This window comes from Parasteatoda tepidariorum, chromosome 9 (genome assembly GCF_982258835.1).
Source record: "Parasteatoda tepidariorum strain Cologne lab strain chromosome 9, Ptep-v5.0, whole genome shotgun sequence".
Lineage (NCBI taxonomy): Eukaryota > Metazoa > Arthropoda > Arachnida > Araneae > Theridiidae > Parasteatoda > Parasteatoda tepidariorum.
Genome location: NC_141763.1, coordinates 7,851,283 through 7,990,572, shown reverse-complemented (window position 1 = coordinate 7,990,572; position 139,290 = coordinate 7,851,283). Strand labels below are relative to the sequence as shown.

At 30.5% G+C, this 139,290-nt stretch overlaps 5 protein-coding genes across 9 annotated transcripts; all 5 read right to left on the bottom strand.

Annotated features, from left to right (window-relative positions):
* Positions 1-2,737: 2,737 nt before the first annotated feature.
* On the bottom strand, positions 2,738-17,828 carry LOC110282377 (paired box protein 6 homolog). Its single transcript, XM_087150486.1, has 3 exons — positions 17,642-17,828; positions 13,810-14,030; positions 2,738-3,144 (listed from the first exon to the last, which is right to left on the bottom strand). Exons 1-3 carry the CDS (start codon positions 17,826-17,828, stop codon positions 2,872-2,874), a joined length of 681 nt encoding a protein of 226 aa, XP_087006612.1. The 3' UTR covers positions 2,738-2,871.
* Positions 17,829-25,701: 7,873 nt separating this feature from the next.
* Positions 25,702-66,195, bottom strand: LOC107437604 (nonsense-mediated mRNA decay factor SMG9). 2 transcript variants are annotated; one of them, XM_043045075.3, is made up of 13 exons: positions 66,038-66,195; positions 62,893-62,961; positions 53,341-53,581; positions 50,682-50,773; positions 45,739-45,851; positions 45,220-45,328; positions 43,102-43,203; positions 40,736-40,821; positions 39,467-39,564; positions 34,870-34,977; positions 32,152-32,244; positions 30,489-30,621; positions 25,702-26,438 (listed from the first exon to the last, which is right to left on the bottom strand). In XM_043045075.3, exons 1-13 carry the CDS (start codon positions 66,062-66,064, stop codon positions 26,360-26,362), a joined length of 1,350 nt encoding a protein of 449 aa, XP_042901009.1. In that variant the 5' UTR covers positions 66,065-66,195; the 3' UTR covers positions 25,702-26,359. The 2 variants fall into 2 exon arrangements, with proteins under 2 accessions (XP_042901009.1, XP_071042141.1); XM_071186040.2 differs by lacking the exon at positions 43,102-43,203.
* An 8,271-nt stretch (positions 66,196-74,466) lies between these two features.
* Positions 74,467-101,832, bottom strand: Rnmt (RNA guanine-7 methyltransferase). 4 transcript variants are annotated; one of them, XM_087150766.1, is made up of 10 exons: positions 101,696-101,832; positions 98,168-98,300; positions 94,185-94,313; positions 92,031-92,155; positions 88,846-89,027; positions 87,874-88,038; positions 79,424-79,541; positions 76,062-76,178; positions 75,949-75,982; positions 74,467-74,633 (listed from the first exon to the last, which is right to left on the bottom strand). In XM_087150766.1, the coding sequence occupies exons 2-10, from the start codon at positions 98,298-98,300 to the stop codon at positions 74,581-74,583; spliced, it is 1,056 nt and encodes a 351-aa protein (XP_087006892.1). In that variant the 5' UTR covers positions 101,696-101,832; the 3' UTR covers positions 74,467-74,580. The 4 variants fall into 4 exon arrangements, with proteins under 4 accessions (XP_087006892.1, XP_087006894.1, XP_087006893.1 ...); XM_087150768.1 differs by having other exon boundaries at positions 101,460-101,712; XM_087150767.1 differs by lacking the exon at positions 101,696-101,832 and adding an exon at positions 101,089-101,693.
* Positions 101,833-105,264: 3,432 nt separating this feature from the next.
* On the bottom strand, positions 105,265-114,372 carry LOC139426655 (uncharacterized). The gene is made up of 6 exons (XM_087150440.1): positions 114,111-114,372; positions 113,180-113,295; positions 111,510-111,550; positions 107,815-107,865; positions 106,484-106,543; positions 105,265-105,566 (listed from the first exon to the last, which is right to left on the bottom strand). Exons 2-6 carry the CDS (start codon positions 113,286-113,288, stop codon positions 105,441-105,443), a joined length of 387 nt encoding a protein of 128 aa, XP_087006566.1. The 5' UTR covers positions 113,289-113,295; positions 114,111-114,372; the 3' UTR covers positions 105,265-105,440.
* A 12,141-nt stretch (positions 114,373-126,513) lies between these two features.
* Positions 126,514-137,292, bottom strand: LOC107437609 (uncharacterized). Its single transcript, XM_043045080.3, has 5 exons — positions 137,091-137,292; positions 136,013-136,062; positions 131,527-131,577; positions 130,284-130,340; positions 126,514-126,873 (listed from the first exon to the last, which is right to left on the bottom strand). Exons 1-5 carry the CDS (start codon positions 137,188-137,190, stop codon positions 126,760-126,762), a joined length of 372 nt encoding a protein of 123 aa, XP_042901014.2. The 5' UTR covers positions 137,191-137,292; the 3' UTR covers positions 126,514-126,759.
* Between the last annotated feature and the right edge of the window lie 1,998 nt (positions 137,293-139,290).

The following is a 139,290-nucleotide window of genomic DNA, read 5'->3' as shown; positions in this document are numbered from 1 at the left end:
GAATACCCACATTAGTGATTGGGTGAATCAGTTCATAAAAAAAATGAATAACCTATAACTTAAACTAGGCAGTGGAAGTATAATTGTAGTAAAGACAATTTTATTCCATATTTTTTATGATAAAAATAAAAGTTTTAGCCTATTTTACTTGTTTCAGCAAAAAATTCATGATCTCACTTTTTTAACTATGAACTTAAATAATAAGTTTTATCTTTTTTTAGTTGAAAACGCATCCTGTTCATAGCACTTTGTTAAATGCACTTCATGGGATTAATAATAGATGAACAAATCTATTTATTCACTATTATATCAATATTAATTATCTATTTATCAATACAGTGAAACCTCGATTTTACGTCCCCCGATTTTACGTTTTCCCCGCATTTTACGTTTTTTTCATTAGGACCCAGTTTTTCCGTATACCTCCAATGTTAATTTTACCCGGATTGTAAGTTTTTAATTTACGGAATTTCTCGCATTTTACGTTTTTTGTAGAAAGAAAAAAAATAAAAAAATGTTTTAATAAGCAATATTTTTTCTATGTTTGCTTTTTTAAAGCTCATCCACGTTGTTGAAAGTAAATCTATGAAAGCAGAAACGCATTCCACAGACTACTGTTTTCTAGAACTTTAGTCCTCTCTCCCCCTTCCTTTGTTGAACACCTGCTGCCTGTTTCGGACAAGGTAGCGGGCGAAGAAACAAAGTACAGAAACAACACATTTCATTGGTGCAGGAATGAGACAGATAGGAGAAGAGACACTCCAGTTACCAATCAGATGTAGTGACTTATTTTCTTCCTTGGAAAGCAAAGGGGATCTTTACGTTTCTACAGCTTTTCAGACTCTGTTGTTGTTTAGCACAAGGTGGTCGCATTTCAAACCCTTTCGTACGAAAATGTTGAGCAAAAAACGCAAAAACTTTTCTGTTGCTGAGAAAGCCGAAATTGTTAAGCAGTTTAATGAATTTCATGGAACAAAAGTAGCATTCGCTCAATTGCAAGGAATTCCCGTAACAACCCTGCAATCCATACTACGGAAAAAAGAATGCATTGATAAAAACTTTGAAAAAGTCGGTGAAAAAAATGCCAAGAAACGGAGAACAATGAAAAAATCCCTGTACGACGAGATGGAAGGGATTTTAGTAAAATGGTTTAAAGAGGCTCGTGACGCTAATGTACCTGTAAATGGCACCATATTAAGAGAAAAAGCTCTAGAAATCGCCGATAGACTTGGTTTAAAAGACTTTACAGCTTCCAATGGCTGGATTGACCGGATGAAAAAAAGACATAATCTTGTGTATAGATCGCTCTCCGGAGAATCATCAAGCGTGGATGAAGCTACAATAGAAGAATGGAAGAAAAATTTACCAAATTTGACCAAAGGATACAAGCCAAAGGACGTATTCAATGCGGACGAGACCGGACTTTTCTTTAACCTTCTGCCGGATAAAAGTTACGTTTCTAAGGGAGATTCCTGCCACGGAGGGAAGATGTCAAAATTGCGTCTTACGGTTTTACTATGCTGTAATTCTGATGGAATTGAGAAAGTGACTCCACTCGTTGTTGGAAAATCGCGCAAACCACGATGCTTTAAAAACGTGAGAAGTTTCCTAACAAATTATGAAGCAAACAAAAAAGCGTGGATAACAAAAGCCCTTTTCGAAGACTTTTTGCAGAAACTGAATAAAAAGATGAAATTTCAGAACCGCAAAATAATTTTGTTCATCGATCAATGCAGTGCACATCCGGATTTGCAGCTATCTAATGTGCGTGTTGAGTTTTTTTCCTGCAAACTGTACAAGCAAATTACAGCCTTGTGATCTCGGCATTATTCGATCATTTAAGGTTTTTTACAGAAAGCAACTTGTCCGGAAAGCTGTAGCTGAACTAGAGAACGGAAACCTAAATGACGCCTGCAAACTAAAGTTAAGTGTTCTGGAGGCTATGCATTTTATTTCTGCTGCTTGGAGAAGCGTTACACAAAAGTGCATTTCCCACTGTTTTGAAGAAAGCGGAATCGTAGCTTCTAATGAACCGTTAACAGATGCAGGATTAGATAGACTAGACTCGGAGAATGACAATGAAACAGTTAACTATGACTTCGACGAGTACATCCGAGAAAACTTAGCAACATGCGAAGCTGAGAGAACCACTGCTCCATCCGTGGACGATGTTATGGACTTTTCATCCGCCGATGAAGATGAACAAGAAGAAACAGAAGCACAGCCCGTTCCTTTTTTCAACACAGCTTTGCTAATAGTGAAAGACTATTTTCTATCATACAAAGACCAGGAAAAAGATTTGTCCTGGAAGATGAGGCATTTACTTTGAACTCAATGTCTAAAAAACAATCTACTATTACGCACTATTTTGCACCTAAATTACATGATTCTTAACAAAAATTGTAAAAGTGATCTTGAACTGGTATGTTTTTTTCTTTAAATACTAATATTCTTTTCGTAAAATATAGATTTTAATAGTACCTTTTGAAAGAGTCATCTTTACTACCTTTAGTTTGTTTTATTTTCCCATTATTATTATTATATGATTTTTTGCTATCTAAGTATTTCCCGTATTTTACGTTTTCCCGGATTTTACGTTTCTTTACCCAGTCCCCTGAGAAACGTAAAATCGGGGTTTCACTGTATTATTAATTTTTTATTTAATTATTTTATTTTCATTCATTATCAATTCAAATTATTATCTATCAAATATCAATTTCTCATATTTATCAATATTATTATAGAATATTGTGTTTATTCAATAGATAAATATACATGGGAAACATAGAATTTTGATCTATTAATATTGAAAAGAGTACACAAATCATAGAATATAGTAGCAGTGCATAGTGGATTTTGAACTTCAAAATCTTATTTGTAAAATATTTGGGGTGGTTTTAAGAAGCTGCTTAAGTAGAATGCATGCTGTTGTAAATGGGGATTGATGTTCATTGGCCCCGTAAATAATGTTGAAAACTCTGGTCCAGTGTTGTGCTCTGGAGTTGAAGAGAAAAAGCCATTTTCTGCCATTGACGATGTCATAGTGTTTTGTGCGGTTGTCCTGCAGCTGATGCAACAGTGCCTATTTATACTTTTCAGCTTGCTTTGCCTTCGCCATTTTGCACGTTTGTTCTGAAACCATACCTAGTAATAAAGACGCAAAAGTAAATTCACAGAATAAACTAAATGGAATGGGACTGCAGATTTTAAAAGATGTACCGTGATTGTGCATGGGTTCCGTTAGTTAGGATTTTTTAATTTTTTTTTACCCTGTAATGATTCTTGAGATTCATTCAACCGCAGTCCATTTTGGCGTATCGTCGGTCGGTAGCGTATGAAAGCGCTAATCGTTTTACATGTTTGATGAAATACTTGCGAATCCGCATGTGTGTCTACTCAGCTGGGTTCGGTGAGATTATTGCACTCTCATGTGCAACTCTGCTGCAATTTGGAAGATATTCTCAATTTCAGGCTTCATTTTACACTCTCTGATATAGAACCGAAAAATCTCTCGATCATTTTATAATATCTAATATAATCATGAAAACTGTTCTTTGGCAGAAACTAGTTATTTTATCATGATCATGTAAAGTCTTTGAAAATTATTTTGCTTTTTGTTCATGTATATAGTGCTTAAAAATATTTTTTGAGTGCTTAAGAGGTGCTTATTTTTTGTTGACAGATTTGGCTACGCACCATGATTTGTCATTATTGTAGTTTTGAGAACAGTATAAATATCTTATTATTTGATACAAAAATTTAATTTGCAACTTAAAATACAGTATATCTCAAGTTGAAGGGCCCCCTAAAAAATTTCAAAATAGCGAGTTTTCGAGATAACAAGATTAGAACTAAATATGTTCTAAAAAGTAGAAAAATATATTCAAAGAAATATTACTCTAAAAAGTAAATACATGAAACATAGAATAACTACTAACAAATATGTATGCAATGATAGTGGACTATAAGTCTAACTGTAACAATGATAATTTTATTTTTAAAAGTAAGACGAAAATAGATTATGCATTAAATAGAAAACTGGTTTACAATAAACTTACATTGTGATTTTTCCGAAAAAATTCAATTTCTGTTTCGAAAAATATTCGACATAACAATGTTTTGAGAAGAAACTCTTTGGCATAGGAATTCAAATTAACATTAGGTGGATATGTAATACCAAAAGGAAAAATATTTTTTTGACATAACAAGGTTTTCGAGATATCGAAATTCACGATATCGAGAGTATACAGTATAACAGCTACTTAAGGAATTTTTAAGGAATTAAAACAATCAGTAAAAGCTATATATATGTATATATATAGATAGATGGGAGTATGGTGTAAAACCGAGTGGTGGGGTAAAACTGGTTCTGTTTTCTAGTGGACAAGCTCTGAAATACACTTTACTAGTCAAGAAGAAGGGCTCACCCCCATATTGGGGTATTCAATTATTCACGGTGTGTGTGTTGATAAATTTGTTTTGACTATGTAAACTTTAATTTTCTCCTGGTTTTAAACTATACTTAATATTACATTACACGTATAAAAATTGTTTCTAGTCCAGCTTATTATGCATTTATTAAAGATTTATACAATAAGGATTTAACCCGATAAGTAACACTCTTCCGTTTGGTTTCGATAATCTCCGCTTGTAGGTTAAAACCAACACCTCGTAAAAGAAGGAAGGCCTTTGCTCGAATAAATTTAGTAGTACGACGTAACAAACATAAACTGATCAGTGGGGAGGAAATACGAAATATGTCACTCACTACGTACTGGTTACTAAACTTCTCTCTGAGAAAAAAAATGCGAAAGATGTCACTAAGTGGCCCCGGAAAGCTGCAGTGCAGCGAAAGAAGACTCAAGGCTCAAGAATTTTTCGGATCGCAAGACAACATTTCCTGTGAGTGCCATCCTCAAAGCACATAAAGTATTATTTTCATATTTTGTAAATTGTTTGAAGACTCTTCATACAAAATTGTAGTTTTTATTTAGATATTTTATAACCATCGTTAACAGCCGACCCAATTGTTGTGGCCTACGACTACTCCGTAGCCTTGTTTAACTCTGTAGCTATGCAATGTTGAACCCAATTCAGAAGACAAGGGAACTCCTAGATCAAGTATAGGGAGAAATGACGGTGGACTCTTTGATGGAATTGCATTTTCGTTACATAGAGGGGAAAACCACGAAGACCTCCCACGGTCAGCCTGACGTCCAAAGAAAATTCCATACAAAAAATAAATTTTAGTAAATAGTTATTATTTTATAAAATAAAAGTCGAAAATTTTTTAATTGTTAGGTACACAATTTTTACATAATTTTAAAGCATGTAATTTCGCATGGTAAAATAAAAAAGTTAAGCGAAATTGATTGAATAGTTTCTGGGAAATCGAATTTTGAAAAAGTCATATATTTCAAATTTGATGTACTTGGCATCAGTTGAAACTAATACAATTAAGTATCAGCCACAATGTTATTTTTGCATCTGAATCAGCATCAGAAACAATTAGTTATTCATAAATAAGGATACATTTTTTGCCATTCTATTTACAGCATTGAATTCGTTAATGTCATCTAACGCTGATAATGAAAATAGCTAAAAAAAAAAATCAAACCACAGTTTGTAAAAATTACAATTTAATATTTGGAGAGGGGTACTTTATCCAAGGACCTGGGGATCAGAGAGGGCTTTAGCCCCCTCACTTTTTATTAAAAAAAAGTTACATAGACCCTCCTAAAGTTAAAATTTTTCGCTCAACATTCGTGTCATTTAATTTACATTGGTGATCGAAATGGGCTACAGGTGGCATAGAGCAGAACTCTCTACCCATGGCAGGGACGTAGGTAAGGGGGGTGTTCAAACACCAACCATTGTACAAGGCAATTTTCCTTTTTTTTTAACATTATAGATAATTTTTCCGTAATTTTAGAAAAATTTTACATTTTTTAAATATTTTATTTACTGAAAAAAATGGGGAATTCCCATGACATTTTATTTTAAGGCTTTTATTAGTCTGTAACAGAAATAAAATAATCCCTTATGCCACTTTGTTACCCATTCATCAAGAGAGCAATAAACGCTTCGCTCCATCCCTTTCCCCATTGATTTACCACCCACAAAGCTTCTCCCCTCAGAAAAGTAGCCAGCTCATATTACTCTAATTGAAAATGTTCTTTGAATGAGCTCTATCTTATCTCATCTACTTCTTAAAATATCGGCTATACACAGATCCTATTTACGGTCTTAAAATACATGCTTCAAACAAAGAATTCTCTTGGATTTCTAGAACTGCATATATATGTTAACCTTTTCAGGACATAAAACTTCCATTTCTTCGGTCATTCTATCTAGAAACGTCGTCTTTGACACTCATCCTAAAAACGCTTCGTTTTAGATTTTCTTTTTGTTTAATGTAGCATTTAACTATTTAAAATTTCTTTTCACATTTTCTTTCTGATTAATTTATATTTGTTAATTTCATACGTTAATTTTAATTTGTATTGTGTAATTCTGTTCCTGTAAATAAAACGTGATCTTTTATTGGCGATAAAAATAACTTAAAAAATATTGGAGTTAAGCAAATATTTGTATTAAATCAATCTATGCTTTTATATTTCCGCATATATGTAACATTTAAACTGTACAACAAATAGATTTATTTAACAAATTTGATTATTCATGTGTAATTTTATTTTTAAATCCTAATTTTTGTTCTTATTTTATGATTATGAAATCGGACTAAAAAAATTTTGAAATTGTAAACTGAAAATTGAAACAACTTTATTATAATTCAGTCAGAATTGAAATGTCTATATTACATTTAATTTTATAGTAAAACACAAAAATTTCATACATATGAATAGCTGAGAGTAAGTAAACATTCAAACTATCTTAGTATAAATGTGTAAGTGTAACTTAAAGTTTAACAATTTTTTAGAAAATTAAAAAAAACTTTCTATTACTATCCTTTCTTGGGATCTTATTGCAAGGGAAGTTACTTATGATATTGACAAGTTTTTAACGATAATACTTCGTTGCATAATCAAAAGTAACGATACATGTTACAGTTGTGTAAAATTAAAACAAAGGTCAGCAAACCTTTAAATTATCATAAAAATTACTGAAATTGTTAATTAAAAAACAATATTGCACTTTCTGAGAATGATTTGAATCAGCTCAAATAGCTTTTTTTTTTTGTCTACTTAATTTCATATATATTTATAGCAGAGTCGAAACCCCTTTTTCTTTAGCTATTATATGCATAGACCTTGTGAAGAAATCTTTTAAATGAAACTGTAATGAAAAAAATTATTAACCAATAATAAATTTTTCGTAATAATAAATTCAACGTAATTCATAAATTATCCGTATAATTAAAATTGTAATAATATGTTCTGAACTAAACGAAAAATAAAAAATATGCATTTAATACTTATTTTTAGTCATCATACATGCAGTAATATATATCTTTCATGAGTATGTTATTGCTTAGTAATTCTTTATAATGAATGCTGGTTTTCTTCAATTTTAAATGAATCAACTGAATATTTTTATGTTTAACTTTATCAAAATTCTTTATAAAAATTTTATTAAAATTCAGATCACTTAAAAACGAATCACGAAACAGATATGAAAAATTTATCATTGCAATCGCATTCAATTTTTCATAAATGATCTCAAAATTTTTATTTGTTAACCAAAATCTCGTGTAAACAGTGAAAAAGCAAATAAAATTAACAATAATTACGCTGCACTAAACTAAGTCTGACACTGAATAAATAAAAAAAAAATCAAGTTAAATAAATGAGTAAACTACCTTAAAAATAATGCTTTAATTCCAAGAGTTTAAAGATATTTTATGCTTTGACTTGAAGTATCCAACTCTTTAATTATGATTTATCGTCAACACAAACTAATGAGAAAAATCTTTGTTTAGCAAAAAGTTTTAATATTATTAAAAATGTAAGGGGTACCATCTATTTCTCTTAAAAACAAAATTTAAGTAGAAATTGCTTTAAAAAAATATCATAAAGTCATAATTGTCGTACATGATACAAACATTTAAGATCGGAATGGTAAGAATATTAATTATATTCCATTCTATGATGAAGCTTAGACAGGAGTTGAAATATATATATATATATACACAGTCCAGTCACATTAATGTGACCACCACCTATTTTCGACGTCAACGTGAAATAACCAATCACAGAAAGCAGGTGGCAGCACATTACAGTGGAGTGTGTGTATAGGATGTCCTAGGGCATCGGAAAGCAGAAACGTAGTGATTTATCCGACGTCAAAAAGGGCATGATTATGGGCCAAGGGTGGAAGTATTTCAGAAACGGCTAATTTTGTGAACTGTTCGAGTGCCGCCGTGGTAAAAGTATACCATGTATGGCAAAATGGCACTCTTCAAAATAAGCAGCGTGGCACATGTGGTGCACCACGGGCTATAGATGACAGAGGCGAGCGAAGGCTACGAAGATGTGCTCAGGCGAATAGACATGCAACTGTTGATCAACTGACCGCCCAGATGAACCAAGGGGCTACCAAGAGTGTATCCTCAATAACTTTGCAACGAACGTTGCTGCTCATGGGCCACAGCAGCAAACCCCTGGTTAATGCACCTATGCTGACATCGGCGACGAAGGCTGGAATTTGCACGCCACTACCGCAATTAGACGTCCACAGAGTGAAGACAGGTGACTTTTTCCGATGAATCACGTTTTATGCTCCAACGGACAGATGGACGTTGGCGTATACGGCGTGAAACGTCTGAAAGCAAACACCCTGCAACAATTGTCGGAAGGATCCAGGCTGGAGGAGGGAGCATTATGGTTTGGGGAATGTTTTCCTGGCATTCACTGGGTGCACTCATCATTGGGGAAGACACGATGGATCATCACAAGTACGCACCTGCCCTTGCGGACCATGTCCACCCCTACATGCGATTGAATTTTCCTCAGAATGATGGCATCTACCAGCAGGACAATGCGAGGTGTCATACAGCTCGGAAGTGTATGTGCGTGGTTCGAAGAGCACCAGGATGAATTTACCGTAATCCCCTGGCCAGCAAACTCACCGGATTTAAACCCAATCGAGAATCTGTGGGACCACCTTGATCGGGTTGTTCGCGTCATGGATCCTCAACCGCGTAATCTAGCGCAGCTGGCCACGTCACTGGAATCGGCATGGCTCAACATCCCAGTGAATATCTTCAGAAATCTATTTCACTCTCTTCCTGCCCGTTTCGCAGCGGTTCGCTCTGTCAAAGGTGGTTATTCAGGCTTTTGACAGGTAGTCACATTAATGTGACTGGACTGTGTATATATATATATATATATATATATATATATATATATATATATATATATATATATATATATATATATATATATATATATATATATATATATATATATATATATATATATACTGATTAAGTAACGAAAACTTTTTTTTACAGTCAACAAATTTAAAAGAATTAATTGTTTCTCTGATATTTAAATTTAATTTAGTGTGATAAGTAATTCTTTAAATGTTGAAATGCCCGCGGCCACTCTATCGAAATCCAAATTTGATAGTCAGTGACCTTACGAAACACGGATTTTTTCATTCAATATTTATTTACGAAATATTTTGAGGCTTTGTATCTAATTTATTTTTCTTGTGCTGTATATCTTTTTTATTTATTAATAATGTTTTGTTACATTATTAAGGTTTTACACCTTCTATTTAATAACGTAGTTTAACAGGATATTACTGAAATAAACAAAAAGAAAAATTTGTGCGAAGATATATTCATTTACCGACTTCTGCACTATATATCTACGAGTAATTTTCTTTAAATGCGACAATTTAATGTAACTGCCATTGAAATCTGATATCATAGAATAAAATGACAATTTTTTGCAAAGCTTATTTAACACCATTATTATTAGCTTCTTGGAAGGATTTTACACATAATCATTTTCCTGCGTTCTCTAAATAATTAATATAAACTATATTATTTAATCTGAGCTGTTTAATAAATTCTTTTGATTAATAACACGAAGACTAACTAAAAATGAAATGGAAGTAAAAGCTATAAAATTATAAATTGTAATTTTTCTGGCACATGAATGCAAAGGAATAATTGCAAACTGCTAAATGCTTGTTAACTATTGTACATTGCTCTCTATAAGGTATTAACTAGAGTTATTTTAATAAACGAGTATTTTATTTAAAAAAAAATATAGTATCCAATCCAAAAGGTTAAAAATTTAAAAAAAATTCCTATTTGTCGTATTTTCTGAAAATTACCCATGTATTCAACTTCGTAAAGAATTCATTTTTTGTATTATTTTGGCTGCTTAAACGCATTATAATTTGCGTTGAACAGATGAATTTTTATTGATATTTTATACGTGAATTTTTGACAATAAGGATGGTTTTGTTTTAATGTTCTTTTTATTTGAATTTTGCTCATTTCCCAATCGAAGGGAAGCGATCAACGACGTTTATGGCTTGTCTTTATTTTCATCTTCATTTAGATCACTGGTTGTGATTTTTAGCTTTTAAATGAAGCTTATCGTGAGAACTTTTGTATTAGATTATTTTATCAAAACCAAAAAGAGTGTACTTGTATGTATGTTAACTGGTTTAATTATATTACATCTTGATAATAAATTTCTCAATCACAAAACACCCCCCATGAAAAAAACTATACCTACGTGCTTGACCCATGGCAACACTTCGCATGTTTTCACCATTAGCGTGTGGAGAGTCATAGAAGAAGGAAGTACGTTAGTTTCTCTCTTGATTTTCAAATAGATTAAGATCTTTTAAATTGTGAAACTATATGGAACTGAAAACTACATTAAACATAGTTCTAAAAGAGAGCGTCATGGAAATTTAAAATAATATTTTTAACAATTAAAAATGAAAAATATTAAGAAAAGAAAAAAAATATCGTAGTACATTCCTATACAACTGAAAAGAGGAGGAGAGGGAAGGGTGAAGGCATGGAACCGGTCTTCTTCCCAGATGCGTATTCGAGCGTTGCGATCGAAAAATGGTTCTAATTCAAGTGAGCTGCTACCAAATAGTCCCGTACTCAGCAGGAAATAATATAGGTCCCTATTCCTGCCCGAAGGCAAAATTCTTGGTCTCATAGGTCACAGTGAACAGTATGAAAATAAATACTGTAAAATGAGAAATATATGCATATTAAATTTACACTGGCGAACAAAATTAAGAGATGGAAGACATGTTCCCAAATATCTCAAAAAATACTGAATATAAATAAATGAAATTTGGTATGGATATAGCTTATTCCATGATAAAGTATGCAAAACAAAAATGAAAGTGCCATTCACTGGTAAGACCTATTGCCAATAAATCCAATGTAGTCTGAACTTAAGGATAAAAGATGACAATAAAAGTGAGGCTTGTACAGCGTGTGTTACCTCTAGTATGGTGTATGATCACCCCTGACAGACAGCATGCACAACGAGTATGCATGCTGTTAATAAAGGAGTTAAGGAGGACTTGTGGAAGACCCTCCCATTCTTCCACCAGAACAATTTTAACTCCAGAATGGTTCTGGGGGGAGGTTGGCGCATCGCAACAGCTCTCCCAAGAGCATTCCAAGCATGTTCAATAGGATTCAGGTCAGGGGATTTGTCTGGCCAATCCATTCGTTGAATATCCTCGCTTTCCAGATACTCATCAACTATAAGAGCCCTTTGTGGTCGTCCATAAAAATGAACCTAGGGCCACCAGCGCGCCTGAAAAGACGCACATAGGGATCTAGGACCTCCTGCTCTGGGCATTCACGGAACCATTGTCAAACACATGGAGCGGTGTGCGGGTATCTTGCATGATCCCTGCCCAAACCATGAGTCCTCCACAAGCATAATGGTCCCTTTCGATAATGTTGTTGGGATGGTATCGGGTTCCAGGTTCCCTCCATATCAATAACCGTCCAGAATCAGGTTGTAGACTGAATCGGTGAAGAGAACATTAGCCCATTGAAGCTGTGTCCAATTCTGATGTTGTCTTAATTTTGTCCACCAGTGCATATACAGTCAAACCCCGCTGTAGTGAACATGGTTTATAGTGAACTCCCGGATATAGTGAACAAAATGTTTGCCCCCATGCCTTGCTACACTTGTATATTATGAACTTTTTTCTGTCCTCGACTAATTAAATTTTTTTTGTAATAATTTTGAAATTTTTACTTCAAAATAAATACATATATCGATTTTCAAAACCATCTATAGCATGGAATGTAGCAATAAGCATTTTTTCTTGTTTGCTTCATTATTGAATGGCATCATTGAATTGGTTCAGCATTCAAAGGAACCCGCAATCTTCCAGTATCTGAACAAATGCTTCAAGTCAAAGCCGAGGAATTGCTAAGCGGTTCGGTGAGACTACTTTTATGTGCTCGAATGGATGGTTAAACAGGTTTAAAAACCGGAAAAACATGCATTCAAGGAAAATTATCGGAGAGTCGGGAAGTTACATAGCTGAGGATTGCACATCGGCTAAAGATTACTTATTTTTTTTTGTACGCAAGGCGAAGAGTAATTAAAAAAAAAGTTAACAGATTTATTGTTACTACGTATTATGTTTCAGTAATTTTTGTATTTCATTTTTTTTGGTAATTTATTTAAATAAAGTGTAATGAAAGGGGAAGTTTGGAACCATTAGTTAAAATTGCTTGCGGAATTGATATAGTGAAGTCAGGGGCCCCCACCAGGGGGGAGGTGGGCGCACGATGCGCCCACTTAAAGCTTGGGGGGGGGGATTTAGAATTTGCCCAAGAATGCGCCCAAGGGCTTGGGGGGGGATGGGGGCTACTGAGTGAAGTCCCGGTTATAGTGAACCGAAATTTCGGTCCCTTGAAAGTTCAGTATTGCGGGGTTTGACTGTATTTTAAATATATATATATATATATATATATATATATATATATATATATATATATATATATATATATATATATATATATATATATATATATATATATATATATATATATATATATATATATATATATATATATATATATATATATATATATATATATATATATAATGAAGGCAGTCGACCGAGCAGGAAAACAGACACAGGACTTTAATGAAAGCAAATTAATTTTATTTGATCAATCTTTATTGAGTGGCGAGCGAATAGTGTAGTTTACTCTATCGACGATCAGTCTTTCTGGTAGGGAAAATCTTGTAAAAAATCCAAAAATGTCTCTATTTAGGGAAAATTAAACACTTAAAACTTAAAAATTACTATTGGTTTAATAAATATGTCGCGCGATTCCCACAAAAGTAAAGGGGAAAATGTCTTACTTTTAATGAATGCATACTTGAGTCAAAAATAGATTTAGGAACAGGATGTGGCTTTTTAAAAGTGTGAGAAAGTGTTTCGATTGGAATAATAAATTGGGAAAAAGTTTTATCGAAAAAGAAATAACATAAAAAGATTAATAGAAGATTTTTATGTTACACACACACACATATATAAGCTCACACATATACAGGGAGGGGATAGAGTCCCCCCCCCCTCCTCTATTCTTAAGATAATTCAGCAAACGCTGACTTTATCGCTACATCGGTTGTACTGATAAAAAATGCAAAGAAATTGAATTATTCATTTCTCGGTCCCTACGCAGGCCTGTCAAAGTGGTCCCCCACCCTCTTACTGACCGCAGCTAGTGATGCTTGACTTCGGTGTTCGACTGGGAACCTGTTTTTACGATCAGTCCCACTGTGGGACTGATAAATAGAATTAAGCGAGAATACTTACATCGACTGTTCTTCCTGGCACATTTATTCTACGAGCTAGTCTCTCCTTTTCGGCCACACTCAGGTAGGGTGATTTGTCGAACGCCAACTGAAGCTCGTGCAGCTGACAAGAAGTAAATATGGTTCTACTCTGACGTGGCCTCACCTTATATTCTGCATAAACACAGGGACAGTGGTGCTGGTAATTCTCAGGATTTTCATTATTTATCAGAATCGGATTGTCTGTGAGGGATAGAAGTAAAAATTACTGTAAAAATTTGTACCACAATCCATAATTACAGATGAAATTATCGTTACCCACATTTATTACTGAAATAGCAATAAAAAGACTCAAAAATGAAATAGACATATTTACCTGTTGTTGTTTTTTTAGTTTTGATTGAAACTACATAACCAGAAAGCATTTAACCTTAAGGCAACCTTGTTTCGGAATTTTCTTTTTATTGTCGCCAAAATGTTTGTACTAAAAACCTTTCTTCAAATAAAGCAAAAATATTGTAGTTTCAAACCTTTCATCCTAAGCTCCTAAGTTTTAGCTGACGTCACACTAGCGATAAGATCAAATTGCTCTGTCCATTAAAAGGTTTCATGACAAAGGTGGATATTAAAGGAGCATACAAGACTCTGCGAAAAGAAACCTTATAATGACCTATATTTAAAATTATTTCCACCTTGAGACTGGCTTTATTAAAGGATTTTTTCACGCTTGAGATCCCTAAGTCAGCCTCGATTTAAGGTTTTTATGGATGGTGTTTTCAATAGTTAGTAAACAATAACAATCTCGAGCTTGGAACCTACTCTAGTTCCGGTTAAAAAGTTTGCAGCTGCTTACTACATGTTATTCTGATAGGCGATGTTTTCAAACGGATAATTTTGTTTTCAATAAAAGAAATAAATTAGATAATTTCTGAGCTCAAATCTGCCGTATTTCATAAGACATTAATGTTATTAGGTAATTCTGGGTTGTTTGGAGTGAAAATTCGTTTTAGTTATTTTGTTATTTATTATTAAAAAAGGTGACATGGTTGCTAGATTTTGAATAACTCGCTTTTTTGGCAGTCTTGATTTGGCCTCTTTCCATTTGTTTATTACTGTTTGTTCGTGTTGCAAGCTGTGCACCATCTTACGTTTGTGTTAACACTTTTAGTATTGTAAACACAAGTATTGTTAGCATTGTAAACATAAGTAATAAGTAATCAAATACATTGTTTGCAAGAATCTCAAAACACAATGATGCCAAATGCCTTTAAAATACAACTGAAACAGTAACCCGGAAATTTAGGCAGTCCCGAGCTTGCAGCGTCCCCTAGTGTCGAAAACACCATCCATATAGAAGATTGTTTCCAAGGTTTTGGACTAGGGTAATGTGCGTATAATAGAGAAGATTGTCACAGATCTCGTTTTAAGGTTAGAAGATTTACACGTAAACCGTTTTAGGTTTACATTAAAAGGTTTCGTTCGGTTGAGTGAAAATAAACCTTATTTTGCTATCTGGTATATCGAGACTTTCGGTTATAGATTGTTCATTGAATTACATAATTCTGTACTTTATAAAAGGCAGAAATATGAACAGCAAGAATGTTTGAATGTGTGATCACAGTGGTGGAATACGCCATCTGTGGAAAGACCGCTTCTATGCCTTTGGCCCTTTCCATAACGCTTTCTTTTAGAACTATGTTTAACTTAGTTTTCAGTTCCATATAGTTTCTTACCTTAAAAGATTTTAATCTATTTGAACATCAAGACATAAACTAACGTACTTCCTTCTTGCAAGGGCGCCGGCAGCGGGGTGAAAGGGGGTGCACTTGCACCCCCCTGGCTTTTTTTTTTAAAACAATTAAAGGGATACAGAAAAAAAATTTTGTTATAAAATTTTTTCATCAAAAATATTTTTATTCAAAAACAAATAATTAAGTAATTATTGATCTATAACAATTAAAAAATTGTTTAATCAAACAAGAATTGTAATCGTCTTGTTTGCTGTCCAAATCTGTTTATAACTTTTTCAATGAATTCTGAGTCATCTTACATTCTTTTCTTATGCACACTGAGCATGCACAAACTTGGCAGATATCTAAGCTATATTTTTAAATTTCATTTAATAAAGTATAAATAATATTATATTTTCTATTAGTTATTTAGTTTAACAAAGGTGTATAACACAAACTGACTTCTCACAACTGTAAAACTTCATCAGCACAATAAATACCAATGTTAAGCGTGCACAAACACGTTAGTATACGAAACTACTGTTTGTAGTTATTTGTGTTTCAAAGTCAGTAGCTGTGCCAGCGCTATCAATACAGTTTCTCGAGGCAAAATTTGCAAGTACAGGAAATTCATACTTTTTTTTAAATATCTTGTTAACAATGAAGAAATACATCTTGAAAAAAATTAACATATGAAAGTATATGTAATAACAAAACAAAATGTAATAACAGAATATTTTAAAATTCTTTTGGCGGGGGGGGGGGGGGTAGTTTGTTAGAGGGTTGCACCCCCTTTTATATTATTCTGCCGGCGCCCTTGCCTTCTTGTATAATTCTTCACACGCTAATGGTGAAAGCATGTGCGGTAATTGACATAAAGAATAATTGACATAATTAAGGTTGACATAAAATAAATAGCTAATAAAAAAAATGAAGAATAATTTTTAAAAAAAATGAATATTATTAATAAAAAAAATGGAGCACTTTGAACAAATTTTGATCTAATATTTTTATGTTCCAGGAATCAATCTTAATGGTGTAAAGGTGTGACATTAAACATGCTGATCAATAAGTGCAGACAGCGTTTTATTTCGCGAAACAGGACACAAAAAAGTATTTTCTTCGAATAAACATCCCCTTTTTTCGATGGATTAGGATCTTTGATTGCAATCTGGAAAATTGTGTCCCAATAGTTAGGTCAGGAATACTGCCGAAAGTGTTGACACCTACCAGTTAATTTTACTTTTTGCGTATTTTGCCAATATTCCGAGAACTTTTTAAGCGAATCGAAAAAATTTTGCACACAATTATAAAATTGGTTTATCCAAAGATAATTCCATGCAAAAAAAAAAAAAAAATAAAAAAAAAGCTATTACTTTTGATTATTTAATTTAATAATGGTCGAAGAATTTTGTTTCGTAAGGCATACAAATTCTAACGTTTTTGCAATTTTAGATGTCGCTGTTGTTGTAGTTCATTTGCGTCGCACTAGAGCTGGACAATGGGCTATTGGCGACGATCTGGGAAACATTACCGAGGATGATCCGAAGACATGCCATCACAATTTTGATCCTCTGCGAAGTCGAGCACTTTACGGTTGAACAGTTTAACGAGGACCAATGCCGTACACCGGTTCCCAGCAGATCTCCAAAGACAAGTATCACCGACTGCGGTCAGCCTGCTTAGGGACCGAGGGTGCGCTGTATCAGTCCTTGTTAAACTGTGCTACCGTAAAGGGCTCGTGCAGGTCGTCAGACTATCGAAGCAGGGGAGCCATCCCCTCTGCAGAGGATCAAAATTACGATGGCATGTCTTCGGATCATCCTCAGGGATGTTTCCCAGACCATCGCCAATAGCCCATTGTGCAGCTCTAGCGTGACGTAAATAAAATACCTACCTATCAAATCCGTCGAAAAGAAACACATGCTCAGAGAAAGTACGCTTTTGTGTCAGATTCCGTAATTTAAAATATCGGCTGCTCTCATTCATTAGAATATTTGAGGTTTGGCCTTCAAAACATTGATTCCTACTAATGAAAATCCGATCATTAGATCCAAAGTTATTCAGGGCGTTCCGTCGTAGTATTGACAGTCATAAATTTCCAGGAATAAAGTGAAATCTTACTTTTTGTTTCAGCAATATGAGCAGGTATAAAAATATCAGTTGTCCGCCTTCCACAGATTTCAGCAGATTGTTTTTTAGCGTCTTCATCGGAATGTCCATTTTTACCGATTATATATTCAATCGAATACTTAATAGCAGATGTGTTGCCTTCGATTTTGTGAGTAAGCAACGGCTTGTTGCACTTCATTTTCAAATGATTTTGTGTCGCTTTTTAATGCTATTGGCTGTAACTATATTATTACTTTTTTTCTCCTAGCATAAGCAAAAACTTGTAATGTTCTATTTATCTCATAAACAATTTGAATTATTTCTAATATTCAAAACAATTCAGTTTTGGTAAAGTTAATCGATGTTAAATTGTAACAATTATTTAATTTGCTTCAAATTTACAATTTTAAAATAAAATTCTGATGCAAAGATAATTTAACAAACGTTTGAAATAGCTAAAGAAAAAAAAAATGGTCCAGCATGCAGTTAAAAAATTAACAAAAATTAGGAATTAAAGAACATAATAGAAATAGTGTCAATATATATTTAAAAACTAATTTGATTAATTATTTTAATAATATAATTATTTTTTCTAACTATATATTTAGTTATTTTAGTAATGCTATGCTTAACTAATGCATAATTATTAGTTTAAATCTATAATTTTGAAATTAAATATTAAAAAAATTTAGAAATTGTCTTTATTTTTGAATTATTATTTAATTTATTTTAATATTATTTTTAGTATTCATTGTTATTTTTTAGAAAATATTTTAACTTGAACTTAAGCAACTAGAATTTAATAAATAACTAGTAAACTAAAGTAACTGGAATTTAATGAATTATTATACTGTACAGTTTCAAATAAAATCTATTTTAAAAAAATATTTGTATTAAAAAAGATATTACCTGAAATATGCTCTAAATGACTAAAAATAAGTATTCAATAGTTATCTAAAGTATAAGTTAAATAAACTTGGGAAGTAATTTTAATCATAATTTTAAAAATTTTGTACAAGACAATGAAATATTTAACGAACTAGCAAAATATCGGAACAGCCAGTTTATATGCAACACTATTGTCTCTTTCAAAAGTTAATAGACAGAATATGGAAAAAAAGAAAAAGAAAGCAATTCGCCGCGAAATTTCAGCCAATTAGCGTGGAAATAAATTTGATTGAGTAGAAAAGATTCGAGAGATATTAATGTAAATAATGCATGCATAAAATCGTTAGATTGAATATCGAGATGTCATTGTATTTATTCTATGTCTTTAAATGGCTCAGAAAAATGGGGGATAAGGATCATTGGTGCGCAAGGGTCCCCAGGCATCTAGACAGCTTTTATGAAAATGAAATTATGTAATATGCCGGTGGAGTATTTACCTTAAAGATTTAAATCTTGCAAATTTTGTTTTTCCATTTGAAATCGCATGAAAATTTATCAGTTTTTCATTTGTAGAAATAAATCAAATTCCCTGATAAGAAAAGAAGACAAAGCACGCGATAACTAATGCCATTTGTAGTTTCTATATTTCATTTGATTAGGAAAGTCGTTTGCACTTTATTTCGCTTGATAAAATTAATGAAAATTCGAAAACATTTATATAATAAAATCGTTTTATTTGTACTACCAGGTACCGGCTGTGTCACAAATTTTGGACCAACAATACAATTAAAAGACCATATTAGAGCGTATGAATTAATTTTGAGAAGAATATTCAGTAATAATTTCTTTTTTCTTCTAAAAAAAAGATATTAAGAAAGTGTAGTTTTTCAGTAACCACAAAACTACGTGTTATTCAATCTCTTGACGATCAAATAATAATAATGGGTTCTAAAAAGTTTTCTTTTCTGTTAAAGTTTCTAAGTTTTAATAGTGAGGTTTCTTTATTGACTATCAAAAAATGTTACGCAAACAATATAAATGGGTCATAATATAAAACAGACATTTTTCGGCATGATTTTGTTTTTCTTAAATAAATTCTTGCCTTAGGTTTACACTTATTTTTAAATTAGGTCTGAACTTAAGTAATGATAAGATTACTATGCTTTAGTTCGTTTACACAAATGAGATAAGTTATTTGAACATGAAATAAATGATATTTTCAAACATCGTTTTCACAAACATGAAATATTAGGTTACAGGGGATAGAGCCTAACTTATTTCTCTAAATAATAATTTATTGATTTACAAGACTTTTTTTTTACACTTTTCAGAACATAACTCTATCGCAAATGGTTTTTAATTTTGAAGTGTCTCTGTTGAGAAGAATGAATAAGTTATGTACAAAATATATTTTGAGTTTGATTAAAGAAAAAATACGCGAAATGTTCTTGTTCTTAAATGTTCTTTGATACGGTAAATGTTGAAATCAAATCTATTTTGAAAAAGAAAGGTAAAAAAATGAAAGCTAACCTATTTCTTTTTGTAAACAGTGACATTTTAAGCTTTATTTTTATAACTCTGCAACGATCTTTTTTTTTCTTCATATTTATTATGGTATAAAATACGATTCGATTTTTATTATTACGTAGATAATGAATATTTTTAAGAATTATATATAATATATTATAGATAAAAGTCTTTTTTTTGTCTATTATTTTTATACTAAACTTATATGTCATAGTCATGTTTTATATTCAAAACACTAACGCTTCTAGTCTTAGAATATCTATAATAGTTTTGTGACTATGGGATTGACAAAAATTCGTATTTGCATGAACTATAATGCAAATTACAATTATCACAAAATTGGCTTCAACTTTATGGAGAAAAAAAAAATTAAAAAGTACACTCGGTTTGTGTTAAACTATGTCGTGTCGGAATTTCCTGGTTTTCCTGTTCGTACAACCCAAATAAGGATTAAATGTTCATTTATGATCACAAAATTATTTTACACAATTCTTCACTCGTTATTAAAGGTAGGAGGAGATCTAGCTCAGTTCGCTCACGAATTCATACGATCATTTCCCAATTATTATTTTTTAGATTGTTGCATCAAAGTTAAGAATAATTCAGTTAAATGATCTAAAAAAATGTATTGCAATAATGAGAATTAAGTTTCCTGTTCTATTACGATAAAAGTATCACTGGCTGTGGTCAGTAAGCGGGTGTGTGACCTCTTTGATCAGCCTGAGTAGGGACCGAGGGTGCGCGATATCGGTTCTCCTGAAACTGTTCTACCGTAAAGGCTCGACTTCGCGTGCAGGTCGTCGAGCTACCAAAGCGGGAGAGCTATCCCCTCTGCAGAGTGATGGCATGTTTTCGGATCATAATCAGGGATGTTTCCCAGACCGTCGCCAATAGCCTGTTGTGCAGCTCTAGTGCGATGTAAATAAAATACCTACCTACCTATTGGGATAAAATTCAGATTTACTAATTTTGTTTTATAAGCATATCAACATTATCTTTGTGGGTAGAGACGCATCGACAATGTCAACCTTTATCTATGAAAAGGTACCCAAACATAGATAGAATTCGATGAATGGATACCACTAGTTGATTATTGCTGTTTTGTGAAAAGCCGGGAGAGCTGTATTAAGATCACCGTCGCTCCTGTGTTGCCTTTAGGAGTCGAATGTATATGTTGTGTGTGATCGAGACTGAGTAGCAACAGCGCGAGGAAGTGGACATGTCTAAGTCAATTGTTCAATGTGGATCATCCATCGAAGTCGGCGTAACTGTCAAGATAGGCGTGTTCATATCAAAGTGGGAGTTTCTCTGTCAAATGTATGTATGTTCAAATCACGTCCGAAGGTTACCAATGTGGGGAGAGTCATATGGACAACGTCAATCTCCATCTATGAAAAGATATCCAACATAAAATCGAGTTAATGTGTCTCATGTACTAGTGAATTGGAATTGTATTTTTGTAGTGATAGATACACTATAATCTTCAAACTTGTTTTTGAAAGCCTTACTTAATTTTAAATTAGCAGAAGGCACTATTGGCTGCTCGCTTCGCACAACCAGTGGTGGCCTCTTAATTCTCATTTTTCCTTTAAAAAAACGATTACTTGGATTTGAAAAATATTCAAGCACAAGCTTATAAAAAGATCTCATGCAAAACTAAAATGTAGATTTCGTGCATCAAAATTTTGAATTAGAATTTTAAACAGTTATTACATTATTTTAATTAAATAACGTTGAGTGAATATAATTTTTCTTCTTCATTTTTTTTTTTTTTTGTATAATCAATTCCGATTTAAGAAACAGTAAAAACAAATAGCTGAAACGATAAAATAAATTTAATGTACATAGCGTAATAGCAATGCTGATCGCACTCTCAGAATCGTTGTACATTTTTCGCTAATGAAGCGATTTAACACTGTTAATTTAACTATTAATATTGTTAAAACACAAAATAACTGAAATGATAAAATAAGTTTATACACAGCGTAACTACCAATCTGTCTGAAAAAGTAAAGACGGTCTTTAGGCAATACTAATTGCTAAATATTTTTTATCAAAGAGATTATTTAGCAATAATGCAAATTAAACTACTAATATTTCTTCAGAATTTTAAACAATTATTCACTAATTATTTTATTTGCATACTTTAAATGTTTTCATTAAAAAGTGAACTTATAATTAAATGTTTATGAAGTATGCTATCTAAAAAAATAATAATAATAATAATCATTTAAAATAAATTAAAAATTACCTTGTTTAAAATGCATGAACAAAAGAACGGACGGTCGCCATAGCAATGGAAAAATATTAAATGATTACAGTGGGGAACAACTTTTTCTGTTGCATAAGATTTCTTTCACGTCGTTAATTTCAAATCTGCAAATGGTTTCACGTTCTAAGCTACAGTTATTTTTGTCGAAATGTACGAATTTAAAAATTTTATAGTACATAACAAAGGATCGTATAAATGTTGTGAGTTAGGTAACATCATCAAGATTAAAATTGCAGAGTAACCTATGCCCGGTAACGACGACCTGCTAATTCCAAGAATTTTTCATGAATTAACGAATTTACTATTTTCTCGGACAAAAACACAACAAATTAAAAAAAGCATTATCATAACATTAATTGAAATGATAGGTATAAACAAAACTGTTATGCTCTGCATCGTCATATTTATAGATTTTATATTTGAAACACAGAGTAAAGAAGGAGTTGAAGCAATAAAATAGCTAAAAAAAATACAAAAGCAAATAATTTTTTTCCTTCGTTTTTTCTGCAGAATTACATTAGAAGCAGAATTACCCTTTGTGCAGTGGGAACTACAACAATAATAAACGTTTAGATAAATCAGTTAAATAAAGAAGTTATCTAGCTCGCTATCTGCGATTATTCGTAGAGAAAAAAAAGTCTTACTTTAGCCTCTCAGAAAATCTTTTTAGTTACTATTTAAAATAAATGTCAAAGAACAAAATATATGAAATATTGTAAAAATGAATGCATGTTTCTTATTGGTAACATAAACTTTATCAAGATCTTGGTAATAATTTAATCTTTACTAATTATATAAGAAATTAACATTCCAGTCTTTTTTTTTCTAATTAACCCCAATTTCCCCCCAAAACCCCACATGATTTAGATAAAAAACATATTTTTTAACATTAAATACTAAGATTTATAACTACAATTTCACATTATATTAAGAGTATATTGATTTACATGTAGTACATGCTAAAGACTCATATCTAACACTTCATTGAACAAGCTCAGTTTATTAGAAAATTAATTCTTATTATTCTTTTGTATTTCAACAAAAAAAATAAATAAATAAATAAAATAATACGTATAGTAGTTTAAAATATGCAATAAGCATTTTTAATATACATTCATGTTTGAAATGTATTACAAAAAAGGAAATTATTTTTTTATAAACAAAATCCCGTAAAAAAGATCATATATTGTAAAATAATGAATGACATAGTGTTAAAAAAAGTTATTATTTATTATTATTTTATCTTTGATTAAAAAGTAAATTAAAGAAGCACAGAAAATTTTTTTTTGATTGTAAACCTAAATTCCTAAGTGGTTTTATTCTTTAAAAAGAATTCCTGTTTTCATAAAATTAAGAAGAAAGAAAATTAAGCACAGTAACTTAATACGAATAAAAGAATTTACATGGTCCTTCTTTAAATGCACTGAAATGCAAAGAATCCCTGTTTTCATAAAATTAAGCACAGTAACTTAAAACGAATAAAAAAATTTACATGGTCCTTCTTTAAATGCACTGAAATGCTAAGAATCCCCGTTTTTATAAAATTAAGAAGAAAGAAAATTAAGAACAGTAACTTAAAACGAATAAAAGAATTTACATGGTCCTTCTTTAAATGCACTCCTTCCTGTTTTTGTCAGGCATTCACTCTGAGAATATTGCATGAAACTTATACAGGGTGCGTAGAATAAGCACCTTTTAAGCACTCAAAAAATATTCTTTATCACTTTCCAAAAATAAATAAATAACCATAATTAGGATCTGTGCAGCAAAAATTTATTCTTCTATTGTTTAAAGTTCCTAATTTATAAACATAAAATTTAAAAACATTTTCAAAAACATAATCATGATAAAATACTAGTTTCTGATAAATATTGCAGAGGAAAATGTGAAAATCATGCATTTTTTGTAATTTAAAATGACGCTAGGATAATATCTCTTTTTAAAAGATTGAAAATAAAGCACTTTTTACAAAAGTACTTGAGGGGCTTTTAAAAAATATAAATAAAAAATAAGCATCTTTTGAGCACTCTTTAAAAACGCTACACACCCTGTTATAGCCCACCTAACCCCTTGGAAAATGTGGAACTCTTTTTATTCAATGTCAAACAAGTGGCTTTTCTGTTGATTCTTCCATCTTTAGTAAAACTTTTACTCAAGATTCACTCGAATTAGTATGTCTTATATACCAGGGAATTGATGTTTAATAATTGTAGTGGTAGTTACGCCGCAACATCTATACCGGTGGCCAGGGTGAGCGAAGATATAGAGAGAATTCAGCAACAATTTCTTCACTTCATTCTGTCGTTAGTCAAAAGTTTTTTTAATTTTATTTTGACAAGAAATTTTTAAAAAAAAGAAGAAGAAAAAAAACTAAGTGTGAAAATTTGCTTTGTTATTGGCTTTTTAATGTTCAATGATAAATTATTAACATTTAACATACCATAACATGTCAAATGACCGTTTAAGAACTTTTGCATCAAAAATACGCTTATCATCTTATCATTTTTGGACATTTAACGTCATGGCTTTTTCTAACAAATATTTACAGTCAATATTCTATTATTATTATTATTATTTTTTGTATTTTGTTTGTTTCGAATAATACTTGTGTTATACCTATTTCTGCCACAACCGGTCATTTGACCAAGAGAACAATTCGTTGCTTTATAAGATTATCCTATCAAAAATGATGATGTATTGCATGTTCAACATATTGCAATGGATCAGTTGCACATTTCTGCAAAGACTGTTGCGTAGTTAGTTCAATCAGATTAACTGTGAATTCAAATTTCAAGAAAGTACCTAAAATTTTAGAATGGCATTTTTGTGTCAGTAAAAGTGACAAAAACTAAATGTTTTGATAAGTAGCTTATATTTTATGTTGATAGCTTTACTTCCTTTCTAACAAACTGTTAATTTTCACCCAGAAAAATGTCGAAACAATCAAGACAGCACAAGTTCTTAGAAGAAATAATATTAATTATAAGACTAATTATACAAATTATAGAAATAATAATAATTAGAAAAATATGTTGGCAGAAAACGTACAATGGAAACACCCTGTATATGTAAAAAATGTGTTGAGCAATTAATTAAAAATTCTTTTTCTTTGTGTTTGTAATACATAAAAATTGGCACCATACAATTTTGTTTAATTATAATAAAAGTTTTGGTTTGTTTATTTCCTTCCTAACATCCATATTTCATACATTCAATCAAAAAACATAAAGTTCGGTCATTCGACCAGGTATGGTAGAAATAGGTATGCATCAAGTGTTGGTATGTTTAGTGTTAAAATAGTGATTTAATAGGAGCATTTGAGAAAAACCAGGAGATTCTAGAGATTTGCTTAAGATTAATAAAATTTGAAAACAAAGGTTCAGTATGGCTCTAAAATAAATATTTATTTAATGTATGGGCATTGCAGAATACAGTTGATTTTGCACTTTTCAATTTTTAACTCAGCATGAAGCTTTAGTAGCATTTATTCCAACAATGTAGAAAAGAAAAATATGAACATTTATTATGTACAAATTTATTAGCAAATATGCATAGTCACAGATTTTTAACTTATTGTTAAATTTTTATAAACAAATACAAAAAAATAATAAAATAGAAGTAAAACTCAAACACACTATAGTACTGTACATAGTACAGAATTAAAATTTCCAGAATACCTCAGGAAATAATGATAATTTTTTTTCAAGAAATGAAAATACATTGTTAATGAAGGTTTCCATTGAAATTTATTTTCACTTTAAAAAAGGAATGATTTAAAAAAAAATAATAATACAAAAAGTATAAAATTAATTTTGGTGATACTTTAATTAAAAAGTACATTGAGGTTAAAGGAAAAAAAATCCTAATCTGAATTAAATATATATTTTTTAAATTAAATAAAGATAGAAATAAATGCCATCACATTTATACTTCTAAATAAGGATTGAGAAAATGTTAAATTCTGTTCTTAATAAATATATAAACTGGCATCCATTACAGTGATTTCACAGTGTCACAAAAGTAATATAATTTTTAGAAAATTATCATGGCAAAAGTCTGTTATATTCTAAAAATAATGTAGACTTTTTCACTGTTTCCCAGATTCTGGCAGAATAATGAAACCTAAAATAGAAAGAGCAAGATAAATGACAACCACCACAAAAAAAAAAAAAAATTCAAGATAAACAATAAAAAATAATGACAAAAAAAAATTAACAAAGGAAAAATAAATCTTAGATAATGCAAAAACAGGCAAAGCAGAGTTGGCAAGGTTTAGGACAGAAGGGATTAATCCACGGTTTAAACCAGGTTTTAAACCGTCCTGCCCAAAATCCCTTTGTCCAAAACCCTTTTTTTCAAATTATGTCACAATTTAAAAAAAAATATTGTGAAAAATAAAAGATTAACTTTTGAACAAGAAACAAACTGAAGACAAGCATTTGTTTTATTAAAAAAGTTTATTATTATTTTCAATATCGCATTATTTATCCTTGTGCAAAAACATAATTTATCAGTATTAAAAGCATATTTATTTAAAGGATAATGTATTCACTTTTGTTGTTCAATAAATTGTGGAGTTTCAAAAGTTTTCCTATTATATTATTTTCTTTAATAAGTTAAAGCAAATTGCATAAAAAGTATCAAATATTTATTAATATAAGTAATTATTATGCATTCAATTGTTACACATATAGAATTTTTATTTTTTACCAATGTTTAGGGTTTTGAACATTAAGACAGTTTAAGACAGTAAAACCCATGTCTCCTGTCCAAAACCAGTTTTGGGTGTGCAAAACCCCAACCCTGAGCAAAGTGACTCAAGGTGTCTTAGGGATTTTTCATTTTCATTCTAAGTTACTTAACTTAATCTGTAGACTATTCTGTAACTAATCATTCAACTTATGGAAGAGCAATTAAAAAACACGCTCAACTTTTATGATTGCAAAATTGTTATAACATGGTAGTCTATAAGGGTGCATAGCCATATTTTTTAACAAAAAATAAGTATCTTTTAAGCACTTAAAAATATTAGCAAGTATTTTTTTTTTTAAAAAAAATTACCGTAATTAGGATATGAGTGCTAATAAAATTTTTTTCTTCCCACTGGTTGAAAGTTATTCATATACATATGTATAGATAAAAAAAATGCAAAAACATTTTCAAAGACTTCCACTTTATCAAGACAAAATAATTATTTCCCGACTCTTTTCTTGATTACATTTGCCACCATAAAAATAATTTATACACAATTTTAAATTCAATATTGAGTGGCTCATTCTATATTTGAAATTAATTATTACTTTATTTAAATAAGTAAAAGATTTAAATTCAAAATTATAATTAATTTAATTATTATTTAAAAAGGTTATGAAGCGTATTTTTTTATTTAAATAAAAGCTAATTTTAAAAGCATATTCAACAAAACATTAACAAGATTAATATTATTGATCACGGATAATTGATAAAAATTACTAAGCAAATTAATTAATAAAAATGATTAAGCAAACTTTAAATTCAAATTACAAATGTAAATTAGTGAATGGCTCTTAATAAATTTCTATTAAAGTTTGTAACTTGGCTCAGTATTTCTTTAAGGAAATGATAATTTTTAAATGCAAATACAATGAGTATTAAGTTAAACATTTTTGTCAAAAGTAAATAACTATTTGGTCCCTACATTCATAAGCTTTAACAAACCTGAATAGCATAAGATTTTAGCAATATTTGCTAAAAGTTGAAATAATGAAAAGCCTCTAACTTCATACTTTTTTTTTACAATTTACCTGTAAATATTATTGAGTTTTTTCATAAAATAACTTAAGAGTACTGAAAACTTCAAAGGTAATAAAATAATAATAAAAGTAAGTAAATACAATAAATAGTTAAAAAAAAAAAAAAGCAATTATAGTACGGTCTCTCAGAAAAAAAAAATTTCTAGGATTAAAAACCTCAATTATTTCATATCTTTATAATTTTATTTCAATATCTTCTTTTACTAAATGAAAAGCGAGATGGGAATGTTAAGTACTTTTTAAGAAAATCTAATGACAAAAAGCATCTTTAAGGAGTTTTTAAAAGCAAAATAAGCACCTTTAAACACTTTTTAAAAACGCTATGCACCCTGTCTATTTCAGTGCTTCGAAATTGTTTTGCTATGGAAACGTAATTGATCAAACTTATCCCAGGCAGAATCCTAATTTTATAAATAAAGTTTATAGGGCTGGGATAGCCAGGATGGTAGGGCACTGGGTCAATGTCCAAGAGTTCGATCCCAGCCGGTCGAAGACTCCCCATGTACTAAATGGTGGCTGATGCACGTTAAATCTGTCGTGTTGCTAAGTCCTCCATCTTCCCATAACAAATCAATATCTCTGGGGGTACTGATCCAGGTGTTTACTTGTTTTCTGGATTGGTTCAAAATTGTAAGGCTACGCGTTAAACATTAGTAGACGTAAACCCAAAATTGGGTTGGCTGTTTGACGACGGTCATAAAGTATAAAAAAATAAAGTTCATAAGCAGCAGTGAATAGACTAACCAAATATAATGTAATTAATAACCAAATATAATATATTAAATATATATAAATGTAAGTTAAAAACTTACTGGGTAAAAGAAAGTCCTAACTATTGAATCCCCCGGCCCTACCGCAGAACTCTAGTGGAATATCTTACAGGAATGGCTGGTTCATTTGAGGAATGTTTAGTTATCTTGAGTGAGCTCTGTCACCACATTGTAATAAATAATAATAAATGAAAAAAAAAACAATCATAAGGACGCTGTCAGTGTTAAATGATGGAAACATTTTTTTAATTTGTAATACCTATTGCTTCTTCTGTCCTATATGACTGATTTTAGGCAAGAGTTCTAATATTTTTTTAACTATAACTAAATATTGTTTTAACAGTTATTTTCATACCTGCCAATATTGGAGACATAAAATTATGGAGATTTTAATTTGATAAGCATGTAAGTCAAAATCATGTAAGTAAAAAAAAGAGAAATTCAAAATTGGAAATAATATAAGCACTTACATTTAGCCAGGTAAAAAATATGTATATAATTCTCAATCTAAAGAAGATTTTTTAAACCATAATTTATAATTACTTAAACAATTTTATTTTATAATCGTTGTTGAACAGTCGGCACAATTTTTTAAATTTACGACTACTAATATTCAACTCTGTGGCCTTGTAATTTTGAACAGTATCCAGAAGACAAAGGAACTTCTATATCAAGTATTCAGAGAAATTCGGAGGATTTTCTGCTGGAACTAACCTTCATTTGTGTTACATGGAGAGGAAAACCATGAAAAACGCCCAGGGCTGACAGCAAGGGGATTCTAACCAAAGTTTCGTCTACCACTGAGGATATTTTTACTTTAACTATTAACACTCAACATACTGCAGTACTTGCAACAGTACTATCTGTTGAGGAATAACAGAAGTATTTTTGACTTCAGAAGATATTTTATCGGCAAAATTTTTTATAATTAAATTTCTTCAATAAATACAGAGAAATCTGAGAATATATGGGTACATAGGAGATAGTCGTAAAATATAGGAGTCTTCGTTAAAAATAAGGACACTTGGTAGGTATGTATTTTCTTATTAATAAAAAGTAAGTAACATGTGTCACCCTGTTGTTAAATCCTCTGTAATATAAACTCAGGGTTCCCACTCAATTTCAGAAAAAAAATTTGCCGACTTTTCCAGGTATATTTCAAAGAAAATCCATACCATATTTTTATTTATACCATTAAATTTCTCAACAGAAAACTTTTTTTTATATTTTATTATTTGTAATATGAAATATTTGTGAGCAAAAACATATAATCAAATGAAAATGGAAGTTTTGGAAAAATTTTACTAAGAAGTGGAATTTTATAAAATAATTGTAACAGATGTCAGAATTATTTAAGTGGAATCTCAATAACATATTACTATTAATGGCAATTCTAAGACTGGTTACTTTCCAGGTTTTTTTGTAAAAAAAATTACAACTTTCCCTGACTACTCCCTGCTTTTCAGAGTTAAAATAAAATTCCCTGACAATTCCAGTTTTCCCAGCCCAGTGGGAGCCCTGTATACTGTATTGTCAAGATAAGCAACCAACCTCTATGTCTACACAAAATGTAACTTTGCATAAAACTCTAATATTATGGATCAACATACCAATTCTTTTCTGATAATGGAGAATTTGTTAGGAGAGACCTGGGCATGGATAAAACTTGTTGACCAAGCGATTCTGCAAGGTACTGGTAGCCAGGATGACCTTTGTATTCTGGAAACTGATCTTTACCACCATCTGTAAAGTTAATTAAGAAGGAGAATAATAAATAAAATAATTTCTGATTATTCCAAAATTTCTTCTTCACAGTATCACTCTAAAGCACCAGGGAAGGAAGTATTATAATAAAAGACATTCAAATTAAGAAACCAAGTTAATAATTGAAAGAAAAAAAAACATTTAAGGTTAGAGGGTTGTTCAAATATACAACAACAAAAAAAAGCACCTTTTAAGTACTTTTTAAAAACTTAAAAAATATTTTTAAGCACTAAAAACAGGCAAAATAATTGTCAAAGACTTTACTTGATCCTAATAAAATAACTAGTTTCAGACAAAGAAGCCATTATAAAATGCTCGAGAGATTTTTCGGCTTGATATCAGAGGGTGGAAAATGAAGTCTGAAATTGAGAATATCTTGCAAAATGCAGCAGAGCTGCATATGAGAGTGCTATAATCTCAGCGAACCAAGCTCAGTAGACGTATATGCGGACTCGCAAGAATTTCATCAAGCGTGTAAAATGATTGGTGCTTTATTTCGCTACAGACCGACGGTACCCCGAAATAGATTGTGCATCCATTTTAACTTAGCCTTTCAATATTTACTTTCAATCTCACATTACAGTAAGACCTCGATTATCCGAGCTAATTGGGACCGCTAATACCTCGGATATCGGAAATCTCGGTTAATAGGAACCATGTATAAAAACCTTCCGTGCTAGCGAATTTAACTACTTTTAAAGTAAAAAACAATAGAACGTTTTTTAAATAATAAAAATAAACATATATGAACTTATGTTTCACAGCTAAAAAGACTTAAAAAGGAAATCAACTCTAGTAGTAAATTTTGAAAAGTAAAATGGAATTTCTTTTAACTATACTTAGTTAAATATCGAAAGACGCATTTTCAAAAATAACACAAATCTCAAGGAAATATTATATTTTTAAAATTTACATGATTAAACTTACAAGTCACATGACCACTGTTAACAAAGCATTCATGGATGTTGTCTTCTCAGGGTGTAATATTTCATGGAAGTTGAGTGCTTTTGTGGGAAATAAGTGCCTGTAACACGGACAACGAACTAATATGTGTATAATTTCTTCCAAGCTCATTTTGGAGAGGAGAAAAAAAAATTTAGACTTCGTTATTGCCTCGGTTAACAGAAACCTCGGTTAATCGAAGCTCGGTTAATCGAGGCTCTACTGTATTTTAAAAAAATTTCCGTCTAATAACTTAGAAATTTTTTAATAAACAATTTTTAACATTCCAATAGACAGTATAATAAGCCGCATTTTTTCCAATTATTCAGTTTTTTTTGCTAAAACGACATTATCATAAGTTTAAAGTGACAATAAGTATTTTTTATTGCCATTTTGAAGAATCCATATATGTCATTTAAAAAATATCCTAAAACTTGTAATGCTGCAGAGATCTGTAAAGGTAACTAAGAAATAGTCTGATGTAAAATTTGCATCTACAGAAAAAATATGGTTTTTCACTTTATTACCCACAAGTTGTTCATTCATAAATTAGGTAGGAAAACATACCAAATTCTGGAGGCTCCTTGTCACACATGAGAAATAAATTCACTCTATCATGATCTTTTGGCACGTGACTATGAGTTCCACAGCTCACACAACCTTCATGAAAAAATTAAGAATTTTAATATTATTACAGATGATTTTTTTTCTCTCAAAAGGTATAAATAATTTTGTGTAATAAGGGGTAAAAAAGAAGCAAAAACCAAAAGAAAACAATATACAGTAGAACTTTTATAATCCAAGCCACTTTTATCAAAATACTTCAGTTAACCGAACTCCATTCTGAAGTATTTTTCTTCTTCTGCATCTTAATTTAATTTTAATTGTGGGTAAAAATTTTAGTTTACCGCATTGAGTTACCATTTTATGTCAGTATCAAACCATTAAAATTTTTTCAGTCCGCAAAATCGGTTACTTTGGTTTCCCTGAATGAATCTAAAAATTGTAATTTTTCTTGTTAATATTAATAGGGGAATTTTAGTTTGACTCTTAATGGCTCCTGCTAAAAGAATATAAGCTATATTATCTAGACAAAATGTATGTAATATGGTAGAATACCTTGTTATGAAATTCAGGGGTAATAGTGAGCCCAACTCAAAAATCTTGAAAATGTCTTGAGCAAAATCATTAATGATGCATTTCAAAAATTAATGTCCTTATAAATTCAAATTTTTGATATTTTCAAAACATGAAATTCTAAATAAATTATATGCAGCCTCATTTAAATGAATAATTATGTATAAGTTTACTTTCATCTCTAATCACATTTATTATTCTACCAGAAAAAATATTTAGAAATGAAAGAGATGCCAAGTATAAATTCTAGTTCTAATATTTTTAAATAAAATATACAAGAGCTTTTATACATAAATGTGATCGGTGATTTCTTAAAACTTCTGGACCTTGGATTTCCAGAAACTTCCGAATCGCGGTTAGCCAAAAATCCGGAAATCCTGATTTTCTCTGGAGCACAATCATCTCTGGAAATTACAAACCATAGGAAATCAACTGCAGTTAACATTTATAACTAAGCATCTTGTACAAATGGTTTAGTTAAAAAAAAAGGAGCAAAAAAAGTACTGCTATCTAGAGCAATATTATAAGTGAATTTTAGAATAAAAATCTTTACATCTATTTAACACAAAGACATTTATGAAATGGTAACATATTTAAAGTTTGACTCCATTAATATAGCATATTAATGCACGGAATTCCAATCATTAGATCAAATGTCATTTAACTGTTCCGTCTTTATTTATTTGCACTATACATGAGAACCTTCCTAATAGAAAAAATTCTTTGAGTTGGTAAAAGAACAGAACATTTATAATGCAACTTTTGTTTCATTTGCACAATGCCCTGTGTTTTCCCTGTACATATTATACAATATATTAAGAGGAAACAACAATTACTGTGCTCTCCTGTGAGCTAACTATACTTATTACTTTTAATTGCTACATTGCTTATTGAATAAAAGTGATTCTCAACTTTCCCTTCATCGCGGACCACTTTTAACAATTTTGAAATTTGACGGCACACAAAGAAAAAATTAAGCATAAAAGTTGCTTACTTACCCATAATACACAGTGTAAAATAGTTAATGATAATAATTTTGAATGCAAAATAAAATATACTACAAAAACAACAGTACACTTATTAAGGGATCAATTAGCTCTTTCCACTTGTGCAGTTCTTACTTCGCCTTCTCTCCCTCGCATTGCTTAATAGTTATTTAGTTTCATGTTTAATTAGTTTTTAACTGTTATTTTTTGCTAGTTATTAATTGTTAGCATAGCTGACAACATGAATAAGAAAAAAAATCCATTAGATTTTACAAAACAAATATAAATTTCATGATAATTGTTGCATAATGTACTGAATACTTTACGCATAGGGATTTTATAGTCATCAAAATAGAAACAAATGCAATATTTTCCACTTATGATGGACATCAAATGAACTTGAAATGTGATGTATTATGTTTACTCATAATTTTGAATAGTAATAGGGATTTAATTCATCAAAGATAATTAAAATATTTTAAATTTATTTAAAAAGGGAGTTCTAAAACAAAATAAACATAACATTTTAGGACAAAAAAAGTTTTAAACTAATTTTTATAAATGAGGCTAGCTTTATTATATATAATACTTATTTTAATATTCAAGCAAGCAATAATCTGTGCAAGCACTCTATTTCAATAGGGATTTTATTAGGAAATTTTCTAAAATGTACAAAAACCAGGAGAATTTTTATTAAACCAGTAGAACAGGAGAAACTGGAAAAATGCAGTAGTCTACTGGAAAATCCAGTAGAGTTGGCAGCTATGTGTTAATTTTTTTTTTACATTGTTATTTCCTGTGAGTCCTTGTTAACTTTTCTTTCTTTTTTTGCTAATTATTAATTGTTAGCTCTTATTTCCTTTTGTAAGTTAATATTAACTTGCTTCAATTAATTATTTAATAATTTTAATAGTCATTAAATTTCTTACTTACTTTAACATTTATGACTGTCAGAAACAGGACTATCACTTACAAAGATGCTCACAAAGTTATAAAAAGTATATAATATATATACTTTTCTGTAATTTAAACATTACTCGTAATAAAAAAAGCGTTATAATTTTTACTATATCATTTCCAAAATTTGGCGGCACACAAAAGTGGTTGCGAATCACTGTTGTATATGATTATATACAAAACACATAGAATATTAAATAGTTACCCGAGTATTTTAGCTTTGATTTCTTGAAAACATGGTGCAAGGTTTCTTGCATTGTAGCCACTGAATCAGGATAAAAATCTTCTCGTTGACTATGATTTTGCACAAACACTACAAAAAAAGGTTTATTACAAAACATTACAGCTGAATGTAACGGTGTACTGAAATATTGCAAATATTTTATATTTTTTTGAGAGAAAAAAAATAGTCGTACAAAATAATTTATTTATACGCAAAAAATATATAATAACAAGCTAGTATGAAAGAAGTGAATTATGGGATTCCTTTTTCATTTATATTTGTGTCTCATCTAACTCAAACAACGACTGAAACACTTATTTCTCTAAAACTTTGAATCAATGTGCAATGCCCCTCATTTAAATAAAGCCATCTTGATTTTGTGCCGAAATTTGACACGAAGAAAATCAATGTCAATCAAACATGGACAGGGTGCGTAGCCAAATATCTCAACAAAAAATAAGTTACCTTTTAAGTTCTTTTTAAGCACTCAAAAAATATTTTCAAGCACTATATACATTAACAAAAAGCAAAATAAGTTTCAAAGACTTTAGATGATGATAAAATAACTAGTTTCTGACAAAGAACTCTTTTCTTGATTATATTAGTCGTTATAAAATGATTGAGGGACTTTTCAACTCGATATAAGAGGTTGGAAAGTGAAGTCCGAAATGGAGAATATCTTGCAAAATGCAGCAGAGATGCACATGAGAAAGCAATAATCCCACCGAACCCAGCTCAGTAGACGCACATACGGACTCGCAAGTATTTCACCAAACAAGTAAAATGATTGGCACTTTCATACGCTATGGATCGACGGTACGCCGAAATAAATTGCGAAAACGTTTAACAGAACAATGTGAAAAGCACGTTTTTGCATAATATGTGGCGAAATTCGACGTGGTAACGAAAAAAAATCTCTTTTTTGAAAAGGGAAAATTAAACACTTTTTAAAAACATCCAATGAAAAAAGCACCTCTAAGGGCTTTTAAAAAACGAAAATCAAAAATAAGTATTTTTAAGCACTTTTTAAAAACGCTATGCACCATGCTGGATATTAAGAAAGTCTTCATCGAAACATATACTTCTAAGGAGTAATTCACTCCCTGTTCCACCTGGACAGGAAAAAAATCAAATAAATAAAAAGAGAGAAAAAAGTGTCACATCAAAATAGAGCCTCTTCTGATAATAACCAAAAGACCCACCCTATTTATCATCATCATCTATGACTCGACAGCCCAGGGTTGGTCTAGGCCTTCTAAAGTCTTTTCCAGGCCAACCTTATCTGCTAGTTTCCAGTTTTTAAAACTATAAAGCAGGGTTGGGGTTTTGGACGTCCTTAACTGGTTTTGGACAGGACACGTGGGTTTTACTGTCTTAAACTGGGTTAAACTGTCTTAAACTGGGTAAAACTGTCCTAAACTGTCTTAAAGTGTCCAAAACCTTGAACTTTGGTAAAAGGTAAAAATTCTATCGGTGTAACCATTTTACACATAATAATTACATGTATCAATAAATATTTGATATTTTTTATACAATTTACTTTAACTTATCAAAAGAAAATAATATATAATAGGAAAAGGTTTAATTTTTGAACCTCCATAATTCATTGAACAACAAAAGTGAATACCTAATCCTTTAAATATAAATATGCTTTTAATACTGATAAATAATATTTTTGCATAAGGATAGATAATGCAATTTAAAAAAAAAAATAATAATACTAAATTTGCTTAAAAATTAACCTTTTATTTTTCACAATATTTTTTGAAAAAAAATGTTATAATTTCTGCATCACATGATGATAAAAAAGACATCTATTTTTAAAAAAAATTGTTTTTAAATATAAATATATTAGTTTAAATTGAAAATACAAAATAACTGAAAAATGTATTAACAGTTTTGAAGGGCATAACATCAGTTTCAGTTACTGACACTGGTGATGTATCACCACTATGCTAAAAGCATTGAACATGACTGAAATAACAGTATTCTTGAATAGATAAATAAATCTGTTTTTGACTAACCAAGCACTTAGTCCCTAATAGCTTAACCAGTATAGCAAGGTTCAACTTCAGTTATGTACTATTGAATGAGAGGACCAATTGAGCTTGAAGAACGAATTGAAATTGAACTGAAGGACCAATTGAATTACTGATTAATCGTCCTTTGTTTAATGTTTAAATTGAAGAGTCAAACAATATTAATAAAACATTATACTTTTAAAAACAAATATTCTGTAGTAGATTTAATTATCAATACATTATTAGTTCCATGTTTATTTTACCTCTTAAATATTGTTCAGATAAAATTGTGACATAATTTGAGTAAAAGGGTTTTGGACAGTTTAAGACAGTTTTGGACCAAGGGGTTTTGGACAGGACGGTTTAAACCGTGGATTAATCCATTCTGTCCTAAACCTTGCCAACCCTGCTATAAAGTCTTTTTCTAGGCCATCTATCCATCTCAAACTCAGCGTGTCTTTTTTTGTGTGTCAACTGGCCAGACATTGAAAACTCTTTTTGTGATACGGTCGTCACCCATTCTGCTAACGTGGCCTGCAAACTTCATTCTTTGGTGCTTAATGAAGTTAATTATGTCAGGTTCCTTACATGAATGATGAAGCTCTAAATTTGTTCTCCTAAGCCACACACCATTTATTTGAATTCCACCCAAAGTACTTCTCTTCTCAAGACCTTTCTCTCAAAGGTCCCCAACGTAATCCATACGAGACGTGATCCAGGTGTCACGATCATAAGTTAAAATTGATCTTAAAAGAGATTTATACAATAAAACTTTAACCACCACATTTACATAAGACGTGATGTTGCGTAGCAAGCACCTATACCTGGAGGACAGCAGTGTAACTGCCTCATTTTGTAGCAAACATTCCTATTGAGAATAGTCTTCCAAATTTTCTTGGGGATTGATGGGATAAAGAGAAAGGACATGTTATTCATGACAAGCCTCCTGTTCCCAACCCTAAAGTACCATGTAGTGTGTCTACTACTTCAAAAAAATACATTTCCATTTCACAAGTATATAAGACATGTTAATTCGATTCTATGTTGGGGTACCTTTTCATAGATGATGGTTAACATGGTCGATAACTACTATCCCCACATTGGTAACCTTCGGACTCGATGTGAATATGCATACCTTGACAGAAACCCTCACTCTGATTTGAACACGCCTACTTCAACGGATGGTTTCAATTGAACAGTTGACTTGTTACTTGTGACTGTTATAATATCCACCTCGCGCCGTTGCTACTCAGTCTCGATCACACAGTGCGTACAATGTATACACTTGACTGCTGAAGGAAACACAAGGGCGACCTCGATCTTCAACTTAATACAGCTCTCATGATCAGCACTCAAAGTCCGGTGATCTTAATACAGCTCTCTCAGGATCTCACAAAACAACAATGAATCAACGTGTGGTATCCGTTCATTGAGTTTCATTACAGATATAATTCTGGTGGGGGAGTACTGTAGTGTGTCAACCACTACAAAAATACATTTCCATTTCACTAGTATATAAGACATGTTAACTCGATTCTATGTTGAGGTACCTTTAGATAGATGAAGGTTGGCATTGTCAATAATTACTATCCCCACATACCACTGCAAAATTTTTTGACGTAAATCGAGGCAATATCCGGCTGGAAAATCTGGCCTTGGGTCTTTCTACAAATGACAATAAATGGGTTTCTAGCATTTTTTGCTGATCTGTAGCCACTAGGTGGCATGAAGGTTAAAATGACCTCTATAGCAGAAGCCTTCATTCATGTGCCTCCAAATGATGTATTAGAAATCCTCCTTTTTTTCTCATACCATGCCAAACGGTCTAGATAATGTAAACTCTTTTTTACCACTCCCTTGTGCTTTCAAATTAAATTCTTTAATATTGTAAATTGTTTGAGTGATATATAAAATGGAACAGTAGATGAAGGAAAATGCTAATCTTCTGCACTGCATGGTGGAGGCTCTTTCATGGTGTGGGAAGACTTCGGCCATGGTGGTAAGCTTAACGATACTTTTTCCGCAGGCCGCATGAAGGCTGCTGATTACCTAAAAATGCTATAAACCCATTTTTTGACATTTGTAGAGAGAATTGGTGGCTCAAGATAAATTTTACAGCAAGATAATGTTTAAATGTATGTTAAATTTTTTTTAATACAGGTGGTTTTTGGTTAATAGGGTGTTGTTGTTAATGACAAATCCTTTACCTTAACTTTAATCCCCCCAAAAAGGAGGACTATCATCAGTAGGGCTGTGAAAACTGAAATGGGTAATTTCAATATGTAGCAGAATTAAAGGCCACCATCATTGATTGTTTTTTAACTATTGGTAAATGATAAGCAACATCCCATATTTCAAGTCATATTTAAATTATATGTGGTGAGTATTTTGGCTCAATTTTGATGGAACACTTTTCCCTCTAATTTTTTACTTATTTGATCAGGGTGCACAATCAAAATCAAAACAAAAATAAGCACCAGTACTTTTTAAGCACTAAAAGAATATTTTTAAGCATTATATATATTAACAAAATGCAAAATAGTTTTCAAAGACTTTACCTAAATGAGGATAATATTCGGCAGGTTCGTCTGGAAGACTAAGATCGTGTATGTTTAAGGGAGTTGTGGGCTTCAACATCTCCGCAGACAAAATAATTCTATACATAAAATAAAGTACACAATAAAACAAATCTATATGATATGGTCAAAAATGGTAAATGCTTAAAGATTTCACACATTGCTTATAGTGAGCAATGTGTGAAACTAAATTATACACTTGCTTTTTAAGAAAAAAATATTTCTTTCAAAAAATTTTCACACATTTCTGTTGTAGAAAAATTAATGAGTTCAATAAAGTATTAAGAGGAATTTTTATTTTCATTATAAATGATAGATTTAGTTTAGTCCATTACACAATCTAAAAAGAAAAATTTCTGTATGGACTTATTACATGTTGACATAAAGCGCAAAACACAATTTTGTTGCCAAAAAATTAATTAGTTTTCTGCTTAAACATTCCTTGTTTCTAATGTTAGGAGCAAGTGAAACTATCAAAAACATACGTCTCGGAGTGAAGCAAAGTTTTTAATGCAAGAACTTAAATATTTGTCAAAGTTTTCTAAAATCAATAAACAGGCTAACATAAACAAATATTATAGGCGATATTTTTGCATTTTGTAGGCAGAAAAACGCACTAATTATTCCCTCTTTTGAATTCCGTAAACCATTACACAAATTAAAATTCGTAAATAAATTAAACGATAATAAATTAAAATTCGTACATAAATTGAAAATCGCAAAATCCATGCAGTAATTCCCAAAATGAAGATCACGAATCACGAGAATAAGACTCTTAAAAAAAGAGATACTTAAATAAGTATGTAAAATCTATGTATGATGTTCTTCAAAGAGAAAACATAATTTTTAAAGCGAACTATGTTTCAAACTTTCGCGATTTCTGAATTATTTTATATTATTAATTTGAAATTCTAGTTTAATCATTACCGACTTTTTTTTTTTAAATCTCAAACGAGAATAGGAAAAGTCATGATTATTTCCTTCCTCTCCGATGCCCAAAAAATAAATCATTTTAAAACAATTCTGCAGAAAAGAAAACCAAAAATTTTCCCTTCCAAATGAAAAATCTTTCCGCAAAAATTCTGCGACAATGTCGTCGTAATTCGGCCTTGGGGATAAAAAGTATAAGATAAATCTATTTGTAAAGATTTATGATAAAAATATAAATGAAAAAAATTTATGTTCCATAAAATAATTTGACATTAGACACATGAGACTAAAATTATAGCTTTTGCACAGAAAACATTTTACCTCAAATAATTCAAGTCGATGAACCAATCCTGAACAGAAATAATTGTGTGGCAAACAGCCATCAAAAAAGCAACTTGTTGTAAAGACTAAAAACAAAATAAATAAATGATTATGTATGTACCTGAGTATATAATGTCAAAAATGAAGTATATTCAGAGATGCTAGGATTTAATTCAGGATAAAATAACTCAATTTTTAAAAATTAGCCTAAAATGTTAACAAAAATTAGGTACAGTATTTTGATAACCAAATTTGGGTATAAAAAATAAATGCATATCAATAAAACATTGAGCCAGGGGTGATTGTGAATCCAACTAAAAAATTCCTGAAATTTTTTCGAATAAATTCATTAATGACACATTTCAAAAAAGTATGTCATTATAAATTTATATCATTGATACTTTCAAAACATGAAATTCTAAATAAATTAAATGCAGCAGAATTTTAATGAATAATTATGCATAAGTTTACTTTTATCTCTAATCAAAATCTTAACAAATGAAAGAGAGGCCAAGTTTAAATTCCAGTTCTAATGTTTTTAAATAAAATATATAAGAATTTTTGTACAAAAATGTGATCCATGATTTCTTGAAACTTCTGTACCTTGGACAACCGGATCGCAGTTTGCAAAAAATCCAGATTTTTTCCGGAGCACAATCGTCTCCGGCCATCAGATATATTTAGCTAAAAATCAATATTTCATAAAACCCTATTGAGATAAATTTTCGAAACAATGAGCGAAAAATCCAATCATAATAAATAAGTTAATTATAAAAAAAAAAAAAAAAATTAAAAGTGTGTAATTAAATTTTGAGTTATAAGTAATAAGAAAATTGTGCGATTTAAATATTGACCTAAAGCAAATATACAATTAAATGCACAATGATTGGTTTTGATACAATTAATGGATCAAAAGTAAAATAAAAGAGGCAGCCTTTACTATTATTATTTTAATATTTTAAAAATTGTCATTATTTGAAATTACAGTAAGCTGAGTATTTAAGCAGATTGCTAAATAATTTTTAAAAATATTGATGATTTCATAAAACATCATGACTAGGGCTGTAAGTTTGTCGTGGGAAAAAAGATCCCAAATTTGCGGAAAATTGCGGGAAATTTTGAAAATTACACAAAATCTAAACATAAAAAAATTTATTATATAAATGATGCAAAAGACAGAAATTGCACAAATAATAAAAAAAGCTTAAAAATGCACAATAAAAGTATTTTTTTGAATTTCAAGCAATATTAATATTTTTATTTAAATGAACAGAATTTTGGTACAAAGTATTGTACAGTGTCAGATTATTCTCATTTATCCTTCGTCTTTCATCACTTAATACACTTTTATACTTAGAAAACAATCTTTCTGAGTCAACGCAGTTTTTAGGCACCGACAAACTTCGAATTGCCACTTTTGAAATTTTGGAGCTTTCGGTCTTTGATTTCCGAAACTCGATCAATTTTCCTTCACCAACGCGCAATTCCTTGACCGTTGCTTTGTAAGAAGTAATTGCTGTGAAAACTCAAACATTCTACATTCAAACTACAAGTTACTTCCTTCCAATACTTAATCGAGGAGTTTCCTTGTCTTCTGGATTGGGTTCAAATTACATTGGTAGTTGTACACTGAAAATTCAGTTGGCAGTTTAATGACGGTTATAAAAAAAATATATGTTGTAACACATGTTGGGCTTGTTTAACTCAAGATCCATGATGCTTTGTTTTTCACCAGATGAGAAATTTTTGTTTTCCTATTTGTGCAGTAGTTATGAAATAGAATTACATAGCTACTCGCACACCCTCTCTGTTAGTTGTGACACTACAATGTTTTTAATGAAACTCCTACAGGTATGTTCATAGCTGCCAACATGGATAGGATAAAATCCAGTAAAATAATATAAATTTCAAGATAATTATTGCAAAATGTATTAAATATTTTACAGATAGAGAATTTTAGGGATTTTTATAGTCATCATAATAGAAACACTGCAATATTTTCCAGTTATGATTGACCTTAAACAATACTTGAAATGTTTTGTATTATATTTACTCATAATTTCAAATATTGATAGGCATTTAATTCATCAAAAATAGTTAAAAGATTTTTTTAAATTCATTTAAAAAAAAGAGTTCCGAATGAAAATAAACTGAACAATTATCTGTACAAAAATTCTATTTCAATAGGGCTTTTTAGGAAACTTATTCATTTTTAGAAAATTTTCAAAAATGTACAAAAACCAGGAGAATTTTAACTAAACCAGTAGACCAGGAGAAACTGGAAAAATCCAATAGAGTTGGAAGCTATGTTTTATCTAATAAAATTTTAAACAAGTGAAACAGCTACAATTGAATAGAGAACTTACTTGCATAAGTAATGCATTTTCCACAGAATGATAATCTGGTCCTCCGGGAGGTTTCTTTTCATATTGAATCATGTGGTCCATGACAGATGCACTGATAACTGGCTACACACATAAAAATAGATTTTGAAAGCATAAAACTCAAACTAGAAAGTACTAAATACACAGTACATGACCTATGAGAAATAACAGAATCTCAATTATTTTCTAATAGAACTGATAGAAAAAAAAATCATACCACTATTTAGATTTAGAGGATGGGCAGCTCTAGAGAGCAGGGCACATCGACCAGAGGTCTATTGAACCCAAACCCTAAATCATGATTAGCAAGAAAGCCTTATGGCTGAAATAAAGTTCAGCAGACACCTTACAGGTATATATTGCAGTTCCCAGGTCTTAATGCAGTGTTGCCTTATATGCTCAAATCTTTGAGCAGAATAGACCTCACAGTCACTTCAACATGTCACACAGTCTCCTCTTCAAGATTAAATTTTTTACGGAAGAAAGTAATTATTTTCTATTCAACTGGCCTTTTATTGTTTTCAATGACTAAAATTAAATGACCTATTACATAATCTAAAAAAATATTTAAAAAAAGAGGCACAAATCTACTTTAAGGTTCAGATGATTTAACTTCACATAAAAGTATGAATATGCATTAAAAATATTTAATTTAAACATTCAAAATAATTAAATAAATTTTTTTTATTTAGCATAAATTATCATTAGAAAAACAAGAGTTTTCATTTTGCAAATTTTTCTTTATTTGCTTTAATAGGCGCTCTTTTTATTGATTTAAAAAGAGCGAGTTACATCAGTTAGTTAGTTTATCTGTCTAATCTACTGATATCTTCTTTCTTAAACTCCTTATAATTTGAAGGTACAAAACGTTGGGAAAAGGTATATTTATTCAGTAAAAGCAGATGCCTTTTTTTTACTGATTAAAATTATTGTTTACACTAATTAATTGGTATATGAAGAATAGAATTTTATATAGAATTTTAAATTGATAAAATAAAATTAAAAAAAATATAATAAATATTCTGAAATCACAGAAGTTTATAAGATAATTCGCAATAGAAATGAAATTTTTTCTTTCATTTTTTTAAAGAACTTAATTTTTAAAGAACGTGATAAAAACATTTTATATTTAAATAAAATATGACTGTGAGTGGGGATCTTGTTAACTAATTCAGATATTCGGAACACCGTGAAATTGGTGGTGGTGGGGGGGAGGATTCCACATTAAAAATTAAATTTTTTGGTGACCAAAATCTATGACTTTCCATGTTTTTTTTAAAAAAATAGTTAAAATCATGACGAAAATTGTTCAATACCAAAATTCATGACTTTCCAGGTGTACAGATACCCTAAATATGTATAATGTTTGAACCATTAAGATGCATTTGAAATATCTGAAAATTTGATCCTTTAGATCAAAAGTTGTCAAAAAGTTTTTTTTTCCTTTTAACATTATAGAATGCATCCAAGTCTTCATTGAAATAATTTAATTAAACCCTTAAATTGTTTGATTGAAAAAATTATTAACTCATTTAAACAAACAGTGATATTTTTTGTAAATTATAATTAGTTCATTAATCAGGCTCACGAATCTCATATATTAGAGTCAAGATTTAAAAGAAATATTCATGTACATATAAGCAGGAGTGCTGAAAGTTAGCAGAGCCTAATATTCCTTATCAACAAAATTTCTTTTTAGATCATAATTTCCTAAAAAATGTTGGCTTTTTTTAGTGCAATACCTTTTTCAAAATAATTTTGGAAAGCAAAATTTGTATAAGAAAAAAAAATTTATTTGACTTTACACAATTCCGAGCATATGTACTATAAAATAACAGAAATCAAAATATATTGATATAATATTTTATAACATAAAATTATTGTCTACACTAATTAATTGGTACATGCAAAACTTTCAAGCCATTAAGATGCATTTGAATAATCTGAAAATTTGATCCTTAGATTAAAAGTTATCAGAAAATTATTATTATTATTTATTTATTTTTGAACATTATAGAATGCATGGAAATCTTGATAAAAATTGTAAACTGTAGGGTTACTTTGGCACACATTATTTTATAAAAACTAATAAATGCATACTTGTGTATCCAAAAGAATAACCCTTTGGTTAGTCACATATATATCAATGCCGGTTGTACAGTGTTCTCCAATTTCTTTCAAATCATTAGTTTGTGGCTTAAAAAGCTGCCTAGAAGATATAAAAAAATATTATACATGATGCTTTTATTTATATACTATTTTAAAATTAAAAAAAATTTATTATAACAAAATAGACAGAAAGCTATATAATAAACATCCATAATATAGAATTTCTCCTTCCTAGTCTAAAAGTATGAAAAGAAAATATCATAAAGGTTGCAAAAGTACATGAAGTACCTCAAAAGTACACACATTCAAGGTTGCAAATGGTTGCTTAGGCAAAGAAAAATTAAAAATGTTAGTAAAATCAAATGAAGAACTGAAATTAAATGAAGTCGAAAACAAATTGAGCTAAAACTTTAAACATAATCAGGGTGCAAAGCCAAATCTTTCACCAGTTAATTATGATTATAATGTTTGCATAAACATATTCCATTAGGATTAAGAGAGAGATCTTACCACTTAGATTTCTCAGAATAATTTCCACTAATAATTGACATGATAGTTGATTTCCCAACACCTTGCAAGCCAATAACACCAATCACATAAAAGTCAGTTCCATCATGCAAATACTGTAATAAAAATAGAATATCTCTTTGAAATATTAAACAAAGAAAAGAAATTATAGAAATAAATTAACTCAAGAATTCTTTATAAAAAGAATTAAAAAACAAATATTTACATACTTCAAAGTTTCCTAATCATAAATTTCTGACTTTTAAAGAATTGCATATTTAATTAAGATAAAGAGTAGATTTTAAATTTCCAGAAAATCCATAACACCCCTCAGTTTCACTAGAAGAGTTTCACCTTCCCCTGGGGGATGCTTTCATTGGAAACCTATGGTTTAAAGTTTATGCCCAATATGAAAAGATGCCACTTGAAAAAATATAAATGCATTTTTAACCTTTATAATATTATTACAAATAAATACTTTTACTTTATTCACATAAAAAACTGCACATTAAGCAGTTTCATAATTTTATTTAAAATGCAGATGTTTTTGCCAAAATAAACCCATCATCATAGTTGGCCAGACAGCTCAATGTGGGCTAAGGCCTTCCTCTGAAGATTTCTCCATAACGACTTCCGATCTATCCAATTCTTTTTATAAACTGAAATCAGCCTCCACCGAGTCAACCCATCTCGACTACGGCCTTCCCCTCTTTCTTGTTCCAGTAGGACTAAAAAGCGGCATCTTTTTTATTGCATTGTCATCACTCATTCGTATCACGTGGGCCATCCAATTCATGTTATTTATTTTTATCTATTTAATAATATCGGGTTGCTTATTAATGGACCCAGTATTTATGAAATACAAGTAAACATTTGCACAAATTTTTTGTATTCACAATATAGCGATCTCACGTTATAACATCCGTTTTCACTAGAAGAACAGAGGGCATTATATCCAGAGTTAACAATACATATAAATATAATCATTATTATATAAATATAATCAAATATATATGAATAAATGCAATTAAATGCACATAAATAATTAAAATCAAATGGAAAACAAGAAAAGTTATGAAAAGTTTTCAGAAAATAAAAGATTAAAAAATCAATTTAAATAAAATGCGATAAATTATATGACTTTCTTTCAAACTTACATGGTTACATTCGCAAAAAAAGTGCTTTTTGATAGTGTAACAATCTAGTCAAAGCAAATTACAGTACAACCTTGAAAATCTGATCTTTTAAAATTGGAAAACCTCCAAAAATCCACCCAATTTATTTTAACTTGAGACAAGAAAAAAAGTTAAATCTTAAAATAGCAGGAAGATGTTAAGATTTGCGGATCGCAATATTATTGTGTTAAAAAATCAATTGTAAACACCATGAAGAAATCAGTTGCAATAACTGAAGCAAAAGCAAAGAAAATTACCCAATGAAATCCTTGCAAATCAAGCATGTTAGAAAGCGATTACAAAATTATGCATGCCATAATACAAACGTATAATCAAACACATTAGTATTTCAAAAGATTTGTATCAATTACTGCCAAAAAAAATTATTAATAAAACCTGATGGTAGCAGATGGAGTGCCTTTTTAACCGCATCCCTGATTATCCCAAATCAATTTGGGTATGTATGTATTGCAACTATTTGTCATCCCGAGAAAACTTGGGCGTAGCAGGATTTGTCAGTACATTTTGTTTTATCCCATTTTTACTCGGTCGGAAGCAAAAACATAATCTGCTGTGATTGGAAGTTTGATTTGGGAGTTTTGATGTTGGACTGCACACGCGTCTTGTACGATTGTATATACGATGGTTGCTGAATTTACATAGCCATAAGAGTAAAAAAAAAAAGGCATATTCCTTCTTTGACGTTTGAAAAGTATCACTTTGTGTTGTCCCTAGTTTTAAGAACTATCATACAAAGACTGATACAGTACGACCTCGAAAATCCGGACTTCTGAAATCCGGAAATCTCTAAAATCCGGACTCATACGTCCAGTTCCTCAGAAAAAAATTTCAAAAGAAAATTTTTTTAAAAAATCGCTTAAAATAAAAATTTTAATGCAAAACCACAACTCTTCTCCAACAATGAAGCAGTAGATGAAGAGGTAGAGGTGGGGTGTGAATGACAGCTCATAGCTGATAAGGAAATTCCAGTCATTCTAATCAGCTCTGTATGGATAACAAAGAATATAAAGGGGAATCCCCTCCTCCTGAAGGGGAATCCCCTCAGAAGGAGGAATTCTTCCATCTCCTTGTTTTTCCCCCTTGTGATGAAAGAAAACTGGTTCCTTCTTAACCTTGAAGCTTAGGAAGCAGGGACAAGTTCTTTCATCCCCCAACAAAAAAAGGATTAGTATCAGCTGGTACAGTCTAGTCTAGAAGCATCTGTTTCGGTTATAAGTTGAAATTCAGCTCGCGTTTTAAGCCTATATTTTTAGTTTTAATTGCTAATATTATGTTATCTAAACGATCGATTGCGGGGGGAAAATGACGAAAGTTTGATTTTTAATGTCTTTTATTTATTATTTAAAGAGTATATTTATGTTAAAATCGACGTCGGGGTCTACACACGTGTGATTAATCGCGAAATCAGCCTGGCGAATTCGAAACTTCGATAATTCTATCAATTCAAGTAAGGTATCTAAAATCCGGAAATTTCGGAAATACGGACCATCCAACCCCCCCAGCAGTCCGGATTTTCGAGGTTGCACTGTAATTAACTTTTTTCATTTGCCCGTAATAACTCTCGATAGTAAACTGATGGTAAATTAAATGTTTCCTACACATTTCCTTGTATATATTAATGGAATAAAAAAATATGTTGACTTTTTGCCTTTCTTTTTCAAAATAATTGGTAAGGGAAGCGGTTAAAAAGAAATAACCCAAATGTGCAATCCATGTGTCACAGAAATGTTGTTTTAAAATATCTAGATTTCAAAAACTGTGAAAATCCATAGAAATAACTGTTGACAAAATTTATAAAGTAAATTTCCACAGAAAGTAAATTTATAACAAAATCAAGCATGCTAAAAATTGATTAACCTTTAACTTAGATAATTCTTTTGCTCCATAAGTGAAGTATTCACAGGGGGCGTAGTCAAATCGCTCAACAAAAAATAAGCACCTTTTAAGTACTTTTTAAGCACTCAAAAAATATTTTTATATGTACATTAACAAAATGCAAAATAATTTTCAAAGACTTTACATGATCATGATAAAATAACTAGTTTCTGACAAAGAACGCTTTTCTTGATTTTATTAGCTGCCATTACAAAATGATCAAGAGATTTTTCAGTTTGATTTTAGAGGGAGGAAAATGAAATCTGAAATTGAGAATATCTTGCAAAATGCAGCAGATTTGCACATGAGACTGCGATAATCACACCAAACTCAGCTCAGTAGAGGCACATGCGGACTCAGAAGTATTTCATCAAACATGTATAATGATTGGAGCTTTCACACACTATGGCCCTATAGTTTACGCCAAAACGGAATGTGGTTGAATGAATTTGGAAAGTGTTTAATAGAACAATGTGAAAAGCACGCTTTTGCATAATACCAAAAATCAACACGGTAAAGAAAAAATCTCTTTTTCGAAAAAGGAAAATTAAGCACTTTTTAAAAACACCCAATGAAAAAAAGAGCACCCTTAAAGGCTTTTAAATAACGAAAATCAAAAATAAGCACCTTTAAGCACTTTTTGAAAATGCTACGAACTATGATCTAAAATACTATCGTCCTTTCAAACCCCTGAGAAGTCTAGATGTTCTAGGTTATATTGTTACAAATACAATAATATGAGAACCAAAAAAAAAGGAGAGATTTTTCTCCTTTAACTTAATTTTATCAAGTAAAAGCAACACAAAAAGTGAAAATAAGACACAGAAAACAAAACAAAAATGCATAAAAAATAAATAAAATATTAATATAATTCCTACCATAAGCATATCCAATTTGGGCAAACTTACTTCATAACATTAAATACTTCAACACTTTATAACTAACAAACAACTTTCTCAAACATTTAATTAAAATCAAAAATACTATTCAATAAATGTAATTAAATTCTAAAAAAAAAAAAATCATTAAATTTAAGTGTATAGTCAATGTGGCAGAATTTTTCGGGCTTTCTGCAATAAAACTCTCTAGCATTAAAATCTTTCTGCAAAATACTTTCAATAATAACAAAAATTTATGTTACTAATTTCAGGTAACAAAAATGCTGTGTTTAAAAAAACCAAATAATGTTTTCAATTGAATATGCAATATTTTTTTGATTCTAATATTATGGGTGATATTTTTGCATTTTGTTAGGGGGGGGGGGGGAGACGCACTAATTGTTTCCTTTATCGCATTTTGCAAATCATCATCACGTTAAAAAAATAATTAAATGTCTGAATTCTAAAACAGTTAGCATCAAAAAAATAGATCAACAACCTTCAGAAAGGGTTTACAGAAAGGAATGTTTCGTTTCAAGATTTGTTTATTGTAAAAAATAATAACATGTAAAAAAAAAAAACGGGTTTTAAAAACCATGTGGAAATAAAAAGCAATAACTGCCAGAAAAATTGATAGAATCCTTGCCTTAAAAAGTAAATGATCAAATGCGCAATGGGAATTTCCAATATCACCTGAAATATATCCGAAAATCAAAATGCCACACGAAAATCAAAGTCAATAACTGACAAAAACACAATCAAAATGGATGTACGACATTGGCATAAATTGAGCTTTTCAAAAAGTGATTATTTAAATGCACGCTTCAAATTTTACGTGTAAATTCCAGCAGAAAAGAAAATTAAAACTTTTTACTTCCCAAGAGAAAAATTTTTCTGCAAGAACTATCTAACGTTCTGCGATAATGTCGCTACGATTCTGCCACGGGGTACAGTGTAAATGCATATGAAGTCTAGCAAAAAAATTAAGAAAAGTTACCTCTAAAGCATTGTCACACCATTGCAAAGATTCATCAACTAATTTGACTGGATATGACATATCTGGTGTAGTTACCTGCTTCTGATCATTGGCTAAAAAAAGAACATCAAACCCTTAATTATTAATCAGAATTTCTTTTTGCAATGAATACAAATGAAATCTACTTTTTTACTGAACATTCTGTATAGTTAATTTTTCAAAATAACAAATCTTTTTACAATATATATATTGTAAAAAGATTAGAAAAAAAGTCATAAAAAATCAAATAGATACTCCAGCATTTTTGTTTAATATATATATACAGGGTGTGTAGACAAATCTTTCAACAAAAAATAAGCACCTTTTAAGCACAAAAAGAATATTTTTAAGCACTACATACATTAACAAAATGCAAAACAGACTGTACATGATGCTGATAAAATAACTAGTTTCTGATAAAGAACTCCTTTCTTCATTATATTAAATAGAGAGATTTTTTGGTTCCATTTCAGACGGTGGAAAATGAAGCCTGTAATTGAGAATATCTTGCAAAATGCAGCGGAGTTGCACATGAGAGTGCAAGAATCTCACCGAACCCAGCTCAGTATGCGCACAAGTGGACTCGCAAGTATTTCATCAAACATGTAAAATGATAGGCACTTTCATACGCTACGCTACAGATCGACGGTACGCTGAAATAAATTGTGGTTGAATGAATTGTCAAAACGTTGAAAAGAACAATGATAAAAGCATGCTTTTGCATAATACATGGCGAAAATAGACATGGTAAAGAAAAAAAAATCTCATTTTCAAAAATGGATAATTAAGTACTTTTTAAAAACACCTAATAAAAAAAAAGCACCTTTAAGGACTTTTATAAACGAATATCGAAAATAAGCACCTTTAATCATCTTTTAAAAATGCTACGCACCATGATATATATATATATATTAAACAAAAATGCTAGAGTATCTATTTGATTTTTTTAAGAGTACATAAATGAATTATGCTTAACGAATAATTTGTGGCTGATTAACTTTGGTTTGCTGAAAATGTTTTAAACATTTTAAGTTAGAGAGTGAAGTTTATGGACAGTTTTAAATTTAACGTACATAAAAAAGTAACAAATATGCTAAAATGTTTGCCATAAGCAATATCTTTAAAATTTGACCCACAGTAGTAAATTTATACAAAAAGAATGGAGTCATTGAAATTCAGACATGGCAAACTAAAAATAAATACTACAAAATCCTTTTTTCAGAAAAGGTTTTAATTATGGTGTACGTGAATTCTTAAAGAATTCTGAAGTATTTTTTTTTTTAGGTTCCTTCATAAAAAGCAGGAAAGAAAGAATTCCCTACCCACTAGTAGAATTGTTGTAATAACAAGAGCTAATAAAATCTGCAGGCATAGATTTCCCTAACTAAGTTTCCCCAAGTTTAAATTCTAAATGTAGTATTCTAAGAAAATATTTCTAGTTTTACAAACACCGTGTGCACATTCTTATTAATATTAAATCATAACTTTTTTTTCGTAAATAAATAATGGATCAATTTATTTTTATTCATAAAATTAATTAATAGAATAATATGTAAATAAAAATTCATTTCTGGCAATTTTTTAAATAAAATATTATAAATTTAAGAATTGTTTAAGTTTACTTAATGCAAAACACATTAGAAGTAATACATTACTAAGTTGTGTTATTTCAAATATGTCAATTGAAATTATTAAAAATGTGAGTGATTTTGTTTCCATTATTTGTCCGAAATGAATTTTCTGTGTTGAGCAGTATAGGCTAAATACCATATATTTGTATGTTGCATCTCTAATTTAGTAGCAGCAATTGTTGAGCAGAATCTTGTATCTTTCTTTTTTTTTTCTTTTTTTCTAATGGCAGGCACTGAATTTGAATCTTTTGCCTATACTATGCCAGAATTGTTGCTCATTTCGCGTTACCCAGTGGGCACCTGTGAACCAAAGTCACGGAGGCGAGCAACATTGCCCACGTCACACTGCCACAAACCCGTTTATAAGGTGGGCCACATTCACACATCATACACAACAGAGGACAGCATAAAGAGAGAGAGAAACATCCATGCCCAGAGCAGGATTCGAACCAGCAGCCTATGGCTTCGCAGTCAGGCACGCTAACCGCTCGGCCACCAGGCCGGCATAAATCTTGTATCTATTTACAATCTAAAAACTTCTTGAAAAGGTTTTTAGCAATTTTTGCAATAACAGGACTCTATTTGTACAAATTCTCAAAAGCAGGACCCTGGTTGAAAGAATGTGACTTAATGCTTATTTCATATTCACAAGTAATAAATTAAGAAATTTGAATAATAAATTAAGAAATGGATTTACAGAAAAGGAATAACATGAAAATATTAATTGAAGCTTTTTATGTTACACACACACAAAGATATATATATATATATATATATATATATATATATATATATATACACACACACAAACATTTATGAACAACATATTATAATAAATTCGAACTTTATCACAAAACCTAAAAAACAGTAAAATAAGTGTTTCAAACATAAACAAGTAATAAATATTATTTACGTTGTTTTTCTTCTTAACAATAGTTATAGAATATTTAGAATAAAGCGCTTGGCTCTAAAAAGAAATTAATTAAATAAAAATTATTTAATAAGCTTACATTCACTTTGTGTAGTGACTGGTTTTTGTTGAACATGAAAAACACGGTGGGCGACATTTTTCACAAGATCAGAAAATGAGTCGCTATCTTTACTTGTAGAAGCAGCTCCTTGGACAATTATAGCACTATCTTCTATTTCAGGAGTGACAGATGATGCTTTCTGAACAACTGTGGGGGATCTCAAAAGTTCAGTTTGAATATTTGGACTAGCCAATACATTGCTACTCTGGTTTACTTTATTCTAATAGAAATAAGGAAAATTACTTCAGCTTATAATTGATTAAATTCATATTGAGTAAATACTTTTGAAATGACAAAATACTTATAAGTTATAACAGACAGAGAAAAAAGTGATTATATATTATATACAGGGGTCTGTCCTGGGCAATTTTACTACAGTTTAGTGGTACCTTAACAAATTCAACTTCAGGAAAAACATGCTTGTTAAAACATAAAGTATAAAACATTAAATGTTTTTTACTTTATTCTAATAGAAATAAGGAAGATTACTTCAGTTTATTAAACTCCTATCGAGTAATACTTTTGAAATGACAAAATACTTATAAGTTATAACAGACAGAAAAAAAGTGATTATATATATATATATATATATATATATATATATATATATATATATATATATATATATATATATATATATATATATATATATATATATATATATATATATACATACATACATATATTATATATATATATATATGTCTTGATTTAGGGACAGAGGGAACTCTTAGTAGTTGCTATTGGTTTATGAAATAGATCGAACGTTTCCCACACAAGAGCAAAGGGAAAAATGTCCTGCTCTTAATTAAATGCATACTTGAGCCAAAAATAGATTTAAGAACAGGATGTGGCTTTTAAAAGTGTGAGAAAGTATTTCAAATAGAATAATTAATTAGGAAGAAGTTTTATAGCAGAGAAACTAACACAAAAAGATTAATTGAAGCTTTTTATGTTACATCCCCCCTCGCCAATAATGTTTAATTAGAATCCAAAAATTTTGAAATTATCCATTTGCAAAATCTTCCCTATGGTAGAAGTACAAATAAAATAACCAAATTTGTAATGGTAACAATATATAAAAGTAATATAAATTATAAAACATTTACATATGTTCTCATTGTAAAAATTTTAACATAATTAAAATTCTGTAGTAGCATCATCAGCAAATTTAAAATTTTCATTTTCAACAGTTTTTTTGACTAACAGTTTTTTCAGTTTCAAAAGTCTCTTGTTTAAAAATCACAACACAGCTATTTCACTATAAGAAGTATTCTTCATAAAAACACTATTTAAGTTAACTCTTCAATCATGATGACAAAAATTTATAAAAATTTGTTAAAAATGTGTAATTTAAAATGTAAAACACAAAATGAAAAATACAGTTTTACAGGAAAAATTTCAATCTGAAATTAGATTTGAGTATTGTTTACCTTGTTTGAAAACAAAATAAAATAAAAAATCTCACAGTGGTTGTTATTCTGAAGACCAATACTTCAGTATTGTCTTTATTTCACTTTATTTACCTTTCATATTTATCACTTTTATAGCAAAATATCCGGAATTTTTTTTTTTTTTTCTTTATGTCCAAAATTTGCCTTCTATAACATTTTTTCTTTTCCTTTTCTCTCTTATTTTTCTTTCTACTTTCTTTTCTTTTTCTCTCTTATTTTTCTTTTCTTTCTTTTACATTTCTTTTATTTCTACTTTCTTTATATTTATTTATTTGTACTTTTATTTTCTTTCTTGGTATTTTTATTGCAATTATTAACCCGGATTTCAGGAAATATGTGTACAGACAAATTGCTTTTATAATCAGAAAAGGTGATCAGTCTTCTCAGATTTTACATTACAACCCGTTTAACACAATTTATCACTAATTGAAATCCAAAACAAAGTTTTCAAATTTAATATGGTATTAAGGTAAATCAGTTTTTAATTTTTTACTGATCTAGCTATTTTCCTTATTTTTAATCTGAAGTGCAAGTTTGGTTTATTTGCAAATTACCTTCTTTTTTTCTTTTTGGACATACATTTTTTTTCTTTTTTTTTTCAAAAAATTTTCGTTTGGATTTTTTCTTAAGTAATTTTTGTGCAGAGATCTTAATTGGTAATTTAATTTGTCACAATTGTTAGGGAATTCAAATATTTTCATTTCTATTTTAAATGTGTTTTTGAAGTGAATTTGGTTACTATTACTTTTCAAATTTTTTTGATCATTTTCCTATCTTTATGTTGTTTGTCTATGGAAATGTCTGAGCTACAACTTATTACCAACGTTGGACTAAAGCATTAATGTCTGGTTGCACTTCAATTTAAATTCTAACAACAAGTATTTTATTCATTTTTCCAAACTATTTGTAATAGTTTTAACATTTCTTGATCTAATTTTTGCCACACCGTAATAGCATTCATATATCTAAATTAAATTTCAATAATTACTGCAGTTGCATTATGAAGAGAAAAAAAAATTTAAATGGCATTTTCATTTAAATCCTAATCACTGTAAAACAAAAATATAATTTCTACTACTCAAAAAATCATAGAAGCTGTAACACATAAAACAATATGAAAATAATTTCTCGAAACACTTTTCAATCAAATAAATCAATTAACTGAAAATAAAAATTTAAAGAAATAAAAATTTCAACAGTAAATACTATCAATATATAAAAAGTAGTTTCACTTTGAAACATCAAATATGGGAAAAAATTAAAATCATAATCATTTAAGAAATTGATTTATGAGAAATGTAAAAAACTTTAACTCAAAGGATACCTGAAAAAGTTCGAATTAGTCCGAGATATTTTGAAAACCACAACAGAGATGGGAATGCGTTGAAATTCCGTAAACACAATTCCAAAACCAAAGACGTGAGCTGCTAGGGAAAAAATTTGTTTCTTCGTTAAGATGAATCGTAAATTAACACCAATAGTGACGGAGAAATTGAAGCTTATTTTTCTTTTGAATGTCGAATATTTAAGTAGACCATCGTGGGTGTGAGAATAATTATTCATCGACGATAAGATCCAGCTGTGGCAAAATCAACGCTTTCTCAAAGGGATAGTTTCAATAAAACATTTTAATTAACAGGAATTCGATGCAGTTTTTCTTTTTAGTCCAAGGAAGGAATTGAAGCTCAGCTTTCTAGTATTCTCAGGAACGTAGACAAAATATGCAGCATAGACATGGAAAACGGATGATCGTTTAGTTCCACTGTGCGTAGGTATAATTTATAATAAACTAAACGTTTGATGATTGAAGAGATTATTTTTTTTTTGATGAAGATACAGGATGAATTAATTATTGCCATAAGTTGAAGAAGAATTTGACTGCTTATTTACCAAATGTCCATTTGAATAAATGATTTAAAGTTATTCCATATTTTTGAAGTACCCTCTTCCGAAGTTGATTTATTTAATTTCAAATGAGATATTAAATATCTTTAATGTACCGTACGAACTGTACCCCTTCCCGACCGTTAAATCCTGGCGACTTATAACGTCGTTGCCGAGTGGAAGGATTAAAACAGGTCATAGGTCGGGAAGGAGGGTACAAAATTTATTTATTAATTATTAGACAAGAGCAGTCATGAGAAAGAGTAAAAGTGCACATGAAAAGTTGCGCTCCTTGGTTATATGTTAGGGAAAATCTTGCAAAGTAAAATCTGTAATATGTCTTGATTTAGGGACAGAGGGAACTCTTAGTAGTTGCTATTGGTTTATGAAATAGATCGAACGTTTCCCACACAAGAGCAAAGGGAAAAATGTCCTGCTCTTAATTAAATGCATACTTGAGCCAAAAATAGATTTAAGAACAGGATGTGGCTTTTAAAAGTGTGAGAAAGTATTTCAAATAGAATAATTAATTAGGAAGAAGTTTTATAGCAGAGAAACTAACACAAAAAGATTAATTGAAGCTTTTTATGTTACATATATATACATATATATATACATACATATATATATACATACATATATATATACATAAATATATATATACATATATATATATATACATATATATATATATACATATATATATATATACATATATATATATGTATATATATATATATATATACATATATATATATATACATATATATATACATATATATATATACTTACAGGGCTCTGTCGAGGGCAATTTTACTACCGTTTAGCGGTAGTTTCACAAAATGCTTTTAAAAAAGCAAGTTTCAAGATTCACCCCTCCACCTCTTAAAATTTTGTTTTTATATCCTCGTAAGAAATGATAAATACCGGGTTAATTCCGCATATATGAATAGGTAGCAGGTGCTTGGTGAGTGGTGCGGTGTGGTAAGTCCAACCGGTCACTTACTTCATATTTTAGTAAGCTTTTTTTTTCGCAGAATTTAATGTTCTCACAATGAAAATACTGTTAAAATAACAAGTACTGTTAAATGCATGTTTTTTTTTTTAAAATTCAAGTTGAAATGTAACAATGTATGATGATTTTTAAATTTGGATACAATTTTAAGCCCAAAATTTCACAATAGAAAAATAATTTTTTAATATATGGTGAAAAATATATTAAAATTTAACAGGCATAAATGATTTTTATTTGTAGTGACAATACTTGAAAATACCTTCTAACTTTACCATATTTTTGAGTTGATTTTTTAATATAAGTTTTAGTTTTCACAAATTATGTACCTCTCATAAAAACCAAGACAGACCCTTAATATACATATATATATACATATATATATATATATATATATATATATATATATATATATATACATACATACATACATACATACATACATACATACATACATACATACATACATATATATATATATATATATATATATATATATATATATATATATATATATATATATACATATATATATACATATATATATATATATATATATATATATATATATATACATATATATACATATATATATATATATACATATAATAAAAAAATAAATACAAGAAAACACTAAGAAAATTAAGAAAAACAATAAGTAACATTTATTGCGCTTAAGCTGCAAGTAAACAGCACTCATTAGATAAATTCAAAATGAAGAATAAAACAAAGAAAAATTATAGACATATGAAAAAAAAAAGGGGGTGGGAAATAATAAGTAAAAAAAAAAACAACAAACAATATTTTATTTAAAAAAAAAAAAAAAAAAAAAAAAAAAAAAAAGTGAAATGTTAATTAAAAAACCGGAAAAAAAGCCGGAAAAAAAAAAAAAAAAGATATAATCTTTTCTTCAGCCCACACGATTATATCCGCAAAACAGAGTGCTTTCTGATATTGTATCAATAAAGCCAAAGCAAAATATATTAATACAATAGTGTGAGGAGCACTCAAAAAAATTTTTATTAAATAACTACGTAAAAATAGATCATAAAAAGTAAATATAACATGTAAAAACAGATAATAAAATAAAATAAAATAAAAATAAAAAACATTAAAAAGGGGGGACTATAAAGCGAGTAGCAAAATCATAACAACTTACTTGGACAGTTATTTTTCAAGAATGATTTAAAAATGTTTTCGCAGAAAGATTGCCAGATTACAAAATATGAAAACAAAAGATGAAAACAAAAGCGCAAATTGAGTGTAACAAAAGGGTTCTAAAGTGTCGTTCTTACTGCACTGCTGAAGTGATTTGTTATTCTGAGTTTTGATTTGTTAGTTACCAAGGATGGGCCCGAAATGGATGTGCACAAGGTAATATTATACTGGATAATTTTAAAAATTGATCATAAATAGTTTTAGAAGATAGATGTTTATTTAAGAAAAAATATAAAATAGAAAAGAGAAACATAAATTGCCTGCTTTGTAAATAATTTTAGCCGCGGATTTGCACGATATGGATTAGTACATAGAAAAATTATTTAAATTATCAAAGAAAAAATTTTAATAGATAATTTTTAACACGGATTTGCCCGAAATGGATTTGCACATAGAAAAATTAACAAAGAAAAAATTTTAGCATATAATTTTAACCACGGATTTGCCCGAAATGGATTTGCACATGGAATTGTATAAATTAATAAAGAAATATTTAGCAAACAATTTATCCACGGATTTGCCCGAAATGGATTTGCACATGGAAAAACTGTATAGATTAACAAGGGAAATTATTTAGCAAAGGAATTTTTAGTAAATAATTCTAACCACGGATTTGCCCGAAATGGATTTGCACATGGAAAGATTAACAAAGAAAAAATTTTAGTACATAATTATAGCCACGGATTTGCCCGAAATGGATTTGCACATGGAAAAATTACATAAATTAACAAAGAAATTATTTAGTAAATAATTTTGGCAATGAATTTTGGCCTGAAATGGATTTGCACATGGGAAAATCATAAAAATTAACAAAAAAATGTTTAGAAAATATATCCACCAAAATATACGATTAATTCAATGATTTTATATAAAATTTTATTACATTAGTTGGGTATCCATTGTTTTTTATCAGATTTTGAAAGAGTTTATCGATTTGTATTTTGGATAAATAAATATTACTACATATTCTTTTAATTCTGTTCATTTCATTAAAAGTGGTATTTAAATAGATGCTCCTAGAAACATTAGAATTCCAAGTAACTAGTTTATTAATATTAAAATTAAAATCATTTCTTTTATCGTATAAATCAACAAAGCAGATATTTTCAACTTTCATAATACCCAAATCCAAAAAATTGAAATTAATATTATCATCATGATTACGAAGTAAGATTAATTCCTCAGGGTATATATCACTCAATAAAACAGTAAAATCTTGGAAATTAAAGATAATTAAGTCATCAATATATCTAAAAACAAATTTAATACTCAGAGTAAAATTTTTTTCATAATAATGCAAAAATAAGTTAGCTAAGAGAGATGAATAATTAGATCCCTGTGGTATTCCATTAATTTGAAGAAAGATATCCCTTCCATTGTAAAGATAATTACTAAAAAGACAAAAATTAATCAGAATTTCCCAATAATCACTCTGTTTTGCGGATATAATCGTGTGGGCTGAAGAAAAGATTATATCTTTTTTTTTTTTTTTTTTCCGGCTTTTTTTCCGGTTTTTTAATTAACATTTCACTTTTTTTTTTTTTTTTTTTTTTTTTAAATAAAATATTGTTTGTTGTTTTTTTTTTACTTATTATTTCCCACCCCCTTTTTTTTTCATATGTCTATAATTTTTCTTTGTTTTATTCTTCATTTTGAATTTATATATACATATATATATACATATATATATATATATATATATATATATATATATATATACATACATATATATATATATATATATATATACATATATATATATATATATATATATATATATATATACATATATATATATAAATACATACACATCAACACATACGCGGACCTGTGTATCTCAAATCTCACAGGAATGGTCTATCACTTAGAACAGCAGCTCCCAATTTTTCCAACTACGGAACACTAAATTATCGATCTTCTTAAAGCAATACCACAATTTATTTAAGTTTATCACAGAGTTGGAAAGGTTTAGGACAGAATGTATTAAAATCCATGGTTTAAACTGTCCTGTCCAAAACCTATTCACTCAAATTACGTCACAATTTTTAAAAAAATATTGTGAAAAATAAAATGTTAATTTTTGGGCAAGTAACAAAATGAAGACAAGTTTTGGTTTTATTAAAAAAAAATTATTATTACTTTTAATATTGCATTATTTATCCTTATGCAAAAACATAATTTATCAGTATTAAAAGCATATTTATTCATATTTAAAAGATAAGGTATTTACTTATGTTGTCAAATGAATTGTGGAGCTTCAAAAGTTATAAATTTTTTCCTATTATATTATTTTTCTTTAATAATTTGAAGCAAATTGTATAAAAAGTATCAAATATTTATTAATATATGTAATTATTATGCGTACAATGGTTACATATATAGGATGTTTACCTTTTACCAACGTTCAAAGTTTTGGACACTTGTAGACAGTTTCAGTCAGTTTAGGATGTCTAAACCCCCAACCCTGGTTTATTAGCAATTGTATTTGATATTAACAGAAGAAACATTACTAATCAGATTTTTATTTTATACCTGGCGTACAACAGTCAACCCAATTTTTTTTTGTTTAAGACTACTAATGTTCAACTCTGTAGCCTTGTAATATTGAACCCAATCCAGAAAACAAAGGAACTCCTGGATCAAGTATTGGAAGTTTGTGTGGGACTTTTTGATGGAACTTACCAGCATTTGCATTACATGGAGAGGAAAACCACATAAACCTCCCGCAGTTAGCCTGATGGCAAGGGGACTCTAAGCCATGATCCGTCAACCACTAAGGATATTTAACACGAGCACTGTGGTCGGTGCAAGCCGGATGCGGAATTCCTATTGACCAGCCATCGTTGGGATTCAAACCCGGTTTGCCTTATTGGAAGGCAAACGTTCTATCCCTTGAGCCATCACGGCTCATTACTATTCATAATGAAGTATTTCATACCAGAATAATGAGACTAGTTCTGAATTCACTTTTGATGCATGCACGGGCTGAAATGAATTATAATTCATTAAGCTGAATTATGATTTTCGTACAAAAGAAAATTAAAGGATAAAACTATAAAATTTTTTTATGAACAATGAAAATGGTTATCAAAGAAACACATTTGTGGTTAAATACTTTTAATTGAAAAGTGAAATTGAAAACACTAGTGCAATTTTTAAATAGTACAATTCTTATCACTAATATTTTGCTTGAAAAATTTGATAAAAATAACTGAAATACTATAAACAGGCATAACCGTTAACATAGATAGGCAAAATCCAGTAGATTCTACAAAATAGTATAAATTTCATAAATAATATGATAATAATATAAATACAAATATGATAATAAAAAAGTCATATTTTTTGGTCATGATTGGCATTAAATATGTGAGAAATGTTGTGAATTATGTTTACTCGTAATTTCGAAAATGCATGTATTTCATAAGAAATAATTAAGATTTTTTTAAATTAATTTAAAAAAGGAGTTCGGAATAAAAATAAACTGAACATTATAGAACAAAAAAAAGTTTTAAACTGATTTCTATAAATGAGGATCACTTTGTTACATATTAGTAATACTTATTTAATTATTCAAGAAATAATCTGTGCAAAAATTCTATTTCAATAGGGATTTTTTTGGGGGGCAAACTTACTCAATTTCAGACAATTTTCTAAAATATACAAAAACCAGGAGAACTTTTATTAAACCAGTAGACCAGGAGAAACTGGAAAAATCCAGTAGAGTTAACAGCTAAGTACAGGTAATATTACAGGCATCATGTTCTTTTTTCAAAGAAAACAATTTCTTTTTTTTAAAACCCTTTTACAATTTTGAAATTGTGACTCCTCCATAGAGCCCTAAGGGTTCTACCGAGCATATTTAGGGAACTGTTGATTCAGAATATCTAAATATCAGTAAAATAAGTACAGCAATTGCAGTTACTATTATGATTTTAGGTGGGGGGAAAAAGCATAACATACCTTATCAGGAGGTTTAGCCAAAATTACGAGAGGAGTCTTTGGTGTTGGAGAATCAAATTCAGAACCATCCTAAGTAGAAATGAAAAGACAAAAACATTTAAACACAGTAACTGAAAGCCTTTATAATATTTATCAGGGTCAGATTTAGCCTAATCGGGCCAAAAACTTCTTTGGGGGCCCCCTTCTTCTCTACTACAGCAGAGCTCATTCTAGGCAGGGTAAACAGGGCGCAGCACCCTGCTGCCCTTTTAGTCAAAAGAATTCACCTGTTGCCCCTGAAGTAAATTAGTGCCCTGATGTAATAGACTCCATACCCTTTTTGCCCTTTCTTTCCTCAACCCTTCTTTACTTTTTCCCCAAACTCTACAATGGATTTCATGAACTGTTATTTTTAACTCTAGTTTGCCATTGCTGTCAATACATAGTTTAATATGGGAAAGGAAAAATAGCCATTACAACCCATTGTTGCACTTGTCTTTGAAAGTTTGCAGTTACTTCCACTATCATTAAATCATAATTATTATTAATCATTTTAATTATTTAATCATAACTACAGACACTTAAAAGCATACATTTATCATTTTATTAATATATGCATGCATTTTAAATAAATTACTAAGCTAATTAGCTAATAACTCGATATATATGTTAATTTATCAATGAAAATAAGTAATTAATGATTGCTTTGCTACTTTCAGTTAAGTAAAAAAAAAAATTCTTTTACTAATTGACAATGTTTTTTAATAGAACGTGTAAAGAATCCGTGTAGAATGTGAAATTATTGCCTTTTTAGAATAATAATGCCCTTTTTTAAACTTTTGCACCCTGCCCTTTTTTCTGCCTAGAATGAGCTCTGCTACAGTAATGAAGAATCGAACTTTATGGAGGCATTTAAATTTTTCACCTCATAGTACATAACAAGAAAATTGACTAAACCTAAAATAGCTGTAAAGTCCCCCCCCCCTTCTAACTGTTAGATGAAATATTGTTCTGTTGATTTTATTGATTTTCTAACAATTCTATGTCCATCATGCCGAATGCAGTTTTCTGATTGTTAACTTTGTCATCTGATTGTTAACTTCTTGAGACTTCTGGACCTTGGATTTGCGGAAATTTCCCGATTGCGGTTAGAAAACATCTGGATTTTTTCTGGAGTACAATCATCTCTGTCTTAGCAAAAACAGCACTTCATCAGGGGACACACTGTCTGCTAAACCTCTGACTACAGACAGGGTGCGCAGCCAGATCTTTGAACAAAAAATAAGCGCCTTTTAAGCACTAAAAAAATATTTTTAAGCACTATAACAGTTAACAAAATGCAAAATAATTTTCAAAGACTTTACAGGATCATGATAAAATAACTAGTTTTCCCAAAGAATTATTTTTTTTGATTACATTAGCCACCAAAAGAAGATAGAGAGATTTTTTCGTTCGATTCCAGAGAATGGAAAATGAAACCTAAAATTGAGAATCTCTTGCAAAATGCAGCCGAGTTGCTCATAATAGAGCACGAATAATTCTCACTGAATCCAGCTCATTACATGCACATGCGGACCCACAAAAGCATTTAATCAAACATGTCAAATGATTAGTGCTTTCGTACAGTACAGAACAACGGTACGCCAAAATGCATTTAATTTATTTATGAAAACATTAAAAAAGAACAATGTGAAAACCACGCTTTTCCATAAACCTGACGAAAATTGACAGGGCAAAGAAAATATCTCATTCTCAAAAAAGGAAAATTAAGCACTTTTTAAAAACACCCAATTAAAAAAAAGCACTTTTAAGGGCTTTTAAAAAACAAAAATAAGCACCTTTAAAAACGCTAAGCACCCTGTACAGAAAAGCTCTAGTGTGTTAGCAGACAGTGTGTCCCCTGATGAAATGCTGTTTTTGCTAACATATCTTAAACATTTCATTTTGCTTTCTATCTTCCTATCAATACCTACATCCCAAAAGAAAAAACTCCGCAAAGTTCTGTGACAATATCGTTGCGGTTCTGCGATGGGAAGCACTAGTCACAAAAAGAGATGTTTTTCCCAGAGAGTGCTGAGCTACGGTGAAGGAGGTCTGCATCCATCTCTTCCTGATGGTCACAGAGCGTGCAGAAAGGGCCCTGTGCAACATGTATTTGATGAAGATGTTTAAGGAGGCAGTCCTGTCCAGTTGAAACTTGATGATTGCTTTGCATCTTGGTAGCATAGGGAGATCTTTGAGATTGTTCCACCAGATCTTTCTGGAATTTCTCTCTGTGATTTGGTTTAAAGTGAGATACTTAATCTTTTTCCTAATAAGGTGCTTACAATTAGCAAAAGGGTTAGCCAGGAAAAACTTCTCAAAAAGGTCAAGGCTCATCCTGGGCTGTCGAGCCATTGATGACGATTATCTAAGAAATTCAGAATGTCAAATGGTTTCCTCAGCGGAAAGCGAAAGGCAAGATTTCCGTATCATGACCGGGGACAGAATAATAACTAAGTCTTGTCAACTTCAGGAAGACTTTCATATCGTGATGTGTGGCAGAATAATTGCCAAGTCTCGGCAACAAAAACATTACAGAAAGGGACTAACTCGAAAGGTAAGATCAACAAAAATTTTTTTTTTTAAAATATGCATGTTTAAAATCTATTTGGCACCTTGGCGATTGTAGTTGGGGGGATATTGATCTGTTGCACCAACTACAATCGCCAAGATGGCAAATAGATTTTAAAATTGCAAATTAAAAAAAAAAAAACATGCAGCTGTGAGCTAGGGCAACTACGAGTTATACATTTCAGGTTGGTCCCTTTCTGTGATGTTTCTTCTTTGGTTTCTCGCGTGCCGCTGCCCGGAAGTTGCCAAGACTTGGCGATTAGATCAGGATGGCAGATCAGGATACAGAAATCTCCTGCATTTTATTTTTTCATTTAAAACCTTCATTAGTCACTTGCAAACCTTCTGATATTATTCACGACTTAAAATTAAATATACTTCAAGTAGAGCAGGTGTGGCGTACTGAAGCTTCTTTTTATGAAAGTACTTTTCTAAAAAATAGTATTTAGCGAGAAAAGGTACCAATTTAGAAATATATCATCCATGCACAAATTTTCCTTTAAAACCAGGAAAAAATTATCAAAATAAATATATACAAATATATACATCTCACTTTAATTTTAATAGGAGGAGGCATCATTAAACAAAACAGTAGCAAACGAAATTTCTTTAAATTAATTGCACATTTTTACGTAAAAACAGCCGAAATCCCAGATGTTGATGTTGATTGCCGATTTTCACAGATATAAGGAATGCGCAAAAGGAAGTGAAAATGCTGTATTTCCGGTGGCAACGGTTACCTTTTTCAACCATTGTGGCGACATTTTAAATCTGTTAAATCGCCATATCGCCCGCGTTCATATATATATTTATTATGGCTTGTTTAATTCACGTGCTGAAATTTTACAGCATGGAATAGATATCTAATCTGTAACGATAAGTAAAAATTATCAATATGTTAATCTTACATATTCATTGTTCGCGTGCAGGTCGTCGGGCTACCGAAGTGGGGGTGCCATCCCCTCCGCAGAGGATCAAAATTGTGATGGCATGTCTTCGGATCATCCTTAGGGATGTTTCCCAGACCGTCGCCAATAGCCCACTGTGCAGCTCTAGTGCGACGTAAATGAACAACAACAACACCATATTCATTGCATTTAATTTTAACAAATTTCGAAAAGATTGCATAAATGTTTATATATTCCGTTCTAGGAAGATTAAGTTTCATTCACGCATTATTTTTCAATAAGAATGAATTTTGTATCGCATTTGTAACTCCACTCTACTGGAAAATTATTTATTATATACGTAACGTTAATTCATTGAGCAGTTATTGTTTGAAAAAATTGTTAAATAATATTTGCGGAGGAAAAGTTTCGATAGCTTAAAAATGTTCTCAGATTGGAATATTAATTCTAACCTATATGTTTGGTCATTAAGACTGCATTAGTAAGATCAGCGATAATATAGTGAAAATGCGCTTGTATATTTGGAATTATTGGAAATTATATTCTGTTATTTATGTAGAATAATACATGAACTGTGATGTAGAAGTAAATGCCTGTGTGCAGGGCCGGATTAAGAGCCTTAGAGGCCCTAAGCACTTAAAAGATTTTGATGCTTCTTAAATGTAATTAAAAATATCAACATAAATAAGGGAAAAATACTTTTCTTAAATAAAATTAGAGTAAGTTTACAAAAGTAAATTTATATTACTGCAAGAGGAGGATCTATAATGGGAATAAAAAAAATTTCAATTAACTCTTTGAAGAGTTTTCAACGCTAACCACATATTTTGTGATCTTAGAGCCGAATTAAAATTATTTTAGTAATTCTGATGTTTCATTTTTTTAAAAATTCCCTGTCCAACAAGCTATTTTTTTCCTCCATTTTAATTCCATGAAATATAACATAATTTTTTATTCAAACTTTCCAGGTGTTTCGTAATATCGTTTAATATGCCTTTTAAATTTTTTCTAACAAATAAGTAAAATATTTTTACTGTGGATCTCAAATTAATATTCTTGTAAAAAAAATTGTCGACTATTAACGAATTTCTAGAGAGAATAAAAAAATTTGCGAAAGCTTAATACTGTATCAAAATTGAATTAATAATCAATAAAATTAACAAACAATATTTCTTTTATCTCTGAAAGTGTTGGGACACCTGTGATAATTCTCTGTCAGTTTATAGAATTGTTCTTATTACCTACAGCATTTATTATTATTAACTGAATTAACTCATTTTCGTATTTATAACGATGGTAGCATGCAATTGAAATATCTATTACTTTCCGATTAGCTACAGTATTCAAATCTGTACTTGAGCTCCGTGTTTATTGAGAATTCAAGTCGTTTCCTGACCACAACAAATAGAGTTTATTAACACTATATCGGCAAATAGGACGTATCACAAATAGATATTTTAATAACTTAAGTAGCCAAAGTGCTCCAAATTTCGCCAGCATTCTATTGACAAAACCAGTTACGATTGCTTCCGGATCACTGAAAGTTAAGTTTATCGTCATTTTATCACTAAAGAGAATTTTTTTCGTGAAGCAAAACTTCGAATTTCTTCGCTTTATGAGTAGAATCTACAAATTTCAATTGTGTCTGAAACCCAAACTCTGTGTCTGATGACAATTCAAGTTACATTTCCTAGAGATTGTAAAACAAAATTTATTTCCGTTTTATTGGCAATCAAAATTTTAACGATTTTCAAACATTAACAGGTAACATTTAAAACAAGAAAAAACAAAATATAAATTTTAAGAACTATGTTTTCAGGTGGACAGAAAAGAAAACAAAAATATTTTTGTCACACCTAAAACGAAAAATATAGGCACATAACTTTCAAGCGATGGAGAGAAAGAGGAATTAAAGTTGGGGATAATCCTATCACCAGCTACCCCCCTCTCCGTCTTTATAAAGTGATGCGTCCATCCTTTTTGTTTAAGTGGCAAAATCAAATTGTTCCTTTCTTTCTCTCGCTAACTTGAAAAACGTAGCGTTTATTACATTATAATGCAAAATAAATATTTATTACAATCAATTATTAATTACACTCAATTCATTTATTACAATCTCAATCAAAAAAATTCTAAAACTAAACTCAGTGGTGCGACAGCCCATAGAGGGCCAAGGCCTACTGTGCCCATCTCAGTTTTCTTGACCACGGGCTCTGGTGTGCAGGAGCATATGTTCCGGTCAGGTGGTCAGCCGAACGCGGAACCCCCAGTGTTTAGTTCCCAAGCATGCTTGGTACTCATTTATCGACCCATTGAATTGATGAAAGGCTGCGACAACCTTTCCCGGCCCGAGGATCGAACCCAGGACCTGAGGCACGGGAGCGCGAAGCACTACTACTCAGCCACCGGACGTTTCAAAATATTCGACACCTTTAAAAGGCATTCAACATATACAGTTAAAATTCTCAATTAATAATAAGTAAACTTTATAATTGAATCTTTATATGTTATTTCATTTTGATTTCTCTTTTTTTGAAAATTAGTGAATTACAGAAAAAGAGTTTTGTATTTAAAACAGACTGATAGAGCGATAGCTTTATAACACACATATATGCTTGTATTGAACACTAATTTTATTGTAAATTTTCAAATAGTCAGAGAAGGAAGAAAATAAAACTATCAGTTTTATTTTATTGCTATTTTTATTTTGCATTTTACGGCAGTCGTAAAGACTTCGAAGAATCTCTAGGGGTTTTTGCTTCTTTTTCTAGCCTCGTTGCATTATTAAAATTTAAAAAAGATGAATACTTTTAAAATCAAACCAAGTCTCCTTGAATATGAAATTAAAAAAAAAATTAACACATACTGATTACAGATAGAGTCGCATTGTTTCAATCTGTTCAAGTTTTAAATAATCAATTTTCTGGTGTACGCGGAAAATTAGTAACTGATGTCGTACTACTGCTTAGAAAAAATGATTACAAAAACCTAGAAAAAATGATTACTTAAAATATAATTACGCAAAAAGCGATTAAGTAAAAATGATTACGCAAGAAGCGATTACGCAAAAATGATTACGTAAAAAGTGATTACATAAAAAGTGATTACGCAAAAAGTGATAACGTGAAAAGTGATTACTCAAAAAATGTGCAGCAGGAGGCAAACAACTGAACTCAACTTAGTACCAGGAGAGAAACAACTCAACTCAGTGTGCGGGTGGGTGACCACTTGGATCAGTCAGTGTAGGGACCGAGGGTGTGCGGTATTGGTCGTCGCTAAACTGTTCTACCGTAAAGTGCTCGACTTCGCGTGCAGATCGTCGGGCTACCGAAGCGGGAGTGCCACCCCCTCTGCATAGGATCAAAATTGTGATGGCATGTCTTCGGATCATCCTTAGGGATGCTTCCCAGACCGTCGCCAATAGCCCATTGTGCAGCTCTAGTGCGACGTAAATTAACAACAACATAAATAACAGAATATAATTTCCAATAATTCCAAATATACAAGCACATTTTCACTATATTATCGCTGATCTTGCAGTCCTAATGACCAAACATATAGGTTAGAATTAATATTCCAATCTGCCGGCTAGGTGGCCGAGCGGTTAGCGTGCCTGACTGCGAAGCCATAGGCTGCGGGTTCGAATCCCGCTCTGGGCATGGATGTTTCTCCCTCTTTCTTTGTGTCGTCCTCTGTTGTGTGTATGATGTGTGAATGTGGCCCACCCTGTAAATGGGTTTGTGGCAGTGTGGCGTGGGCAATGTTGCTCGCCTCCGTGACTTTGGTTCACAGGTGCCCAATGGGTAACGTGAAATGAGCAACAATTCTGGCATTGTATAGGCAAAAGAATCAAATTCAGTGCCTGCCATTGGCAAAAAAAAAAATTCCAATCTGAGAACATTTTTAAGTTATCAAAACTTTCAACTACAACACAACAACTCAGCAACAGGAGGTAAACAACTCAACTCGAGAGCAGGAGGTAAACAACTCAACCCACAGCAGAAGAGAAACAACTCAGCTCGACAGCAGCAGGAAAACATCTCCTGAGATTGAAATAAATAGACACCAATAGCAATTTAGTTTAAACCATGATCTTGTGTTAGAGCTTATAACAGAAAAAAATTTCTAGAAATATATTTTTCTTCATTGGCTTCTTGTGGGGTCCCCCTAAGCTCTGGTGTCCAAAGTATAGTATGCTTAATGGTTGTGTGACTACTGTTTTGATAAATAAAGTTTCAAATTGCTCATATGAAAAGTAGTCATTTCGACTTCTTTCATTTATTATAGCTTCAATTATAATTTGAATTCCAAATATAATATATTCCAATTATAACAATTATTATAATATATTCCAATTATTATAATATATTCCAATTATTATAATATATTCCAATATTATAACAAATTCCAATTATAATATAAATAATTCTCCAGTCCCTTGAGAGAAACTTGAAAACACATAAGGGATTTCTGCAGGGAGTCACTGATATTATATCTAAGTTAGATTTGAATTTCGAGATTGAACATTTCTTACCTCCCATTAACCCCATTGTTGACACGAGATTTTCTACCCGCCTAGATCAGATGAAGGATGTCTTAAAGGCGGAGACTAGCGATATAGTTTTAAGAGCTCTCACTTTCTCGAAACATTGAAATTCTTCAACCCCAAGGAAGAATGTTGAATAGAGTCAAAACGAGGAAATTCCAAGTCAATATTCTGTATTACAACATAGCCCTATATCTAACCAATATTGACCCATAATATTCAAACTGCAACACGTATTATATTACTGGTTACTAGTGTACCCTAAAAGAGGAAATAATTTTAGGCTTATTAGGGGGCCCAAAATGCGACCATAGCGTTAAAATGTATAGCATTAAAATGAGGAAATTCGAAGTCAATATTCTGTATTACAACATGGCCACATGTCTTCCCTTAATATTGACCCATAATATTCAAACTGCACCACGTATTATATTACCGGTTACAAGTGTACCCTACCAGAAGGGAGATTAAGGGCCATGTTGTACTAACACATAATATGTATTGACTGCAAATTTCCTCATTTTAACGCAATTGTAAATATACGTTAATAGTAACTTATAGGACCAGGACCACATTGTGTTTGTGTACCCTTAATAAGCTTGTAATTACTTCCTCTGGTGGGGTACACTAGTACTCGGTAATATAACACGTAGTCCAATTTGAATATTATAGGATATTAAGGGGAGATATAGGACCATATTGTAGTACAGAATATTGACTTCAAACTTCCTCATTTTAACGCTATTCAACATTTCAACGCTATCGTGTAAAGCTAAGGGTGGTGGCGCTAGTGGTAAAATTGCTCTTTCAAGACTTCCGGGTTACTGCTTCCGATATATTTTTACGCCGCAGATTGAAAAAACGCGCCATCATATTATTGCATCATATCTTTTGCAGTATTTCACATGTACCGAGTTCTTTCTTTCAGCCTTTAAACTTCAGCAATATCATATTAATGTTATAATCATTAGAATATTTTCTAATAAGGCTAACTTAAAAAGATATTTTTGGCGACATTTTATTCAAATGTAGCCAAATAAGGGATGAAATACAAAACATGGCAAACCTTAAGAATTATTCACAATGAGATATTAACTTTCCAAAATTTTTTTTGGCCTTACCTCTGAGAATCAACTGAAAGCTCTTATGAATGGTACAATTATGTTTAGATTTGAACCCAAATTACAATAACAAAACTGCATAGAATATTAGGCTTGTTCACACATCGCCTCGTAGTCATAACATAAGCGGAGGGATACACCGGAAATTTTCTAAATTTCTTCCGGTTTAAGGACTATTGTTATTGTTTACATTAGACCACCCATCCATAGAACCACATTGTGTAACCATTAATAAGGCTATAATTATTTCCTTTAGTGGGGTACACTAGTACCCGATAATATAATACGGGGTTCAATTTGAATATTATTGGTCAATATTAATTAAGAGGAGATATAGGGCCATGTTTTAATACATAATATTGATTGCGAATTTTTTCCTCATTTCAAGTCTATTATATATAATACATACATAGTACCTAACATAAAACACAACATTGTGTACCCCCTAATAAGCTTATAATTATTTCCTCTGGAGGGGGACACTAGTATCCGGTAATATAATACATGGTGCAATTTGAATATTATGGGTCAATATTAAGGGAAGTAAAACGATGTTTTTAATTAGTTTAAAAAGAGAGTTGTGAATAAAAATAAATTGAACATTAAAAAAGTTTTGAGCTGATTTTTATAAATGATGTTCACTTCATTATGTATTTGCAATATTTATTTAAATATTCTAGCAAGCAAGCAATAATCGGTAAAAAAATTCTATTTCAATAGGATTATATTTTTTTTAAAGAAAATGTACAAAAACCAGGAGAATTTTATTAAGCCAGTAGAAACCGGCAAAATCCAGCAGAGTTGGCAGATATGTATATTGTTGTTGTAGTTCATTTACGTCGCACTAGAGCTGCACAATGGGCTATTGGCGACGGTCTGGGAAACATCCCTAAGGATGATCCGAAGACATGCCATCACAATTTGGATCCTCAGCAGAGGGGATGGCACCCCTGCTTCGGTAGCCCAACGACCTGCACCTGAAGAGATATGTATATTGAAAATGGTCATGTAGAGCAGTGGTTACCAACTGGTGGCCCGCATCCAACCCCTGAAGCCTTTTTTTGTGGCCCGCAAACTAAAATATATTAGATGATTTTTTGCGGACAATTTTCGTAAAAAATCTATATGGGTTTAAATTACTTTTCTTTCGTTTAAAAAAAAAAAAAAAATGTAATTTCTTCGCTTCTGTGAAATTTAACATACTAACAGTGCAAAAATTTTTTTTCCCTCAGGTTTGCACCCAAGAAAATATTTATTCACACACAAAAATAATCGTGTACGTTGCTCTTTTTTATTTCGTTTTTTTTTGTATTCTGTGAATATAATTCAGTATGTCAAATCAGAAATTTTCTCGAAGAAATTCTCCCATTTGACTTTTTTTAATAAAAAAAAACATTAATTTTAGAGGAAATTATTTACATTTGTAAATTTTAAAACGCATAAAAAAGGGAATGAATCTCATGTTTTATTTAAATTCTTTGAATTGAAAAGCGCATGAGCGGAATTTTTTTTTAATTTCAGATGCTCGAGAATTTTGTTGTTGTTGTTATAATCCCTAATAAGTCGAAAAAAAAATGTTAGTTTATCACAGAATTAAATTTAAAAGAAAAAAAAAATTCTTGTTACTAAGTTTCTGATTAAGAGAAGACTCAAAATGATACGTAACAAGTATTATTTGTAATGCTTGTTATTTTGCTTTTTGATATTAAAAAAACTTTGATAAAAATCTGACAGTAATATTTAATCTTCCCTCAAACATAAAAAAAATCCCATATAAAATTGCGGCCCGATATTTGAGACTGGTGTTTTTAATTGTGGCTTAAATTTAAGGGTGGAAAATGAAGCCTGAAATTGACAATATCTTGCAAAATGCAGCGGAGTTGGACATCAGAGTGCAATAGTCTCACCGAACCCAGTTCAGTAAATGCACATGCGGACTCGCAAGTATTTCATCAAACATGTAAAATGATTGGCGTTTTTATAAGATATGAACCAAAGGTATATAATAGATTGTGAATAACGAATAGATTGTGAAATAGATTAGATAGAACCGAAATAGATTGTGAATAACGTAGAATAGAATAATGTAAAAATCACGCGTTTGCATAATACGTGGTGAAAATCGAAATGGTTGAAGAAAAAAATCAAATTTTCGAAAAGGGAAAATTAAGTACTTTTTAAAAACGCCCTATGAAAAAAGCACCTTTAAGGGCTTTTAAAAACGAAAAAAAGCACTTTTTAAAAACACTACGCACCATGCGTAAACATCAAAAAAAAAAAAATGTTTTTTTTCAATGCAGTAAAAACTATCATACACATGCCGAATACTATGCCAACCCTGACAAAAAATGGAAAAAAAAAGTTTGTTATTTTAATGTAGAATTAAATAAATTAAAAAAACAAGACATAAAAAGGAGATACTTTTTTTAATATTTTTATGAAGAATTTTATATGAGATACATCATAAAATATTTTAAATGAGATGATGAGATAATTAATTCAAAGCCAAAAAAACTATTCATCAAGCTGATACAGTTTTTTCTTTCTTTCGGAAAGCAAACACAACATACATACCTGTAATAAAAATTATAATTAATTCATATTAAGTTTAAAAGCATTCGTTAAGAATCACTTTATTTACTTAAAAAAAAATGACAATAATAACACTGCAAAATTTTTAGTGAAAGTAATGCAGTACATCTTGACTGGATAAATCTATACAATATTATACAATACCCGTGTAGTGGAATTTACAAAGTGAATTATCTTCAGAATTATCTACATAATTCGAATTTCTCTGCGACCTCCAGACAAAGATCATTATTTTTTATATTTTATAACCGTCGTTGAACAGCCGACCCAATTTTATGGGTTTACAACTACTAATATTCAACTCTGTAGCCTTGTAATTTTGAGCCCAATCCAAGACTCTGGGAACTCCTGGATCGAGTATTGGGTGACATTTGTCTTCGTGGAGGACTTTTCGATGGAGCTAACACGCATTTGCGTTACATGGAGAAGAAGACCACGAGAACTTCCCACGGTTAGCCCGACGGCAAGGGGACTCTAACCCATGATCCATCTACCACTGAGGATATTTCACGTCAGCACTGTGGTCGGTGCGAGCTGGATGCGGAATTCGTATCGACTGGGATTCGAAAACGGTTCGCCTCATTGGAAGGCGAACGCTCTATCCCGAGCCATTGTGGCTGCAAGGATAATTATAGTAAAAATTAAACTTAACCCAACATACGTGCAGCAAATGTTAAGGTCCATAAAAATTACACACAAAGACTTTATGTTGTTTAACAGCTTTCCTTACCAATTATTTTGAAAAAAAAAATGAAAAAAATCAACATATTTTCTTTTATTTCATTAATAAATACAAAGAACTAAAACAAAACGTAATACACAAGTTCTAAGTTGAAATTTCAAATTTTTTATGTGTAAAAAATTATTTAATTTGCCATCAGTTTACTATCCGGAGTTATCTCGGGCAAATGAAACAAGTTGAATATTAGTCTTTGTACATGTTCACATTTTCATAATCTGAAACATCACCTGTATTACTTTCACTTTCGTTCGCGAACGTCATTTTTTTAAACTCCTTTTTCTATGTATATTCATCAACCGTCGTATACACAATTGTACAAAACACACGTCTGCAGTCCCACAAACAGCAAAACTCTTAAAACAAAAATTGGCAAACCTCCAATCACAGCAGATTATCATTATTTTTTGTTTTGCTTCCGCCCGAGTAAAAACGTGATAAACAAAACATATTGATGAATTCTGCTACGCCCGAGTTTAATTGGGATAATAAATATTTGCAATTATGTATTGTGTATATTTGCAATTTGTGTAATATTTAAATTCAAATTGTACTTACTTGCAACCTCCCACTCTGACTGTGAAAGGGTTCCCTAAAAATAAAGAATATGTTTTAACATCTTTCAATAAATCTAACACATTTCACACACACTGTAAATAAGAAATACTTACAACGTGATCCTTATCAGATTCTTTATCAGATGTAATCAGTTTCAGTTTTTCTTTTGCATGATAATACTCATCATCACATCCCATTAAAACTTGATTCTTAAGAAAGGGTGGATACGTCTAAAAAAAAACGGGTTGCAGTTACTCAGAAGCATTACACAATAAAATATCCTGAGTTAAAAAAATAAATGAATAACAACAGATGGTAGTCAAAGAAATAAAAGTTACATTGATACAAATGCAATGATATTAAAATTTAATTATCAATTAGAAAAGCAATAATCAGGAGTCTTGTCTAGGTTTTTTCTTAGAGGTATCTATTTTGTGAAAATTTAGACATAATTTGTGAAAAATAAAAGTTACGTTAAAAAATCAACACCAAAATATGGTAAAATAAGAAATTATTTTCAAGAATTGTCACTACAAATAAAAATCATTCATGACTGGTGTATTTCTACATATTTTTTCCCCATACATTAAAAAATAATTTTGCTGTTGTAAAATTTCGAGCTTAAAATTTTATCAAAATTTCTTGCATTTAACAGTTCTAGAACTAAAAGTTATTTTCATTATGAGAACATTTTTGATTAGGTCATACAGAAAAAGTTTCATAGGTAAAAAAACTTTTCTTAAAAAAATAAAGCTCTGTTAGAATAAATTTACAATAATGTTCGAATGCTTAGAATGATGTTCGAATTTTGACTTTCTGTATAGTTTATATAGAGAGAACCTCGTTGTGTCATTTTAAAAAACTCTGGGATTTACAGTTTTTATGGGGACACAAAAACAAAATTTTAAGAGGTAGAGAATCTTAGAACTTGCTTTTTTAAAAACATTTTGCAAAACTACCGTTTTTTTCAAACGCTGAATTTGTGAAAGTACCGCTTAATGGTAGTTAAGTTTCCCTGGACAGACCCCTGATAATGTTTATTTTTCCAAAAATAGAAAAAAAAAGAGTAATAAATGAAATACAAAATCATTTATAGAGTAATAAATGAAACAGTGAACAATAACCATTTAAATGAGGTAACCATTTAAAAAAAACAATGAGATTGCTCTGGCCAAGCCTAAGTGAAATGTTTACAAGATTTTTGCTGAATTCTGTCGAGAATCCTAATGTAAAAGCACAAGTTTTAACGATTGCCATTTGTTACAAAAATTTCTAGCACATAGTTTCTTTAACCTTTTTTTAATCATTATTAATAAATAAGATTTATAAAATTGATTTTGAGTTATGAATCTTTCTGCATGCATAAAAAGGTAGCAACAAATGTAACAGAGGAATCAAGCATGTGTTTATTACAATATAATATTTATGAAATTCATTTTCAGCTGTGTTTATAATTATGAGTCTCTTGACTGACATAAAAAAGATTATAAAATAGCATCTTAGATAATAGAGGAATCATCATCATAGTTGGCCAGACAGCCCAATGTGGGCCAATGCCTTCCTCTGAAGATTTATTCATAATGACTTCCAATTTATCTTTGATCTCCAATTCTTTTCATTAATTGCAAGAAAATCAGACTCCACCGAGTCAGCCCATCTCAACCGCGACCTCCCCCGCTTTCGTGATGACGTTATTTGGGATTTTTCTTCTAAGGATTTCGTAACAAGAAGTTTTTACAGGATAGAAGTGTCAGCCCTACGCCCAACCCTCAACCAGGAGGGTCATACCCCTGATATAATCCCCAGAGGCAAGGTGCCCAGTTATACCCCCAGACACTGGGTACCCATTTCAATCGCCTTTTACGACATGCATGAGCTGCATTGGAAGAATACATATATAATAGAGAATACATACAAGTATATAATATACACATATAATAGAGGAATCGAGCATGGTCAAAACTGGTATCTTTAGTAGTCTATGGGTTCCAAAATAATAGAGTTGGATAGGGCTGCCACTCAAATCCGGATAATAAAAAAAATCACCTGTGTTTTCCCTGTACATACTATACACAATATATTAAGAGGAAACACAACAATCATCGTGCTCTTGTATTAGGCTAACTATACTAGTTATAACTGATGAAAAATCTTAGAGAAAAAAAGGAACAGCCGAACATACTTATAACAAATAATGCTATGGTAAATGAATTAGTTTAATATAGTTGAAATATCATCCCTGAATAATTGGTACTTTGATTGGTTACCATTTTTTAAAAGATGAATATAAGAAACAAAATTCCTTGTATTTTCCCAGTTTCTAAAGAAAAACTCACATTTCCCTGATATTTTTGGTTATTTTTTGATTCCCTGTATTTTCCAGGTTTTCTCTGTGGAGTGGCAACCCTGTAGGAAGTGAACATTATCACATTTTGTCGCAGTTTTTCCATGAAAACTCTCAACGACTGTAATTGTCGTCACGACATTTTCTTCTCGTCCCAAGCAAACAAAACATTATATATGTTATCTGCAATGCTACTTTCCCTTCTTCTTTTCTTCAATGTATTATTGAATAATTAAAAAATAAATGCATTAGTATATTTACTAGTATACTACTAACGATATTCCCTTTTTTATAAATTGAAATGTATCAGAGTATCTATTTTCATGCCCTTTATTCCAAAGTTGATCATTTTCCCGGATTTTTGAGGTAACTGATTTTTAAGTGTTATGGAGAAATCTTCAGAAGAAGGCATTGGCCCACATTGGGCTGTCTGGCTAACTATGATGATGAATTTTTCAGTTCCTTCAAAGAATCTGATTAAAGAATAGGAACAAGTATTTAAAAAGAGGTGGTTATTAGCAGATCTATTAAAAAGAGTTTTTGTTTGAGACAGTAGGATAGCTATAACCGTCACTTGCCTACTCATCACCAAAAATTTGGTGATTATAGCCATCATTTGTGGCAACATGTTAAGAAAATTGTGACAATGGCTTTACATTAAATGCTCACACGTAAAAAAGAAGTTTTTAATTTTTTTTAAAGGGTAATGCATGCATCACATTCATTCTTAGAATTCAAATTTTGATCTTTTAAAAACAGCTGCGATAGTTTTAGATTTTAAGTGTTTATCAGATAATGCTTGATAGTCAAAACAGTCATTGTTTTACCTTAAATCTAATTTTAAAAAATATTTGCCTTTTTTTGGTTTTTAAATTTGAAGTTTATACTAACCCGTTATGAGTGTTTCTTTATTTTATAGCAAGATTATTGCTATCCCGTTAAGGGTAATTTAATTTCGTTACTGTATTTGTTGTTGTGAAATAAAAACTTCTTTTTTTTTTTTATAAAACGCACTTTTTTTATAAACAATGTAAAGCACTGTTTCTTAATATAGCTTGATACATTACAGTACATACAAATCAAATAGCCTTAATTTTCATCATTCTTGTTTAACTTTAAATAAAGACATACTTCTAAAGATTGCATCTTTGTTAATAGAAATTGTCCTTCTTTAATTTTTTGTTTTTCATCAAAATAATCAGCAAATGGCGTAGAATACAATAGTTCCAGGTCAACTTCCTCTGCCAGTCTGAAACAAATATATTCAATATTTGAATTATTATTACTATTATATTGATATTATTATTATATTTACAATGTTATTTTTATATTTACATTATTATTATTATTTATTTTATTTACATAAATTCATTATTTGAAAATATTTCATTATATTATAGAGGAACATGTTTTGGTGAATTTCAAAGCTCTGTTAAAAGAAATCTGCCTGACTTGGTACACAAAGTTTTTAAAAATATATTTTAGGGAATGCTTTTTACAACTGAATGGGTATCTCGATCCTGATTGATTGTTGAAACGTGGCATTTGTTTACGTTAGCAACTGTTCTTCCCATTCTATTTCGAGTAAGCCAATATTGTGAAGAAGCAATTCTCTTAAGAAGTGACACATTCCAAATTCTTTCTAAAAGATTTCAATTCTTTCACTATATATTTACACAGAGACTTAACACAAAGACAGACGCGAAGCCATGCGGAACATAAACAAACTAATTACGCACTGAAGTTGCCAGGTACACAAAACAAAAATATATCATGGTTACAATAAAATACACAAACAAATAATAAATCTAAGTTAAGGAAAAGAAGTAGAGGAGAAAGAATTATATTTCAATTAATCTGATGTATGATATGTCTCTGTATTTAATTAATTTATCATTAATTAACATTCTAACTTATGCAGAAAAACTAATCTCAACTTTAATACGCCATTTTGCTGATAAAAATTAGCTGGCACTGGCGTCATAGGTCACATGTGTGGGTATGGGAGGTCTTCTTCTTCTTGAAGTGCAAGTACCCAATTTCCCTATTCGTAATAAAATTTTAAACTATTTAATTATTTGTATTATAGCTCTTAAAGTGCTTGATGATTGGTACAGTTAAATAATTTGCAGGGGCGCCGCAAACTTATGCTTTAGGGAGGGAAAGAAATTTCCATTTTACCGAATGAAATTTTGGCTCTGACAGAATTATTAACGAATATAATTATTTATAATATGACCGAATCAATAATGTAATTCATATCAGTATCTTTTATTGAAGTTTGTTTTTTTGATAATTTTTACACCCATAAATTACTGATTTAACCACATTATACTTAATTATTCTCGTCAATGAGCTGCAATTTGTCAATGTTCAGGGGTGATTGTGAGCCCAACTCAAAAATCCGAAAAATTTCTCGAGGAAAATCATTAATGACGCATTTCAAAAAATAATGTCTTCATGAATTTAAATCATTGATATTTTAAAAACATGAAATTCTAAATAAATTATATGCAGCATAATTTAAATTAATAATTTGTATAAGTTTACTTTTATGTCTACTCACATTTATGTGGTTGATGATTTCTTAAAAGTTCTAGACTTCGGATTTCCGGATTGCGGTTAGAGAAAAATCTGGAAATCCGGATCTTTTGAAGAACACAATCATTTATGAATTTGTGTGGGAAGTAAAGAATGCCTGCGGGCAATGATGACCATATTGCCACAAAACTTAGCTCAACTTTAATATGCCATTTTGCTGATAAAGATTCTGGCACTGGCGTCATATGTCACATGTGTGGGTATGGGAGGTTTTCTTCTTCTTGAAGTGCAAGTACCAATTATAATAAGATTTACAACCTAAAGACACAAATATTAACCTCTATTGCGTTCTTTTTCCAACACAAATAAATTGAAAATAAAACTTTGTTAGCTATTTAAAGTAGAAGCTGCAATCCGTTTCGAGGTAGTACAAGTTGTTATCAGGGTATCTTCCACATTTCAGATTTTTAAATTCATGACTTTTCATGATTTTCCATGACTAATTCCAAGAATTTTTCATGACTTAAAGAAGTTACTATTTTCTCCAACAAAGACAAAACAATAAATTTAAAAAAGCATTATAATAACATTAATTGCTCTCTGCATCTTCATATTTACAGATTTTAAATTTGAAAAACAGAGTGAAGAAAGAGTTAAGCAATAAAATAGCTGAAAAAAATACAAAAGCAAATTTTTTTTTTGCTTTCCTGCAGAATTACATTCTAAAGATACTTTTCTTGTGTATCGGAGAGTAAAGAAATACTCTTGATTTTTCTGTTCCCATTTTGGAATAATAATAAAAAAAATTCGCCAATGACTGGATTGCTTCAGCTAGAATTTTAAATTGATAAAATACAAAAAATAAATAATAAAAAAAATTCTGAAATCACAGAAATTCAAAAGATCACTCTAGAAGTAATGTTTTTTCTTTCATTTTTTGAAAGAACACCATAATTTTTAAAGAACATGATAAAGACATTTTATATTCTAATAAAACATGACTGTGAGTAGTGATTTTGTTAGGAATTCAGATATTCGGAACTCCATGAAATTGAGGGGAGGGGATTCCATTTTAAAAATTAGATTTTTTGGCGACCTAAATCCATGATTTTTTTTAAAAAAAAAGTAAAAATCATGACAAATTTTGTTCAATTCTGAAATTCGTGACTTTCTATGAATTTTCATGACTTTCCAGGTGCGCGGATACCATGTTTGTACTTCATGCTTCAAACCACAAGCACATGTCGGAACCGGTCTTACACCAACAAAGAAAAAAAAACTTTTCATTGTTTTTTAAAGAAAATACATATCTGATATATTAAACTAAGTATAGAAGTTCTCAGTTTGAACTCAAGGGTTCCCATTAAAAAGAGAAAAAGAAGTTTAATTCCTTTAGTAACTAAATAACATTTTAAAATGATTTTTGTTTCATTTCATTCATTGATGTATGTTCCATTGAACTTAGTAACAGAATTTCAAACTTCAAGGTAGAAAGTATTTCCAAAACCTTTTCATAGGTCAAGTTAAAAAATATTTTTAACCTTAAAATATAACTCAATAGATATTTAGATATTAACTCAATGTGCACACATTGGTGATATATTAATTTAATATAAATTTTAAACTGAGTAAAAAAATTCTTCTCTTAGCTACCATTTTAATATCCTAGCTGCTACATTACAAATATAAATTAAATAATATATAACATGGACTAATGCAGGGGTCTGTCCAGGACAAATTTACTACCGTTTAGCGGTAACTTCACAAATTCAACTTTAGGAAAAACGGTAGTTTCACAAAATACTTTTAAAAAAAGCAAGTTCTAAGAGTCTCCTCTCTGCCTCTTAAAATTTTGTTTTCGTATCCTCGTAAGAAAAGGTAGCACATGCTTCGTCAGATAGTGTGGTATGGTAAGCCTAACCGGTCGCTTACACCATATTATAGCGAGCTTTTTTTCCCAGAGTTTTTTTAAAAAATTAAATGACAAGGTGCTCCCTCTGTAAACTTTACAGTTGAAATTGTACCTAGTAAGTTGAAATTCGAACATTATTCTAAACATTCTAATATTGTTCTAAATTTATTCTAACTGATCTTTATTTTTTTTATGAGACATTTTTTCTCTGTGAAACTTGTTCTATATGAACCTATGGAAAATGTTCTCATAATGAAAATAACTTTTAGTGCAAGTACATTTGCATGATTTTTTAAAATTCAATTTGAAATGTAACAATGGACAATGATTTTTAAATTTGGATACAATTTTAAGCCCAAAATTTTAAAATAGCAAAATTATCTTTGAATATAAGGGGAAACATATATAAACATTTACCAGTAAAAAATTATTTTTATTTGTAGCGACAATTTTTGAAAATATCTTCTTACTTTACCATATTTTTGTGCTGATTTTTTAATATAATATTTAATTTTCACAAATTATGTCTAAATTTTAACAAAATAGGTACCTCTCATAAAAACCTAGACAGACCCCTGTAATGTTAATGATTAATTTTAATAACAAAATAACTTTCCTAAAGTTATTTCTGCAATAAAAATAAATACTTTCAAATTAAATCGAGGGATAGGACAATGCAGTGGACCAATTATAACGGACCATCTCATAACAGTTCATTAGACAGGCATTTTTATGAAAACTAGAAAGTTAACGTCTCTCAAAGTCATGTGCATAAATGAAATAATTTCATTTGTTCGTAAAATTCAGCTGAATATTTTTGAAAAAAATTGTTTAACCAAAAACATACATCATTCAAAGTTGCAATTCATAGATTAGAGCTCGCAGCTTTCAAATTCATAATATGTAAATTAAAATAAATAATGAAAGTATTGTAATAAAACATCAAACGAAAGTAGAATGTAATATTTCCAGTATTTATCAGATATTTCTAATAATGAAACTTAAGAATCTGAGATATATTTAATGGTTATATTTGTCGATAAACAAAAGTAAAAAGTACTGACAAACACAAAACTAGATTTTAAGATAATTTTTAATCTTATTAAATTTTTCAAATAAATATAGTTACAGTCTGTTGCATATATTGGTATATTTCAAAAACTGCAAATTTTAAACTATTGAAATATTGGATACCTTAAATATCTCTGCCAGGGTTGGGGTTTTGGACACCCTAAACTGGTTTTGGACAGGACACATGGGTTTTACTGTCTTAAACTGTCCTAAAAGTGTCCAAAACCTTGAACATTTTTAAAAGGTAAAAATTTTATATGCGTAACCATTGTACAAATAATAATTATATTAATAAATATTTGATACTTTTACCTTAGCTTACTTTTACTTTAAATTATGAAAGGAAAATAATATAATAGGAAAATATATAACAGGAAAAGATTAATAGCTTTTGAAGCTGCACAATTCACTTAATAACAAAAGTGAATACTTTAACCTTTAAATATGTTTTTTATACAGATAAATTATGTTTTCGCATAAGGATAAATAATGCAATATTAAAAATAATAATAAACTTTTTTAATAAAACAAACTCGTCTTCATCTTGTTTCTTGTTCAAAAATTAACCTTTTATTTTTCACATTACTTTTTTAAAAATTGTGTGACATAATTTGAACGAAAGGGTCTTGGAGAATTTGAACAAAAGGGATTTGGATAGTTTAAGACAAAGGGGTTTTGGACAGGACAGTTTAAATCCTGGTTTAAACAGAGGATTAATCCATTCTGTCCTAAACCTTGCTAACTCTGATCTTTGCTGTTCTCCTTTCTCTTTATGATAAAAATGATTAACTTTTGTTCTAATAATTAAATTTAAATTATAAACAATAATTATTTGTCTCATGAATCAGTGTTATTTGAAGCATTGGGTAGATGAAGTATTTAAATGATATTTTAGTGAAGATAAGTAAATTAGCTTTAAAATGTTCCAGTTAACAATAGGAAATAACGATTATGAATTTCCTTTCTTTTCCATCTACTAATTCCCAATTGGTCAAAATTATACATAAACTCAACACGCTTATTTAGATTGTTCACATCATAGTGATTATACAATTGGTGCTTTAATTTGCTAACAAAATACTGGTTTTATACGGTTACTGTTCAACTGTTTGTCTCCAAATGCACTTAGAACCTTCTTCCACTCCAAAAGTGCTAAAAGGATGTCACCTCATTTCTTCATCCACTAAAATCTGCGACATTTGAAGACTCGACAAAGTACATTAATGATGTACAGTTAAATAAGTCAAAATTAGATTTTCCCATGCGAAATCTTAAATTTTTAAAAAATTACACTTAGAAAAACGTAATCCACTATGCGCTTGTAATACAGTCAATATTTTTGTTTGTTTTTTTTCGTTTGCCCTTAATCCAAATTATAAATATTCATTAGTTTTAATGCCTAAATCGGAAATAAATAATTTAATTAGAGCTATAATAATTATTTTTAGCTCATGGATACATAATGGACAATTGCAGTCAATTTTTTTTATGTTCTTAATGAATTCAGAATGATGGAAAAGTCCTGAAAAACATCTTTTTACCTCCCAAAAAATGCTACTTTTTTAATTAAGAGCAATTAAAAATCGTGTACTTTCGTTTTCAGTTTAAAAAGGAAGTCACGTGACTTTTAAGAAAGTGACGCCATTCGAGCCTGACTCGCGTTTGTTTACACTTTTTCTCCTTGGTGATTTAACGTTTGTTTACGTGCCTAGTTGAACGTCGTTTGTTTTTTTAAAAATATATTTTAAAATCGAAGTGTATTGCTGTTTGATGTCTTCATCAAGTAAATATAAGTACTGTATAGTGCCTATGTGCACTAACACAACTTCCACAGCTCCTGAAAAGATATTTTTTGACGTGCCAAGAAAAGCTGAGATAAGGAAAAGATGGTGCCATCTAATGAAGCGTGATGAGAATAAAAATCCTGAATTTTCTGAAAAATGCCCATAGCCTATAGCATTATCCCCATATGTTTGTCTTGCTGATCTGAAGTTAAAATATATATATATATATATATATATATATATATATATATATATGTGAAAAAGATGATTTAAAAACTGAAAAACAGAATCTTATTAGACTAAACAACCAATTGAGACAGACCTGGCCTCCCCAAGGCCATAGTGTCGATAAAGAAGAAGAAGTTTTTTATAGCTTTCCTATGTCCATGTAATATTAGTTTGTGTTAATCGCTATTTCATATCTTTCTTTTCCGTAAAAATTCCAAAAGTTTCTGGAAACCTTAAATTATGAAATAGTTATTTAATATAAAATTTAGTATACATTAATTTTTTCTTTTTTTAACAGAATAAGGATAAAAACTATTATATTTTTTTAAATCCTTCAATATGCACACTATCTGCATAACTAGACGCTTTAAAATATAATGTAATAAAAATCTTTTTGATTTTTAATACATCATTCATAAAATGTACCAGTATCTTTCAAAATGGTTCATGTTATTATTTACACCTTGGATTTAACACTTTAAAAAATATTATGAAGCAAAACTTATTTTTAAATTTAATAAAAAAATTCGATAAAAAAACATTAGCAGGTGTAGTTAAAGTAAAATATACTAAAATTGAAGATGTGTATTTATGTTTGACAGTAGAAAGGGTAAAAATATTCTATAACTAGCTTGCCTCTGACTATTTCTTTAATTTTTTTTATAAATTAGAATCTAATTTTCTTTAATTTTATTTTATTAAATATTAATTTTTGATAAAACAATAATTTTTAATAAAAATAATAGCTTATTTATTTTTATAAAATCGTTTATAAATTATTTTTAATAAAATTGACTTCAATTAATTTTTAACTAAATTAATTTTAATAAAATTGATTGTAATTATTACAAAGTTATTTATAATTGGTCTTTAATAAAATAATAACTTTAATTCAAATTAATTTTTAATAAAATAATACATTTTATTAAAATTAATTTTTAATAAAATAATTTTTATAAAAGAGTAAGTATAACGTTTATAATAATAATTTTGTGAGTAAGTATAATTATTTGTTTTTGTGAGTAATAATAATTTAGTGTGTAAGAATAGCGTTTAGTTTTATACTTTTATGAAAGTGGAAAGATGTTTTTAGTATACTTAAATCCTTGCTATATTTTAACGTGTACCTATATGTGTTATAACAAATCGTCGTTCCATTTTCACACACAAAATTATTTACAGCCAGGGGCGCCGGTAGAATAAAATATAGGGGGGTGCAATCCTCTAACAAACTACCATCCCCACAAAAAAAAAGATTAAAACTATTCTGTATGATTGCAATTCTTGTTTGATTAATCAATTTTTTACATAAAATTTTATAACTAAATTGCTTTTCTATTTATTTTTAATTGCTTAAAGAAAATCCAGGGTAGTGCAAGTGCACCTCCTTGCCGACGCCCTTATTTACAGCTACAGTTTATAAAGAAACAAATTTATACCTTTGAGCCTTTATGCCTTTGATTTCAGGCGAAATGAAATCTTGGTTCGTTCGAAAAAAATCCATAATCATCTCTTCAGTAACTTGCAGCAAATTGTCCGTTTGAGCTTTTTGAAACCCCTCTTCCATTTTGATTCTATATATGCAATAGATTTCAAAATACTTGCTGCTAAATACGCATTTAAATACACGCGGGAAAATTTGGAAAAAATAAGTTAAAGAAGAGCTAGTTAAAATCGCAAGAAAGAAAATACATAATATAATAACAACGGGAAGGTCGTGAGGAGTAAGGCTCTAATGACGTCACACCAATCAGCGGTCGTTTTCGAGTGAGGGCGTTTTCGCTGAAATTAAAATATTAATAATTAAATAAATATTTATTTGTCAGAGTTAAAAATTTTATTTTCGTAATCAGGAAATCAATCTTAAGAAGTAATGACTATAATTTGGAAAATTTAAGAGATGCTGCAATTGTCCATTTGTAATAAATAATAATTTTGAGAACTTAATGAATATCCACATTATAAATATCAAAATGATTATAATTCATTATTTTGTTAGCCTGATCTGTAAAGGATTATAAAACTAACATGCAATGTCAACATACTTGAGAAAGGCAGGAAAGTAAACTAGAAACTCAGGGCAGTCTACAACGCCTTCAAGATGAAAGTCATACTTTGCTCCAAATAATTTTGGAATGTCTTTGGAAGGAAAGGAAATGGAATAAACATCATTTCCAAAAGTGCAATCCTCAGCATCTTCTAGCCTTTTCCTGCAATCATTGTTAGGATAAAATATTATAACAAAAATTAAAACTACAACAATGAAAAAAATTTTCTTCAATCCTGTAATTTTTTATTTATTATTATTTCTTTTTTGTATAACCGTTGTTAAACGGCGCACCCAACCTTATGTTCTCCATTTATTATTGGTTTTAAAATAATGTAAAAAATCTTATTTTTTCATGTTTTGCCACTTTTTTTCTGACAAGAGAAGACTCACTGCTGACCACCCCAAGACTTTCCATTCTTAGAATTGCCTCCCTTATCTCCTAAGAAGTCACAGATGTAACATTCCTATCTGATATCATTTCCTTTATGTTGAAAGCTGATCATGAGTCACAAATGACCACAAGCATCACATTAACACCTGAAAGAGAATTTTTTGCATAGAGGGTGGGTAAAGCCCCATTCACAAACGAAAATCATTTTCGTACTTTGAACTCAATGCATATTTTGTTGGTTGACTTAACAGTCATGATAATGAATAAACAAACAAAAATATCGGATTATTTTCAATAAAAACGTTTATCAGGTATATTTGCGATCTTATTTTATTTCAGTTGTTTTACCTATTTAACCATAATTAACCTATCAGCAAATTAATATATACATTAATAGTTAATGAATATATAACGTTAAAATTTAAAAAAAATCCTTATTGTGTCCCCAAAGTATGTAGGCCCTTGATATAGCAATATATATGTCTACAATAATATATATTTGGTCCAAAAAATATTGTTGCAGCGAGGTTTTACTGTATTAAAAATAAGAGTCAATAAAATAATAATGGGACTTACATAATTTCATAAGCATCAGGAAGAGTGCCTATGAAGTATCCACCAGGTTTCAGGCACTCGCTCACATTCTGTAACATGGTACGTGCCTGAGCAAGACTCTCAAAGCAATAATGGAATGCAAACTGTATGCTCACAATATTGAATTGGATATCAGGATTTTGATAGAGGTCCTTTAAACGTTGCTGTAAGTAAAATTAATAAAATATATCAATCAAAAAAATTATTTTCTACATTAAAAGAAAGTATACCTGGCAATTTTGCCAGCTTTTAAAACTAAACTATTAGTTATGATTAGTTATGTGTAGCAGGACCCCCGGTCATAGAAATATTTTGGGCTCCTATAACATGTCATAATGTTTCAAATTGAATTTAAAAAAAACTTCACATACATAAAATAAAGCATTTTCAAGACATACAACAATTTCAACAAACTTAAACACAATAAAAGTGGTAGAATATAATCCCAGAAGTAGATATTTAAGAAGACAAATTATTAAATTTTTATTTACTTGAAACTGTTCATTAGGACTGGACGATAAATTGATGCATAGGAAAATATCGATACTATGCAATCATCGCCGATCCGATGTTTGGATTGGCAATTTTCCAAAGCATCAGAAATTGTGATTTACTTAGATGTGTACGATAATTCCCAATGTATCACCGACATCGATATCTACACGCAAGATGTTGAGCATTGTTCCCAATAGTACGTTGATGTCAACAAGCTCGCGCGAAGAGCATTTTCCTCCGTAAAAGTGAAGTGATAACTGTGGAGAGGATCATTATCTTGCCCCGTCTTTTTTTTAAGATCGTGACTCATAGTTTTACAGACACGATGAATCCGAATGTGATTGAGAATCAAAGCGCTGTTGAATCTCTTAGTTATGGAAGGGTTTTTCTTTTAATATTGTGTGTGTGCAAATAAGGTTGATTTTTTTAAAAGAATAAATCCAGCCGTTCAATGTTTTTTAACCAATACTTTGCAGACATCCACGTCCTTAAATACTGAGAAATGATTATCAAAAAAATGCATCTTACTAATTGCGAATTTACGCAGTACTAAATATAAAACATTAACGCACCAAAACATCGAAATGCATCAAAATATCGCGATGTTAGCGTGTCAATGCATTGCAATGCCAAAATCTTTACATCACCCAGTCCTACTGTTTATCAGATTTCAGTAAAAATACAATGTATGGATGATTGACCGTGTAAAGCTAAGCACAGATGGCACTAGGGATTAAAATGAGTCGCAAGACTTCCGGGTTACTACTTTTAATTGATTTTTAAGCCTAAGCTTGAAAAAAAGTGCCATTCAATATTATTATATTTGTAGTGTTTACATTATAATGCGTTCTTTCAATTTAAAGTTTAAACAAAACAAGCAAGAATTTGGAAAACTCCAAAAGCTTGCTTTGATCTTATTCAAAATATAACAAAAAGTAATATTGTACACTAATATAGCCAAATGAGGGATAACACTCAAAATATGGCAAACCTTACACTTTAATTATGTTGTGATATTAATTTTCTTAAATTTGTTTAAAGCTTACGACCTCTTAGAATTCATAGATTGCAGAATGAATGTTAAAATGATGCATGCACTTAAACACAAATCACAATAACACATTTTCTTAGAATATTAAGCTTCTACATCGCTTCGTAATCACAGGGGTGATTGTGAGCCCAAGTCAAAATTCCGGAAAAATTTCAAAAAAAAAAAAAAAAAAAAACCGTTTCAATTGAAAAATAATTTAAACAAGTTTTTCCCCCTTTTCTCAGTATTTCTTAGTTTGATTAAAATATATTTAAAATTTTACGCATACCTATACCATTTACACATAGCTATGATGACCTGGAGAAGTAATTAATATTTACAAATATGTCTTTCTTTCTTGAGTTTATGATTATAACAACTATTTACTGATAAAAAATGAATATTAATCATGAATATAAGCTTATTAAGTATCTCTCTGGCTCTCCCTTACAAACAAATAAAATAAACTGTGTTTTTAAGTTCCACCTTTGAAAATTTGATTTCCGGAAGCTTTTGTGATCAAGAATTTTTTGAAACGTCTGAACCTTCGATCTCCGGAAACTTCCGGATCACTGTTAGCAAAAATTCCGGAAATCCGGATTTTTTCCGGAGCACAATCAGCCCTGTAATCATAGCATAAGCGGAGGGATGCACCGGAAGTTTTCCAAATTTCTTCTGCCTTTAGGAAACTTGTTAGTCAACCATTCATAAAAACAGTCAAGTAATTAGATAGAAATACAGCAGCGCCCCCTATGTATATTGGGTCCCTATTCAGGGGTCTGTCCAGACATTTTGTGAAAGGTCCTGTTTCTGTAAAATTGTGAAAAAACTACTCATAATTTGTTATTATAAAATAAGTGTTAAGTCACATTCTTTCAACCAGGGTCCTGCTCTTGTGAATTTGTACAAATAGAGTCCTGTTATTGCAAAAATTGCTAAAACCCTTTTCAAGAAGTTTTTAGATTGTAAATAAAGACAAGATTCTGCACAACAATTGTTGCTACTAAATTAGAGATGCAACATACAAATATTTGGTATTTAGCCTATACTCTGCTCAACACAGAATATTCATTTCGGACGAATAATGGAAACAAAATCAGTCACATTTTTAATCATCTCAAATGACATATTTTAATTAACACAACTTAATTATGCATCCCTTTTAATATGTTACGCATGAAGTAAATTTAAACAATTCCTAAATTTATAATATTTTATTTATAAAATTGCAAGAAATTAATTTTTTATTTACATAATAATCTATTAATTAATTTTATGAATAAATATAAATTGATCCATCATTTATTTACAAAAAAAATTATCATTCAATATCAATAAGAATATGCACACAATGTTTGTAAAAGTATAAATATCTTCTTAAAATACTGCATTTGGAATTTAAACTTAGGGAAACTTAGTTCGTTTTGAACCGTCTTTCTTTCCCCTCCCCGAGAAGGGTTTATTCAATTAACAAAACAATAATGATGATAAACAAATTTGTGAAGGGTCCAATTATAAGATAAATTATTTTCTGAAGGATCCGTTAATGGACCCAAATTTCTTCTAAACAGACCCCTGCTATTGCATGATATACCATTTTCATTACACCCTTAATTTTTAGAATCAAGAATGTACATAATACTTTTGTGCAATCAGCTGTGATGAATTCAGCATCAAAACAATAACCTCTTTCTCGCTGCCTTTTATGACGATCTTTCATCTCCATGTACCTCTGCTTACACTGCTCAACAGATGTTTCAGCAATATCTACAGCAAAACAATTTTATATAAATAAAAACAATTCAATAAAAAAATAAATACTGCTTCAGATTCATAATTTAGGAAGAAAAAAAATACTTTTTACAAACCATTCACCTCCCTATTACACACATTTTTATATCAGAAAAAAAAACTTACATAAGTTAAAAGTAGGATTGGAGTTTCTTCCCAAGACAATTTAAGAAACTTGATAAAAAAACAAGACTAAGACAGGCTTTCATTTCTTTAGAGAAAGCGGCTCTCATGATGGGCCTGAGAATAAACGAGAGCAAAACTAAATATTTGCCCTGTACTAAAACAAGCTTCAATAACACCCATTTAGAAATTGAAGAATATAAATTTGAGGTTGTTGACAATTTCGCTTACTTGGGTTCTGCAATCAACAACTGGAACAATATTTCAATAGAAATACACAAGGAGAATTACTATAGCCAACAAATGTTTTAATGGAATTTGAAAATACATAAATCTAATTTAATTCATAGAAAAACAAAAGTTTTACTATATAAATCTCTTTTAAGATCAATTTTAACATATGTTTGTGAAATCTGGACCATATCTTGTACGAATGAGGCTAAGTTTGGTACTTTTATGAGAAAGGTCTTGAGAAGTATTTTTGGAGGGATTCAAAAAAATGGTGTTGGCTTAGAAGATCAAATCTAGAGCTTTGTCACTCATATAACGAACCTGACATTATTCACTTTAATAAACGACAAAGAATAAAATGGGCAGGCTATGTAATCAGAATGGACGAAGACCGTACCACGAAAAGAGTTTTCAATGCCAGACCAGTTGGCACATGAAAAAGAGGCAGGCCGAATTTGAGATGGATAGATGGCCTAGAAAAAGATCTTTTGGTCTTCATAAACTGGAAAACACTAGCACGAAAAAGGTTAGCCTGAAAAAAACTTCTTGAGAAGACTAAGGCCCACCCTGGGCAGTCAAGCCATTGATGATGATAATGAATAAAAAAACAAAACAAAAAAACATAAGAAATGGAAGAAACATGATGACATAAAAAAATTTAAAAATGACCAAATGGATTGTTTAGAAATTAAATATTTTAAAATAGTTTAAATTTTAATAAATAAAATTTAATGTAGTACAGGAAAGTTAAAATATTTTAGGTCTACACTTTTTCTTAAAAAATAATAAATAAATTTTTAAAAAAACAAAAAATTTTCATATTATTTGATTCGGTTTTCTAGAGAATTTCAATATCTATGTATACTAATCCAAGAGTTTTGAATATTCATATTGAAATGTGATTCATTATAAAATTTGTAACGGTCTATACAATAAAAACTATTTGAAACTGCATTTTTGATTAGTATGGGATTTGTTAATTTAATTGTACTTGTAAAATGTTAGATTGATTTAACTGTTCTACATATATAATTATAAAATTAGGTCAAACTATATTCTTTTGATTAAAATATTTAAAGAAATTGTAATTATTTTAATTTAAGAAATGCATTAAATTTTTATAAGAATTGATGCTTTTAAATTGTCATTTATTGAAGAATGATGCATTAAATAAGTGGGGAATTTACACTATTAATCAAACTTATTACAGATACAATCAATTAAAAAAAAAAAAATTCAAATTTCTGTTTTAAAAAGTTTCTGTCACTAAGGTTGGAAGAAACTTAATTCTTCTGGGGAATTTTTTATATATTTTCTTTCACTTTGAAGAAAAAAATGTCCAAGGTGTTACACGGGCTTAGAAACGAAAAAAAAACCCTGTTTTTAATTTGTATGCATTAAAACAATGTGTTGAAATATTTTTGAAAGTTTTAATCAACTCAAAACTCCTTCCATTAAGTTTGATCAGTTAAGGACACAAAAGAAACAGAAAACTCCTCAAAATGGTTTCCTCAAAACCTTATATTTAAAAGAGGATATCACAATTTTACAAAAAATAATACAATGATATAAATGAAATTTTGCAAACTTCTTTAATATAGAATATAAATTTATTTTAGAAAATAAGCTAAGAACAACAAAAACCTGTTACCAGCACAAACTAAATAATCAATGCCTCCTTTTTTCCACTTTAAAAGATCTCCTCCTTTACCAGCACCAATATCTAAAACAATCTTTTTGTCTCTATCTCTTTCTTCTTTCAACTTTTCAGCAAATTCTTCTGAAAAAAAGAAACAAACAAACATTACCATCACAAAAAAGCTAACACTTTAAGGGATATATTTTTGACATATTCAATTAAAAATGTAATCATCAGGGTGGCAGTCTGTCTAGGTTTTTATGAGAGGTACGTATTTTGTGAAAATTTAGACATATTTGTGAAAATTAAAAATTATACTAAAAAAATCAACACAAAAATATGGTAAAGTAAGAAGATTCAAAAATTGTCACTACAAATAAAAATCATTCATGACATTATTTATGGTAAATTTTTAAATATTTTTTGCCGTAAATTCAAAAATAATTTTGCTAATGTAAAATTTTGGCCTTAAAATTGTCTCCAAATTTAAAAATCCATAAAATCGTTGTTTAGTATTTAGCAGTACTTGCACTAAAAGTTATTTTCATTATTAGAACATTTCCCATAGGGTCATATAGAAACAAGTTTCACAGAGCAAAAATGTTTAATAAAAAAATAAAGGTCTGTTAGAATAAATTTAGAACAATGTTCGAATGTTTAGAATAACGTTCGAATTTCAACTTCTGTAAAGTTTACAAAGAAAATCTCCGCTCGTAATTTAATTAAAAAAAAAAAAAACCTCTGCAAAAAAAAGCTTGATATAATATGGCGTAAGGGACCAGTTAGGCTTACCACACCGCACTATCTGACGAAGCACGTGCTGCTACCTTTTCTTACGGGGATACAATAACAAAATTTTAAAAGGAAGGGAAGAGAATCTTAGAATTTGCGTTTTTAAAAGCATTTGTGAAACTACCGTTTTTCCTAAAGTTGAATTTGTGAAGGTACCGCTAAACGATAATAAATTTGTCCTAGACAGACCCCTGCTACAGACACTCAGTAAAAAATTTCCCCACTTTATACCCTGATTTTTCCAGACTGAATTATCAAATTTTCCTGATTTTAGTGAACAGAGGCAGAAATTTCAATTAAGTTTTCAGCTTGCCTTATCCATATGCATAAAATTTAACACACAACACTTCTACTTGCTATTAAAATTGAAAATAAAAATTAAAAAAAAAAAAAAATTATTACAAAATAAATTTTTTGGAAAAAATATTGGACTTTCAGGAATCTCAAATTAATTCATCTTTCATGACTTTTTTGAGTATTTTAATTAAATTCCCAGACAGTTTAAGGTAATAAACAATGTGTTGACATACAATCGTGTACTAATCTATTATTACATAAATGATTACATTGCTACTTAACATTTAGTGAAAATAAAAATTACCAATTGAAAAAATAAAGCTGAAAATTATATTTTTCCTCAGTTCACATAAGAGACAATTATTACTTGAAAAACTACCTGGTTTAGCAAATTAAAACTACTGAGAATATACATTAATATTTCATTTCTTTTAATAAATACTATTATGTGATTTATAGCAAATATATCAGTAATATTACTTTTTAAATTATATTGAAAAAAAAAAAAACTTTAACAATAGACCGAATCATTATATTCATATTATAGTCTAATCTAACTAGAGCCTTTTGAAACATATCAATAACAGAGAAGTAGAAATATATAGTAACTCCTTAACATACAAAAATTGCTATTTTAGTTTGAAAAATTACATGACAATCAGCAACTGTTTAGATAATTGTTTTTTATTTGATAAGAATTTTGCCTTTTATAGCATAAATAACAGCAATTATAAATAAAATTTTGATGATGAGTTAATTAACTCTGCTTCCAAAAAAAAAAAAAAATTATTAAATCCCTTTTTAAGTGATTGCTTTTGTTTGCTATATCTTTTATGTTTGCTATATTTAGTCGTTAGTCCATCTTCAAACATCTTGTGACAAATCCTATTTTTTCTTCTTTGTAAGTACGGAATGTAAGTTTTGAATATATTCCCTTCCAATTTCTCTGATGTTGTAACACTTACATATACTAATAATCGTCGTTAGAAAAACAGTCACCTTTATAGTAACTAATTAAGAAAAAAAATTTACTTCTTACAAGAATCGCGATAGTTGATCTTAAAATTGCGTGAATATGAATAACAATTATGGATTCTGAAATCACATGAATATGAAACTTGATATACGATTTTGAAAATGAGGAAATACAAACTGGGATATAGAATTTTTAAACGCGTAAATACAAATCACGATTCATAATTTTTAGATCGCCTAAATACGAATCATGAAGCGTAATTTTTAGATTGCATAAATAAGAATTATGATGCATAATTTTTAGAATGTGTGAATGCGAATCCCAATGCCTTATTTTAAAATCATGTATAAATACGAAAATCAATGTTTGATATTATAAACCGCATGAGCAAATCAAAACATTAATTTTAAACTTGCATGAATACGAATCGCTACATAGGTTTTTAAAAAGGCGTAAATACGAATCACAATATCGGATTTTCAAATCTCGTAAATAAGAATCGCAACATACAATATTCAAGTCGCGTGAATAAGAATCGCAACACGCAAATATGAAAAGCTATGTTTGATATTAAAATCATGTGAACAAGAATCGAGATATTAGCAGATTCCAGGCTTGGGACCTCTAAAAGGCTTGTCAGAAGCAGCGTCGTTTGAACTAATCGGGTAAAAAATTCGGAAAATCTTATCTGTTGCGAGTAAAAGGGGAGAAAATAGCTATAATAAGTAAAAATGAGAAAAGGTTGGTAGCTATGTAGTTTGAATTTTCTGTTTCTTTTTGAATATCGGAGAATTTTCTGAAAAAGCGGAATACTTATAAAAAAAAGTGAAATTTTTAGAAAAATCTGAATTTTTTAGAAAAATCTGAATTTTCGATTAAAAAAAACCTGAAATTCAAGAGATAAAAGTGAAAAAAGCGGAAATCCGCTAAAAAGCGGAAAAATCTCATCCCTGAATCCATACATTGAGGCTGTTGAGCCAAAATTCAGACTCGGCCTCCCCCCCAAGAAATCATGTTTCACAATAGCGGAATTTTTCAGCCATTCCCATTTAAATAAAACAAATTTTTTTTAAATAATGTTTTTAATATTTTTAGGGCTTACGATGATTTCTTTAAGCAGATAAGACATAGTTATAAAATCTTAACAAAAGAAAAAAAAAAGATAAATTAGTAAGCCTTAGTCAAATTATAAGCTGTTAATATTTATATATCTAACCTACAAATTTCATCCTTGATGACTTAATTTAAGTATTTATATATTAACATACTGTCATAAATTAGTATATATACTTATTTAACTTGCTATATATACCACAAAACACTTAACTTGCATCATGACTGTGTAACAATTACTGTAGGCATTTGGCAGTTTTAACTAGTTCTTAACAACACGCTGATTTAATTAATAAAGAAGGAATACAACACGCTGATTTAATTAATAAAGAAGGAATAACATAACTTATGTCTTAAAATGTGAGGCGGATATTATTCACAGAAAAACACATTTGATTTAATAGAAACTGCGTAAGGAGCCTCAATTAGGGGAAAAAAAATTACACCTCAAATAAAAGAAATTGTTCGGCCAAAATAATGATTTCGTTACATATTTATTGGTTTAAAAACTTTATTACTCGAATTGTATTTTACTCAAATGAGGTTTTATAATAAATTTTTGGAGAAAAAAATATTTTCAATATGAATATTTATATATCTACATAATAAAATATAAATTTTTTTATAACATGTATTAAAGTATTTATGTTAAGATATTTTTATATAATTTAGCTCAAGTAAAATTAAAATTTTATAAAAATAAATGTAACAAATATATTAAAAATTCTGAAACTTTTGATACTGGATACATTATAGAGTGTAAAATTAGCATTAAAAAAAATTCAGTAGATTGTGAAAATAAAGCAAAACATCCTACTTATTAACATGCTCTTCACCCAATTGTTCAAGTTTCTCATGTGAAATATTCGGCTCTGTTTGCGTTCTTCCAAGCCTTTCTCCTGAATTTGGTTGTAATGCTGGGCAACAATAGGGGCAAGAGAGTCTGTCATCTAAAATTAACAAAATACTATTTATAGAATACAACAAAATTATAAAAATTTTATAGACAATAATGAATAAAATAACTTAATCACTAAGTAAGATTATAACTTTTACTGAAATATACACTAGTTTTATTACTAGTTTAAATTATTGAACAAGATAGAATAATTATGCTTCATATTTAAGCTATCTGTCTAGGCTTTTTTGAGAGGGATAAAAAACTTCTGCAAAAAAAAAAAAAAAAAAAAAAAAAAAAAAAAAAAACGGAAATCCGCTTTTTGCTTCCAATTTTTAAAATTTCTGACAATGCTCTAAAAACATAATTTTTTTTGGGTCTAATTATTATAGAACTTCCCACCCCCAAAACCAAGCCGCCCGATCGATAGCAATACTTTTAATGTACTTTTTTCCCCCTGCAGTAGCATCCAGATGAAAAATTATTGTCAAAAGAAAATGGGTGGAGCTTCGGCAGGTGCGTCGCTGCCTTGTAGGTTTGCAAAAAACCCACTCTGAAAAACCTACCCTCAAGTGAGTTTTTCCAAAATTGATATCTTTTTTATCCTTTGTTATATTACAGAGCTATTCTATTGAAATATACATATAGTCTAGCCTAAAAAAATGAACCTATGGTGAAAAAACTAACTCACTGTATGGCCATTGATTAGTCCGTGCCTTTGATTTGCTTTTTACGCAAAAAAAAAAAAAAAAAAAATCACCCAAATATTTTTTAAGATTAAAATATAAATAAAAAGCAATACTGTGTCAAAATAAGATTTCAAATGCCAAATGCGTGATGCATGTGAGTACATATAACATTTTGTATTGTGATGTCAGAAGAAACTTTATTCAGACTTTTGCACCAATTTATTTGTATTAATTACTAATTACACTTTAATTACCTATATGGCAAGTCAATTCATAAATTAAACTTAATTATTAATATTAAAAAAAGCTTTTTTAAAATAAGGTACTTATCCCTGCCCTCTCTTTTGAAAAAAAAAAACAAAACAGAAAAGCCTAATAAAACCCACGTGGGTTGGGTTTTTCTGCAAAAACACAGGTTTTTTGCAACCCTGCTGCCTTGGCAACCATGACTTCTGCTGTAGAGCGGAAGGGATGAGGTTCTTGGTTGTGTTGAGTTCTAAATAGTTTTGTTACAGCTGCTCATATTTGATCAGGGGTTTTCTCCTTGGTGCAACACATATTGAATTTGCGCATCCATACAATTTAATTCTCTCGACTTTGCTAGTTCTTATTTTTGGGTGTTTCTGCGTTTGTCCATGCACCAATTTCTTTTTTGTTTCACATCAATGTGAGATGAATGTATTTCAATGATGCAAAATTTGATAGATGATCACAAAATGCAGTACGATCAATGCGGCTGAAGAAATTTTTTTTGTTGATTGGTCGAATAAAACAGTCTTAAGTGACTAAAACTGTTAGTAATAATCTGTCAGAAGATATTGAGGTGAATGTTAGCAACTGTTTTAATTTATAATGATTGACTGGTAATTAATTTAAAACAATGATTTTTAAGCCCTATATAATGATTATTTTTCTTTAATATAGTAGTGGTCAAAGAAGTTTAAAGTTATATTTAAGAAAAATTTAAATTTCACTGTTTAAATGCTTCTGCCACTTTCAATATAAAAAAAAAATCTCCAGCCAGAGTTTGAAGTTTTGTTTTTATGTATTTTATTGATATCACGCTATTGCACAGAACACTCCCAGCCTCTCCAGTGTCTGTATTGCAAAAGTCTGATTCGTTTATTTTTTGTCCACTTTCACGCCCATATAATAAAAAGAGATCGTAAGACAATCATTAATCAAAAACTATTTAAAGTTAATATAAACTAAAAAGTTTATTAATGATATTTGCTGACTTATATGTAATTTACCATAACTGCATTTCCTTGCAACATATTAGCGAACACAAAATAATAAAGTTCACATTTAATCATGATCAAAAACAGTAAGATGAAATTTGTGTCCCGAACTTGTGAATATGCCATCTGGGGAGAAGACCCTATTCCTAGTCATGACCCACCCCACTCCTCACAATTCAGTTGTAAGGGAATAGTGCCATCTGTAGCCTTTTAAGTACTTTTTAAGCACTAAAAAAATATTTTTAAGCACTAAATACATAAGCAAAATGCAAAATAATTTTCAAAGACTTTACATGAACATGGTAAAATAACTAGTTTCTGACAAAGAACTCTTTTCTTTATTATATTAGCCATTATAAAATGATCAAGAGATTTTTCGGTTCAATATCAGAGGGTGGAAAATGAAGCCTGAAACTAAGAAGGCAATAATCTCACCGAACCCAGCTCAGTAGACGCACGTGTGGACTCACAAGTATTTCATCAAACATGTAAAATGATTGGCATTTTCATATGCTATGGACTGATGGTCTGCCAAAATAGATAGAGGTTAAATGAATTGTGAAAACCTTGAATAGAACAATGTGGGGAAAATGAAGCCCTTTTTAAGAAAGCCCAATGAAAAAACTTTTTAAAAACGCTATGCACCATGCAATAGCCAAACAAAATAATGCTAAAGATGAAAAAAATTATGTACTAAATCATGAAATACATTTGTCTAGTGTAGAATTAGGTGTCCATTGGATTGGGAACTATACTTTAGAGCTTTAATTGTATAAAAAAATCTTACATTTTCCCTATTAATTCCAATATCTTATTATCTGAAAAAAATTTGTTATTCGATCAGTTGGTACTAAATAGATTTTAAACTTGCAAATTTAAAAAAAAAAAAAAAAAACATGTAGAGGTTTACTTGGGAGTGGCTAGGAGTAATAGCCTTCAAGTTGGTTGGTTTAATGTTTTTTGCTTCTGGAGGGCCACTGCCCGGAAGTTGCCAAGACTTGACAATTATCCTGCCACAGATCAGAATACAGAAATCTTTTCTAAAATATCTCACTTTAAAGACATTTTTCCTTTTTTCTAAAAGAATACAAAAAATCACCAAAATAACAGGGACACATATTTGCAAACTTTTTGTGAAGTGAGAACCGGAAAAAGTTTAAATGTTATTTAATTAATTGAAATACTTATTGTAGCAGCTAAGCATAAAATATATTGCAGGGATTATATAGGGAATAAAATTTTCAAATGCATAGCAGCAATAAAAAAAAAAAAAAAAAATACCGCATAGGATTTTTGCTGAATTAATTAAAAAAAAATTTGTTCTTAAGATTTAGTGATCCTGGGATATCAAGAACAAACATCTACCAAAACTACAGCCACTTAATAAAAAAATGTTCAATGTAGCAAATATCATTCAAATTTCCGAAATAAAAGTTTTGAGAAAACTTAGGTATTTATTTTCATAAAAATCAATGAATTTGGTGATAAATGCTGTTAAACAGTTTAAAATCACTCACTTTAACGGTAGAAGTTCAAACAAAAAAGCTGGAAAAATGTTGATTAGAAAGCTTATTATTTGATGTGCACAAAATTCGTATATTTTAGCTTATAGCTTTCAAATACTGTTAACACATTTTTACTGCGCAGAATGCAGTAGAAAGTTTTTTTTTTTTTTTTTTTTTTTTTTTTTGTCCCGCAGTGGACTGATCGTTAAGACACGGTTCCCAGCAGATCACCGAAGTCAAGCATCACTGGCTACGGTCAGTGTGCGGGTGGGTGACCACTTGGATCAGTCTGCGTAGGGACCGAGGGTGTGCGGTATTGGTCCTCGTTAAACTGTGCTACCGTAAAGTGCTCGACTTCACGCGCAGGTCGTCGGGCTACCGAAGTGGGGGTGCCATCCCTTCCGCAGAGGATCAAAATTGTGATGGCATGTCTTCGGATCATCCTCCGGGATGTTTCCCAGACCGTCGCCAATAGCCCATTGTGCAGCTCTAGTGCGACGTAAAGTAACAACAACAACAACAAGTTTTTATTTTCTTTCTCATTGGCGATCACAACTTGTAGCCATGGCGATCGCAACACTCGAATACGCCATCTGGGGAGAGACCGGTTTCATGCCTTTGGCCCTTCTCCCTTCCCTCTCCTCGTCTTTCCCTTTTCTTAATATTTTTCCTTTTTATTTAATAAAAATATGTTTTAAAATTTCCGCGATGCGTTTCTTTAGAACTATGCTAATAGTTTTCAGCTCCATATAGTTTTCTAGCTTAAAAGATTTTAATCTATATGAAAATCGAAAGAGAAACTAACGTACTTCCTTCCTCTATGACTCTCCACACGCTAATGGGGAACGCATGCGAAGTGTTACCATAGGTAACACTTCGCATGCTTTCCCCAAAAGTGTTCTGCTCTAAACCACCTGCAGCCCATTTCGATCGCCAATGCTGGCGGGATTGAAGTCTGTAAAAGAATATAAGCTGTCGTAGAGAACTGGTACTGGATACTGAGAATTGGTACCAACAAACAATCAGGATCGAGATACCCACTCTAAGTCACTTGCATTTAATTTCATTATTTCATAATGGCTAATATAATCTAGAAAAGAGTTCTTTGGCAGAAACTAGTTATTTTATCACAACCATGTAAAGTCTTTGAAAATTCTTTCGCATTTTCTTAATGCATATAGTGCTTAAACATATTTTTGAGTACTTAAAAAGTACTTAAAAGGTGCTTATTTTTTGTTGAAAGATTTGGCTACGCACCCTGTATTTATAACATTTATTTTATCATAATATTATTTGTTAACTGTAATGATTCTAGTAACAATAATTAAATACTAAGTATGCTAAGACACAAACTTCTTGTCCCGCAGTGGACTGATTGTTTAGACACGGTTCCAAGCAGATCACCGAAGTCAAGCATCACTGGCTACGGTCAGTGTGTGGGTGGGTGACCACTTGGATCAGCCTGCGTAGGGACCGAGGGTGTGCGGTATTGGTCCTCGTTAAACTGTTCTACCCTAAAGTGCTCGACTTCGCGTGCAGGTCGTCGGGCTACCGAAACGGGGGTGCCATCCCCTCTGCATGGGATCAAAATTGTGATGGTATGTCTTCGGATCATCCTGAGGGATGTTTCCCAGACTGTCGCCAATAGCCCATTGTGCAGCTCTAGTGCGACGTAAATGAACAGCAACAACACAAACTTCTTTATTGGTAGAATAATGATGTTCTAAGATGTCATATGACATCATCCCTTTAAAAAGTAAGTATTAAAATACAAATATGATTTAAAATTATATTTTCCTTTAGCTATTAACAAAACGTTATTGTATAAATATTAACATCAATTATAATTTATTTATTGTTATTTTATTAATTAACTTGCTGAATACCCGTTCTTCATATGGGGAATCAGCAGCAAAAATTAATTACTGTGGCCCTAGCTAGATCTCGGGGGTTTAAATAAAGAAAAGCTTAGTGCCAAATATTTTTTCAAATAGCACACAAACAGACATAAATTTGAATAATTATTATAATAAATTTTTTTTTATGGGTGGGCAATTTTTTTAATGGTTCCCTGCCCCCTACACAGACCGGTCGGCATTTGAATAATTATGAGAAGGAGGAAAAAAGAAGGTCTATTCTGTTTCAGCATCTACTGCCTGTTTAGATCAGGGCTAAAGAGAATAGAAGGGCTAGTTCACTCCGCTCTTAGAGCTGAAGCTACGATTTCCCTCCTCATGACGTCACTGTGTCCACAGATCTCGGAGATCGCAAGCAAAGATATTATGATAACTTTGCATCTTTCTCTTTGTAAAAATAAGTTATACTTTTTCTGGTTATTAGCCTTCAAGCTTTACGTAATTAACACATTATTTCCGTTCATAAACATAGTTAAAAAAAACTTTCTTGGTTATTACATTAAAAAAAATACCATTTTAAACTTATAAAAATGTTTTGCTAGTTGGTGAAAATGACACGATAAATACTTTATTTTAAGAAGTTCAGTTTTAACTGTAACTATTAAAAAAAATGAAGGCATATATCGACCCTTTTTTTATCTACATATTCTTTTATAACGATAAGTTAAGTTAAATTTAGAATCCCTGATTTTAAAATATGTCGTTAATGGCAATTTGTTCTTACTTAATCATTAGGAAACATCGACCTTAAACGCTAATTACTGAAACAAAATAATAATTTAGGTTCATAAGGACATTAGAAATTTTACAATTGTTTATAGACATTTAAATTTACGATGATATAATTTATAGATATTTAAATTGAAGAGAATATAATTTTTAAAAAAAATCGTAAATATTTAGAATAACTACATTAAAAAATATGTTATAAAATTAGGAGAATTTCAACTATATACTATATATTTTATTTATACTTTTTATTTATATTTTAATTTTCTTTGACTTTATCCATTTTTTAATTCTTTTCACCTGCCTTTCTTTATGAAGTAACGAGGCGGTTTCTATTTAGATAATGAATTTTTATAAAAGTTCTTTACGACAGAATAAACGTATTGCTGTTTTATATTAACTGTGTCATTTCGGAATCCATTCTTTACATAGTTGTTCATTTACTTTAGGGAACACGCGAAAAATTATACTTTTTCCTTTTGTTTTTGTATCAGAATTTTTGCAAGTTGCAATCGCGCAAACTGGCATTTCGATAATAGTTTTAAATTCTTGTAAATTCACTGCAAAACTGAGGAAAGTCATTATAGAAAATAACAAATGTCTTAGAATATCTCTCAAAAAGAAATGATTCAATATTAGTTAGAGCTAGTAAGGCCAAACGCTCCGTTCTTGAAGTAAAAGTGCGAGCTTTGCGCCAAAGTGACGTCACTAGAGTGACGTCGGAGGATCGGCGCGGCGAGAGATACTTAAAAGGAGTGAACCAGCCCTTCTATTCTCTTTAGCCCTGTGTTTAGATGGCGTTGTGTTTGCTACAGTACTGAACAACACTATAAAATCCTGCACAAAACTTAAAGACGAATATCCGGAGAAATAAGAGCTTAAAGTAATTATTAGATAAATAATTGATTGCAGAAGCAATTTTAAGAATATGTTTATTTTCTTACGTTGTAGACGAAGGAATTACAAAACATGCGAACATAAATAATACATTTTTTTAAATTTTATTTTTAATATTAGAAGCTTTCCTTTTCAAGACTTCGGTTGTTCTTGAACAAAAATAATTAGTTTCATATGCAATTCTAATAATGAGCAGTGAAAGCAAAAGAATGAAGTCATAGTCCGTACTCCATGCCGAAATACTCAATGTTGTGCCTGATCCATCCTTCGATTTTTTTCTTACAAAATAGATCCAATCTCATATTGTCCATGGCTTTGATTCTTGTGGAGATCACACAATTCTAGAAAAGGAAAAATATCTTTTGGTCTTTGATCTAGATAAGGTCAGCCTATTATTTATGTATATTGCTGAAAAAAAGATCTTCGATGAGTATCGACAATCACCCGGAATATTTGTTTTCCGTTAATCTTTAAGGATGCGCTATGGATAGTTTTTTTAAAAATTTTATAGCCGTCGTTGAACAGCCAGACCAATTTTTTTGGTTTACGACAACTAATGTTCAACTCCGTAGCCTTGTGGATACGAGCCGCGGTGGCTCAGGGGATAGAGCATTCGCTTTCCAATGTGGTGAATCGGGTTTGAATCCCAGCGATGGCTGATCGACACGAATTCCGCACCCGGCTCGCACCGACCACAGTGCTAATGTAAAATATCCTCAGGGGAAGATGGATTATGGGTTAGATTCCCCTTGCTGACAGGCATGGGAGGTTTTCGTGGTTTTCCTCTCCATATTACGCAAATGCGGGTTTGTTCCATTAAAAAGTCTTCCAAGAAGGCAAATTACTTTCTATACTTGATCCATGAGCTACCTTGTCTTCTGGATTGGTTTCAAAATTACAAGGCTACGGAGATGAACATTAGTAGCCGTAAACCCAAAATTGGGCTGGCTGTTCAACGACGGTTACAAAAGCTGGCCATCAGACTAGTACATGCCCGATCCATCGCCTCGCAAAATTCGCATTTAAGTAATTCCGGACAACCAGGTCAAAATGGCTGCAACTGTTAATATTGGGGCAATTTTGAACATTTATTGTGAATACTGTATAGCCGCAGAGAAGCATTTCATTTTCTGAATGAACACATCTTTCAATTTAATAACCTGTAACTTAATATCTCAACCAAAGCAAAAATAACGCATGTCAACCACCCCTATAAGTTAGTTCCATGTGCAATGCATAATGAAGGGCTTTAAATTACCTGCACGTTTTTATTCAGTGTTCCAAAGTCTTCAAAGTCCCAAAAGTCTATGAAATTCCTCTGAAATTAATGAACAAAGAAAATGACAAATCTTGATAATAGTTCTATGAATTTAGTAATGAATCATAAATCTTGTCAATAGTTCATAATAAAAAGTCATCGAGAGAAAATGTAATTGCTTTTTTTAAATAATTTATTTTATATTATTTAGGGTCTCACCTTCAGACATTTAAAACATTTATATATATATATATATATATATATATATATATATATATATATATATATATATATATATATATATATATATATATATATATATATATATATATATATATATATATATATATATATATATATATATATATATATATATATATATATATATATTTATATATATATATATATATATAGAGAGAGAGAGAGAGAGAGAGACGATAATCTTTGATTTTCTAATAATTTACTTATATCAAAGTAGTCATTACGTATGTAAAATTTCGTTTCATTTTGACGACTCCTTCTTGGGCCGCTAGTTTGTTTATCCATGAGTGCGTGTATATATATATATATTATGGTTCAACATGTAGAGAAAACATGGAAACAATTACAGAACAATAAGAAAAGGGATCCGCAAAAATGAGTTATATCCGCAAGCACTCTTTTTTGCGGATATAATCGTGTGAGCTGATGAAAAGATTATATCTTTTATTTTCCGGATTTTTATAAATTTCCCCCCTTTTTTTCGGATTTTTATTATTTTTATTAATATTATTTCTCTTTTTCCCTTTTCTCATTGTTCTGTAATTTTTTCCATGTTTTCTCTTCATTTTGAACTTATTTATGAGTTCGATTTAGTACTTGCAGCTTACGCGCAGCAAATAAAATTCATTGTTTTTTTTTAATTTTCTTCGCGTTTTTTTCTTCTCTTTTTGTCCTTTTTGTATTTATTTTTTGTCCTTTTTGTATATATATATATATATATGTACCGTTAATGCCAGAATTTCTATGGTAACTTGGAAGCTAAGTACAATAGTGAACTTCTCGTATTGTGCTGTACTCAGAGCATCGTGATTTTACTGTACTTAAACACATATATTGCTAACGCTTCTACATTTACATGGTATAGGACCGCCATCAGACGAATTACTGTTGATCCCTATGGAATGAGGTTAGTTCGTTTTTATTAAAAACGATCCAGAACGGTACACAAAACGGTAAAAAATAAGTTTAAAAAGAATGAGTTTAATTGAGGACATTCTGTATGCGTCAATAATTAAATACGCATTGGCTTAACCATGTTTTTTTATTTGTTATTGTTAAGATATACATACCAGTCTGACTTTTACTCTTTCTAATTTGTCTTGTCTGAAAAATTCCATTATCTGCAAAAAGGAAACAAAATACACTGCTGGACAATTGCTAAGGACGGATAACACTATCATCCACAGCAACCACAAAATGAAAGGAAGCAAAACGTGGAAAATTAGAATAAGTGCGGGATATAGTAAGAAGAGGTATGCGTATGCAAATTTTTTTTCCACGTCTGTTCATCACGTGATAGCGCTGAGAAGAGCTTTAGAGGTTTGACACGTGTGGAGAGTTGTTGTTTCAGGTCAAAGTCTTACAGGAAAGATTTAGTTGATGAACTTGAAATTTTCGGCATGTCTTCCCGATATCACTTAGATGATTTTAAGCATGGCCGAATTATTGGAAAGATCGAAGAAGGGCGAAAAATAACAGATGTTGCCAGCGAGTTCGACATCGCTCACAGCGTTGTTTCACGACTGTGGCAATCATTTAAAACTACTGGAATGTGTTGTAGGCGGCACGGGGGAGGTCGTGTTAGAAGTACGACGCCTGCAGAAGACAGATACATCGTCCTATCAGCAAAAAGGAACAGGCGCACCACAGCTCAGCAGGTGGCAAATTTAGTTTCTTTCTGCCACAGGAAAGCAGATCTCCCGAAAAACTGTTGCCAGACGTTTGTAGAGAGGAGGACTATACGCCCGCAGACCTGTTGTGTGTGTCCCATTGACCAGACAGCACTGTACTGCCCGTGTGCAAGGGTGTTGTGAGCATCACAATCTGACTGAACAAGACTGGGCATGCGTACTAATCTCAGATGAGAGTAGGTCCAGTCTGTCATCGGATTGTAGACGCCAACTGATCTGGTGCGAGAGTGGTACTGGTTATCGTCCAGAAAACATCCAGGAAAGGGACCGATATCCGACATGCAGTGTCATGGTGTGGGCCCGCATCATGATCAATGGCTGCACGCCCCTACATGTGGTTGCGAATGGGACTATGACGGGCCAACGATACATTGATGAAGTTCTACTTCTTCATGTTCGTCTTTTCCGTGGTACTGTCTTTGATAAATTTGTTTTTATGGACGACAACGCAACATGTCATCGAACACTCGCTGTTCAGGATTGTCTAGACAGCGAGGGTATTCAACGCCTCGTACGGCCATCACGTTCTCCAGATCTAAACACCATTGAAAATGTTTGGGATGCTTTGGGGAGACAACTTGCAGGTCGAAACTATCCTCCGTCAAACAAGAACACCCTCATCCGTGCACTGACAGAGGAATGGGATAAATTGCCTCAACAACTGCTGGATAATGTTGTGCAAAGTATGATACGACGTGTAGAATGTTGCATCACACTCCATGGTGGACATATCCCGTACTGACACCTTTCTTCAAGTTGCCTGCTGAAATTTAGATGCATTGTTCCATTTTTCTGTACACAGCATCAAATGAACATTTTTTTTTCTTTCAGATGTTTCATAGCTCTTGTACTTTCCAGAACAATGAATATTCTTTATTCTAATGTCTGAACAGTGTGGCAGCTATATTTTATCCTACTAGGCCTCATGTCTCGCTTAATGTTATGCTACATTGCAATTTGTGATCCGTCCTTAGCAATTGTCCAGCAGTGTAGAATACGTTTTAAAAGTTATTATCATAACTTAAAGCGCTTTTGGCTATTAACGTTAGTATGTGTTAAGGTAAGATACTCTAATAATTAATAATGGATGATGTATTAAAAATATTACAATGTTTTGAATAAGGGGTTGGGATTTATCGTCGATATCATATTGTGTTTATTTCCATTGACAGGGGTCTGTCCAGACATTTTGTGAAAGGTCCTGCTTTTGTAAAATTGTGAAAAAACTATTCATAATTTGTAAATATAAAATAAACGTTAAGTCACATTCGTTCAACCAGGGTCCTGCTTTTGTGAATTTGTGCAAATAGGGTCCTGTTATTGCAAAAATTGCTGAAAAACCTTTTCAAGAAGTTTTTAAATTGTAAATGGATACAAGATTCTGCTCAACAATTGCTGCTACTAAATTAGAGATGCAACATACAAATATATGGTATTTAGCCTATACTGCTCAACACAGAAAATTCATTTCGGACGAATAATGAAAACAAAATCACTCATATTTTTAATAATTTCAATTGACATATTTTAAATAACTCAACTTCATATTGTATTACTTTTAATGTGTTACGCATTATGTAAACTTAAACAATTCTTAAGTTTATAATATTTTAATTTAAAAAAATGCCAGAAATTAGTTTTTATTCGCATAATATTCTATCAATTAATTTCATGAATAAATATAAATTAATCAACTATTTACTTACAAAAAAAATGGTTTAATATTAATAAAAATGCGCGCACGATGTTTGTAAAAGTAGAAATATTTTCTTAGAATACGACATTTGGAGTTAAACTTAGGGAAACTTAGTTTGTCTCGAACAAATCTTCTTCCCCCCGGGAAGGGTTTATTCGATTAATAAAGCAATAATGAAGATAAACAAACTTGTGAAGGGTCCGATTAAAAGATAAAATTATTTTGTGAAGGGTCCGTTTTTATAAAAAGACATTTTGTGAAGGGTCCGTTAATGGACCCAAATTTCTTCTAAACAGACCCTAAAAACATTAACGTAAAACCATATACATTGAATAACCTAGCAGCTCAATGACTGGCTGTATGGTGGTCAGGGATCTGAACTCATGTCAGAAAGGTCCGGGATTCGCATCCCGGTCAGAGGTCATGGATGTTCTTTACTCTCTGTCTTTCTTTCAGTGAGGGTAACGATGGCCCACCTAATATAGTGACCCTGAAAGAATGGTCAACCCCGCTTGATATTAGAATGTTTTTTTATGTACGAGTGGGCATCGAAAAAAAAATGGCCTTGCTTTAATTTTAAAAAAAATGAAAAGTGAAAAAATTTGATACTTTAAAACCCTTAACGTTAAAAACATAAAATAACCTTGATACACGCCATTCCGAATGTTCCAACAATTAGAAGAAGGAGTGGTAGGGGTAAAGAAGGCAATGCATAAAATAAGGCAAAATGTAAAGGAGGCAATGTATCAAATCAAAGGGGCCACTCAATAAAGCATTTAAAACTTTATATTTATTACTAGATTACAAATATTATTTTTGTTAGATAACTAAAAATTTTTTTTTTTCTATAAATACTTGGCTTAAGCGCAATATAATTTTCAAAAAAAAAAAAAAAAATGAAGTCTTAGATCAATAATATTTAATTATTTTTCACACAGAAAAAAAAAATTCAAGGATGTATTGTAGAAATATTTACAATAGAAAATATTCTGCTTTTAATTTACAGAAGAATGAATTTAAAATGCGAAATTAAGTTTTAATAAATATATATATAGTTCCAATGCTTCTTTCCTTTTTATTTAATAAGGATTTGTTTGCCCCTTCTCAAGATTACATCGTTTATATGCAGTACCTATATATTTAAACACAAATGTACTTAGTTTTTATAGAGAATATTTTTTATATGCTTCTCATATGTATTTATTTTTAACGTATTGCATTACAATTATGTTAACCAATCGATACACAAACGTAAACAAATGCAAACCGCGTAAAAACAATAAGGCTGTATAGTATCACCTGATAATTAAAATTTTACATAGAATCTTACAGTGCGTCGAATAATTTGACCAGGGACTGTAAAATCACATTAACTTACTTTTAATTCTCCAGCACATGTTTTGTCATCTTCATCGAATTCTAAAATAGAGTCAATAATATATCATCAATATATGAGTCACATGTTTGTGTTTACTTATATGTTTATACTACAGGGTTTTAACTGTTGATCAAGTATGCGTCGCAGCATCTTCAGGCTGGTTGGGATTAGACGATGGAGAATCTTTCGTCTCCAACTATTCGTGAAAGTTATTTTCGGAAAACACATTTTTATTTCTCGTACAAGACGTGATGCAGCGTTTACCTGATTGTCATAGTTTTGTGCGATCCCTAGTTTTCCCATGACAAAATCGGTATTTGGAAGTTACTGTTTCTAGAAACAGTTACAGTCCCTGGCCAAGTTATTAGACTCACTGTAATATTCTATGTAAAATCTTAATTATCAGGTGATACTCTATACAGCTTTATTGTTTTTATGTGACTGCTTGCACTTGTTTACGTTCGTGTATTAATTGGTTAACATTGCAATGCAATACGTTAAGAATAAATACAAATAGGAAGTATATAAAATACTCTCTACATGTATGAATAAAAACTCATTACATGTATGTTTAAATATAAAAGTATTGCCTATAAACTCGTGCAAAACATGTCATTATTAAAAAACTACAGTGCGTCTAATAATTTGATCTAATTATTATAATATACTGATATAAGAGGTTGATATAATGAATATTTATCGTCTAATTTATACAATTGTCAAATTTATATCATATATCCTCTAATTTAACCAATTGATACCCAAACGTAAACAAGTGCAAACCTGTTTCAGTCGCGTAAAAGCAATTAAGCTGTATACTATCACCTGATAATTAAAATTTTACATAGAATCTTACAGTGCGTCTAATAATTTGGCCAGGGACTGTAAGACAACAATGTAAAGAATTTTATGGAACTCTTGAACTCAAACCGTTTTGTTACATTCTCAAAGACTCTCCCTGATTGGTTGATTCTAGTCTTTTGAATTTTTCAATTTTTCTCAAAATGCCAAAAAATTCTTCTAGAAAGAATTCTAAAAAGAATTCCAGATGTTTGGTTTCTCCAGTTTTTTGTCAAAGAATCTTCTGCATCGTTAATTCTAGACGTTTGCTTTCTTGATTTTGCTTATTGAGAGCAATAATTTTCCAACTTTTGTCCCATTTCCTGTAAAGCAGTCGGATATAAAAATAGCTCAATGCATATGCTATCTTCATATATTTTCTATGCAATCTATACCATGTTGAGTACTCTTCTTTCACCATGTTTTGATTATAGAAATCGATGTATCGTGTAGTATCGATATTTTTTTTCCATGGGTATTCTTATGGTACATGGTGAATACTAAGAAGTAAATTTAAAATATACAATAATTATCGTCAGTGATAAGTATCGTTAACTTTAACGTTATGAATATATTATTGGTAATTGATTCGATAATGTCTATATAATCATTAGTAATTGCTAGAATTATCGAATGCGATATTATCTCTAAAAGAATATTGTCGTACTAAAGAATATTTCCTATAAGATTTTCACACATTAAAATTTACATTCATTAATTTAATTCAGTTAATATGCTCTTTCTCATTTTATATTAACATAATTTCAATATAGAACTTGTCCGTAAGTTATCCTATTCTTTTTTTTAAAAATAAAAGCAAAATTACTTACTGAATTTAATATGCGATATTTCTTCAAAATGAGAATAACATTCCTCATCCTGAGTAAGTGACTCGAACCAACAGCCAGCAAATATCAAAAATACTATCGCGAGTTTCATTTCCAATCTAAAAATTGCCATATTGTTAGTGAGTTATTAAATCTAGACACAGTTCGAAGTGGTGCATAGTTATGAAAATGGACATGAATCAGAATGAGCGTTTCCAAAAATGGCAGGGCCGGATCTTTTTTTTTTTTTTTTTTTTTTTTTTTTTTTTTTTTTTTTTTATAACCGTCGTTGAACAGCCGACCCAACTTTGGGGTTTTCGACTACTAATATTCAACTCCGTAGCCTAGTAATTTTAAACCCAATTCAGAAGACACAGAAACTCCTAGATCAAATAAGTATTGGGAGAAATTTGCCTTCGTGGAGGACTTTTTTGATGGAATTAACCAGTATTTGCGTTACATGGAGAGGAAGACCACGAGAACCTCCCTCGGTTAGCCTGATGGCAAGGGGACCCATGATCCGCCTACCACTGAGGATATTTCACGTTAGCACTGTGGTTGGTGCAAGCCGGATGCGGAATTCGTATCGACCGGCCATCGCTGGGATCAAACTCCAGTTCAGCTCAGGGCCGGTCCTTGTCGATTTTTAAATCTTTTTTGATCTAGGATAATAATAATAAATATTTTCGAAGAGCCAAAACTTAAATTGAAAAAACAGAAAATAGATTGTAAAAATCAGTCTGAGGTAAAATGTGTTCCCTAAAAAAAGGATTACAATCAAAACATAAAATAACCTTAACAGGAAAAATCCCTGAACTGGGCTGAGAATTTTGCGTCACGAAGAATTATTATCAAAGAAAAATCAGAATTTCGATAGATTTTCTGTTCCTTTAAAGTAAAGTTATTTTTAAAACAGAGAAAAAATAGAACTCACCTTGACTGGAAAAACCTGTTAACTAGACGAAGAACAATTTGTGCTCGGGAGAAAAAATAATGAGTGAAATCAAATGTATAGTTACCAGAGTACAGTAATTATTGGAAAATATTTTGCGATATGGTGATTGATTCGAGTTTAAATCGCAGATTTTTGCACTTTGGAATAAGAAATATTTTTTTTATCTTTCAACGTGTACCGATCAATGAAAATTTTGTTATAGAATGCGTTATAGATTTGCATATTACATATATATGAAAAAAATTATGGGTATTAATGATGTTTCCGTGCCGAAACTTCGCGTGTAAGTTGACATTAATTCGTCCAAATCCATTGGTGAGACTCGATAACACTCTCTCTGTTTGATAACGATGAAACTGAATTAAAAATAATAATTAAAGGGGAAAAAAATACGATTCACTACAAAATGAAGAAAATTGTGATCGCCTTGCGGTGATCACAGGTTACCCATTGGCAAAATGGTTGTTGTCTATTTTTTTTTTTGGAAAATAAACTTTATTGTGTTTTTATCTCGGACATCTATAACTGTTAATCCTGAACTGATCGCTTCACAATTTCGCAGACCTATATGAATGTAGCTCAGACACATTATGTGTAAATTCTTTTGATGACTGAATAGACATTGAACAGCCAATAGAGATCAATATTAACATTTTCGGATGGGTATAATGGTGTTTGATGGAGATTGTAAGCTGTATTTTACACCAGTTTCGGATTCACAAGTTCATACATGAAATATGATTTGAAATCGAGGCTTTTTTGTCCCAATTTTACATGAATAGTGAATGAATCATTTATATTGCGTGGAAGACAGTCTACGGTTTTTGTGCAAGTTATTGGGTACGCTGACAATGGATCCTTTTATCCCTAACTGATGATCAACACCCAGTTCTCGAATTTGCATGAAAGGGGTTTGGAGAGTCACCATTCGCTCCTCGGTAGAGTTCAATTCACTCAACCACTTTGGTACTTTTGTGAGAAACGGGCTTCATGCTTATGTTTGCGAACGGAATCCTTTCGTTTTTCCATTTGCGTGTAATGATTAAGGTATTCCCGTCTACGTCCTGCGGCTTTGGCTTTTTCAGCCTCAGTAAGTTTAGACCTTTTTTTTCCCTTCTTCTTACTTTTGGGACCTCTAACTTTTGGGACCGTGTCAATCAGTTTGGGCCCTCTTTCTTTGTGATATTCACCTGAATTAGAATTGAAAACGATCCAGTTTGCATTGTAGGTTAGAATTTCTGATTTTTAATTAAAACGATAAAGACAAAAATATCGTTCAAATGATGAAATTCCCTTTTATTCACAACTCAAGAAGTATTTATGGGATCTCTCTGGTCCTATATCTCAAAAATAAACTCACCCACTTAATGCATAACAAAATTAAAAGTGAAAAAAAGAATTCTAAAAAAATTATCTAACTGCGCTGAATCGAAAATTATCAACTTGCGTTGCGTACTTTCAAACAAAAGTAAATTGTGAACAATGCATTTTTAATCTGTTTAATTTTTCTTATTTGATATAAGATATAGGTTAATGAGTTATTATTTTTATTTGTTCAAAACATTTTAATCTTTATTGTTAATTAAGACACACACCATTGTAATTAGGCCGAAAATGGCTTTCAATTTGATTTCAGTTTTGTGACTTAATTATTTGGGTAGAATAAATGGTAAGCATAATAAACTGGTATATTTTGATCTATTAAGAAGATGGAGCATTATCACGGGAAAACTAGATCATTAGTTTAAAAGTCATTCAGAGTGTTTCTTTTTTTTCATAATTTATTAATATTATCGTTTTCTTCATTAATCTCTTTTTATTATGGAGATTTCGAATGCTTCAGTTCTGGTGAAATGCGCATGCGTCCGTTAAAAAATATCAAACTCGCATAAGTGGAAATGAGAGAGTTTGCAAAATTCCGTAAGTTAAAAACGCTAACGCAGTGGGATATCATTTTGACTTTGCCCACTAAATTAAAACAAACACTTACAATAGATGTGGACTATTTCTTTAAAGCTGTAGCATACGATTCAAGATGGTTTGCTTTACATAAAACTGCGGATTTGTGAGCAGAAAAATTTGGTAGATTACAGATTTTGATGGATTCAGCGATAAAGAATGCAGCTTATCATTATTATTCAAAAAAATATTATTGAGCTTCGATTGATTATTTAATTTCCTTTAACTAAATTGTATAGTTAAAATTAATATAATTTATAATTCAGCGGAAATATATCTAATTTCTTATGGAACTGATGCATATAGACAACCACAATGTTAAACAAAAACCAATAAAGTCATTTTTTTGTTGACTAAAGCAATGGTGGTAAGATCACACAATTCATTTCTAAATTTCATCAATACATTTCTTCAAAGTCGAATTCCATGCACATGTTTTTAGTTCGAAGGTAGGCTTAGACAGAAATAGCATTTAACAGTGTGCTTGTAGCTTTGTCTTTGTAGTGTAAATCTCGCCAACGAGCATGCGCAGTTACTCCAATCTTACATACGGGAGCGAACGGAAACTAACGTAATAGTGCGAAATCTCCTTATTAACTTTGGAACGTACCTCATGCTATGCCATGCCAAGTCTTGTGACTACAATATACTGGGCATGTGATTGGGCCAACTCTAATTTGCTTACAATTTTGTGCCTTGGTCAATTTGTTTATTAATAAATTTTTATCGTTTTTTTGGCAAGTATTTTTTAATTTTGAGTGACCAATTTCAACTAGAATTCAGTTTTTGTTTTTAAGTCACATATTGGAATTCATATCGAGATCTTGCTATTATAAAATTTTATTATGTGGTATGTCATCTTAAAGTAATGAAGGGATAATCTATGTATATATTACTTGAGAATAAAGTTTCCAAATGAAGACATATTGGAATTCTCTGGATTTATAAATCAGTTAAGTGTTATGATTTTTGTAATTAAAAATTTACTTGTAAAATTTTTTTTTCTAATTTGATGATAGTTCTCTAAAGAATGGTTTTCTAAGTCCGATTATGAATTACAAAAAACTTGAAAGTTTTTTATTTTAATTTAAAGAATTTTTAAAATCGTTTTTTTTTCGTAAGAATTTTTTATTTTGCGTTTTTTAGTTTATAACTAATGATTTTTATTGAAACTTAAATTTTTTTTGATAAAAATTGTTGTCAAAAAACTCTTTTTGCAAAATTAAATGATATAAAATTATGGACTTATGTACACTTTTTGAAGTAATATGATTCATAAAACTAAACGATTTCGCAGGAAATACGTTTTAACTCTAATAAGAAAATACATATTTTTTTTCTGCTTATTTACAAATATTTTTCCGATGTGTTTTGGATGTTCCTTCTCTTAAAAAAAAGAGATGCCCTTTTGTTTTCTCTTGCATAAAAAATAATATCAAACATTTTTCTTTTTTAAATTTAATAAGTAGTCACAATAAAGTAGGAACGTTACAATACTACACGCTACATTAAAGACGCCTCCAGAGCAACTGAATGACTGCTCGTTGAGGTAGGTCACTTCACAAAGATTGACAATTCCTAATAGCAACCCATCATCGTATGCTTACCTATTTTTAAATGAAAAAATGTTGCTCCAGATTTTGTGATTTTTCCTGTGCCATCTTCGGCACTCTCAAATTTGTTCTGAATTTTAAAGCGTTTTTATTTATTTAGTTCACAGCTGCGTAAAATTTTTTTAAATGAGAAAAACTGCTTTAGATTTCGTAACTTTTCTTGTGCCCCCCCCCCCCCTCGGCACTCTCTAATTTCTTTTGAATTATATAGAATCTAAAGTGACTTCATCTATTTAGTTCACAGCTGCGCAACATTTTTTTTTGTAGCTTTTCCTGTGCCATCCTCGGCACTCTCTAATTTGTTATGAATTTTAAAGTGATTTTATCTATTTAGCTCACAGCTGCGTAACATTTTTTAAATGAGAAAAGTAGCTTTAGATTTTGTAACTTTTTCTGGTGCCACACTCGGTTATCTCTAATTTGTTCTGAATTATATAGAATCTAAAGTGACTTCATCTATTTAGTTCACAGCTGCGCAACATTTTTTAAATTAAAAAAAATTGCTTCAGATTTTGTAGCTTTTCCTGTGCCATCCTCGGCACTCTCTAAATTGTTCTGAATTTTAAAGTGATTTTATCTATTTAGCTCATAGCTGCGTAACATTTTTTAAATGAGAAAAGTTGCTTTAGATTTTGTAACTTTTTCTGGTGCCACACTCGGTTATCTCTAATTTGTTCTGAATTATATAGAATCTAAAGCGACTTCATCTATTTAGTTCACAGCTGCGCAACATTTTTTAAATTAAAAAAAATTGCTTCAGATTTTGTAGCTTTTCCTGTGCCATCCTCGGCACTCTCTAATTTGTTTTGAATTCTAAAGTGACTTTATCTATTCAGTTCACAGGTACGTAACATTTTTTAAATGAGAAAAGTTGCTTTAGATTTCGTAACTTTTCTTGTGCCATCCTCGGCACTCTCTATTTTCTTTTGAATTATATAAAATCTAAAGTGACTTCATCTATTTAGTTCACAGCTGCGCAACATTTTTTAAGTTAAAAAAAATTGCTTCAGATTTTGTAGCTTTTCCTGTGCCATCCTCGGCACTCTCTAATTTGTTTTGAATTCTAAAGTGACTTTATCTATTCAGTTCACAGGTACGTAACATTTTTTAAATGAGAAAAGTTGCTTTAGATTTCGTAACTTTTCTTGTGCCATCCTCGGCACTCTCTATTTTCTTTTGAATTATATAAAATCTAAAGTGACTTCATCTATTTAGTTCACAGCTGCGCAACATTTTTTAAATTAAAAAAATTGCTTCAGATTTTGTGGTTTTTCCTGTGCCATCCTCGGCACTCTCTAATTTGTTTTGAATTCTAAAGTGACTTTATCTATTCAGTTCACAGCTGCGTAACATTTTTTAAATGTGAAAAGTTGATTCAGATTTCGTAACTTTTCTTTTCTTTCTAATTTGTTTTGAATTCCAAAGTGACTTTATCTGTTTAGTTCACAGCTGCATAACATTTTTCAAATGAAAAAAAAAGTTGCTTCAGATTTTTAGCTCTCACAGAATCAAATGTAAATTTAGTAGGAGCGTGAGAATAACAGCTGATATGTTCCTTTGATTAATTCTGTATGAAATGTTAATAAGTCACGCTTTTTTCTCATTAACTGGTTACGCACAACACCATTCTCTTATTATACAAAGATTCTGCATAGAGGGACATGAATAAAATATATTTCAAATCACATAGAATAAACCGGAGCAAGATGAGAAAAACATTGCATTGTTTTAATTTTATTTCACTTTTCAATCAATTTCAACTATTTTAACTTTTTTTTCTTTCTTTCTTTTTACATTTTTGAGATTTATATATTTTTAATTGTGAAGATAGTCTTTATTGTAACCAATATTTTTTTAAAATTATTGTATATTTTACCTTAGGAAAAGTTCATTGTCAAGAGAAACCATTAAAAAAAACTTATTATTGGTAAGAAAGTTTTATGACTTTTCCTTTATTTCATTTTGGAATATTAAAGGAAAATAATAGTCTTTTGTCATATATGATATCATGAATACATATATTTACATATTTTGTATGTCATTGCGTCTGATTTGAAGTTTCAATGGGCAAAATATTCAAGAATGACTTCTCTTCAAAATGTAGCTATATTTATGAGGATCCTGTGTTTAACTTTTTTTTAATAATTTTATAACCGTCGTTGAACAGCTGACAAAGAAACTACTGGATCAGCAGCCCAGATGTATTGATTTATTACGGGAACATGGAGTACTTTATTGTGACTTGACAGATTTAACGTGCGTCAGTCACCATTTCCTATTCTTCGGCAGGTACCTTTTGATTCATGAAAGTTGATTTTGTTGATTTTAATTGAGAAAGTTGATCAAAAGTGCCTTTTGATATTGTGGTACTTTTTTTATTTTTTTAACAGTCGTTGTGAACAGCAGACCCAATTTCTTGGGTTTACGACTACTAATGCTCAACTCCGTAGCCTTGTAGTTTTGAAACCAATCCAGAAGACAAGGGAGCTCCTGGATCAAGTATTGGGAGAAATTTGCCTTCGTGGAAGACTTTTTGATGGAACTAACCCGCATTTGCGTTACATGGAGAGGAAGACCATAAGAACCTACCTCGGTGAGCCTGACGTCAAGGGGACTCTAACCCATGATCCGTCTACCACTGAGGATATTTCGCGTCGGCACTGTGGTCGAGGTAAGCCGGGTGCGGACTCGTATCGACTAGCCATTACTGGGATTCGAACCCTGTGCCGTCACGGCTCTAGCCTGTGCTTATTGGAATAATTGTTCCTAACTTTTTATTCAATGTATCCTATAGAAAATTTTTCTTTAGAAAAAATTTCTATATAGGGTGATTCTAAACAGATGGGCAAAATTTTTGGAAGTGATAGTACACACCCAGGCAAACAATTGTTATCAAAGAATGCATGGTCGAAAACAAAACGCAAAACCGCTAGTGGGTGTCAAAGTTTAATGCCTTATATGAGGCAAAAACACACAAAGAACGATGAAGTTAATTTATAAAAGCAAAATTTAATCTCATGTGATTACAATAAGTGTTCAAAACAGTGCTATGCACGCAGTACAACGGCGAAGAAAAGACAGGCGAACATTCTGAAACACACTAGGCATACCACGAACTTTCCCTTCAGCGGCCGAAAGCTTGGCGACAAGTAACGCAGCGCAGTAACTCGCAACAGGAATGGAGTTTTAGCGTTTGCATCAAACTACTTTCAAAAGGCTCCAGCTCCTTTGCGTTTTGTTTTCGACCATGCATTCTTCGATAAAAATTGTTTTCTTGGGTGTGTACTATCACTTCCTAAAATTTTGCCCATCTTTTTAGAATCACCCTGTATATCTTTTCAATTGTTTTTAAAACGTTGGCCAATAATAAAGCTTATAATTTCATTGCTTTTTCATAACACGCGTAGAAATTTTTAGATTTGAAACTAATAATTAATTTTAATTTTTGTTTAGTGGTTTGTCTTGAAAAGATCTTCTTAACGATGTATAAGTCGATTTTTAAGCATTTTTTAAGGCATTTTTTTTTAGAATTCTTTTTTTTTCACTTTTAATTTTGCTATGCATTAAGTGGGTGAGTTTATTTTTGAGATATGGAACCAGAGAGATCCCATAAATACTCCTTGAGTTGTGAATAAAAGAGATTTGAACGATATTTTTAATTTTTTTGTTTTAATTAAAAATCAGAAATTCTAACCTACAGTTCAAACTGGATCGTTTTCATTACTAATTCAGAGTGAATATCACACGTAAAGAGGGTCCAAACTGATTGGCTCGGTCCCAAAAATTTGAGTTGAAGCAAGAAAGAAACGATGACCAGGCCTTAACTTACCGAGGCTGAAAAAGCCAAAGAACGTAGACGGTAATACCTTAAGCGTTACACACGAGCGGAAAACCGAAAGGGTTCCGATTGCAAACTCAAGCATGAAGCCCTTCTCTCACAAAAGTACCAAAGTGGTTGCGAGAATTGAACCCTACCGAGAAGCGAATGGTGACTCTCGGAACCCCTTTCATGCTAATATGAGAATTGGGTGTTGATCACCAGTTAGGGATAAAAGAATCCATTGTCAACCCTTACGAAAATTTAAGGTACATTTAAGGTTGATTTGAGGTATTTTTGAGATGTTAAGGTTGATTTGAGGTATATTTGAGGTATATTTAAGGTTGCACAGAAAACAGCAATAAAAATTATACCTCGTAAAGGTTGTAATTAAGGTGTACGAGGTAGTTTTATATACACTTCAGCTTGTTTTGAGGTTGTTTAAAATTCACTTCAAATCAACCAGACTGATAAGGTGATTTTTGAGGTATACCAAGTTGATTTTCTTACACTTGTATCAACAGAGGTATTTTTGACGTATAAAATTTTTTACCTTGTTTCAACTAAAGAAAGTGAGGTATTTATTGAGGTATATGGAGTCATTTTTTTTGCACCTAAGCTTATTTTGAGGTTGTTTTAAATCCACTTCAAATCAACCAAACTGATGAGGTGATTTTTAAGGTATACGAGGTTGTTTTTCCTACACTTGTATCAAAAGAGGTATTTATGAAGTATAAAAAAATCAACCTTATTTCAACTAACGAGAATGAGGTATTTACGAGGTATAAAAAAATATACCTTATTTCAACTAAAGAGAGTGAGGTATTTATTGAGGTATATGAAATCATTTTATTTATACCTAAGCTTAGTTTGAGGTTATTTTAAAATCACTTCATATCAACCAGACTGATGAGGTAGTTTCCAAGGTATACCAGGTTGTTTTTCTTACACTTGTAACAAAAGAGGTATTTATGAGGTATAAAAAAATCAACCGTATTTCAACTAACGAGAGTGAGGTATTTATTGAGGTGTATGAAGTCATTTTATTTATACCTAAGCTTGTTTTAAGGTTGTTTAAAATACACTTCATATTAACTAGCTGAATTCCCAGAGTTTCGTGCGAGCCGGCAAATGGCGTGTGTGTTGACAATCGAAAGTGTATTCGAACTTCGATAAGTGTGCTTGACATTTATTAATTTGGTTTTATCACTTTTAATCAAATATGCTTCAATTTTCAAACTTAAATTTTATTACTTTTGTTTTAAAGATGCCTCCTGATCCTAAATAGTTTAAGTTGGAGGATATTCTTAGAAGCTATTAGTGTAGGCTTAGCAATAAGAGAGAACAATCGAAATATTTCTCGTCGCTGTTTAGGGTAACGTTACTTGTGAATCGTTACAGCAGGTTATGCACAGTATATTTTATTGTTTGTAATTTATTTAAATGTAACTATTCTTTTATTTTGCTTAAATGTATATGTTTCAACGTTGCAGTATGCAAGCTGATTAGTTGAGTAAAATGTTCATAATTTCTCTTATAAATAAATCATTGAAAATTGAAATATCTTTAAAATAGCAATTTTGCTTTGAAATTCTTCTACAGTTCTATGATTATCGTTTGCTCGGATATCTGTTGCAAAGTTTATATTGTTGTTTATGAGTCAAAATATGTATAATAACACTGCATTTTAAATCTGATTTTTTTTTTTAAATCTGATTAACGTGTAATTTTTATTTCTTACATATATGTATATATATATATATTTACAGAGCTTATGCACTGTTCCCTGATATCGCTGAGATGACCTAGGCTGTAAATAGCACATGTGCAGCAGCGATGAAGAAGTGACTAGCAAGTTACTGCTCAGCTTTCCCCTAGGAAATAGTTCTGAATTTATACCATAAAGAAAAATTAATCTCTCCTAATAAACTACAGCATTTATTCAATTGTTGATAACAATAGTTTGTTAGATATTTGATAATTGAAAACTAGTAACTGTACTAGCTCACTTTTTTATGTTTGATCACACTGCTATTTTCACTACGTGTTATTTTTTCTCAATTTACCCACGTTAATTATTTACTAAGCAGATTGTTATTACTTATTAAAATATTGAATAGAATTAAATTTAACTCGATTTCAAGTTTATATGACAATTTGTTTCAAGGTTATGAGCATTTTTATGCAGCTGTTTATAGTTCACTACTTCAAAAATTAGCGACTTTCGGAAATCTTAAATGTTTTAGAAATAAGCCAGTATAGTTTCTTATGCAATTTTAATGCTAAATTGAATAAAATCAATTGCAAATAAAGACATTTATTGTTAAAAGTAATATGCAATTTTTTGAATTTCAACTTATGGAATGTGTTTTTATATTTAAACAAATGTTTGTAACAACTAGCTATTAGTTTTATTCTGCTTGGTATTATAAATTATATAGGAGATATTGTACTCAACTTATTTTAAAAGTATTATTTCAAATCATTCTCTTAGACATTTTCCTCACATAAAATTACTCACAACTTTAAAATAAATGCTCCTTATCAACTTGTAATTTGTTTTATTCGATTGAGTGTAAAAAAAGAATAAAAATTGGTACATAACTTTAAAATTTAATTTATTAGACGATTGTTGATTCTTGATTACATTTATTAAAAAATATTAAAATAACTTTTTTTTAAAAAACTCTTATGTGATTGACAATAACGGAAGTCCTTTTCAGAATCAGCGTCTAAAATTTATAAAAAAGCTATTAGTTTCATAAAGTCTGACAAAAAGTTTAAAAATATATAGACTAGGTTTATTGAGTTTAAAGATTTGTAAGAAAAGAAAGAAAGAAAATATAATTATCAAACTTACAAGTACCATAATGATACCAAATGTATAGAAAAATACAAAGTGTTAAAATTGCATATTAAGATTGGAATTATATCTTTGAATTTCTGTAAATGTTGTTAATGGTAGTACTAACTTCAGTGTACATTATTCTGTGGCTGTGGTACCTGTCATGCTTTTTAGCTACGAAGATTGAATAGAAATGGCAGAAGAGTACTACTATTTATCTGAAAAAGAAAATTAACTTCATCCAGTTAACTTAAATCATAAAAAAAATAATTTCTAATATTTTAATAGTTTAAAACCTGCCACTATTATTCTAAATATGACTTACTTACTAATTCATTTTCTTTTTCTTTTAGGTTCCAATAATTACAAGTTTCAACACGTAGACGGAAACAGTATTTAAAATAATTTTGTTGATTTGTAAAAGAATTAAATTTTAGTTTTAAATTAAAGTATTTGAATTTCAGCTTTCTAATTATTTAAATTTGTAGTTTTATAGCTTAAGAAATTCAAGCACATTAGACAACTATTTTCTAAAAATATGAGTTCCCATAAATAGTTTTTACTAATTGTAGAATTTGGATAAGTGTTATTTTAAGATGATTTAATTTAATCTATTAAAATTACAGAAGAATTATGCATTTAAAACCTTCTTTTATAGCTTAACAAAAGAAGTAATTACTGCCGAAGGTTTATTATTAAAAACTTCAGATTGATAAATGAAGATCTCTACTAGTGAAAAAATGTAATGACATACATTATTCTTCATATAATATAGATAATATCTTTATATATATATTATATTTTTATATAGTGAGGTTAAAATTAATCAATTAGGTGAACACCTCACATTCGTAAGTACTGAAAAAACAGCTTTAGGTTGAGCTACATAAGCCTGAAGTGTAAAATGTCGCATCTTTGGTTGAAAAATTAATACTTCTAAAAATACAAAAATATATACTTCTGGTTACGAAATAATAACTTAAGTTAGAACATGGAACACACAACGTTAATAAAAAAATAACCTTTCCAAGTGTTGAAAATACACTTCAGGTTGATTTATAACAACCAGAAGTGTAAAACGACGCCCCACAGGTTGATAAATATATACCTCTACAAACATGAAATTATATACCTGAGGTTGAAAAATAAGTACCTGAGGTAGAACAAAATACACCCAAGGTTGATTTATAACAACCAGAAGTGTAAAACGACGCACCATTGATTGATAAATATATACCTCTACAAGCATAAAATTATATACCTGAGGTTGAAAATAATCACCTAAAGTAGAACAAAATACACCTGAAGTTGATTTATAACAACCAGAAGTGTAGAACGACGCACCACAGGTTGATAAATATATACCTTTACAAGCATAGAATTATATACCTGAGGTTGAAAAATAATTTCCTGAGGTAGAACAAAATACACCTGAGGTTGATTTATAGCAACCTGAAGTGTAAAATGACACACCTTAGGTTGTTGAAAAAATACTTCCACAAGTGTAAAAAAATATACTTCAGGCTGATAAGTAATAACCTAAGGTTGAAAATAAAACACTTTAAAGTAGTAAATATCTATCTCTCCACAGATGTAAAATTAAACACCTCAGGTTGAAACATATATACCTCTGGAGGTATATTTAAGGTATATTTGAGTTTGATTTTGAGGTATTCATTTGCACCCTTTTCAACCTTAACGACGTATTTAAATAACAACCTCCTTTATACCTTTCAAATATACCTCATTTATACCTCGATTTTTTCATAAGGGAACGTACCCAATAACTTGCACAAAAACTGTAGACCACGCCATATAAATGATTCATTCACTATTCTTGTAAAATTGAAAAAAAGCCTAGCTTTCAAATCATATTTCAAGAATGAACTTGTGAATCCGAAACGGGTGTATGATGCAGCTTACAATCTCCATCAAACACCATTGTACCCATCCGAAAATGTTAATATTGATCTCTATTGGCTGTTCAATGTCTATTCAGTCATCAAAAGAATTTACACATATGTGTCTGAGCAGCATTCATATAGGTCTGCGAAATTGTGAAGCGATCAGTGCAGGATTAACAGTTAAATATGTCCAAGATGAAAACACAATAAAGTTGCTTTTCCAAAAAAAATTAGACAACAACCATTTTGCCCGATCACAATTTTTTGAATTTTTAAATTTTGATCTTTATGTTGATATTTTTGTATTTTTATTTATTATTATTTTTTTCTGTACTGTTGCATACTTTAACAAGTTGTATACAAGCAATGGTTACAATTCTTCTATATTTTTTATGATTACAAACACTCTATATCGTCAATGCTTTTCAATTGAGCTCACATTATTTGCAAGAGAAGAGAGAAAAAAGTTTTATTTTGTGAGTATGCTTTACTATATTCCCATCATAGACCGAACCATCAGATTAGAAGCTTCCATATTTGCAACACATTCAGGAGGTAAATTCATTCCATCCATTGCTTTTCTTCCAAAAGACTCCATGCAATCCTAAATTAAAAATTTCACTTTACTTCAATAACTGTTAATTCTGGTATCTTTTTTATTTTCCTACAGTAATAAAAGTGTTCTTTATATTGGCAGGCAGACTTCTCTTATTACAATTAGTTTCTTGTTTTTAACCACGGGTTTCACCCTTTAGCGTATGTAGTCCCTGACTAAATTAGTAGACGCACTATAAGATTCTATGTAAAATCTTAATTATCAGGTGATACTATACAACTTTATTGTTTTCACGCGGTTTGCACTTGTTTACCTTCGTGTATCAATGGGTAAACATTGTAATACAATACGTTTGAAATAAATACAAATAGGAAGTATATAAAAAATCTCCTCTACAAAAAACCTTTACATGTATGTTTAAATATAAAAGTATTGCCTATAAACTCGTGCAAACCAGGTCATTATTAAAACACTACAGTGCGTCTAAAAATTTGATCTCATTATTATAATCTATTATATATAATTCGCTTACGTGGCTCCCAAATTTTGGCTGTATTTCTTTTCCGGCAGTGGCAACGTTTGCTTTGTTTTGAAAACACCAAAGCATTCTGCCTTTTAATGATGTGTTTCTGATCTAATATATATAATTCTCTTACGTGGCTCCCAAATTTTGGCTGAAGTACTTTGTACAACTAAATAAGATTCTTTTCGCAACAGTTAAATATTTACTTTATTTTCTTCATTCATAGAGAAAACAGTCGGCAAAGAATTCTGTTAGGTTAAAAAATATTTCGCTAAAAAAATAACGAATTCTGGAAGAAATAAAAATAAACAACTTAAAAAATAAAAAAGCTGTTGCCAGCCATAGAATTTTTTGAAAGTTAACTTAGCAACATAAATCAAAATGACAGAGAAGCGCAACTAGATCAAAATTATGATACCTGAGCTCTTGACGTAACAAATCCTTCAATTCTAAAAGTGTTGTATCGCCAAATGCCCAAATTAACAATTGTGTTCTTAAAGAAATTCGATAAAAAGCTTCTACAACTGCTTCTTGAAGAACTTGGCTCATTGATTAAAAATATTGTTTTAATTTTACAGTACTAACTTCACTTTTACTTACATTATTGCTATGACCCTCTTTTATTACATTTTACAACTTCATGCTAAATTTGAGGACTTTAAGTTGTTTTGTGGTTGAATACTGACATTTAGAAATGTGTACATAAAAAAAATAATATTTAGAGGTTGAGAGTTGCCTCAGAAAAATTTGAATTGTTAGCAATGACTTAAACAAAAAATTTTATTTTAACTGACAAATACTATATTATAATTTTAACTTTTTCTATGACTATACTCATTTTCTTACTCTTTCCTTTGTTTTTTTTATACATTTTATATTTTTGTGATAAAATAAAAAACATATAGTTGTTCTGTTTCTGAACACTGATGAAAACACAAAATGATGGGCTTCATCAACCATCAAAAATATATACATTTATTTTACAAATTCCATATTATTAGGGTGGCGCCCTTCAGAGAATTAAAAATACAAAATTATCCTCATCAAAGCCGATGCTATACATCCGGCGGCAGACTACTATTTCATATTGTTTTACAACACATGGCTTTAGCCCTCTGGTGGGAAAGACTTTAAAACAAAACTTACAACAGTTACTTTTCTCAACAACTGAAATTTAGAATAGTGTGATTAAGAAAAATATGTGAACTGTTTGCAATTTCAAATTAATATTGAAATGTACAGGTTTAGAATTTTCTACAGTGAAAGGTTTTCGGAACTTCAGTATTCAAAAAAGTATACAAAAACTAGACGTTAAGAACGTATCCAATGAGCGAGCAAGGCGAGCATTGGATTGCGAAGCAATCCGAAATGAACTGCGAAAGCAGTTCCGGGGGTTGGTGAGCGCCAGCGAGCAGGGGGCGAAGCCTCCTAGTATACTAATATAATGCTTGATATAATAAATATTCTATATTTATATAATATATCGTCTAAATTATTCTATCATCAAATTTATATGATATATCGTCTAATTTAACCCATTTATGCACAAACGCAAGCAAGTGCAAACCGGTTTCAGCCACCTAAAAACAACAAAGCTGTATAGAGTATCACCTGATAATTATAATTTTACATAGAATCCTAGAGTACGTCGAATGATTTGACCAGGGGCTGTAATGTATCTAACTCTCAAAATAATTGTAGAGATAGAAATAGTGGCCCTAGGTCCAACTTAAATCTCTGAAGTTCTACTATTATTATTAACCCGTAAGTTAATTGTCCTAACCCTTCATTTTTTCAACCCAATGTAAATAATTTCATCCCACAAAGCAGCGTCAATATTCATTTCTCGTCTGATAATTTGGCCAGGGACTGTGGATGATAAAAAAATATTGGTAGGCACCATATGTCAATAGAATATAGTGTTCTTTTTTCAAAAAATAGAATAGGTGTCTCAATGTTACGCGATTAACCCACTCTTCACACTTTTCCCCTCTCCGCTGTTATGGTTTATCTGAAACGTGCTTTTTTCTCACGACAGTCAGTCAGAAGTTAGATTGTTTTTACGTGGGAGCAATATTTGCCATAACCATGGTAACGGAGAAACCCAGAAAGCATATAACCTTACGGCAATTTTGTGTCGGAATTTTCCTGTTATTGTCACGAAAATGTTTGTACTAAAAACCTTTTTTCAATAATGCAAAAATATTGCAGTTTAAAACCTTTCATCCTAAAAGGATTAAAAATTGTTTTTTAAAGCTTTTTTTAAAAAGTATCGTCACTTCGGTTCATAATGACGTTTTAGTTGACGTCACACTAGCGATAGGATGCAATTGCACTTGTCCATTAAAATTTCATGACAAGGTGGATTTTAGCTGAGCATTACAAGACTCTGCAAAAATAAACCTTATAATTACCTAGATTTAAGATTATTTTCACCTTGAGACTAGCTTGATGCGAGGAATTTTAAATGCTTGAAAACCCTAAGACAACCTAGATTTAAGGTTTTTATATAGAAGGTTGTTTTTTAAGGTTTGAGATTAGGGTCATGTGCGTAGAATACAGAAGATTGTCACAGATTTCGTTTTAAGGTTAGAAGGTTTACACGTAAACCGCCATAAAAACCTTTTTAGGTTTACATTAAAAGGTAACCTTAAAATAAACCTTATTTTGCTACCTGGGAATTAAAGAGAGGTAAAAAATCAAGTAACCGTGAGATGCCTATACTATTTACAAGGATCAAAGCATGTTTTATTAACATGTTTATAAACAATGTTTTCATACATTGTTGATCGTTTGTTTTATATCCTCTTCATGAAATTTTAATATCTTTTTTAATTCAGACAATTTTAACTCAGGACTCCCTACAAATCGTAAAGAAAATTTGAGTTACTGAAAATTCAAACAGGAATTTTGACTCTTTAAAATTCTTTCTTACCATAATATTCCTTTTTTCACTAGGTGTCATTTTCTTCACGTCACGCATAAATTGTTGCTAAAAAATTAAATGAAAACAAACCAATTTATAGCAATTAGTAAACACTCAATGCAGTATGTTATAACGACAATTCGTAGTAGTGAGTCGAATTGTCGTTATATCGAGAATGTGTCTATAAATAACTAGATTAGTAATGTAATAATAACAATAATAAAAAAAAGACTTATGAATAATAGTGTAGAATAGTTTTCGACGCCACTGAATTTTAATTTCAATAGTTAGTTGGCTGTAAGAAATATGAGCCGATGGTAGTCAACAAAAAAAAGACCTGCATGGGGAAAGTAGTCATCGACCATGGCAACTTTCACCAATCAAAAAGCCGCGATGACTCAGGGGATAGAGCATTCGCCTTCCACTGAGGGGACCCGGGTTCGAATCCCAGCGATGGCTGGTCGATACAAATCCGCATCTGGCTTGCACCAACCACAGTGCTGACGTGAAATATCGTCAGTGGTAGACGGATCATGGGTTAGAGTCTGTTTGCCATCAGGCTAACCATGGGAGGTTGTCGTGGATTTCCCCTCCATGTTACGCAAATGCGGGTTAGTTACATCAAAAAGTCCTCCACGAAGGCAAATTTCTCCCAATACTTGATCTAGGAGTTCCCTTGTCTTCTGGATTGGGTTCAAAATGACAAGGCTACGGAGTTGAACAATAGTAGTTGTAAAACCAAAAAATTGGGTCGGCTGTTCAACGACGGTTATGATAAAAAAAAAAAGGAACCCCAAAATCAAAAGGTACTTTTGATCAACTTTCTCAATCAAAATCAACTATCAACTTTCATCAATCTAAAGGTACCGACCGAAGACTCCCCGTGTAGTAAATGGTGACTGATGCACGTTAAATCTGTCGAGTCACAAAGTCCTCCATGTTCCCATAGTAAATCAGTGCATCTGGGGGTACTGATTCAGGAGTTTCCTTTTCTTCTCGATTGGGTTCAAAATGACAAGGCTACGGAGTTTAACATTAGTGGTCGTAGACCCGAAATTGGGTTGGCTGCTCGCCGGCGGATATAAAATAAGATATAAAATAAAAAGATAGGTTCAAGTTAACATGCCTTGTATACTAATAAATTGATGTTAAATAATCGTAGTTGCAGTTACACCATCGTCAATCAACGAAACATCACCAACTAGTAGCAAAAATAGTTATAATGTTAATAATAATAATGAAAGCATATTACCATTTTTGCTTGCGCCTCAGCTGTCTCGTCAAGAATAATGCTTGTACACATCTAAAAGAATTCAGAAAACATAATCAAATGAAACTCCTATATGCAGACATGAGCCGTTATTTTCGATAGTGGAATAAGTCCATTTGGAGCAAAGAAATAGTTAATTTAATGTTTTTTTTTTTTTTTTTTTTTTTTTTTTTTTTTTTTTTTTTTTAAAAGCTAAGAAGTCGTTCATTTTAATGTTGCTGTTTTTTTTTCCCTTGTTTTTTTTTTTTTTTTTTTTTTTTAGGATTATAATTACTATTGTTGCATTTTGATAGTTCATCACATTATGGTGTTCACCAAATCCCTTACAAATTACATTGAAAAAAAATGCAAAAAATCAACATATTTTTTATTTTATTTTATTAATAAATACAAGGAACTAAAATAAAACATAATACACAAGCTTTAAATTGAAATTTGAATTTTTTTATGTTTTAGAAGCCTTTAATTTAAAAACAGTTAACTATCCCGAGTTATTTTGGGGCAAATGAAAGAAGTTAAATATTAGTCTTTGTATGATAGTTCTTAAAACAAGGGACAACACAAAGTGAAACTTTTCAAACATCTGTGAAGGAATACGCTTTTTTTTGATGTTATACTTCTTATGCGACTTCCAACAAGGTTGCGTTAAACGTTTAACGCTACATTTTTGTAGGAACATTGTACGCTACATTTTGAACAACGTGGTAGGATCCAGTTTTCCCTCATTCATTTCCATATTGTTTTGGTTCTCACTAGCATAAAAATAATAAAAGTATTGTTTTTCTATAAATATTTTTTTAGTTTGTTTTGATACACATATAATTTAATAGCGTAGTACTTTTTATTTTCAAACTTAGTGGATAGCAATTGTAAAAAATGAGTGAAAGCAATCCCACGGACAATGCGACGGATTTAAGGTTATGTCAAGGTACGTCTGTTGTGAATACCAATTGATTGTTTCTCTTTTGAAATTACATTATGACGCATTCACATACATTATTAATACAAATACATTTTCCAGGGCGAGACGATGAGGCAATCACAAGCACTGGTTCAAGAGGTTCACGAGGGAAAAATGCACAATATTACCGTTATTACAGAGCACGGAAGCGAGCGGAGCAGGAAAAAGAGTCGTTGAATAGAACTATTGATCCTTCTACGACTGCTGATTCTTCTACAATTAACGTCGCAGGTTGCGAAGTTTAACTTCTTCCGAGCGGAGGGACTCCACGCACTGTTTTTTTTATACTCTTATTGCTATGTAGATTCAGAAACCATCGTATATACAATCGCACAAAACACGTCTACAGTCCAACATCAAAACTCCCAAACAAAACTTGTCCCGCAGTGGACTGATCGTTAAGACACGGTTCCCAGCAGATCACCGAAGTCAAGCATCACTGGCTACGGTCAGTGTGCGGGCGGGTGACCACTTGGATCAGTCTGCGTAGGGACCGAGGGTGTGCGGTATTGGTCCTCGTTAAACTGTTCTACCGTGAAGTGCTCGACTTCGAGCACAGGTCGTCGGGCTACCGAAGCGGGGGTGCCATCCCCTCCGCAGAGGATCAAAATTGTGATGGCATGTCTTCGGATCATCCTCCGGGATGTTTCCCAGACCGTCGCCAATAGCCCATTGTGCAGCTCTAGTGCGACGTAAATTAACAACAACAAACCAAACAAAACTTGGCAAACTTCCAATCACAGCAGATTATGTTTTTTGCTTCCGACAGAGTCAAAACGTGATAAAACAAAACGAACTGACAAATTCTACTAAGCCCGAGTTTTCTCGGGATGATAAATATTTGCAATATATGCGTGCCCGAGTTAACTCGGGTTAATCAGGGAGGCGGTTAAATACATCGCCTGAAATTGATTAACCCTCTCCCGTATTTTGAAATTAATTAAATAACACTTACCTTAAAAAGCCTCAGACTTTATATTACTTTTCAAATGGACTTGAAAAAGTAACAGAACATATAATGAATACAGTTCAATAAGGATAACAAAAAAAAAAAAGGAAAAAATTAATTCACAAGATATTTTGTGAAATTTTTTTTTTTTTTAAAATCTTATTATAAACAATGCCTGTAAACTAATTCTCCTCTCGACGATGCCCTCTTTTTCTTAAAAAAAAAAAAAAAAAAAAAAAAAAAAAAAAAAATGGGGTGATTTGGGGGGGGGGAGGAGAACTGCATTTTTAGAAAACAAAGTACCTATTTGAGTATTTGATATTGCCATTTAACTGATATTTATTATTGCCATTTCCCTTGCACTTTATTTAAGTATAATTGAATGAGATTATTCACGAGTGAATAAAGTAAATAGTACAAAAGTTGCAATATTTTTAAGTATTCAAAGTACGACCTATGATATGACTTTGTACTATTTGTACTTCGCTATATAGAGGCTGTCTATGTGAGGTTGTCTACGTGAGGTGAAATCATAATTTTTAATTATTTAAACTATTTTATTCTATGACCGTCGTTGAACAACCGACTCAATTTAGGGTTTACGACTACTGTTGTTCAATCTGTAGTCTTGTAATTTTGAGCCCAATCCAGAAGACAAGGGAATTTCTAGATCATATATTGGGAGAACCCGCATTTGCATTACACGATGAAGGAAAACCGCGAAAACCAACCAGGGATAGCCTGACGGCAAGGGGACTCTAACCCATGATCCGTCTACCACTGAGGATATTTTACGTCAGCACTGTGGTCGGTGCAAGCCGGATGCGGATTTGTATCTACCAGTCATCGCCTGGGATTCAAACCCAGTTCACCTCATTGGAAGACGAACGCTCTGTCCCCGGAGCCATCACGGCTCTCATTGATATTATTATATTTATTCGATATTTCAATATCTGCTGAGGATAGATTAGGAGGAACATCAGTGTTCTGGAGTACCGGTTAAATGCATACTGGACAGTGGCACGTGACCTTAAAAAACATTGATGTAGGGCATACCAGGCAAATGTATACCAGGCAGTAGCACTGAGCCTCAAAAAATCATTGATATAGAGCATAATAGACAGTGGCACTTAACTAAACCAAGTATATATTTCGGAGATTTACCAAAGCGACTATGTGATTGTCAACATTCACCGGTGGAAGTCGACAACCATCCATTTCTGTTATTCATAGTTACATGAAAACGCTTGTAGCTTCTAAAGTATCAGGATGAGTATCAGAATTATAGTATCAGGATTACTATCAGGACAATAGTATCAGGATTAGTTTCCTTCAATTCAGCGTGGAAGATTACGTCGGGAAATATAATTTACATGTTCAGATAATTCTTCATAATAAATTGAAATGTGTAACGTGACAAAAATAAAAAAGTACTTTTTCTACTTTAAAAACTCTTTGTGCTATTGACTTGCGCATAGGCTCATTTGATCAGCGTAAAAAAATACCGAGCAAGAAGTCCCACTTCTTTAATAGCAGTATCAGATACATTAATGGGTACAAATATAAATTTGTACTTTTTTTAAAATATAAAACCCATATAACTTCTAAACTATTAATTCGATTGTCTCAGGATTGGTCTCCTTCAATTCAGCGTTAAAAAAAAACTTCCAAAACAATGCCTCACTTGCCTGTTTAGAAGAAAGTCAATTCTTCACCTCAAATCAACTGCATTTCTTACAAAATGAAAAAGAGCAGGAGGTGTATTCAGATATTATATAGTAAATAACATATAGTTTTTTTGTCAAAACTTATCTTGGGTCAAGATAACTTTTGTCAAAATATATCTTGAATACAAAAGGAAATAAAGTACAGTCCCTGGTCATATTATTAGAAGCACTATAAGATTCTATGTAAAATTATAATTATCAGGTGATACTATACAGCAGTATTATTTTTACTCGGATGAAACCGGTTTGCACTTGTTTACATTCGTGTATCGATGGGCTAACATTGTAATGCAATACGTTAAAAATAAATACAAATAGGAAGTATATAAAAAATATCCTGAATAAAAACCCATTACATGTATGTTTAAATATAAAAGTATTGCCTATGAACTCGTGCAAATCATATCATTATTTAAACACTTCAGTGCATCTAGTAATTTGATGTAATTATTATAATATACTAATATAATGCTTGATGTAATAAATATTCTATATTTATATCGTCTATTTTATTCCATCGTCAAACTTATATATTAATATATCGTCTCATTTGACTAATCGATACACGTAACGTAAACAAGTGCAAAGAGTCAAATAAAAACAATAAAGCTGTATAGAATATCATCTGATAATTAAGATTTTACATAGAATATTATAGTGCGTCTAGTAATACGCCCAGGTACAGTAAGAGGAGTTTATAGGTATTATTTATAATAACATAGCGAAGATATTTGTCGAAATATACCTTGGGTATTTGTTGTTTCGAGGGAAAAAAAATCTAATCTAATTTAATAATAGGGTTGAAATAATTGGAACATTTTAGAAACTTACTTTACAGCCTTCCAAGCATTTAGCACCATCATCCTTATTCTTCGCCATATCTGAAATGTTTAGAGAAAAAAAATATATATTGAAAATTCATATCATAAAATATGCAACTTAAAGTGTTTCTAATAAAGTCCCAACCTTAAAAGTGCTATTTTTCTTGCGCTGGCAATATTACCCTTACCAAAAGTATTATAAAAGTATTCCATTATATATATATATATATATATATATATATATATATATATATATATATATATATATATATATATATATATATATATATATATATATATATATATATATATATATTTCATGGAATGACCTCTAATATACTAATTAGTTAACTTTAAGTTATAATCATTAGCCTATTACGCGGAATAAATAATCAGCTGTTGAAGCAGCCAAGGCCTGCAAGGGGCTGTTGCGCTGACGAAGAAGAAGAAGAATAAGTTAGGAAATCAGACACAATAACATGCTGAATAAATTTCTACGATGAATTTGGCTATACAGGCCCAATAGTTTTGTCAGGGTTAACTATATGGATTCTTAAATATTGATTTTACTTTTTGCGTGTTTTGCAATATCTTGAAAACTTTTTAAGCTAATTAAAAAAATTTTGCTCTCAATTATAAAGTTAGTTTATCCGATTATAATTTCAAACCAAAACTATTTTCATAATTGTTTGTTATTTTTATTGATTTATATAATAATAGTCGACAAATTATCACTTACAAGGTTACATAAATTTTTACATGTTTTTGAAGAATGGAATTTTAAAAGAAAAATTACACAATTAGTACGAGATCGATCAAACACTGTGAAAATTATAAAATTATTTTTTAAAAAATGGCATATTAAAAGGTGGTTGCTAAAATTACTAGATCAAAAGTTATTCAGGTGGTTTCCCTTTTTTTTTAAACACATATACATGAATAGAACTCTTTTGTAATTTTGAGTATGAGAGTTCAACAAAATCTTTTTGACACTTGATATTGTTCTGAAAATGCAAATTAATTTCAGGATTAAGAAGTTTGAGATTTTATTACGAAGGAAAATAAAATTAAAAAAAAGGCTTTATTACCTTGCATTTTTTTGTATACTTTCATATAACCATCTTCGCATTCATCAGCAAGCGATGCACTAAAAAATAACAAACTGAAATATACGATAAATTTATTCATATTTTGTTAAAGGTTAACTGGAACTGTAATCTAGTAAATTCAATCACATAGAACGAAAGATCTAGATTAAGCAGACGATTTTAATGAACTTGTTGACGCATATACATGCACTTTCAAAGATTTATTAAGAGGAAGTTAAATAACTCCTGATTCAACAAGTTTATTTTGATTTGACAGTTTTGATATTTTAATAATGAAAGTAAACATTGTATTAATTTTATTTCATTATTTGCCAAAAACTTTTCACTTTATGAACGTTGAACACTATAGCGTGAGTGTATGAATTTGCATTTGTTCGCCAACTTCCAAGGCTATTTTGCATGCAAAATAACATCCTATAACAGATTTATGAGTTCCTGTAATGTCAAGCTCAAGTTATAGAAAAAAAAGACTAATAAAAATTCTATCATATTTCAGCTTCATTCAAAAAATTTTACAAAAACATTCGTGTTACACTTTCATTTCTCATTACTAAAACACAAAACTAGGAAATTTTGTTACCAGCCAATGGCCAGAAATAGCAATTTTAATACTACAGTGAACTCTCGCTACAACGATATCCGATATAACAATAAATTCCTCTATTACAATAATGTTTCGTGGTCCCGACGAACTTGCATATGAATTAATGTAATCCACCTTTCAATATTGCGATATTCTCTGAAGCAATAAACCTCTGTAAAGCAATTTTTTTTAAAAATTTAAAATTTATTTTCTCCAAACATTATTGGTTTTCAAATAATGTAAAAATCTTATCATATTTTGCAATTTTTTACCGTCTTCTCTGGCAAAAGAAGTCTCACTGCTGATTATGAACTTATCTTATTTATTAATGCATATATAGCATTACAATTTAAAAAAAATCTCATTGTGTCCCCAAAATATATAGGCCCTTGATATAATAATACGCCACTCTACAACAATATATTTATTTGCTCCCCAAAATATTGTTGTAGCTAGGTTTTACTGTATTTATCAAATATTGAACTATTGAAAGTGACACTGTTGATCAGAGGTCGAAAGTAAAGCGCTACAAGTGGCGAAACTACTGTAGTCGCTACTTTTTTCCGTAGTTTGTAGTGTAGCGTGCTACTTTTTAAAAGAAGTAGTGTAGCGAGAAGTGTGATACAGAAAAACAAAAGTTTATAGCGATTCCTGCCAACTACCTTTAAAGTCAGTTAAATAAAGAAACAAAGTTCAAAGGCAAAAAAGTTTTCGAATCTGATTGGTGTGTTATTCGGATCTGATAGGTGGATCTGAAGTTTTTGTGTCTGATTTCGCAATACTAAAATACAGGGCCTCATTGTGTACCCCCTAATTGACCTATAATTAATTCCTCTGGTATGGGGTACACTATTAACCGGTAATATAATACGTAGTCAAATTCAAATATTATGGGTCAATATTAAAGTATGATATCGCGCCTTGCGTTAGTTAACATCGGAAAATGTCTTTGAATTTTTAAACCTCTTTAAAAGGCGAATTTCCTCATTTTAAGCTTTTCAGAACACTTATTTTAGATATACATACATAGTAAAATACAGGGCCACATTGTGTGCCCCCTAGAGAGTCTATAATTATTTCCTTTGGTAGGGTACACTATTCCTAGGTAATATAATACGTGACCCAATTAAAACATTATGGGTTAATATTAAAGGCCGATATCGGGACGTTTGTTAACATTGAAAAGTGACTTCGAATTTACTTGTTTTAATGCACTATTTTAAATATACATAGTGTACCCCCAATGGGGTCCATAATTATTTCCTGTGGAAGGGTACACTATTACCCTGTAATATAATATGTGGTCCAATTAAAATATTATGGGTCAATATTAAAATCCGATATTTCGCTTTACGTTAACATTGAAAAATGACTTCGCGCTTCCTAATTTTAAAGAAGGCGAATTTTTTCATTTTAAAGCTTTACGCAACTCTACTTTAGATATGCATACATAGTAAATTTTAGGGTCAGGTTGTGTACCCCCCTATGGGGTCTATGATTATTTTCTCTGGTGGGGTACACTATATCTAGGTAATATAATACGTGGTTCAATTAAAATATTATATGTTAATATTAAGGGCCGATATAGGGCTATTG

Excerpts from the sequence above, each read along its gene's own strand:
- LOC110282377 (XM_087150486.1), bottom strand. The coding sequence starts at position 17,828 with ATGAAGTGCAACAAGCCGTTGCTTACTCACAAAATCGAAGGCAACACA. Across the intron at positions 14,031-17,641 it reads TCATATTGCTGAAACAAAAA|ACAATCCGATTCTGATAAAT; the intron begins GTAAGATTTCAC and ends TATCCCTCACAG. Across the intron at positions 3,145-13,809 it reads TGCCAGGAAGAACAGTCGAT|GTATGGTTTCAGAACAAACG; the intron begins GTAAGTATTCTC and ends CTTTATTACTAG.
- LOC107437604 (XM_043045075.3), bottom strand. The coding sequence starts at position 66,064 with ATGATGCCTCCTCCTATTAAAATTAAA. Across the intron at positions 40,822-43,101 it reads AAAATGCATTACTTATGCAA|TCTTTACAACAAGTTGCTTT; the intron begins GTAAGTTCTCTA and ends TTTTGTTTTTAG. Across the intron at positions 39,565-40,735 it reads ATCGACTTGAATTATTTGAG|AATTATTTTGTCTGCGGAGA; the intron begins GTAAAATGTTTT and ends TTTTATGTATAG.
- Rnmt (XM_087150766.1), bottom strand. The coding sequence starts at position 98,300 with ATGACAGACTCTCTTGCCCCTATTGTTGCCCAGCATTACAACCAAATT. Across the intron at positions 94,314-98,167 it reads GGTGAAGAGCATGTTAATAA|AAGAATTTGCTGAAAAGTTG; the intron begins GTAGGATGTTTT and ends TCTTTTTTTCAG. Across the intron at positions 74,634-75,948 it reads GTCAGAGTGGGAGGTTGCAA|GTATGTATGTTGTGTTTGCT; the intron begins GTAAGTACAATT and ends TTTTTATTACAG.
- LOC139426655 (XM_087150440.1), bottom strand. The coding sequence starts at position 113,288 with ATGAAACTCGCGATAGTATTTTTGATATTTGCTGGCTGTTGGTTCGAG. Across the intron at positions 107,866-111,509 it reads CATGTGCTGGAGAATTAAAA|ATAATGGAATTTTTCAGACA; the intron begins GTAAGTTAATGT and ends TCCTTTTTGCAG. Across the intron at positions 106,544-107,814 it reads AAAGAGTAAAAGTCAGACTG|AGGAATTTCATAGACTTTTG; the intron begins GTATGTATATCT and ends CATTAATTTCAG.
- LOC107437609 (XM_043045080.3), bottom strand. The coding sequence starts at position 137,190 with ATGAATAAATTTATCGTATATTTCAGTTTGTTATTTTTTAGTGCATCG. Across the intron at positions 136,063-137,090 it reads AGTATACAAAAAAATGCAAG|ATATGGCGAAGAATAAGGAT; the intron begins GTAATAAAGCCT and ends TAAACATTTCAG. Across the intron at positions 126,874-130,283 it reads GTGAAAAAAGGAATATTATG|GATTGCATGGAGTCTTTTGG; the intron begins GTAAGAAAGAAT and ends TTTTTAATTTAG.